General features: G+C 41.4%; 5 protein-coding genes across 6 annotated transcripts; 2 read left to right on the plus strand and 3 right to left on the minus strand.

The window, feature by feature from the left end:
* Positions 1-17,182: 17,182 nt before the first annotated feature.
* On the minus strand, positions 17,183-18,582 carry triap1 (TP53 regulated inhibitor of apoptosis 1). Its single transcript, XM_049575821.1, has one exon. The coding sequence runs from the start codon at positions 17,897-17,899 to the stop codon at positions 17,675-17,677; it is 225 nt and encodes a 74-aa protein (XP_049431778.1). The 5' UTR covers positions 17,900-18,582; the 3' UTR covers positions 17,183-17,674.
* Positions 18,583-19,937: 1,355 nt separating this feature from the next.
* On the plus strand, positions 19,938-61,935 carry supt5h (SPT5 homolog, DSIF elongation factor subunit). The gene is made up of 31 exons (XM_049575822.1): positions 19,938-20,092; positions 20,310-20,415; positions 21,826-21,982; positions 22,115-22,183; positions 26,118-26,123; positions 29,519-29,530; positions 29,627-29,696; positions 30,924-30,992; positions 32,625-32,690; positions 32,786-32,816; positions 32,925-32,993; positions 33,109-33,360; positions 33,945-34,034; positions 34,536-34,606; positions 34,880-34,985; positions 35,079-35,169; positions 37,988-38,124; positions 38,318-38,473; positions 38,592-38,738; positions 38,863-39,009; positions 42,924-43,049; positions 43,386-43,470; positions 45,476-45,586; positions 45,735-45,837; positions 46,093-46,220; positions 48,985-49,090; positions 49,201-49,359; positions 51,868-52,036; positions 54,981-55,178; positions 60,985-61,080; positions 61,388-61,935. Exons 2-31 carry the CDS (start codon positions 20,329-20,331, stop codon positions 61,526-61,528), a joined length of 3,255 nt encoding a protein of 1,084 aa, XP_049431779.1. The 5' UTR covers positions 19,938-20,092; positions 20,310-20,328; the 3' UTR covers positions 61,529-61,935.
* Positions 61,936-62,896: 961 nt separating this feature from the next.
* rnaset2l (ribonuclease T2, like) lies at positions 62,897-83,356 on the minus strand. Of its 2 annotated transcripts, XM_049575810.1 has the most exons (10): positions 83,298-83,356; positions 80,890-81,136; positions 79,546-79,613; positions 78,741-78,798; positions 78,585-78,652; positions 78,249-78,362; positions 78,116-78,164; positions 70,825-70,899; positions 66,398-66,466; positions 62,897-63,289 (listed from the first exon to the last, which is right to left on the minus strand). In XM_049575810.1, exons 1-10 carry the CDS (start codon positions 83,354-83,356, stop codon positions 63,086-63,088), a joined length of 1,011 nt encoding a protein of 336 aa, XP_049431767.1. In that variant the 3' UTR covers positions 62,897-63,085. The 2 variants fall into 2 exon arrangements, with proteins under 2 accessions (XP_049431767.1, XP_049431768.1); XM_049575811.1 differs by lacking the exon at positions 66,398-66,466 and having other exon boundaries at positions 62,898-63,289.
* A 3,661-nt stretch (positions 83,357-87,017) lies between these two features.
* On the plus strand, positions 87,018-99,437 carry LOC125888436 (cytochrome c oxidase subunit 7A2, mitochondrial). The gene is made up of 4 exons (XM_049575819.1): positions 87,018-87,141; positions 95,464-95,550; positions 98,802-98,886; positions 99,120-99,437. Exons 1-4 carry the CDS (start codon positions 87,127-87,129, stop codon positions 99,176-99,178), a joined length of 246 nt encoding a protein of 81 aa, XP_049431776.1. The 5' UTR covers positions 87,018-87,126; the 3' UTR covers positions 99,179-99,437.
* A 4,097-nt stretch (positions 99,438-103,534) lies between these two features.
* On the minus strand, positions 103,535-116,259 carry chp2 (calcineurin-like EF-hand protein 2). The gene is made up of 7 exons (XM_049575812.1): positions 116,106-116,259; positions 111,731-111,803; positions 108,752-108,832; positions 107,560-107,684; positions 107,389-107,450; positions 106,523-106,645; positions 103,535-104,395 (listed from the first exon to the last, which is right to left on the minus strand). The coding sequence occupies exons 1-7, from the start codon at positions 116,170-116,172 to the stop codon at positions 104,342-104,344; spliced, it is 585 nt and encodes a 194-aa protein (XP_049431769.1). The 5' UTR covers positions 116,173-116,259; the 3' UTR covers positions 103,535-104,341.
* Positions 116,260-144,179: the final 27,920 nt, after the last annotated feature.

Consider the following 144,179-nt stretch of genomic DNA (forward strand, 5'->3'; position numbering starts at 1 on the left):
ATAAATCTCCCGATTCCCTTATCTGCAATTCAAACAAGTCAGTCTCTTATGAAAATATTTATCTGTTTTTATTAGAGAACAATAACGTACAAAATACTCAGATAGCAGCGCTTAATTTTCACTTAGAGGATTCTATCAAGATAAATCTATTGGCTGCAGATAATTCATTTCTTGATCTACTTGCCAAATAGCCAAAATGACATTGCCTGCTGTCTGATCCATGTGCTCTCTGCAGGCCAGTGTCTGTATTCAGCTAAAGATCATCAATCAATAATTGCAGCTCTTTAGCTTCATAGTTCCTGGATCAGTATTTGTATCAGTTGCCTGGTGAACAGTCGGACTGGAAGCTCCAACTGCTGTTTCAAAATTTCAGCTACATATTTCATATCCTCTGCAGCTTAACCGAAATTATTTGAGAAGAAATTTGAGATTATTCTGATCTGAGTTGTTTTCGGAAAAGTTGTCAAACCACAACTTAAAACACAAATCACTTCATGAACACAACAAAACAAAATGTACCGAATGTCAGATTTTCTCCATGTTTGGTCTTCAGATCCTGACCCAATGGAGCTCATACTGTGCATCCAATCTCCAGCACATTACAGTTGCACATTTCACACGAATCATTTCACTGTTTCTAAAGTGACGAAGTATATGAGCCGACTTTGTCATCAGGAGGTGGAGGGCGTGTCACCCAGGCGAGACACCTGCCAAGCTGCAGACCACTGTCTTTAGCGCGTCATTGCTGTGTTTCCAGTGGCTTTTTGGGCACCAAACACAGGGGAGGTAGTGCTATGAAAAGCAGTTGTGTTTTACAGAGACATTGCAGAGACGTTGCATTTCATGCCACCAAAACTTTGTTTAAAGCCAACAAATTATGTTTTTCTGACCATAACAAACTGTTTTTTGTGCCTGAACTGTTAACAGTTTGCAGAGATGTACAGTGCTGACATTTTTTCTGGCAACTGGGTTGTGCAGGTTCATCTAATATGTCAGTCTTTTCTAAAAATTCAACCTGGTCCCAAAACAAATTTGTCAAAATCTGGTGCTTGGTCAGTGATTTCCGGTGTCAGACACCAATTAAAAAAGCTGTCCTAGCACATCAACATGATAGCATGGTCAGTCACCAGCTGTGTCAGGGGGAAATGCAGCAGGACAACAATGAAAGTTAAGGCGGCAGAGTCCAAGTAGGGCGAGTGGGAGGGGTGGTGGATGGGTTCAACAACCATCAAACTTAGTCCTAAACCCAACCACGTGCATGTGTCGGCTAAACGTAACCATGTCCATTTGGTTTTGAAGGAAAACACATGTCAGTTCATTGGACCGATGCAGTGCTTTTATTTTGAAAGAGACTGTATGCAGTCTCTTTCAAAGTTTTCCTGTGAAAACAGAAGTGTATTTTGAAAACAGACAATGCATGTAACAGGCTGAAGTTGACACGGCGTCCCAGAACGTCAGCAACCAACACACCCAGGGTACCTTGGACGTCATATGTGGACGTGGAAAGTCCATGACCAAACGTGGACATGTGACGAGGTCACAGTGAGGATGAGTTGAATAATTACACAAAGATGAATATCAGTGGTGACATCTGCTGGAACAGAAGTGACAGAGAATTTCCAGCATAGCTGTAATAAACGGGATATTATTGGGCCTGTTTATATTGAATACAGAAGAGCATCTGCTTTATGTAACTTCATACTTCATCTCTTAGTTAATCAAGTGCAGCTTCAGCACTTTGAACACTGAACTCATAATCCTCCAGCTGCTGGGACTAAACAGCCACATGAGTTGTTTTCATGATAAGAAATAGCATGTTTCCAATTTGTTGCCTGAGTTTATCTTACGTGCATTCTGAAGAAACATAAGAATCAGCTGTCCTTTCTGGTGAGAACTCATCTTCAGCATACATCAGAAACGCTTGTTTAATTCCATGTCTCTGCTGCCCAGTCTCTAAATGATGGTAATGTACGTTTCTGCAAACCATGGATGCATTATATTTGCACGTTTCATACGCATCATATCAACGTTTCTAAAGTGATATAATATATGAGCTGACTTGGTCACAGAGAGGTGGAGGGGATGGTTGATGGTGTGACACCTCGGTGAGACTTCTGCAGACCACCGTTTGAGACCAACAAACAAAACCAGTTGTGATTTAGCGAGGTGTTGCTGTTTTTCCAGACGCTTTTTACCCCCCAACCATTGATGTCATGATCTCATAAACCTGTGGCAATAATAGTTATTATGAAATGATGCAGATCACAAACAAACATTTCTAAATCAGAAACTGATGCAGCTCGTTACCAAGTGCCGATGTTTGTGTGGTTAAGGTCTTTGCCAGTGTAGCTTAATGAGGATGCAGACTGTCAATAACGTCACTTGCATGATTAAGGGATCTTTTATACTCGTCTTGACAGAGCATTTAAAACATTTAACAGCACAAGTGGGAATCCAACCACTGGACGACACATGTTCAAGATCTGCTTCCCTGCAGAGCTGCAAAAAGAAAACATCAACACTTTTACATAACAGAAAGGTTATTTCTAAATGGGAGACAATATGATTTAAAGTTAAACAATGTCTGGTGATAAATCCATAAATCCATATTGTCAACATTCTGACTTCCTGTTTGTGTCTCTCAGCTCTGAGCCTGTTGGACCGTACTGAGGACATAGATCTTCACAATTATATTGTTTAACTTAAAAAAAATAAGGCTCAGTAAATTCCTGGTATGGTGGTTCAGTGGTTAGTACTGTTGCCTCACAGCTAGAGAGTTGCTGTTTCGAAACCCAGGGTGGGGGCTCAAACCCCAAGGTGGTGGAGCCCTTGTGTGTGCATGTTCTCCCCGTGTCAGCGTGGGTTTCCTCCAGGTGCTCTGACATGTTCTCCCCGTGTCAGCGTGGGTTTCCTCCAGGTGCTCTGACATGTTCTCGTGTCAGCGTGGGTTTTCTCCAGGTGCTCTGACATGTTCTCCCCGTGTCAGCGTGAGTTTCCTCCAGGTGCTCTGACATGTTCTCCCCGTGTCAGCGTGGGTTTCCTCCAGGTGCTCCAGCTTCCCCCCACAGTCCAATTAAAACAAAATCTGTGACGAGATGTATCACAGTTTTTGACACGAAATAAGACCCAAATGATAACGTAAAAAAACACTGACATAAAAAGGGGTCTCAATGAAATATGTGCAGTGTCACATGTTTAGTGTAAGCTGTCACATGATCAGAGCTGTTTACTTCCTGGTTGCACCATGAGATGAGGATGGCTGCATCAAAGCTCCAAACAAGAGGTTAGTGAAGTGTGTTAACGTAAAGATAGGACAGCATTTTCTGGTACACTTTATCTTTAAGGTGTCTGGTATTGATATGTGCATTTGAAATTACTCAGCTTTGTTCAGTGTGGTCACAGAAGTCGTGAACATGTTGACAGCGACAATAGTGACCGGTGGGATAACACAGTGTGCACAAACTTATACACACACATAGCTCTTCTTCTACACAACCCTCCACTCTTCTTTTCTTTTTAGATTCACTTTGAGTGAAGTTTTGGATATGTTTGATCGAGGTGACGGCCCAGACGAGACATACATCCTTACACTTGTCCCTCATAATTAAAAAAGATGCTGTCTTCAGTGACTGTGATAGCGATGGGTCAGATATAGACTATGAGGGGGCGACAGGCTGTAAAATACAGATGCTGAACTTATGCAGACAGGACAGGAACAACTTTATCAGTGATTGTGACCTCCCCCTCCAGCCAGTCTCCAGTCCAATACAACCACTTTGTCAATGAAACGCCACCTTTCGCGGCAGTATGATACACAGCCTGGTGATGTCAATATGTAACACAGCCAGATGCAGCCTTTGGCTTTGTCATGATATGCCATGACATGTTGGCCGGACGGCACCTGTTGTGGCGGGATGATACGCTGCTGGATGGTGTCAGGTTGTAACGTTGCAGGTAATGACGTAATATAAGGAGCAGCAAAGTCTGCCGAGGGTGGTAGGAAGGTTGGTGGATGGGTCCAATACACCCTGGACTTTCACCCAGGAGCCTTGTGTTTGGCTCCCAAACACCAAACCAAGATATTTTTTTCTAAAACTAGCCATGTGTATAGCGGTAGAGCCCAAACTGAAAGCCACTGATGGGCTGCAGAGACAGGCTACTTACTAATTGAGTCTTCTTCTTCTTCTTCTTCTTCTTCTTCTTCTTCGATGCATAATTTATTTCTCACAGCTGTAGTCTTCAGTGAAACACCTTCATGATTCTGTGTCCATAAACCGTTCAAAGGTACAAATTTTCACCATAGCACTGAGCAGCGTACACCTGACTTGTCGTGGCCCGGCGTTGTGGTTGGAAAAACTACGTGGGCTCGCCATCTAGCAACACGTGGCCCTCAATGAATGGTTTGAACCTATATTGGCAGACACACATGACAATGCAGTGCCCCCTACAGGACAAATTATTAACCTACAAACATTTTACGCCACGGATGGCTCCTACAATCTGCTTTTGTTGCCTAAACCCAACCATGTGCTATTGTTGGTAGCGCTTCCTGGAACGTCAACAGCTGTTGCATAGGAATGTCTGCACGTCATATGTAAACGTAAAAGGCCACTGACAAAGTGATGGTTTATGCATGTATAACAGTTTGAGATATGTAAAGATGTCACTCTATAATGTGATAGCACATTCAAGTGGAAATGCTGAGGACTACCAGTGACAGAGTTTTAAATGTTTCAATAACTGAGCAGGATATAAAAGAACTTTGAAGACTGCATTATTTTAATTTAGTCACAGCACAGTGGTGCAGTGGTTAGCATTGTCGCCTCACAGCAAGAGGGTTCCTGGTTCGAACCCCAGGGTTGGGGAGCCCGTCTGTGCGATCCCGTGTCAGCGTGGGTTTCCTCCAGGTGCTCCAGCTTCCTCCCACAGTCCAAAGACATGCAGGTTAATTGGTGACTCTAAATTGTCCGTAGCTGTGAATGTGAGTGTGAATGGTTGTCTGTCTCTATGTGTCAGCCCTGTGATAGTCTGGTGACCTGTCCAGGGTGTGACACCACTCGCCCAGCGTCAGCTGGGATAGGCTCCAGTATATTGTTGTTTTCAGATTCAAGGCAGAAAATACAGTTGTGACAGTGACGCTAACATCTAGTCTCAAAGGGGACTCGATGTGTTTGTGTGAGACATAAATGTTCACTGGATCTATGCTTCTGCATCAGGTGTTCTGTTCATGTAGGAAGACACTAATATGTGGTTCATGTAAAGACTGAAGCAATAGTATCACTTAAACCTGTAAATGGATGTGTTGTGTCTTGCATACATACAAAAATGTTTTCCAAAATCAAAAAGGAAGACCTGTTGTAGCAGGTAGCACTGTCTAATTAGCCAGTGTGCCAGGTGCTGAGTCACTGGATTAAAATTTAGTTTTGACAGCTCAGAATCAATCAGAGAGTGTGGAGATAATTTTCTGTGACATTCACAGGAATGTTTCACAAATAAGTGCATGATTCTGTCCTGAGGCGCAGGACTTTTTAGTCTACTCGCAGCTTGTTGTACTCCCTTCCACAAACCCTGACACAGCTGGTTAATGATTTCATCCTGAACTTAAAAAACCCTGAAACCCTTAAGGCCCCTAAAGCCCAGGCCAGGCACACAGTTCCCACACCCCCCGGTAACCTCATAATATGCCGTTATAAATCTAGCTTCACTATGCATCGAGAAACGTTGGGAAACTCCATTTGATTATCAGTTTCTTCTTGTGATTATTGGAAACAGACACACTGGCACCAACATTCATGTACAAACCAGCAGACCTCACTGACAAAACAAGTGAGTCATTCAGGATGACCTCAGGCCTTCATTTTTTCACACTATATCGTCAATGAAAAAAAGGTCATATCTACAATTTTCAGGATCTGATTACTGAAATATTTAATAGTGAAATATTAAAGGGCAAAATCTAAATGCTTTATGACCGATGCTAGTCAGGTGGAACATTTTGCAATCCAATCAAAGTTTCTGTAAACCACAGGTACAAAACATCTGCATGTTGTTATGTAGCGGATACACTGAAACTGTTTCAACAACGCTGTGGTTAACAAACACACTCTCACTGTGACCTTGTCATAGATATCAACGTTTGGTCATGGACTTTCCACGTCCAAATATGACGTCCAAGGTAGCCTGGGTGTGTTGCTTGTTGACGTTCTGGGACACTGTGTCAACTTCAGCCTGTTACATGCATTGTCTGTTTTCAAAATACACTTCTGTTTTCACAGGAAATGTACAGTTTGCATACAGTCTCTTTCAAAATAAATGCACAAGGTCAGTACAACACAGCAAATTGACTTTTTCCCCCTTCAGCAACAAACGTAGATGGTTTAGGAAAAAAAAGACAGGGTTTGGCTCTAGAATCATATGGGAAGTGAACACCAGCCATAGGTACATGAGACCCTAAAAAAGAGGCTGGATCATGGGGAGTACCACCAGTTGGTCCAGGAGCTTCTCCTCCATCATGGACGCTTACAGGCAGATTTTAGAATGACTCAGGGGCAGTTTGACAACCTGCTGTCTATCATCAGGCCGTATAGCTCTGGGTATCCAGCAACCACTACCACCAGTTTCTCCTCCATTGTTCACCAACTGTAAACTTGTTGTCGTGACCACCACAGAAGCCCCGCCTCTCAAATCATCTGATTGGACAATGGGGAAAAAAAGCGTGGGCCACTTTTTTGCTCTGACTTGGACTTTTTTCATCTTGAGGATTTCAGAGTGCTCCAGCAAAAACGCCAGGTGCCTAGAGCGCAGAAACACGATGCGTGTAGCAACGTAAAAACAGCAAAAAGCTTCATTCTCATTAAAACAATTACAAAACGCCGCCTCCAGCTGCTGAAACTCTTTCTGTGTGATCAGGACCTCAGGCTAACATGAAAACATCAGTATGTTTGTATTCACTACGCATACGACATTTGACACATCCATACCACATTAATTAATTTTACACACAATACATATCATTCTCTTCCCCACTCACACACATTATGTTAGTTCTGTGTCCTGCATTTCCCCCCTGATCTCCCCCTTCCCAGTCATGCCATTTTTTTGTAATTTATTTTGTTATCGTTATTTTTTTTATTAGTCTTTTAGGGCCTCATAAATGTCCCTCCACGTCTCACTGAATTACTTTGACTGCATGTTTATGTCGTCCTGAAATGGTCAAATAATATCTCATCGGTTCTTTCCCAATCTGTAAAGTACAGGCCTCCGGTTTTTTTCCAGTGTTTTAAAATGATCTTTTCATAAACAAGGGGAGAAAGCATAATCTAACATCCCGTGGGATAAATTCTTTTTTGGCATTCTGACAAATACACAGCTTAGAGAACTGAATTTGTTTTTTGCAAGTAACAGATATCCATTCTTGGATTTAACTCCGTGCTTTGTTGTCTTTTGTACAAAGCCAGAAAAAATGCAGTCATGGGAGCTGCAGTTCCTACAGCTTTTAGAGGAGACTGGATAAAACTTGTTTGTTTTATTCGCACTCGGTGTGAACTCAGCATAAGAACTCTTTCTGTTCTGGAATTTTGAAGAAGAGTTCTACTCCTCTGATGTGCCTTGCATATACAGCACTTTTCAATCTTCAGCACAAAAGTGCTTTTCAGATTAAAATAAAATAGAATAAAAGAATTATAAAAAGAAATCAGACCTCCATCAGGCTTTGTTGACATTTCTTATATGATAAGTGGCTATCAAGGTTCTTTGTGACAGACTCTCTGAGTCCATACAGCCAGTAAAATTTGCAGTACTGATGAGGAGGACCCCTGTCTTACTCATATTAAGCTATTAAAAATGTTTTAGCCATTAATTCTAGAGAGAATAAAGATCATGAGACAAACCAAGTTAAAAAGGGATATACAGTTGTGTGTCATCAGCATAGCACATGAAGGGATGTTGACAGGGGCCTAATATTACACCACAAGATGTATGTTTCAGATATGAAACTAAGCACTCCAGAGAGGGTAAATTCTCCTGAGCTTTAAGCGAGTTGAACCTGTAGATGGAGAAGAAGTGCTTGTCAGTTTGTCCATCTTTTTTGTTTCGGCTTGTGGCCTTCTTTAGGGATCATCCAGCATCATCGTAACATGGCTGAAAAACTTCTTGTTCTTCTTTTGTTACAATATATTTCAAGTTTTACTGCTCATCTAGAAATTTGATGTAGGCGTGGCTCCACTAAAACTGGGCTAAATTTATGCTCTCATGTCTTTGCTCATCATGCTCTCGTGCTTTTTGTGGTTACTGTTGGATGCCGGTGGCGTGTGGTGGCGGTGGCAACTCACCAGTTTGTAAACGCTCCTCCTGCCGACTTCTGCTAGCTAACAAGGTTGAGGTTTTCAAATGTAATCATTGAGGAAAAGATAAAGGAAGATGGGTTCCAGTTAATCGAGCATCCTGCCAGCCATTGTCGAAGCGTTGGATAATAACTTGCAAGACGTCCGTGGTTGCGTCTCGGTCTTTGTTTCATAAAAACTTGGATAAATCCTGGACCGCGCCATTTCACCAAGTGACTCTCTGACAGAGCGGAGGACTCTGGCAAGAGACAGAGAGAAGGTGTGTGCATTATGGTGAATAAGGACTGGTGTGACAGTGGGAATGTGAGGTGCTGTCCTGTTCCTGCTCTGGATCACTGCTGTTCGCCACTCAGAGGCGACTGTAGAGCGGCGCTGCCCGTGTTTGGAGGAGTGACCATGCAGCCATCTTGTTGAGACAAAGACATGTAAAAGAAAAACTGCGATGCATGCCACAAGTGATGTGAGAGATGGAGCCTATCAGTGTGAAGCATGTTCCAGGACACCGCCGTCTATATCACCAATGACATCGATGAATTCACTGACTCTGTGGTGAATTTGATTTTTAAAACAACAGAAGCAACTGTACCTCAAACTACACTCCAATCATTCCACAACCAGATACCACGGCTTATCAGAACCATCCAAGAAGTCATAAATGATCTCAGTTACACACCTGTGAGGTTTCATGGATGCATCCCACCCATCGTGCTGACAAAAACCTGTCCACAGTCAGACATATAAACACTTGCCAAAGTACTTTAAACGGCCTCTGTGGAAGTTCCAGCTACGGTAGGTGTCAGGAATTCAGTAATGATAGAGACATGTAGAGACAGTGCTGCAAATTATATGGCCAAGCAATCTTGTTGCTGCATAAATCCAGTACGTGCTCTTGCAGTGTTAAACGTTCTCTGTTCAGGGCCTACTGCACTACTGGGTATACTGCACATCTGTGGTGGCGATATAAGAGCAGTAGCATGCGTAAGCTCACTGTGGCCTTCAGTGACGCCATGAGACTTTTACTTGGTGTCCTCAGGTGGCACAGTGCAAGCCAGCTGTTTGTGAACTGTGGTGTTCCTACTCTTGGAGCTCTACTAAGACAACTGATGTATAAATTCATGTCTCGTCTCGACAACTCCAAGAACGCTATCATAGAGGCTACAACTAGTCCTAAGCAAAGCTGCTTTCGATATACATCTGGACTTCGTAAACATTGGCATAACAGCCTCTGTAGGAGCTTTTAAAATTGTTTGATTGTATTATTGGTTTGTGGCTCTATGGACCTGATCTGTGTCTGAAATAAAGTAAATATAATAATAACAATATAATTTTCACAGGGTGCTTTCATGCACTGCTCATACATTTGTGTGAGGACACTTTGAGATCTATCCATCCATTTATCTGAAGCTGGGTCACGGGTACAGCAGGCTGAGAAAAGTACTCCAGACTCCTCGAACCAACAATGCTTTCTAGCTCCTACTGGGGATCCTAAGGTGTTATCAGGCCAGATGAGATATATAATCCCTCCAGCAAACCATGACTTTTGCCCGAAAGAGTGGTGTTTGCGTCCTGCAAGATTCTAAAACCAAACCCTGTTCTTTTGTCCTAAACAAAACCACGTGCTTTTGAAGGGGAAAAAAGTACATTTGTGGCATTGTACCGGCGTAGCGCTTTTATTTTGAAAGAGACTGTATGTAAACGTTAAATTTCCTGTGAAAACAGAAGTGTATTTTGAAAGAAGACAATGCATGTAACAGGCAGAACGTGACACGGCATCTAAAAAACGTCAAGAACCAACACACCCAGGATACCTTACACGTCGTATGTGGACATGGAAACCAAAGGTCAATATGTGACGACATCGGAGTCATGATGTGTTGGTTATACAGGGACCGGATGGCACGTAGAAACAACCATCGTACCCCTTATTCTCACTTTGAGATGTTTTGATGAAATTCATCCAGATGCTCCGTCTCATGCTGTAAATGCTGTTGATACAGATTTTGTGTACAGCTGCTATTCCTGGTTTGACCACCAGAGATCGCACCTTTATTTTGATATTCCATTAGATTTGGTCATTGCCACTTCCTGTCCCACCCTCACTTTCCCATACTGTGGTTTTGTCAGATCAGAAGATGATGGATAGCCGGCATGTTTGTCACGTTATTGTTCGGCAAAAGATAAAGATTTAAGATAAAGACTAAACCCCCTCCCATTTCGGAGCTGCAAGCGGGCAAAGTGGTCAGTACAATTTTATTGTGTAACTTTTATTTCAACTTTTGTGTCATTTCATGGACTGTGTATATCGAGATTCATTGTTATATTTTGTGTCTGTTTGTAGTTCTACGGTGGTGATTGATGGTGCAACGTGAAGCTAGCTAGGCTAGCTATTTGAAGGCATCAATAAAGATAAGCCCATCTGTATAAAGAACCGGAGTCCTCGCATGTTTCAAATGGGAGCATACATGCAAAAACCTATGACTAAGCAAACAAAGAACCACGTAAATTGAAAACAATATTGTCCCTAATACTGAGCCCTGTGGGATACCTGTAGTAATATTTCAAAAACTGGGGTGAACATCACCCTTCTTTACACATTACAATCTATTAGAGAGGTAGTTTAAGGAGTTTAAACCCAAATATGTGGTTAAAATATTATAAATTTAAATGCATATCAACGAGAAAGCTAATGTTAATGCTCACTTTAACTGAAAAATAAGGCATCTTTTTACTTTAAGGATATCCTTCATCTTTTCTGGTCCATTTTAAGGGTTTTTACCATTTTCATAACCCAATTAAAATCTTATTAAAATACCTTAGCTACATCATTTTAATGGATAAATAAAAGGGAATTCAAGGTGCACTTCACATAGCTTATTCACTTAAGATATTATAACATATTAAGGGCTTTTTTAATGAATTATTTCCACAGTTTAAGAGAACAAGTGCCATGCACAGACATTTTTGAGGGCAGGTGTTAAAGAAAAAAAGGGAAACCCTAATTATTAACAAAAATAAGTCACATACAGTCGCACATCTTTTACTCACTTACATATTTATTAATTTATTTTAATACCCATACAGTGATGCAGTGTGTCCTCCAGGACACTTTGAGCCTTGTTACGACTGCTGTCGTAATTTCTTTTTGTTTGGGTTTTGCTGCATGTGTTCTCTGTGCGTATTCTGTTTTCTGTATGCAAATAGGTGTGTGCCATAGCCCAGCGGTGATTGGTGGATTGGATCTGTCCTCGTTTGTGATTGGCTGCAGCTGAGGGCGTTCGGTTTTTAAAGGACCAAGATGGCAGCTGCTTCGAGATAGCAGGCAGACCCCACCTTCCTGCTCTCCCAACCGGCCACAGCAGTTTCTGTAAAATCTTTATTGTGTAACAGATGTAGGGGTGGACCGCCAGTTTTGTTACCCTTTTTTCTCCTGTTTATTTAGTTAGGGAGGTAAGCTTTTTGTCATTTGTTTTTTTTATTTGTTTGGTTAGGTTATTTACTTACTCCCTGGGCAGGATTGTTTTTGTTTGTTATTTTGGCCTTAGTCCACCCTGAAGCTATTATTTCAGTTAATTGTTATTTAAATATTGTAAATAAATTTGTACTATTGATCGTTCCGCACGATTTTTTCATTGTGGCTACTTGGGACTTGGGGAAGATGGGGGCCTTTCATGTCATGTCCCAGACACCCCTAGACTGGGCATAACAGCCTCAACCTGTGACATGCAGCAGGATGATGACACATGACACAACAGACCAATTACATCTTGATACTTTTCATTTCCTGCAGAACTGTGTTATCTCACTTCCTATATGTTTTGTAAGTGTCTTTTGTTCTATGTGTCAGATATTCAGTTTGTCATGCTTGTTAATCTCACTTTAAACGGTTTTGTGGGTTTAGTTAATGCTGCTCTCTTCTGATTTTATTTGCAACAGCCCTTTGAGTCTTTGTGATATTGGGCTTTAATCATCTTTGACTGCACGAGCCTAGACTTGTTACGCTGCTGTTATTATACTATTACACTGAGAGTGCCACTTAAATGTGTGATTACACCACCTGTATGGTGTGAAGACTCCACTGCAGTGATGACCTGCTAATCATCATGTCTGCACAGGGTTTAAACACACAGCTGTCACAGTTTTATAGGAAGTTCAGACTGATTTACAGTATGTGCTACAGTGTATTTGTGATTATAGTAACACTTCACCCAAAAAAGGTTTGTACTTCTCATCATCCAGCAGCTGTGATCAGCTTAGAAATGTCAAAAGCAATACCTGAAAACACTTAATAAAACTTCCCCATTGTCCTGCTTCCCCTTACATCCATTTATTCACCCCTTAAAATAAAATAGGCAGTGTCAATTTCCTGAGAATCTAAGGGGGCATTGATCGACACTTATGGGTAGATATCAAAAACTTATTACAGCAGGGTCACTACAGGTCATAGATTGAGATGTCAAACTATGATACAGAAGGTGCAGCAGGTCATCACTGCAGTGGAGTCTTCACACCATACAGGTGGTGTATTCACACATTTAAGTGGCACTCTCAATGTAATAGTATAATAAAAGACTCAAAGGGCTGTTGCAAATAAAATCAGAAGAGAGCAGCATTAACTAAACCCACAAAACCGTTTAAAGTGAGATTAACAAGCATGACAAACTAAATATCTGACACATAGAACAAAAGACACTTACAAAACATACAGGAAGTGAGATAACACAGTTCTGCAGGAAATGAAAAGTATCAAGATGTAATTGGTCTGTTGTGTCATGTGTAAAACTTCCTCAGCACTGACATCATCCTGCTGTCTGTCACAGGTTGAGGCTCAAAGTGTCCTGGAGGACACACTGCATCACTGTATGGGTATTAAAATAAATTAATGAATATGTAAGTGAGTAAAAGATGTGCGACTGTATGTGACTTATTTTTGTTAATAATTAGGGTTTCCTTTTTTTTTCTTTAACACCTGCCCTCAAAAATGTCTGTGCATGGCACTTGTTCTCTTAAACTGTGGAAATGATTCATTAAAAAAGCCCTTAATATGTTATAATATCTTAAGTGAATAAGCTATGTGAAGTGCACCTTGAATTCCCTTTTATTTATCCATTAAAATGATGTAGCTAAGGTATTTTAATAAGATTTTAATTGGGTTATGAAAATGGTAAAAACCCTTAAAATGGACCAGAAAAGATGAAGGATATCCTTAAAGTAAAAAGATGCCTTATTTTTCAGTTAAAGTGAGCATTAACATTAGCTTTCTCGTTGATATGCATTTAAATTTATAATATTTTAACCACATATTTGGGTTTAAACTCCTTAAACTACCTCTCTAATAGATTGCAATGTGTAAAGAAGGGTGATGTTCACCCCAGTTTTTGAAATATTACTACAGGTATCCCACAGGGCTCAGTATTAGGGCCAATATTGTTTTCAATTTACGTGGTTCTTTGTTTGCTTAGTGATTGTTTTTAATGTCTTTGTTCATGCTTGGCATCATTGAGAGTGAGGGTCTCCCTCGACTGATTTCACAAGTCTTAAATAAAGGTTTGAATGAATGAATGAATGAATGAATCATCACACAGAATCCTTGAAATTCTGTGGTTGTTGTGGTGTAGAAGGAGCAGAGCTGGTAGGTGGAGCTTTGAATTTACTGGTCCATCTATGTCCTAACCCTCACCTTTGGTCATGAGCACTGGGTAGTGACCGAAAGAAGCTCGGAGTAGAGCCGCTGCTTCTTTGTGTCGAAAGGGGTCAGTTGAGGTGGTTCAGGCATCTGATCAGGATCCTCCTGGGCACCTCCTGTTAGAGGTGTTCTGGGCATGTCCCACTGGTAGGAGGCCCCGGGGCAGACCCAGAACACACTGGAAGGATTATATATCTCATCTGGCCTGGGAACACCTCAGGATCCTCCAGGAGGAGCTGGAAAGTGTTGCTGGGGAGAGGGACGTCTGGGGTGCTTTGCTCAGCCTGCTGCCTCCATGACCCGGCCCCAAGTGGATGAAAATGGATGGATGGAATATATTAAACTTTTAATGAATGTAAATGTATGTTTTAAGGTTTTCTCTATCTTAAAAAAAGGCCTGTAATCTATCTTAAACCCATCTTGGCGCCGGATGTGAATGTCCTCATGAACTGGCTGAAATCATGGGCCGCGCCTGTGTGGTGACATCACCAAAAATCAACAATGATCCCAGTCCCCAGTCAACACAGCAGAAACACTCACAACAAAATTATCTATAATCATTATTAGGGCTGCCACTAACAATTATTTTCATTGTCGACTAATCTGTCGATTATTCGTTTGATTAGTCGACTAATCATTTCATCGCAAAATGTGTTAAAATGTTGAAAAATGTCGGTCTGTCTCGCCCCAAACCCCAAAATTACGTCATCTAATGTCTTGTTTCATACTCACGCCAAAGGGTTTTAGTTCAATGTCACGGGAGAGTGTGTAAAGCTGCCAATATCTGAACGTAAGAATTATAGTTCTTACGTATTTTGGGGTGCTTTCATGGTACTTTTCCATGAAAAATGACTCAAACCGATTAGTCGACTACTTAAATAGTCACCGATTATTTTAATAGTCGATTAGTCATCGATTAGTCGACTAATCGTGACAGCCCTAATCATTATCGTTATTTCTTTTATCTTGTCACATCCAAGATAATGAATGTGTGTTCATCTCAGGTGCAGCATGCAGAAAGGATTCAGAGTTACACACAAGAAGAAAACATGACGAGGCGTCAGGAGAAAGGTGATATTTTATAACAGGTATCTATCCTTCCATTTCTGCATCATACAATCATGTCAGCACAGTGCACCCGAAACATCTGGATCAGTGTGTAAAGCAGGAGCAGCGTGAGCTCTGCTTTTATAACAGGTATCTATCCTTCCATTTCTGCATCATACAATCATGTCAGCACAGTGCACCCGAAACATCTGGATCAGTGTGTAAAGCAGGAGCAGCGTGAGCTCTGCACAGAAGCTTTAATAAACAATCCTGCGCTGCACTGATATCAGTGACAGGGACAGTGACAGCTCAGCATGAAAACCTCCTCAGAGGAAACACAGGAAAGTCAAAGGTCGCCGCTCCTCTGGCAACAGCTTACTCGGTCCACAGCTGCGAAACTTGGTAGCTGAGAGGACACACACAGAGATAGCGAGACGCTTCAGAGGAAGCTTGTTTAAAGGTTTTCATGTCATCAGCATAAATAATGATCGTCTGACCAAACAGAGCGAAGAGTCCCCTTCATCATGAGTCCATCTCTTTCTGTCTGTGTGCAGCTGGACGCATGTTTACTGAGCGTGTGTTTATACGTGTGTTTAGGAAAAGGAAAAGTATTTAAAAAGCAGTGAATTCAGTCCCTAGATATTAATTTGTAAATATTAACTGGCTCGATTAATCAAATATATCATCATGGATTATTGGTTCATATACAGTGGAGCAGCAAAACTGACAAACTGTTCATTCTGTGATAAAAGCACCATATTTGGTATTTATGAGCTTATTATATGTACAAACATCTGGTTATCGGGCGTCGCAGTCTTTTTTTTGACCACAAGAAACACACTTATTTTTATGATAGGATGCATCTGGAGACCTTATTTACATATTTTCAAGATGGCAGCCACCTTTAAATAAAATATGCAAATGCAATTACTGATTAATTCAAAAAAGTAATAGGAATAAATAAATAATGAAAAGGGAAAATAAATGGGGGGATCAGAACAAAGGTAAATTCATAAAGAAGCAAATTTAAACAGAAATATTAAGTTATGTCACATTTTAGCGATGAATTAATGCCTATATTTATATATTATTTTTGGTGCATTTGATGGCATATTAAATTATTTCTTGAGTCATATTTTTATTTCTGATTTTGACAGTTTCCGTCCACAGAAGCAAACGCATCTCTAAGAACCTAATGTATTGGATGGATGGATGGATGGATGGATGATTCTTTATTTATGCTCTCCAATTTGCATATCACCATCTTGGCCGACATCCCAAAAGAATTAATTTTCACCCAGACTGACAGTTGTAGGGACGAGCTGTTTCCATGTTGTGATTCAAGGTCCTGAGTGATACTGAGCGTCCACTTTATTCACAGTAAATTCACATGAATCCTGGGTAACTCTCCTCTGATCATGAGCACATGTTCGCTGGATGCTATCTGTAATTCTCAGTGCTGAATTCTCAAAATATTTCGACTTACTTCTCAAAATATTTCGACTTTATTGTCAAAATATTTCGATTTAATTCTCAAAATGTTTCGACTTCATTCTCAAAATATTTCTACTTTATTCTCAAAATATTTCGATTTAATTCTCAAAATATTTCGATTTAATTCTCAAAATGTTTCCACTTCATTATCAAAATATTTCTACTTTATTCTCAAAATATTTCGATTTAATTCTCAAAATATTTCTACTTAATTCTCAAAATATTTCTACTTTATTCTCAAAATATTTCGATTTAATTCTCAAAATATTTCTACTTTATTCTCAAAATATTTCGATTTAATTCTCAAAATATTTCGATTTAATTCTCAAAATGTTTCCACTTCATTCTCAAAATATTTCTACTTTATTCTCAAAATATTTCTACTTTATTCTCAAAATATTTCGATTTAATTCTCAAAATATTTCGACTTAATTCTCAAAATATTTCGATTTAATTCTCAAAATATTGACTTTATTCTCAAAATATTTCGACTTTATTCCTGTAGATTTACAATTTTATTCTCGTAATATTATAACCTCATTCTTGAAATCTATTTTTTTCCTTTAACATGACCCTAATCCTCCTCCTTCGTAAAAACAAACACCAAACACAATCATTTAAAAAAAGTCAAATTTATAGACAAACTGTGTCATGGTTATTATTTCCATTATTGATAAATCCAGTAGTGAATTCTTCCAGTTAATATATTAATCTTCACACCTTCAAACGTCTTGTTTTGTCCAAACCCAGAAACATTCAGTTACAGTGAAACAAAGAGAGAGAAGCATCAGTGCAGCAGCTGCAGCCACTGGCTCAGCTGTGTCTTCAACAATCAATCAATCTATTGGTTACTGATCGATACCTAGTATCAGCTGTGTCCTACAGTCGCTACAGCAGCTCACAGTCATGTTAAACTCCAGAATAAAAGCAGCAGCTTGGAAAGAAAACAGTCTGTGTGTGTGTGAACACACACTCAGTGCCCAGGCTCCGCAACCCGCTGTGTTCTTCCGCAGCAGCAGCACAGCTCCTGCGCATGCTCAGCGGGCCTCGTGGACACAGTCCCCGGTCCATATGGCGTATCGATCTCAGTATTGATGATCGGCAGGGATCAGCTCTCGGGCTTGTCCTTGTTGGGGCCCATGAACTCCACGCCGTCGATCGGGATGTCCTTCTCCTTGATGGCCTTCTGCACGCACCGCTGGTACTGGCGGAAGGTCTCGGTGCACGGGTCGCCGCTCCGGTCCCCCTTCAGGAACTTCTCGGCGAACCAGCGGTTGAAGCACTGGTCGTACTCCCGCTTCAGGTCGGTGCAGGCCTCCCCGACGCTGTTCATCTCCGGCACTCAGAGGACAGACGCACACGGGGACGAAGAAACAGAAAGATGGAGGTTTTATTTCGACGGTTTCAAAACAGCAGTGGCGTCAACACGGAACTCCCCGGGACTCTCCTTGAGCCGCGCGATCTGATTGGCTGGTTTGAGCGCTCCGTCTGACGTGATGGCGTCACGACGTAGCAGAGATATCATGATGAGAGCGAGGAGTCACTCTGAGTCATATCCGAGGAACAAAGACTGTTGGACTTTTTGGTTGATGCTGCAATGAAAAAACCAAACATGATTGTAAACTGTTCGTATTTTACAGAGGCGTATTGCTGCTACGCCTGGATAAACAAACAAACACACAAACAAAACCCCAAAAATCATGATGTAAACATTATTTTATTTTACTGACGTGTATTGCTGCCCCATCTTTAAATGAAGTAAACAAACAAACAAACAAAAAAGAAAAGAAGAAAAAAAAACACTTTATACTTTACAGAAGTGTGTTGCTGCCATGCCTGAAAAAAAAAACAAAACAAAAAAATTAATAAAACATGACTGTAAAATCTGAACGCAAAACATTTACTAGCAGCGTACTTTATTTCTGCACTGCGGAATTACAAGTTACGTGTACATGATGCAAATAATACTTTCAGTATCTTGTGCTATATTTTCTTAAAATCAGGCACAACATTACTTTTCACGATCACTTGTCAATGTCATGCGCAATACTACTTGTTATATCATTTACAATATATAATGTTGATTATTAGGGTTGGGTACCGAAACTTGGTACTTTTTGTACTTGGTACCGATTCACTTAAAATGAATCGGTGCCAAATTTCGGTACCTGAGGTGGAGGCGGAGCGAGAGCGCATGACTCACACCTCAGACTCAGCAACAATGGTGACAAAAAAAATGTGCAGACAAAAGTTAACGTGCAGCACTGTCCCTAAAAGTTCTCAATAAAATGTTGAAACTGAGAAGTTAAAAAGAACCGAAATACGGTACCGTTTGGTACTGGTACCGAATTCCAGATACCGGTACCGGTACCGTATCGGTTCAGTCATGAAGGGTACCCAACCCTACTGATTATCAGACACAATCTGCATTTTCCCTCTATTTTAGTTTATTTTCAGTAACTCTTGTGCTGTTCTTCTGTTGTTACTTTGTTAGACACTGTTTTTTGTTGTTGTTTGTAACTCCTTAAACATTTTATATCTATGATATTTTTCATATTTTGCCAGATATTTAACTGTGTTGTTTTAAAAGCTGGGCCCAGTGAGTGAGCCCACTGGTTGTTACTGGTTTGTGAACATTAGTTGTTGTGACTGTAATCTGAAGCATTCTCTGGCACGGAGATAAATAAAGCTCTGTTGATATGAATTAAATATATATAACACATATACCAGAATACAAATATCTGTGACTCCTCCCCAAATTAAACACAGTCAATTTACTCATAAAACGCAGGAAAGTTTGTGCAGGTCTCAGACATGTTGCTATGGGCTCAAACACACTCACATATTTGGCTCAGTGAACAGGAGACACAGCCAATTTTTTTTCTCTCGTTCACTTCCATGTAAACTGAGAAGAGACATTTCCGACAAACTCACATTTCTCACACCACAAACGTTAAAAACACATCTGCATGTTTGGCAGAATCTCCTCTCTGTGGCCCACACACTGTGTTGGCACTGGACTCACCATGTGGCTTAAAAAAATAAAGGAGTTTGAGAGGTTTAAACTTGATTAAAGGAGCTTTCTGGTCTCAACTGCGCCTCCTCCCTCTGCTCCTCAGGTGCCACCCAGCAGTTACCATAGCAACGACTACTGACACACAAACACACACAGATGAGGAGCAAAAGCTGCTGTCGTCTCAGTTTGTAGTACAGGAAGCTGGTACTACCTGTTGTTAATAGTAATAATAATAATAATAATAATCGATCTGAGTACTTCTTCCACCATTTGTCTATAAACCAGTGAATCTGCAACTGGTCTGTAATTTTCAAACTCAGAGGCAGAGTGAGACCTCTTCCTCCCTTGACACATCCGCCCTCCAAAACCCGCGAGAAACCACGTACGTTTGGAAGTCTCGCGGTTCTCCTCCAGTGAGACGTGAGAGACATCAGAAGAACCGAAATAAACTGATATTTCCTTTCATTGATAAAATATCGACATATAAACCAGAGGCGGGAGTTAAAGTTGGTGAGTACGAGCCGCGGAGCTAACCGGCTAACATCTGATCTCAGCTGCTCCGGAGATATCCGTGTAAACTACATTAGCATGCTTTGCTAGGCCGTCCTGATTGTTGTGGCCGGATGTTCCGGCGCTGCTAGCCACATTAGCCGCTAACTAGCCGCTCCCCCTCTTTTTGATTCAAACTTTTAAGTTGAGAGTTTTGTGTTTATTCACGCTGCCGCAGTTTGCCCCGGTGCTCCAACATGTCTGACAGCGACGACAGCGACTTCTCCGACAACCAGAGTGAGCGCAGCAGCGATGGAGAGGCCGAGGAGGTGGAGGAGAATGAGGTATGCTAACCGCTAAGCTAGCGATGCTAACTGTGGATGCAGGTAAATATTGTGATTGAATGTGGCGGCATAAAGTGGAACAACCTGAGTAAATGTGTCACCGCAGGCAGTTATAAATGCTTTAAACTTATACTAACAGATAAAGGACCTTATGTGACACAGTATTGACTTCATAGTTAGTTTGTAGTGTTTCCAAGTCCACCTGAGAGTTTGCCTCTCATGACACTTTTACTTCTGCTCCATCACATCTCAGAGGGAAACGTTGTGCTTCTCCCTGCTCTATATTTATCTACCGTCCTCAGTTACTCTGCAGATTAAGATGTACAGTATAATAAAGTTTCAGTAAGATGGTGAGTCATTCTATCAGTGAGTTTATAATGATAATGTGAAAGTAGTTTTCCCTGTAAAATCACTTCATGGTTCAAGTCTCAAACTCTTCCTGTGGATGATGTTAATTATTGTAATGTCTCAGCAATAATGTTGAGATTGGGGCTGCTGGCTGGATAAGAGGAGATGATGGGGCTCTAAAATAATATCACCATATTCCAGGGCATCTTTGTGACAACGATATCCTTGACGGTATAACAAATAAGAAAAAAAAATACATATCAGTAATTTCAGAATATAGAATTGCAACAAAATAAGTGACGATGCCTTTAAATATTTAGTAAATCTAAAGAAAAATAATCTCCCATTTCTTTAGTTTGTGAACAACAGTTCTGTTACAGTAGTTCAACTAAATAAAATCTGCCACTAATTACACATTTAAACAGCTCCTAAATACAAAAAATGTCCCCTGGGATCTATATATATAAATCAACAGGTGATTTCCTTCTCTGTTTTTATGCTCTGCCATTTCTCCTCTAACCATCACACTGTAACCTGTGACAGGCTGTTATGATACCACAACTATCACACACTCACATATATGGAGTTATTTGTCGAGCTGCGAGCGTCACGTAGGTTTCCATCACCAAAGGTTTGTGACAGAATCAGAGAGGAGAGAGAGAGACGCTGTGCTGCTGCCAGAGGAGCCGCTGAATGAGTTCCCTCTGAGCGCTAAGAGAAGGAAAACATTCAGGACGCCACAGTTTATTCCACACTACTGAAGCTGCTCCTCTTTGTGGAACCACCAAGGAGTCGCTGATAATTTCACTTTTAGCCATGCTTATTGTTGCCGTGGGTAACAGCATGATGTCAGTATGTCAACAAGTGGAAATATTGCGAGTATCACACTATGGATTTTTCATATTTTTTATTATCTTGAACAAGATGATGTGACACACCCCTTGGTTGGACCAAACAAAGGTGTCACGTTTGGCTCTGGGTCACTGATCACTGTCTTCTCTACTTTAACAAACTGAATCATTTTAACTGATTAATTGAGCAAATAACTCACTGACTCACCAGGAGGAGACGGGCAGCCCTGTGGGCAGCGACAAGGTAGCAGAGGAGGAGGGGGAGGACCTGGAAGATGAGGAGGAGTATGACGAAGAAGAGGAGGAGGACGATGACGACCGTCCCAGGAAGAAGCCGAGACACGGAGGGTTTATCCTGGATGAAGCTGGTACGAGTCAACTTTTTGTGTTTCTGTCAGCGTTCACTTTGAGACATCTGTTGCTTCTCAGGAACAAAAAGGAGCTGTAATGGAGTTTTAATACTTTTCTCTTGTCCCGCTTTTTCTCTCCTCACTGTCTAGATGTGGATGATGAGTATGAGGATGAGGAAGATCAGTGGGAGGAAGGAGCAGAGGATATTCTGGAGAAAGGTACGGAACCCAACACAACCTGCTTTTGTATATTTTAGTTCAGAAGATATTGATCGAATTTTTCCACTTGCTGAGACAAACAGTCGTGTAATGTGGGGTTTGTAGGTTTTTTAATCAACCCAACAGAACACCAAAAAATCACCATATCTATTCAAACTCTCTCTTTTCTTTGAGACAAGATACGTTTGTGGTATGAATACAATTTGATTTTAAAGGTTCTGTATGTATCTTTCACAAGCTCCTTGTTATTAGCGACCACTCTCTCTGAGGTCGTCAAGTGAAGCATCCTGTTGCTCACATTCACACCCCGTAGCCACGAGTGAGCACCTGGCCATCTGTCAAAACTGTCAAACACAAGACTAACCGTGATTGGCCGTCATCGTGTCGATAGAATGCTGGAAAGAAGTTTCGGTTATATCAAGAATAATGTTATGTCTGGTGTCCCCGTATATTTTGGACCATTGGCTCCATTAGCCCTGAAGGACACTGAATTTGATGGATTAACCGTTTGTCAGACAACAAATGAGAGAAGAATTAGCAGTTAGCACAGCTCGCGGTCCCTCTGCCTCACTCCCTGCAGCTAGGACACTACTTCCCCGGGAGGAGAGTGGACGGCAGCAGCGATCTTAGCGGCTGTAGCCACGTGAATTCAGCCCGTGCATTTAACTGGAAAAATCAGCCCAAGACTTCAACTCCGGCTTTGGTCGGCACTGATCAGAGATGCACGATGTTAGATTTTTTTTGCCAATATCCGATATGGGGATATGTAAGAATTCATTCGACCGATCTTGATATATCCACTTTCCCACCTAATTTTAGTGACCATCAAGTCTCTTCTGTAGTGAATTAACATCATATTATACATGCATACTCTTATTGTGACGGCCCACCAGCAGATGGAGACATATAATACAGTACTGTTCAATGTATGTAATATTCATTCATCATTCAAGATGAGAAAAAGCGTGTTGGCCGATTCTGATAGTTCATTTTAAAGCCGATATCAGCCAAGTCAGATGACGTACTGATGTTAGCGTGCATCCCTAGCATTGATGGAAACACAGCACCTGGGTGAACGTGCTATTTTTAGCGCCGCTCCAATGAACGGCGATAAAAGCACAACACTCACTAGCAGCCTCTTCTGTCCGCGTCCGCTGGCCAGTCTGCTCCCACAAATGTGATTTTCAGTCTTTGTTTTGACAGTAAACAGCAGCCCAGCTAAAGAAGCAGCAGTGACTCAGAACTTGAAAAGTTCAGAGACTTCCAACTCGAAGCGGCCGCGTGAAAAAGACAGAGAACTCCTAAAAAAAAAAGAGGCCTGACATGGCGCTTCTTGCTAGGTGGCAACAGACACTCTGTTGTCATTGGGAACAATTGAGAGAAGACGCAGGCTTAGTGGACACAGGTCCTAATTCTGGTTAAAAAGTACATACAGAACCTTTAAAACTGCACAGACCACATGTACAGACCTGTGGCATAGTTAGGAGAAGAGTGTAGCAGTTTAAATATCTGACACGATTTCACTTTGACAGATTGTTACTGTAGTAACAGACCTGAACCAGTGTTAAAATCTGCTTGCAGAAATATGCACATGCTACAGGAAGGAAATCCATCAGATCAGACACGTTGCCAGCTTTTTAATCAGCTGTGTGATGATGAGATAAACTTGAACTGCGATGCAAACATACCGGACATAATGACTGTGATGGATGAAATGCTTCAAGCAGATTTTCCTGTTGCTCCGAAGTGAACTGAAGTTGACTGTAAGTGTAGAAAAACAATTCATGAAACATTCTTTGGCAGTAAAACTAAAGGCGGCTTGATCTGTAGCTAATGAGCTAAAACATGTAAAACACTGGTGCAGCTCTGACGGTTCTGTGTGTGTGTCCAAACACATCTTTTCATTTGATTTCTGCTTATTTATAGTTGCTGTCACACAGTCCTGATGTGAACGGACCGTGTGGGAAAACTCTCAGCGTCTCAGTCACTTAAGTAGGAAAAAAGTCTGAGGCGGTTGTTATCAGATCAGTGTGTGTGTGTGACCCGACGTTCCCACCAAAAGTCTGATTTCACAGCAGATGATTCAACATTTTCTGCTGCATTGTTGAAAGAAATCAATAAAAAATACAAGCACATATTAAATGTTGGGAGCAGCCACAGGTTTAGCATAACATAAATGTTGGCTGCATCCCATTTAGATGTGTCAGTTAGTCGTGACCAGGCCCAAACGCAATCTGCGGACTTTTTCATTGTTTTCAGCAGTGATCCAAAATGAAAATCTGCGAAATATATGTTTGTTTGTTTTTTGCTCGTAATGTGATCGACAATATTTATTTTTTATTAAAGAAATAACCTGACACAGGCTAAAAGAACTATTCAGTAGATTTTAGTAGAAAATTTGAATCAGAAATTTTATTTAAAAATGAATGCCACCTCGCAGCACTTCACGCCACTGTCCTATTTCCAACCTCGCCGCCTCCACAGTTAAATACATTTTTCCCCCCACTCGCTTTCAGCTTGTACACACCAGCTCCTACAGCAGCTCGACTCCTCCACTCACCATGGATACATAAAGAGAGCTCTGTTTCTGTTGCTTTGTCTTGTGGGTGACGAAGAACGGATGAAGAGAGACTCGTTGTTAAGGTTGAGAAAATCCCACAGTCCCAACATTATAAAGACAGTAGGCAAAAATGTACTTCCTGGTGAGTCACAGCTCTGGAGATCGGCTCTTCAGGTGACAAATCAACTTTAATTAGTGGCTGTACTCACGTGATTTTAAGCTAACGCAGAGGTGGCGGAATTGGCGTGGTCATCTGCCAACAAGTGGCAGTGCAGCAAGGGGCGGCACTTGTCGCGTGTCACATGACACGCTGTGCCCGTGCCTGCACCACAGTTTTAATGCTAACTGAATACAACACACGACTGTCACACACATGCAGAAGGAAGTGGAGGACACAGTGACGACATTCTGAGCTTTACTAGCAACATCTATATTCTGCGGGAAGAGATTCCGTATGGGCCTGGTTACGACCGTTAGTCAGCGTTTACGGTACCAACATGGTTCTAAATGTTTTTTAATGTGAAAATCTCTGCTGTGATAAAAGTCTGACTTTATCAGAAACAAAAATAAGCATTCAGTGTGACAGCAGCTGTGTTATCATTATTTCTTTTTTAATTTACAGTCTATAAAAGTCTTAAAATTTGAATTTCAGGGAGGGACTGATTACATTCGGTCTGGTTATCTCTAAATTCTGAGCATTCTTTTGTACATTTATCATCTTCCAGTCTCAGTGGTGGGAATGTACCAGTCCGATATATTGGATTGATACTGACCCCAGTATTGACCTTTATTAGATGGATTAAATCTCTGCCCAACAGATTTGTAGTAAATATGGTTTCTATGTCATGTTGTTATAAAATTCACTGTTTCTGTTTTCATTGTACATGTCAACAGGGTTGTTGTTTTTTTTGTGAGAGGACGTGCCGCCTCCCAGCTTTGAACGCTTGATGGGCATGCCACTAGTCACTCAGTACGTTTACACGCACAGTGAAGTGGAGCTACAGTCACAGCTCGACCAGGCCGTTTAATTGGACTTCTTTTTCCCAGTATACAAGCAGAACAGAGGAGGAGAATCAATTTATTGACTCCATTATGATAGGTGCCGATATGTCGTATGGGACCTTTTTCCGGTTGACCCATTGCGTCACAGACCAAACAATCGACACACAAGTTAGCTTCGGTTAGCAGCTAACTGGTACAAGACTTTACGGCTCTGTACGAGGAGACACAGCATGAACTGTGTCTCTTACGTGCAGTATAATATAAACCCTTACTCAGCAGCAGCTTCAGTTGGAGCTGTTTCTTGAGTGTTGACTGACTGAACTCTCTCTCTGTCTTATTGGTGTTCCTCTCTGTCATGCATGTCCTCTTCAGTTAACGGTAATTCTCCTCCAGTTACTCTCCTGCTCTGATGTTTCCATGTTTATATCCGTCTGAAGCAAATGGAAATATCAGATTCATCCATTTGATAAAAATCCATGTCCCCAGAATGTATTAACCCCACCTCATCTCAGCACAGCTGTTACTTGTGAGCGTGTAATGTAACCAGAGGAAGCACTGAGGGCAAATCCATTATTGGCTCCTTGAACAGCAACAAGTTACCACACACACACTCACTGTTCATTACATGTAGTCGGCTAAAACATCAGTTCTACTGTTTTAACACTTTTTAAGAATCGTTTCATTGTTTGATAAAAACCAGACATGAACAGGTCATAACCTTAAAAAACACTCCCATCTGTTTTCCTGCATCCAGAGGTTTGGCGTAAAGCAGAAGAGTTGCACAGAATGTTTCAGACATGTTGTAAAGTAACTCCATCTTCAGAGAACCAACTGTGATCATTTGCCTGACCCTGCTACCTGATAGAAGGCTGCAATGTTTTTTAGTTTCTTTAAAACTAACAGATGTGGTTGAAGCTTGTAATGTAGCACATGGTAATGCTCAGTATCACTAAAGGCCGAAGGACAGTAGAAACAAAATCCAAACTGCTGCGTGTGACAGCAGCAAAATGTCCAAATGTTCGCGATGGAAATGTCTCGATCGCTGTGGCGTGTGAAGGCACCGAACCTGTTTACGGCGTTCAGATAGGTCTGGTGTTACATAGGGCTGTACCCCACTCAGAATTATGTCGGTTGAATCAGATTTGTCCATTCAGTATAAATATCTGACTTTTTCTTTGTCCATTTAAAGTTCCAAAGTTTGAACAAGGCGTGATGGCAGCATTCACTTAATATAGTAAACAAGCCAACGGTGCTAACGACAAATTGGAAATGTGCGACAATATTTTGTGCCGACACTAGATATCATACAAAAGCCAGAGACCGTGTTATAATAAGTATCTATGAGCTGTAACTGAAGCATTTCCAAGCAGAAGAGAAGGATAATGTTATCTCAGAGCCTTAAGCCCAGTTCAGACCAAAGATTCACAATGAGACGAGTTGAAACAGGAAGCTACTTGCAACATGCCGTTCTGCAACATTCTAAAAACCTGCAGGTTCACACCAAGTCAACAAGATGAGACGGCGTATCATCTCTAGTCAACGACTCTGTGCTTCTGATCTGTAACGTTGACAGGAAGTGACCACCATGAGACGGCGTATCATCTCTAGTCAACGACTCTCTGTGCTTCTGATCTGTAATGTTGACAGGAAGTGACCACCATGAGACGGCGTATCATCTCTAGTCAACAACTCTCTGTGTCTGATATAGCATAGTGACCGCCATAGTGAGATCATCTCTAGTCAACAACTCTCTGTGCTTGATCTGTAAGTGATGAAGTGACCACCATGAGTTGACAGGTGACACCATCAGCCGATTTGAATCAAGCTCAGACCGGCCAGTTCACACTGCTGTAACCTTTCTCTGCAACGTTCTAACACGGTTTCATCTCGTCGTGAATCTTTGGTCTGAACTGGGCTCTCTGGTGGAAAGTCTCTCCTCTGTGCCGCTGCAGTCGTGTCTGCTGCCTCAGTTGACTGCTCAACTTGAAGCGATCTCAGTCGTTTCCAACTGACGATTCGAGTTTCAGACTTTCAGGGGGCAGCCCTACTGTTGCCTTCAACGACTGCTGTTTCCCCAGTTGGAGAAATAAGTGAACAATGCGACCATTGGAAATTAGCACCCCGATTTCTCCCATCAACATCGTTTTCTGTCTTCTCTTCATACTAAATTCTCTAGAGGATTTTATGCCTTTCTTAAAGGGCAACTTCAGTATTTTCCAACCAGGACCCTATTTTTTACATGTTTTTGAAATTGGTCCAGAATAGATTGAGTGAAACAGGGTGCAGTGTAACCTCTTGGGAAATGTTCACACCATCATTTATTGTCCACTAAAAGTTCTTATTTTTTGTCACTGACAGGCTCAGATTACATTTCTGACAACATTATGTTAAGGATCCCTCCAGAGATAGACCGTCTTTTAAAGACTAAGATCCTTTTAGTTTATTCAGAAACAGCCCCAAAATCGCCACTGTAAAACCCACCAGACTCCATTTGTGAATTAGGAGTTCCTTTCAACTAAACCACAGTTGCTGATTGTTGGAAAGGTGGAAAGAGGAAACAAAACGGCTTTTGTAAGTTTTATTTTGTTTCTGTTTACTTTTAATGAAGTGTGTTTTACAATAATGGAATTACTGTTTATTTAAAAGGAATCTGATGGGTTTGATGATGGCGATTTTGGGGCTGTTTCTAGTTAAACAAAAACTTTCTCTCAAGGGCTCCTTTCCATAATGATGTCAGACACGTAAGATAATAATCTGAGCCTGTCAGTGGCCAATCCAAACATTTACTGGATTTACACTGACGGGGCGAACATGCAGCCTGTTTTCTTCCCACCAGCTGCAGCCGTCTCGATCAGCACTGGACTGATTTCAAAAACCGTAGTTCCCATTTGTCACTTAGACACAAAATTATGTAAAAATAAAGTCCAAGTTAAAAAAAAATCCCTCTAGGGAATGCACAAAGTGTTTGAGAATTGATGGGACAGACGTGGAGTTCACTGGAGGTTAGTTTGAACAACATAGTTCTCCCTTCCAAACAGTTAAGATAACAACAACATAATTATTCCAACAGCGGACACTCCTTTCGTACGCGCGCAGTCACGAGGTGAAGCTGAACTGAAAACTCAGTTGCAGTCATTTAAAGTTACCTAATCTGTACTCAGTGGGATAAAAACATTTCTAGATGTGGAGTCTGGCTCAGCGTGTCGGTGTCGAGTTGTTTCTACTGACCTTTGACCTTTTGAAACCTTCACTGGCCTCATGCTTCTCTGTGCCGTACAGTCACCGTTAATCTGTTTGTTTTCCTGTTGTTGTTTTTTTTCTCCCATCATGCTTTGTGTTGCTGCTGCCTGACTCTGCCCCTGTGTGCTCTGCCCTGATCAACAATGTCTTTTGGCTTCTGTCTCCACCTCCTCATCCTCCTCTTGGCTTCTGCTGCTGTTGTGCCTTAATCCTATTTTTTCATTCCTCTCCTGCCGCCTCTTTCCTTTTCATCTTCTTCTTCTTCTTCCTCTTCTACCACCGTCTTTTTCCCCCCCTGCTCTTCGTCACCTTCTCCTCTGTATCCCTTGCATTGCCTCTCTTACTTCGCATTCCTCTTCTTGTGCTCCTCCACTTCGTCTCCCTCTCTCTTTGCTTTCTTTCTCTTCTGCTCTTTTCCCTCCTTCCTCCTTTTTCCTTGATCTTATATTTCCCTCCTGTCTCTTCTCTCCTGCTCTTCTTCTTTTGTTCTCCTCTTCGTCCCCTTTTCTCTTTCACCGGTTGGTCCTGAGCAGAGGAGGCTGAAGGTGAGTCTGTTCTTAACTTGTTTATTATTTCATCTAATTTTCTTTATAATAGACTATTAAATTCTAATCATCTTCCCTTCTTTCCCCGCCTCTCAGTTTCTAACATCGACCATGTGGTTCTGGATGAGGACCACTCTGGATCCAGGAGGCTGCAGAACCTCTGGAGGTAACAGATTCCTCAGCAGCACACGAACAGTCCTCGAGGAGTAAAAGTCAGACAGATGTTGCCGTGTTAACAATGCAGGAATGTCTCCAGGAACATTTTCCAGAAAGTTTAAGGAACTTGAAACACATTTCAGCTGCAGGGAACAAGGTCTAAATTTAGTTCATGTCCCCTGAAAAGTTGCTGTGTCAGGGATATGACTAATGCAGTATTCCAACTCAAAGTTATTTTATTGCACATCACAGTAAAAGTACATATTGTCCGATCCCTACCTGCATCACAGGTGCCTGCTTAATCTCTACAGTCACTATAAATGGCCGTTACATATTTAACTGTAGAATAAACATCAGTAACATTTTATAGAAATTCCCATCTCAGATCTTAATATTCAACAGAACAGTGTTTTGTTGCAGAGTAAATAAACATAGTCGAGGTCTGGAAGCTTGTTTTGAACCAGTTAACATTCATTGTTGTAGCCATGCGTCCTTTTGATGACATCATCTCTTCTTCTTCAGTGGTTCCCAACCGTTTCCTTGAGGGACCCCTTTTTCTATAGTTGAGTTATCTGACAACTTCTGACAAAGTGACATGTTTTAAAGGGCTCACACAGTCATGGGAAATCTGGGAAAGAAGAAAAAATTTCAGTCATGTTTTCCAGGCCTGGAAAAGTCACAGAATCAATAAAAATTCATACGCTAATTATGATGTTTGTGAAGCATCCATGTTTTCACAGACGTGGATGTAAACCATAAGAGAAACTTGACTGGTACACGGAGGCGTACAACTGCAGGGCGGTTCATTTCTTGCGTAATAATCTAAACTTTAAACAATTTCATGAATTTTTTTGTACACACAATAATGAATCAAGTGTTGAGATATAGACCTACTGCATATTTTAAAAAAGGTTTCCTTGCGTCTCCTTAAAATCAAGAAGGCCTCACAATCCCCTGTGAAGCTTTGGCGGCTCCTTTAGGTGTCAGGACCCCCAGGTTGGGAACCAGTGCTGTAATGGTACTGACTGGGAAAACTGGCAGTAATTCACACTTAACTTTGCTGATTTTATGCAAATTCAGGTAAAATTTGACCTGAATTTGGTGAAGAATGTGAGAAGTGATGTTAAAGTTCTGCAGACAGTCCCTGTGATGCAGCAAAGTCCCACTAGTAACCACTCTGAATTTGTGTTTCGTGTGTATCGTTGGCCAACTGTGTGTGCGTTCTTGTGTGTTGCAGGGACTCCAGAGAGGAGGCGTTGGGTGAATACTACATGAGGAAGTATGCCAAGTCATCAGGAGGGGAGCAGTGAGTATCTTTTGTAGCTGTGCCTTGTGAAAACATTTCTGTGCAAACAGATCTTTATTTGAAATGAAACAGACTTTAAAGGCTCGGGCAGTTCCTCTGTGAACTCTAATAAAAGCTGTAACAGCACACATCAGTGTTGGAGGGGTCCGAACAGAGAGCCGCCAACTCAGTTATTTCTCAGAGTAAATGGATCACTGTTGTTTTTTTCATTCGAAAAAGACGCCTCCTGCTGTGATTCCAGAAGTTTGTGCTGCCAATAAATAAAGATACCATAAATCTCCAAACTATAAATGTAAATTCTCTTTTTTCAATTCAACGGCAGGAAGAACCAGGCCTTTGTTCGTTCACAGTAGAGGCCAGCTTTCATTTCTGATTTCATTTCCTCCTGTTTTCATTTCAGGTCATATTTTAGTTTTCTAATGCAACACTTCCTCCATTGAACATGTTGTCTTGATAAATGTAGTGTAATGTGCATTTATTCCATTAGTACAACAGAGTTACATCCCGCTCATCATTCTACTAAAAGATCCTCAAACAAAGTTACTAGAGACGCACCAATCGCAAATTTCTTGGCGGATTACCAACTTTTTAAAAGTCTGACATGCTGATTCCAAATTTCTTCCTTTGTCTTTAGGAACACAAACATTTTAACTTTTCTTTAATGGGAAATGTGTTTGTCTAATAAAACACTGACTATTAAATAATTGACTTTTTCTTCCAAACTGCAGATTACTACATGATTGTTTCAGGTTACAGGACAGAGCTTTAGACAATAGACAATTTCAAACACAAGTACACAAATCAGCTTCACTATAACTCGCAGCATTCACAGACAAACACTTGTCTTTATCTGGACACATTGTCCCCACAAATACAACATGCTAACGTCATTAGCACAAGCCTATGGCATTTTACATTATATAAATTAGCCTAGCGACTAGCTGACTTTTCCTCTTCTCATATGAAGCCAGGGACAACAGCAGCATTTAACAAAGGTAACGTTAAAAAATTCAGCTCCATTACAACTCACAAGGTTCACTGACAAAACAACTGTCTTATACTAAACATGTTTTCCAAACAAATGCAACATGCTAACGTTATTAGCACAAGCCTATGACATTTTACATTGTATAAATTAGCTTAGCAGCTAGCAGAGATTTCCTCTGCTTATATGAAGCCAGGATAAATCACACACAGGACTTAAAATGCTATTTTAGTGGAGGCTTTATTGTCTTCACAATTTATTGTTTCTTATCTGTGAAATTAAAGTAAATCAAAGCTTTGTTTCCACTGAGGGAAATGGTTTCTGTTCACCAGGCAATTGATCGGTGCATCTCAAATAGTTATGCTTTTTATTTACGACTTTGATTTCAGTGGCTTCTGCTTTTTGTTGTTTTCACTACTAAGTTACCCCTCATGAAACTCAAAATTTCCTGCCAATGTTTCACAATAAAAACCTTCCCACAGCTCCAAGTGCACAATCCTTGCTCTTCCTGGTGGGCTTTTATTGTGAAAAATGTGACTTGAAAAGACAAGTGAGCGAAACAATGGTTCTGCATGTGATCATGAAGTCTGTTCTTCTTCTTCTTCTTCTTCTTCTTCTTCTTCTTCTTCTTCTTCTGTGGTGTGCAGTTACTCCGGAGGGTCTGAGGAGCTCTCTGATGACATCACCCAGCAGCAGCTACTTCCTGGGGTCAAGTATGTGAACACTCGTCCACCAATCAGCATCAAGACAGCTACACTTGTAGATCATGAGGTTGTGTTAATGTTAAAAATGTCTTTGTCGTCATCAGGGATCCCAATTTGTGGACGGTCAAGTGCAAGGTGTGTGTTCAGCTTAAATACACACACACACACACACACCACCACAAATACATGTACACACACACACACACACACACACACATTTCCTCAACATATCCTGTCTTGTAGATTGGAGAGGAGAGGGCGACTGCCATCGCACTGATGAGGAAGTTCATCGCCTACCAGTTCACCGACACAGTAAGAAACGATACTTTATTTTTCATGTTACTGCAAAGCAACAAAACGACACAGTCTGCAGTATGACAAGTGCATGAGGGCCAAAAAGAATCGCTATCTTACCCCCACCCCACAGCCTCTGCAGATCAAATCTGTGGTCGCCCCAGACCACGTCAAAGGTTACATCTACGTGGAGTCGTACAAGCAAACGCACGTCAAGGCGGCCATCGAAGGCATCGGCAACCTGAGGATGGGTCTGTGGAACCAGCAGATGGTTCCCATCAAAGAGATGACAGACGTCCTCAAGGTCGTCAAAGAGGTCACCAACCTGAAGCCCAAGTCCTGGGTCCGACTAAAGAGAGGCCTGTACAAGGACGACATTGCTCAGGTACCAACTCAAACTACGTCAGCAGTCCTAAAACATTCATACATGAGGTTAATGCTCTGCTGCAAAACAAATAAGATTATTTCCTTTTTTTAAAAAAAACAAGAAATTGAGGAAACCAGAGCGTTTCTAATCTGAGTTTAAATATTTCCTGGTGTTTCTTGTTGGAGTGTTTGATTCATGAAATACATAAGTTTAAAATATTATGACAAATATAGCTAACATTTTAAACAACATGGTTTAAAGCAGTTAATTGATTAGAAATTCATATGTATCTTTAAGTAAATAACATTCTCAGGTTCCAGCTTCTGAAATGTGAGAATTTGCTACCTTTCTTTTGCTTTATATCACCGTGACCATATTTGAGTTTTGGACTGTTGACGTCAAACACAATGAAACATTTGAAGATATCAGCTCGGGCTCAAGGAGCACGAGAGACTTAATGTGTAATCAGATAATTATAAGATTTGACTAGATAGTCTGAGCTAAACTTATTGAGTCTCATTCATCAATATCTGCCTGACTTTTTTTCTTAAATTGAAATATAAAAAAGAGCTCTGTTTTTCATTGTCTACTTCTCTCTCCAGGTGGACTACGTGGAGCCGAGTCAGAACACCATCTCCCTTAAGATGATCCCTCGAATCGATCTGGACCGCATCAAGGCCAAGATGAGCCTGGTAGGACAAACACACATGACAGGGTTTCTGCAAATGCCTTAAAGTCTAAAATTATAAAAAATGTAAAATATAATTGAATTTAGACAGTTCTTGAAATTTGATTTGATTTTGAAGTTAATTTTACTCTTAAAAGAGTGGTTGCTTTAACATGAGTTCTAAATGCGTTCTGGGATAATTTTGTATTGATCACTCTGTACCAACACTACAAAACCAAACCATCAGGCTTCTTCTAATACGGTCAAATTGTTTCTGTTAAAGGATAACTTCGGTATTTTTCAACCTGGGCCCTATTTCCCCATGTGTATGTGTGCGTATGGTTCATAGGTAAATAGTGGGAGCATCACCAAACCTTGGCTTCAGTGTGACTTCGACAATTTAACTTTTAAAGCTACAGAAACCTGCACTAACACACCTTTTTCTCCTCTTATGTGCTGTATTGATAGTTTGACTTACACTTTGTGTGTGTGTGTGTGTGTGTGTGTGTGTGTGTGTGTCCTGCAGAAAGACTGGTTCGCTAAGAGGAAGAAGTTTAAGAGACCTGCTCAGAGGCTGTTTGATGCTGAAAAGATCAGGTACACACTCTGGATCCTGCTGCTGTTTGATGTATGTCTGATAAGGGTTGGGTTAAAATATTTTGGATAAGACAACATGATGATAAGGTCACAAACACGAATAAAACGAGTCCCACCCACTCTCTACAAGCTAGCGTCTGGTGTGTATTATATTTTAGAATTTGTCCTTTTAAAAGCTGAAAGTTTGGAAGAAGTTCAGGATTTCAAAGTCTAAATTTTGCAGTAAATAATTTGACTGTGTGCGTGACTGACAGGTGATGATTTGATTGACAGGTCCCTCGGAGGGGAGGTCAGCCATGATGGAGACTTCATGATCTTTGAGGGGAACCGTTACAGCCGCAAAGGATTCCTGTTTAAGAGCTTCGCCATGTCTGCTGTGGTGAGGAGCACATTTTTCTTTAATGTGAACACTCATCACTCTGAAGACTACACAGGCTGTTAAACATCTGTTTGCTTTGTTTCTCTCTGGCAGATCACAGACGGAGTGAAACCCACTCTGTCAGAACTTGAGAAGTTTGAGGACCAGCCTGAAGGAATCGACCTGGAGGTGGTCACAGAGTCAGGTACTGTGTGTGTGTGTGTGTGTGTGTGTGTGTGTGTGTGTGTCTGTTTGAGGGTCAGCTAAAGGCTCATTTTGAGGCTGGAGACGATGAGGTCAAGGTGACGCTTTAGTGAGTTCATTGCTTGCAGAGAAAAATGGGATGCACAGGTCAAAGTGAAGTGCATTTTTAAATTTTGGTTTTAGTTCTAAATCCTGAAAATATTTTAATGTATAAATTTATTTCTATCTGTTGACATAATTGTCTGATATAATGCTGATGTGGTCCAATATTTAAATGGCTTTTAAACAGACAGAGAAGATGATGTGGAATGTTTACAAGTTTAATCTTTTTCAGCCTACCTTTCTTTTAATTGTTTATCTTATAGTTGAGTAGTATGGAGGACGGGAGCTGCCAAAATGAAAGGAAAAAGATCCAGTAAATAAATTAAAATGCCATTAAATGTTACAAAAATATTTAAAATAAATGAAGCCATGCTTTATTTGATAAAATGTGACATAAATTGATATTTGTTTTGAGGTTTTTTTTAAATTATTTTTTATTTACCTTACATACAGTGGTGGAAAAAAGTTTTCAGACACCCCATGCATTTGTGAAATATTGCATTAAGAATCACTCTTAGGTCTTCAAGTGCAATTTCTTTTAGTACAGTCACAGCCAAAATACTAAATAAATCCTAAAAAAGCCATTAAAAACTTAAAATTGATTGGTTCCATAAAAATACATAAGGAATTTTGAGTATAGAGTCATTTTGGTACCAGTGATGAAGGTCGTTCTTTTTATTAAAAGACACAATTTTTGTTGCCAAGCTTCGTGTCTACATAAAGCCAGCACATTTGAAAGTTCTTCAGACACAAAAATGGCTAAAACAAGGAACCTAACGCAGGAAACACGCCTGAAGATAAAGATTCTCAGCCAGGAAGGGTACAGCTGCCGCCAGATAGCCAGGAAGTGCAGATGCAGTCCTTCAGCAGTTGGATACACTCTGCAGAAATACAGGCGAACCAACAGCTTGGAAGACAAACCAAGATCTGGGCGTCAAGGGTTTCTTCAGCAAGAAATGACCGCATCCTGATCCGCGTGCAGGCAAAACCGCCAAATGACATCACAGGAGCTTCAGCAGCAGTGGTCAAACCAAACTGGTGTCCAGTGTTCCACCCGCACTGTCGTGGCCGACTTTTAGATCATGGCTTAAGGTCCTACAAGGCTATCAAGAAGCCCCTGATCAATGAGAGACAGAGGTTAGCCCGGCGTCGTTGGGCCCAGGCACACAAGAACTGGACAGCCAGGAACTGGAAGAAGATTTTGTGGTCAGATGAGTCCAGTTTCCAGCTTTATCTTCCTCCTACTAATGTGAGTGCATGAAGGCCAGGCGAAGCATTATCTCCAGCATGTACAGTACCTACTGTCAAGCATGGTGGAGGCAGTATCATGGTTTGGGGATGCATGAGTGCTGCTGGTGTTGGTCATCTCACTGTCTGTGATGGCACATTGAACTCTACCAAGTATTGTACCATTCTCCAAACCCACATGCTCCCTTCTGCGCGTGCACTGTTCCGTCGAGGTAAAAACTGGATGTTTCAACAAGATAATGCCCCTTGCCACACATCCAAGGCCAGTAGAACTTGGCTGCAGGAGCACAGTATCCAGGTCTTAGAGTGGCCAGCTCAATCCCCGGACATGAGCCCCATTGAAAATCTGTGGTGGATTATCAAAAGGTCTGTTTCAAAGCATAAACCAAAGAATTTAGAAGAATTAAAAGCAGTAATTCAAGAAGAATGGGACAAGATTACCCCTCAACAGTGTGAAAGGCTCATGGGGAACATGCCAGCCAGGATTAGAGCTCTACTACGTGCCAATGGCAGGACTACTAAATATTAATTTGATGATGTGATGGTTTATTTATTTTTTGTTCAGTTTTGAACACATTCTCTGTTATTTGTTGACTTTGATACCGACAATGTTGAGAACTGACATATTGAAACTGTCAAGAATTTAGTTTTGTTAGTTTTTCTTGTAAACAATAAACAGAACAATATAATTTGTATTTGTTTGTATCTGTCTAATGCAGCCACACCTTTTGAAGCACAAAAAAGATTTTTCCACAAATATTTCATGATAATATTTGAGATTGTGTAAAATTTTAAGGGTGTCCGAAAACTTTTTTCCACCACTGTACTTAATTGTCCTGTTTATTTATTTTTTTTGTTTTTTTATTCTTTTATTTTTTATTATTATTATTTAGATTTATTTTTTGAATATTTTGTTTTAATTTATTTATTTTAAAAATACAGAATCAATAGGGGGAAGATACAAAGGAAATACTAAACAGAAATCAATACATAAATCAATGAAGAAGTAAGAAGTATTTTTAGATAAATAAATAACGCAAAATAAATACAATTTTAGAATTAATAATATAAATAAATAAAAGGGAAAATTAACTATGAAAGAAGATACATGGGAATAATTAGATAAAGACACAAGTTAAAAGAGAAATGTCAATGTCACATTTTATCGCTGCAGTAAATGGGATATTAATAAGTCTTTTATTTAATTGCTTTTGATTTTGGCAGCTTTTTCCATATAGCAGCTCTTGTTTAAAGACTTTAATTTGAACGCACACTAAATCTTTTTTTCGTCTTTAATTTTTTTTATTCAAATTTTAATGTCTGTGTTTGAATTATGATATCTTCTGGTCCTTATTTGCTTTCACAATTGTAAAAGGTTAGAGGTCAAAGTTATAATTTTGGTGAAGTGTTTGCTGGCTGAAACATTATTATGTTTGTGTTTGCGCGTGTGTGTGTGTGTGTGTGCGCAGGTAAGGAGCGTGAACACAACCTGCAGGCTGGCGACAACGTAGAAGTTTGTGAGGGTGAGTTGATCAACCTGCAGGGAAAAATCCTCAGTGTGGACGGCAACAAGATCACCATCATGCCCAAGCACGAAGACCTGAAGGTACACACACACACACACACACACACACATGCAGGGATTTGTCTTTCTGTACAAGTGAGAACCTTTATTATTGACATAATACCATCTGTTGCTCCTGACCCGTGAGGACTGGCTGAAATGTCCTCACAGTGCAGAGGAGTCCTCCCTGTGATGGTTTAAAACTGGAATTATGTGTGTGCGTGTCTTCTCCCAGGACCCCCTAGAGTTCCCGGCTCACGAGTTGAGAAAATATTTCCGGATGGGCGACCACGTGAAGGTGATCGCGGGGCGATATGAGGGCGACACAGGCCTCATTGTCAGAGTGGAAGAGAACTTTGTCATCCTCTTCTCTGACCTCACCATGCACGAGGTACCTGCTCTGCTCTGTTCATGTAATGAAACTGAGGTTAAAGGTCATTCTGTGTACATGTTCTCACCCTGTGTGTGTGTGTGTGTGTGTGTGTGTATGTGTATGTGTGTGTGTGCAGTTGAAAGTGTTGCCCAGAGACCTTCAGCTCTGCTCGGAGACGGCGTCCGGTGTGGATGCAGGAGGGCAGCACGAGTGGGGAGAGCTAGTCCAGCTGGACCCTCAGACCGTTGGAGTCATCGTCCGGCTGGAGAGAGAGACATTCCAGGTAATAGTCAGCCCCGTGACAGACACTACAGCGTGTCTGCAACATTAAGTTCAGAGCTCAGCATATGTAAATGTGCACAAACAATAAAGCAAAGTTTAGTGAATGACTCCTGTGTGTCTCTCAGGTGTTGAACATGCACGGGAAGGTCATGACGGTGCGGCACCAGGCTGTGAACCGCAGGAAGGATAACCGCTTTGCTGTGGCTCTGGACTCCGAGCAGAACAACATCCATGTAAAGGACATCGTTAAGGTCATCGACGGGCCGCACTCTGTAAGGGCCAGAGAGTTCATATGTGTAATGATACAGCTGCAGCTAAATATTTATGTCAACCTCACGTACTTCTTGCTGAGTGAGAGCCTGCAGCCTGTAAAATATTCACTCTGTTCTCGAGTGTCTCGGTGGTTTACTTTGAAAGTTGAGAGTCATTCCTTTTTTAGACCTTTGTTTAAACAGAGGAGCATTTTTGAGGATTGAGGATTGTATCAGTCACTTTGCAAAGTTTATCACCAGTGATTCGTGGCTGTTGGAATGTAGGCTTCACTTCAGAGATGGACAAACAGGGACATGAGTTTGAACTCACGGGTGGTGCCGACAGAAACCAAAAGATCGGGGCCAAGTGATTCCTGACTGACTGCGTCTCCATGCACACTAATATTCACTGTTATTCAGATGGGACATTAGTCTGAATTAGGGATGTCAATTTTGGTTCATTTTGCCTTTGATAGCCTGACATACATTAACTAGTAACTACCTGGCTAATTAGTAAGAATGAAATGCCACATGATGTGACATACGAGAGGCCCTTATTGCCTCATTGAGCCTTAGCGTCACATTGCTAAGCGCTGTCCATTTAGAGTTGGTTCAGTTTTTATGTTTTGTGATGTAAATGTTTTGCCTTTTATTTTCTTTTGATTTTGCAGACAGACAGGCAGCTAGCTGTGGTAACATGCAGAAACATAGTGCCCACTGCCCAACCTCTGGTCTCCACTGGTTAGCCAGCCGTAGCTGCCCCGCTCTGCACGCCACCAGGGTCAGGTGGAAGCAAGCTAGTGTGGTGGCTCTCATTCGGCACTTACTGCTGGTTGTCACAAAAGGAGCAGAACTAGAACCGACTAGTGACGAAAAATAATAGTTAGCATGTTAGCGTACATACAGCCAGGGCACATTAGTAAATGGACCTGCATTTGTATAGCGCCTTTCTAGTCATCTAGTGACCACTCAAAGCGCTTTTTACACTACGAGTCACATTCACCCATTCACACACACATTCATACACTGGAGGCCTAGGCTACCATACAAGGTGCCACCTGCTACTCAGTTTTAACACACTCACACACCGATGGAACAGCCATGGGGAGCAATTTGGGGTTCAGTATTTTGCTCAAGGATAGTTCGACATGCAGCCTGGAGGAGCCCGGGATCGAACCGCTGATCTTTCGATTGGTGGACGACCCACTCTACCTCTGAGCCACAGCTGCCTGTAGCGTCAGACCTGTTAAAACGTAAGTGAACGGGCAACCTTCAAGTGCAAAGTTAGTCCACTAAACAAGCTTTTTCTCCACAAAGACCGCCTCATATCGTTAGGATAAATGTCAGAGAACATATAGAAAACGACATGTAAACGTGTTGTCTTACCTTACCGGTGTGCTGCCATGTTTGTTTACCATTTAGCTCTGCTTTCCAAAGCGTGGCCGAAATATCGCGAGAACAAGCAGCAACAGCTGGAACGATACACTGACGAAGAGCTTCGTGAAATTGAAGAACGGAGGAGGAGAGAGAGAGAGAGAGGCGCAACAGGTAGAGGACGAGAGAGGAGGAATGGCTGCTGCAAGGCTGCGTAGCTCTGGAGATTGGTGGTGTACCTGTGAATGCTGTGCCCCAGTGCCCACAGAAGAGGAATGCCTCTGTTGCAAGGAATGGGACCGGTTGCAGCCTTATTTTCAAGGTCTGGATGTGACCGAGGACGAGACACCTCCACCTGGAGTAGTATCCAGCTGGGCTTTATCTAGAGCTGGCGAGATATATTTCAGGCCGCGCTTTGGAAAGCAGAGCTAGATGGTAAACAAACATGGCAGCACACCGGTAAGGTAAGACAACACGTTTACATGTCGTTTTCTATATGTTCTCTGACATTTATCCTAACGATATGAGGCGGTCTTTGTGGAAAAAAAGCTTGTTTAGTGGACTAACTTTGCACTTGAAGGTTGCCCGTTCACTTACGTTTTAACAGGTCTGACGCTACGGCTGTATCTAGGCTAACGGCTAACATGCTAACTATTATTTTTCGTCACTAGTCACTTGAAACAAATTTAGGACGATAGGAGACAGGTTGAAATAAACTGAAATTTCCCTTTTAAGGTAACCCCAGCGAGTATGCGGCTTCATTTTGAGCCGCAGAATCCCCTTAGCTCTGTTAACTGTGTTAGCACCACAGAGCTAGCAGTAGTTAACAGCGCTAAAGGAGGTTTTGCAGCTCAAAGTTGAGCCACTTACTCACTGGGATGTCTCTCGGGGGAGACCAGAGGGTGGGCACAGTGTTTCCACAGCAACGCTGCTGGGTCAGAATGGTGTTACTAGTGCTAATCGCCAAAACGAGAAGGCCTGACCTGTCCTCCTCTGCCTCTGAATGGCTTACCCTCACATTCTTAGCCTCACCCAGGGGTAGGCAACCTGTGACTCCAGAGCCATACTCTTTCAAAGTAAAGGTAAGGTTGCTGACGCCTGCCCCAACCAATCCCACTCCTCTTGCCTAAATTTCATCAATCCAACCAACAAAGGCAATGATTGAGTAGCCAGTGAGAGGGAGAGTAGGGCAGCTGATGACTTTGCAACCTGGTTTGTGCCACAGTGCAGTAAACTCAAGATCAGTAAAATGAACCTGTAGAGCGACACGTGTAAGTGATCCGAAATATTCTGGGCAGTTAACTGATGAGTGGTTAACAACGGACTTTTATGCGGGATATGGAAACAGCACTGGATATTCCAAATTATTCTGAATGTAGTATTTTCTGATTAAGATGTGTGGCATATGTGTATATTTTCCAGGGTTTAATACCGTTGTTTGGACATGTACACAACATATTCAGAATATACATCTCAGCCAGGGTTTCTACTGCAGTTTGCCGCACTCTGACTCTTGTCTGTTTACAGTCAACTCTGTGCGTTGTCATGGATACAATGTACACAAACCAACCTGCCAACAGTTTGAAGGTGGGAGTAGAGATGCATGCCCAAAAGAATAGCCCATATTTGTTTGCAGAAGGAGAAACACTCTTACTTTTAAACATTATTAAAGACTTGGATATCAACAGGTTTTTGGATATGCACAAATATTTTCAAGGAGGTAGTTGGAGATATGAAAGAGGGAGGCTGTGTTCACACGGTCCAACAAGTCCAACTCTGATGGAAAACCTCAAAGCAAAATGATACAAGTGGCTCCAACTGTTCCTTAAATCATATTTCGATGTGCTGAATGACATGTTGGGGCACGTTAATCGGTGTATTCACAGCTGCATGTGAGGAATCAGTATCAGGAATGTTAGTGGAAGATTCAGCTTCATCAGCCGCAGCTTGGTAAGATTTTTGTCTTTTTCGGAATAGGGACAAAAATGGGAATATTTTGTGCTGATTTTACACACACCTTTAGATGCAACCTAGACGCATCATCAATGAAGTAACCTGGGGTCATCGGGTGTTGATCAGACCTCGGCCTGTGTCTAGGTAGCTAGTGTGGTCCACAGATCAGCCCTTCTGATCCATAGCCATCTTGATTATCTCTCAGCAGCATCAGTGATGTTCCTGATGGCTCTCTTTCTCTGCAGTCCTCTGATCCCCAGCAACTTGAGGGCGCTGTAGAGCGACTGGCCGGCAAATCCTCAGCAGCCAACCTCAGTGGGGTAGCATTGGGTTATTGAATCATTATTGTTCATCCAGCAGTGCAATCGACTCTGTTCAAAAAAATTCAGCAGTGTTGCTGTGATTGGTTCAGACGTTACTGCTGATAATCTGCCTCTGTATTTCATGATGCTTGTTTGCACCTTGTGGACACAGTGTTGAGGAACCTGCAGAATAAGCAGGGTGGCCATCGTGTTTGCAGCAACTTGTATTTAAAAGCAAGTGTATCCGTGTGCTCAAGTATTTTACCTGCATTGTGTGTGTGTGTGTGTGTGTGTGTTTCTCCACAGGGTCGTGAAGGGGAGATTCGCCACCTCTTTCGAGGCTTCGCCTTCCTGCACTGTAAGAAGTTGGTGGAGAACGGAGGCATGTTCGTCTGTAAGACTAGACACCTGGTGTTGGCTGGTGGATCCAAGGTCTGTGTGTGTTCCCGTGTGTTCCTATTGGCTGCCAGGTTTCCCTTCACATGGATTCATGATGCTGATGATTGCTGTTTTTAGTGTCTTTGGCAGCAGTCACATGACGATTAAATCGTTTTAAGATGTGTTTGAATATAAAAGAAATAATCATGAAGCCGTTAAGTTGTAAGTGCTCCATACACTGACTGTGGATTTTTATCACTTAAACTCTTAATGTTTTTGTGCCCACAGTCAGTGTAGACTGAACCGTCTATGTTGTGTTTCACTTTATATTTTGAAAACTTAATGAAGCGTGTCAAACCTTCTTTCTGTTAATCTGTTTGCCTCTCACAGCCTAGAGACGTAACAAACTTCACTGTGGGAGGATTCGCTCCAATGAGCCCTCGCATCAGCAGTCCCATGCACCACGGAGGAGGAAGTGAGTAACAAACACTCCCTCGTGCTGATGTGTATTTTGACAAAAGGGTCATTTGTTCTGCTGCTGTGTCCAACATCCAAAACACTCTGCGAGCTCCTGGTTGATGGAGGCAATGTGACAAAAGAGGTTTGGTAGAAACCTTTCCTGGCATTGTACGGAGCAGTGATGCATCGGTTAAGAATATCTATGAGTGTAATGAGCAGATAAAACTCTAGTTAAAGTTATAGTAACCGAAATGTTAGTTGTGGCCCTATTGTGGCCCGCTGCCTCCCGCTGAATGTTCTTTCCACACATAGCAGCTCAGAGTAGGTGTTTCTGCGATGATCTGGAAAGTTCAAGGATGAGGTCGATCATGGAGTTCTTTCGTAATGCACGTTTATTACGAGCTCGGATCAACAATGGCTACATGCAGAAGCTATGTGGTGATGTGAACAGAGAGAGACGCAGCTTATATACTAGGATGGTAGCATGTGTGCTGTTACCTAAGTGGTGCTTTGCCAAATTTAACTTGGCTTTGGGCCAACTAAAATTAGTCTACCTCATCCATCTAGTACTTCTGATGCCATGACAGCTGTCCTGGCAGAACATGATCCTCAGAGGGTCTTGACCAAGTATCTACTGGTCAGTGAAGATTTAAAAATACATTCTAACACCAGCGGTTCCTGGACATGTTGACTTGTCCATTAAGCATGCTTTTGTTAAATGATTCTCCAGCAGATCAATACCGACTCAGCCAAACCTCCCTTGGTAAATCAGGAGAGAGGACGTCGCCAGGTATCCCTTTGGAGTTTCCATTTTGCCAGATGGCAGACAGATATTTTGGAGTGTTTTAGAGACAAGAAACACTCCATAGAAAACAAAGGAAATGGGAACGGACTTCTTTGGAAAGATTCTTTTCTTCCCCCCAAATTACTGTGAATCTGTGATGTTAGATAGATCAACAAACAAAAATGACTATCAATATTATTATTTTTATTAATGCATGTTTAATGACTGCACCTCAAAGTTTTATTTTGTTATTTAGTTTGACCAACAGCCAGATATTAAAGTTTTCATTTCATGTTTACGTCCAATACGAAAGCAAATTATTGAAAAAGAAAATGTGTCTGCCAGATAGTCTGCAAATCAACTCATCAGTTACATTTAATGTCTCTGTGAAGAAGATATAACGGGTGCTACCGTCTTTGCCACAGTCAGCTATTGCAATAAAGGCAAATATTATATATCAGCTGAATGTGCTGAAACAATGTCTGACATTTTATGACAGTTTGGGGGATTTTTAGGCCTCAGCACCGACAATACCGTAGCCACAGGCATCATGTTTTCAGGTTGTCCTTCGCATTCTCAGGAGCATGGTACCTCCCAAACGCCTTCTTCACATCTGGTACAAACATCCACTTGGACTCAGCAATTAACTTATTGAAGGTCAAAGGTCAAGGTAACTGTGACCTCACCAATTATGTTTTTGGCCATAAAGCCAAATGTGTTTCTGTGTGGCCCTAGCACGCACTGGACACGTCACGCTGCAGCTCGTCAACAGACAACCATGCAGTGTTATTACTGCTTTCACTGAAAGACCTGTACTTCCTCCACCTCAGCATTAGCTCAAAATCATGTGTCGGCAGCTTCTCATTAAATTTCATTTCTCACCTGAAGAGCCAATCTCCAGAGCTGTGACTCACCACGAAATATGTTGCTACATGACTGTTGTGCAGAGACGTTCAACCGGAGGGCAGTAATTCTGGTTCACTTTGCCATTGTTCTGCCCTCTGTGTTCTTGTCACAAAGGCAACATTTATATTTTGCCACAAGTATGATAGCAATCAGACACAAGAAGGGCAAATTGCCCTCAGTTGCACAACTGAGAATTTAGAACAATCTCCTGTGACCTGGATTCTCCGACGGGGCAGATGGTGCACGATTCATGATGCCGTCAGCGGACACAACCCATTCTTTGTGAATTTGCGATTGTCTTGGTGTAAACAGTGTTTCTATCCTCCTGCAGGTTCTCCACAGAGAGGAGGAGGAGGTGGAGGAGGAATGGGGCGGGGCAGAGGACGAAGAGACAACGAGCTGATTGGTCAGACAGTTCGCATCTCCCAGGGTCCTTACAAAGGTGAGACTGTGACTGTCGGTGTCACGCAGGTTAATGAATGTGACAGTAACTACATGTGAGTGTGACAATGTTCTGTCTTGTCCGTGGACTCTTTGTCTCCTTGTGTCTTAAAAATGACGATGCTGATGAGTTTGCCTTCATTTCCCAGGTTACATTGGTATGGTGAAGGACGCCACAGAGTCTACAGCCAGAGTCGAGCTGCACTCCACATGCCAGACCATCTCTGTAGACAGACAGCGATTAACTCCCATGTATGTACTCTAAATCAATTTCACTCTTATCATCTTTTTTATTGTTGTAAAGATGCTCTTGTCGGTGTCAGAAAGACCAAACGTCAGAACACTCAAACTGAGGAGCAGTACTTCTTATATTTGTATCTCTTTAATAGCTAAGCAGTGATTTATTAAGACTGCGTATCTACTTTCGTTGGAATCGTTTTGTAATGATATTATCAGCTCTACATGATCCAGAGTTTCTGACCTGACGTTTATCCTTTGTCCCTCCAGGGGAGCAAAGAGACCCAGTGGAATGACCTCCACCCACGGACGTACTCCCATGTACGGCTCCCAAACTCCCATGTATGGCACCGGCTCAAGAACGCCGATGTACGGCTCTCAGACACCGATACACGAGGGTAAGACTCTGTCAGTGTTCGCTGACTGCTTTTTGTCATATTCTGGCGATCTCATGCAATGTTTTGTTTTTTCTTAAATCCATCAATCAAACTTTATTCATTTGGCGACTCCGGCCCGTCAGTAAGTTCTGCCACAAATTAATAAATTTAAACCTGGAGAAGGAAAAAAATCATTGTTATCTTCATTTTACCCCAATAAAACCTTCAAATCAGCAGAATGCACTTGTGCACTTGGCCAGATTGCCTCTGATAGACACAATGTCTTTAAAAAAAAAAAATGTTAATTGCAATGAAGTGAACAAACAGTTGGTGTAACAGCTAAAGGAAATGTCGGGCCCCGGGCCCTTAGCTCTGTGAAAATGTGGCCCCCTGAACAGAATAGTTGAAAAGCCCTGCTGTCGACCATGACAATAACTAAAGCCCCGTTTCAGTCCAGTCCCTTTGGAACCAGCAGTAAGCCTTCAGACGTGGTACCTAGACCCTCGGTCTGTTCAGACAGTCCTCTTAAATGTGGGCGGGGTTGCTGTCACTCACTGCTCCGTCCAGCACTCGCTGTATTTCCTCATCAGCGGTGACACAGATGGAAGTCTGCACCTGGTTTATCGTCCACAGAACGAGGCTGCACGCCCACATTTTCACAACAAAATAGAACAGGCTGCAGTGAGAGTCTCTCTCCATGGGATATTTCAAAATAGCAGCTTTGTGCATTTAGTCCTTCTCAGGCAAGCTCAGGGGTTTCGTGTTGCTGTAGCCCACAGGAAGTGAGGATTAGAATATATGACCTTCACATAATCCGCTCCAAATGAATCTATATTTTTAAAGTCATTACTAAAAGTGTGTGTCATATAAAAACTAAAGTGATGGTCAAAGTTGTCACAGTGAAATTTAAGGTGTGCTGATGGATTCATCAACTCATGCATTGAGTAACATTACAAGTTAACGTTCCACCTTAAAAGTTGCCGGCAGTCGGCCCAGTGAATGAAGTTATTTTTTTCTCTTTCATTTTATAGTTGTAGTTTACTGATGTATGAACAGAGGTTACATAAAACCAGAGTGAGCGTCCTCTACTGACCAATCAGACTGCAGGGTTTCTAGCTCCACCTTTTAGGACCAGATCTGTGTGCTAGGTACCCCAACAGAGGGGGGACCAAACATGGGGACGCTAAGGAACGCTTCTGTTGGGACCATCCACAACTTTTACTGTGGAAACTGAAAAAATGCGAACTGAACTGAACTAAACCAAAATGAAGCAGACTGCACGGTGGAAACGAGGCTGTAAAGGACAGATACAGTTTAGCAATTTGAAACCGATGCATGCTAGACAATAAAAATGATGAATATGTAATAAAATAGATTTAAAAGCTTTAATAACAGCAAAACAGAGTGAAGTAAAAACTAGATCACAGAAGTAGACATCATTGATTAAAAAGACAAAAAGACTTTTCTGGGTTTGATTAGGGAAGAACTTCAAACATCGTGTGAGTCAGACGGAGAAAGAAATTAATTTGAAAACTCTGACTCACTGTGTGTGTGTGTGTGTTTGTAAGTATATTTAATTCAGAAGATGCAGCTTTAATGAAAAAGTGGAAAACAAACGATTTAAAATACAATCAAACAGAAGATAATCAATCTTCACAAGGCAAGCGAAACCTGTTCATGTCTTTGTCTTTAACTGCTGGTACATGTGATCCTGCAGCGTGCTGAGGGAGCAACAGTTGGCTCCGTGTCACATATTCAGAGCCTTGTAAACTGGGGGCGAGTCGCACTTTAAGACTGCAGCAGCAGCATTTTTTAGTGAAAGTGTGACATCTGTTTACTGATTTCTGTGGAAGTGCAGTTAAAAGAATCTCTCTGGTCATGATGATGGATCAGCAAAGCATCTATCAGCTTATTTTCCTGAGAAAAGTGCAAAACATCTGAATTCTGTTTTATTTGAAAGATGTGGTTTTATTGCAGCTTTTGTTTTTCAAGAGTTTGAAGGTCTGCGATTCATCACCAGAAACTATGACTTCGGTTTTGTTCGCATCATTTATTTTTAAATAGTCATCTGGCAACAAGTCGTTAAACAATGGAATACAAATAGAATAGAAAGCCTGGATTGCCCTTTGCAGCAGAATACAACAAAATTACAAGCATTACTCCTGATCAGTGCAATAAAAAGACACAGGACTGCAGAACTTGCACTACAATAAATGTAATAAATGCAATAGAATAAATGCATATATTGCCCTGTAATGAATGAATAAATTAATAAATATAAATATTGCACAAAAATAAATGTCATTTTTGCAGTTGTATAGTGTAATTGTTGCATCGGAATAAATGTAATTATTGTACTTGAATAGATTGATTTATTGCACAAGAGTAAATGTAAATATTGCACAAAAATTAATGTAAATATTTTACAGAAACAAATGTAATAATTATGCTAAAATAAATATAATTGCTGCATTAGAATAAATGTAATTGTTGGATACAATAATTTTGGACAGTAATTTTAGTGGAACAACAACATTTATTTCAGTGCACTAAAATTAATTTAATTATTGTTCTTGAATAATTAAATTAATTTTAGTGCACTGAAATAAATGTTGTTGTTCCACTAAAATTATTGTAGTTATTGCACAAGAATAAATGTAAATATTTCACTAAAATAAATGTAATTATTTCTTTAAGTAAATTGGAATAAAGGTAATCATTGCACTGGTATAAAAGAAGCGACTGTTTCTCATGTCTCATCAGTTGATCTTTTGACCTCTAACAGGAAGTCGTACACCTCACTACGGCTCTCAGACCCCACTGCATGATGGGAGCAGGACGCCCGGTCAGAGCGGAGCCTGGGACCCCAGCAACCCCAACACACCTTCCAGGTAACACACACATGCACACAGAGTTGTGTGTGTTTCTGTGTGTTACTTTAAAGTGTTACCTCTGTTGTTTTTTTGCTCATATTTTTTTAAATGTTGTGACATCCCTCCAGAAATGAAGAAGAGTACGACTTTGGCTACGACGACGAGCCGTCCCCGTCCCCTCAGGGTTACGGGGGAACCCCCAATCCCCAGACCCCGGGTTACCCAGAAGTCCCCTCTCCACAGGTCAACCCTCAGTACAACCCTCAAACACCTGGCACGCCTGCTATGTGAGTATCAACACACACATATGAAAACATGATAGAACCACAGTCACAGAGAAATTATTGTTTTGAAAGTTTTATTGGGCCACAGACTGAACGCTCTGGTCTCACTGGAGTTCATTTATGTCTTTTGGGTTGTTTTTGGAATGAAATGAAAAGATTTCAACAGTCTAAGAATACATCAGCTTCTCATGAAAGTCTGTTTAGTCTATTTGATGGAAAAAAACAGCTAAGAAGGAGTATCAAAAAAATAAGCTAGTATTCATAATGACCAAATATTGCAAAATAATTAGTAAGAATCACAAAATAGTTACTTAGTATGGTGAAATCTGTTAGTCTTGCAAAACAATGACCTAGTATCACAAGTAAATGAGTTAGTTTTACAACATAATGACCTGGTATAGTACAGTAATGACTTAGTATCTCAAAATAACGAGTTAGGGCTTGTCCCAATACCACCCCCCCTTAGCCTTACTCCTCAGCCCTACCCCTAGATTTGCGCGTTCCCGTGAGGGGTAGTGGTGTCCCAATTCCTTACTGCGTGTAGGGGACATAATGAGGAGTAGTGGATATGAAACTAGCCCTTTGCAGCGAGAGATTTCAGATGCTGACTTGCCAGTGAGGGGTAGACGTCACCATGGCTACCACCGAGCAAGAGACAGGGAAAAAAGTTCACACATAGCTAACGTTACCGTCGTCAGGTTGCTTGTTAGCTAGCTAGCTCACACTATCTGGCGTCTGTCCTGTTCTGCAAAATTGACCTATGGCTAAGCCACGCCCCCTCCACTCACTCGGACAAACTATCAACATTCAGTGGCCAGCACTATGGTAGGTGTCACAGTACGCGGCATTTCACAGGAGGCAATTGATGATTTTTGGAGACATAACGATCAGATGTCATTGAGAAGTAACCAAAAGGGCCTAAACTACGCATTGGAGGGATATATTCATCATTTTATTGTTGAGAAGGTCGATGAAAAGCTTAAATTACAAGCCAAAATTTACAGGTCACAGTGTACGCTTGTGAACCGCATCTGGTTGCCGTCACCATCAAAGACAACAAGTTAAAGTGCCACTGAAGTTAAGGTTTTTGGCTCAGAATATGAGAAAAGGATAACGGCCTTTTTACCATCTTTACCAAGAGTGTCTCTCCGTTAGTTTGGTGCTACAGTATTTACACTGAATCATTCAGCATAACGTTTGCCAACCTTTGTTATCTCTGCCATTACAGATAAGTTAATGAAGCTAAGCTGCAGAAGTTAACGTTAGCTTAACTAGAGCCCTTTGGACAACAGCTAACAATGATGTACCATCACCAAAGTACAAAACTAGAACAAAATAGGCTAATGAACTCCCAGCAAACAAGGTGACATGATGAACAACGCAGCTAGGAGCTAACGTTAGGCTAACTTTAGCTAACGTTAGCTAGAGATGTTAAAGATAACTTTATATTTCTTTCCAGCAAAGTGACAATATGTTGCCTCAAACACGATGTTGACTTACCTTAGAACATATGTAGACATCATTGTTAATCTTATTCACGTTGAGTTGATGGTCTAACGTTACCACACAACTTTATCCAAAGGAGACACTTTTCTCGGTTGAGATGTGGTTTAAAGTGTAAAAAGTACACCTGGTCGCCCAGCCTCTCAGGATACCTTGTGTCAGAGTTGCATGTACCCCATGCACACCGTTTGACCATTTTTAAACTTCAAATCTCAGAAAAAGCTCATAAAACCGAACAAACTGACTTTCTGTAATGCATTTCAATGGACGTCCAGGCAGAGAATGTCCCAGTGTATGGGGATGGCTATACGCACTGTGATTGGCTCATTGCGTTTGAGGGCTGGACTTAGCCATAGGTCAGTTGTCGGATTTTTCACATTACAATAACACGCCAGCTAGTATAACTACGCTGCCTCGTAATGTTAGCTAGCTAGCAGAAGTCCCCTGTCGTCTGTCGTTCATCAAATGAAGCATGATGAATGCAGCAAACGCGATCGGTAGGATGAACTCAACTGGAGACTCCATTGTAGATGCCGGTTGGAAATGTAGATGGCTCGCAGCTTCCTGTTTAAAATAGTTACATATGCGTGAACGTAACCGACACTTATTATCTCACAACAGACATAAGTCAAAATAATTACAAAGTTTCTTATTATTTTTAGAACGTTTCTCATTTTAGTGATTTATAGGATCTTTTTTTTATCACACTGATGGAAATGGGTTTTCATAGATTCTGGCACATTAAATGCCTAAATTCTTGCCTCTGTTTTAGTTGTTACAAATATTTATCTTTCAGACTGTGGTTAGAAATATGTTGATAGATATTTGGAGCAACCTTAAGTCTGCAGTCCACATTGTGCAGGACATGTTTTTGTTTTTTCACGGAAAATATTCAGAGGCTCATTTCATCACAGGAAGAAAGAAGCTGAGAAAATATGAAATAAATAAATGTGTGTGACTGATCTCATATGTGTGTGTGTGTGTGTGTGTGTGTGTGTGTGTGTGTAGGTATAACACAGAGCAGTACTCTCCCTATGCGGCCCCGTCCCCTCAGGGCTCCTACCAGCCCAGTCCCAGTCCTCAGAGCTACCACCAGGTGGCGCCCTCACCGGTTGGCTACCAGAACACTCACTCTCCAGCCAGCTACCATCCGACACCTTCGCCCATGGCTTATCAGGTAGATGTGTGTCGTGTGTGTGTTATTTAATCAGAATGATGTTAAAGCAAACAGCTGTATAAACGTTCTTAACAATGAGACCGTGTAGATTTATTCCATCCATCCATTTATCCATCCGTTTGTCCATCCCATTTTTGTGAACACAATATTTCAAAGACCCCTTTAAGGATTTTTTTGGCACATTTGGCACAAACAAATTTAGTTTACTTGGATTCAACAATGAACTGATTAGATTTTGGTGGTCAGAGGTCAAAATCAGTGTGACCTTCTCTCGCTCATTCTTGTGAACACAGCATCTTAAGAACACCGTCATGGAGTTTTTCCAGATGTGGCACAAACGTCAACTTGGACTCCATAATGAACTGATTAGATTTTAGTGGTCAGAGGTCAAGATCAGTGTGACCTTCTCTCGCTCATTCTTGTGAACGCAGCATCTTAAGAACACCTTCATGGAGTTTTTCCAGATGTGGCACAAACGTCCACTTGGACTTGACGATGAACTGATTAGATTTTAGTGGTCAAAGGTGACTGTGAAATGCATTTGTCTCATCCTTGTGAACGCGATATATCATGAACACCTTGAGAGAATTTCCTCATATTTGTCACTAACGTCCACTTGTACTCAACAATGATCTGATTAGAATTTGGTGGTCAAAGGTCAAGGTCACTGTGACCTCACAAAACATGTTTTTGGCTGTAACTCAAAAATTCATGTGCTCATGACTACAAATTTTTACACAAACATTCAACAGGATATAAAAAATGAAGGGAAGTAGTTTGTCTTGTTACTAATCTGGCCCCAGGTTTTAGTAGTGTTAACAGTTTGGTGACCAGTGTAGTGTCCCCTAGTTGTCATGTCAGAAAAGACACCGAGGCAGACAGCAGTGCACGCCACCAGAAACACCACAAGATTTGTTGACTTCTGTATTCTTTGATATTTTATGTTAAACTTGGCGTGGTAGGAAGGACATCATGAATAAATCTTAACTCACAGTGTCTGCAGCAGAGACATGCACAGTGCCATCTCCTCCAACACTGAGGAATGCTTAACAAAATATCAAATATCTTTGGAACAGTTTATGACAGAGACGAGCGTATTGTGTGTCGGAGGCAGTTTAAATGGTGCCGTACAACAATAAAAGCTAATGTGCCATGTGCCATCACATAATGTGGAACAGAAGCCTGCTGGCTCACTCAAGTGGAAACTGAGTCACTACTGCACACAAGAAAAAAAAACATAGCCTAAAAGAATAAACAGCAGTGCAACAGATTGATACTGATATTTATTGTCAAAATATAAAGACAGTACTGTAACTTTCTTTGTTTTGTCTACTGAAAAGGCCCAGGGGCCTATTTTATGAAACTCTGCAGAGAATCAGCACTAAGTGTTAGGTTACATACGTTAAAACTGTGCATACGCCTGCCAGTGAGCAGTTTCCTTTTATAAATCCAACATCAACTTGGAATTATTCGCACGTGGACCAGCCTCATATCTCGCCTTCTACACACCCACCTTCAACCCTAAATGGTCGATGCAAAGCACCTCATTAATGCTGAGCAGCGGTTCTTCACGGTGAATCACAGCAACGGTTGAAAGGAAGAAAATGAATATTCCTGACACAGAAATCGGGCTTGTGGGTGAGCTGGAGGTTAGAAAGCACAGAGCCTGTTGTTAGGAGGGCGGTGAGGTCACTAACTAAAGAAAAGGCAACAAGTTGGAACATGCAGTCAGATCAGCAAACTTTTAAAAGAAAAAGGTCAGATCTGAAGGTTGATGCCAAAAAAAAAAAAAAGGATAGCACCCTGATGTCTGTGCTAATTTACACAATCCATATGTGCAGGTGAGGAGCAGAGCACCAAAGTGTCTCCAGTGCGCTCTGTGCACCTAACAGCACAGCACAGCAACATGTGTTCCCTGCAGCCATTTTACACTCAGAAACGATCGGAAAACTAGGGCTGTCAAAATAATGCATTAATTTGGAGTAATTAATCGCAGAAAAAATAACTTGCGTACCATCAGAGAACTTCTGAAATACCACCTCAACACAACGACTTTAGCAGCGAACCCAGAGATCTGAGCTAGCGCAGCCTCTGATGCTAACGCTAACAGCCAGCTTCGTCACGCCACACTCAACCAGACGTTCAAACTGAGTCAGTCTACCTGTGACGTCTCACTAACTCCCTGACAGAATGGACTGCAGACCAGTTTGGGTGGTCGAGGACAGGGAGACAGCTGTGTCCAAAATCTACGACACACCCAACAAGATTCATCTGAACTCCAAATTTCACAGCAAAAGTTGATGTATGTGATTAATTTAGATTCATTAATCAAAGAGTGTGTAATTTTTTTAATCGCTTGACAGCCCTCCTGAAAACTAAAACGGTAGTTGGTGATATCTGCACAGTATTAGGAGAGATTACTGAAAACTGTTGACGCAGTGTGCTGCAGTTATTAAATGCTGTTTAATGTTATCCTGGATTTCTACATCCCACGTCTTTAATTCCATCAGTTAGCCTGGTTATCGTGGTCAAGGTTAAATGACTCCGTATATTCACGCTTATTTTCGAGTAAAGGAAAGTCAAACTTTCCTGAATCCTCACCTGCCACAGCCCGACGTCATGACGTTATTCAGCTGCACGCGGCACGCTCCACTTTTTACCACAAGTGTCAGCAGCATGCAGTGACCTGACCCTCTCCTCTGTAGTGTGATGGTGAAACCACGCTAATGAAATATTGGAGTGGGATTTGATTTGAGACGTATCTTTTACAATCAAAAAGTGCCTATAGAAAAGTTCCAGTGAATTTAATTTCTCTGACAAATCCCTTATCTCAAGGATCTAAGAGTCTTCCTCAGAATTCATGTTTGGCCAGGAAGCAGACGCTCAGCCAGAGATCTTAAAAGGAGAAATGTCTCTGTAACACTGTCTCTTGTTGCGTCCTCAGGCCAGCCCGAGTCCCAGTCCTGTGGGCTACAGTCCCATGACGCCCGGAGCGCCCTCCCCTGGTGGTTACAACCCTCACACCCCGGGCTCCAACATCGAGCAGGGCAGCAGCGACTGGGTGACCACCGACATCCTGGTCCGGGTCAAGGACTCCTTCATGGACCTGATGGGGCAGACCGGGGTCATCAGGAGCGTCACGGTAACAGACAGTCCCACTACATCATCACATATGTGCTGAGACAGGGCCAAGTTCGTTTGCTCAACTGAACTGACACATGTTAATCCTCCTGAGCTTCTACAGTAGAGTCCAAACGATTCATTGATCAACTACTGTGATAATCGACTAAACGTCTCTGTCGGGGACCAAAATTAACACCTGCCAAGCGACAGATGTGGGTAGATTTGGCGAGTAAATATTGGAAGGCTGTACGCCACACTGGCCAGTGAATGTTTGTATCAAAAACTACGCTGAGAGTCTCTACAATGTGTTTGGGTCCTTTATGGGCTCTCTACTCTGCTGCTCCGGTGCTGTCTGTGTCAGGCACACACACAAGGTCTGAACGATGCACAAAATCGACAGTCTTGAGCTCTACTTGTCAACATGCAGCTTTGTTCATCATACGGGACATCAGCTGATCTCTGGACACATAAGTGATTTGTTTTTAAGGTAAGGTACAAGGCCCCTTAAATGTTTGTAGAATCAGCTCTGAGCAGCTTCTGTTTGCAACAAACCCAATGACGTACAGACAGCTGACACTGGATCACTGTGACACTGAAGAACACTGCGAAACATGAGGATTGTCAGGCAGGTTCTGCTGCATGTTTTTATCATGTTTAAGGTTTATTTGTAATAAACATCAGGGGCCGGTTGCACAAAGCACCTTAAGTTTGCTCCTTAAGTATGACACTGTTAGTTTGTTTCCTTCAGGGTGTTGCTCAGAATCTCTAAAAGGTTTCCTTAGCCAGGGAAATATGTCAAAGACTGAACTGCACCGAAAGAGATTTTACAGCAGTAAATTACACTGTTTCTATGGGGACCATTTGTTTGCTTCAGTGTTTGCTTGTAAAAGCTACTTGTTGCATCGAAGCATCCTCGCACAAAGTTTGCCAGATAGTAAAAAAATGGCCGAAGATTCGAGGACATGAAAAAGAAAAAGTATTGATCTGAAAATAACGGCAAACATGAAGCAACTAGGGATGCAACAGTCCTCGGTAAAACCGTTCAGTCCGCCCTGCACGGATCAATACGCCCTTATGGACTGCGGGTTTTTGGTTGTACAACTACTTTTGCATTGATGCTTTACAGGCCACTGTGTGTGTGTGTGTGTGTGTGTGTGTGTGTGTGTGTGTGTGTGTGTGCCTGTCCACAGGCTGAGGCCATGGATGTGTAAAGAGAACGGCCGAGTCAGCCTGCTGCACAAAAGCCCTCCCCGCAAGTTAATGTCCAATCACTGTTGTTGCTCCGCCCACTCACACCCTCACAGCCGGGGAAAGTGACGCTCGCCTCACGGCAGGGCCACACCGGACGCGGAAGCGCTGCGAATAGCCTCGAAGATTGTGTCATCCACACCGGCCGCGCCGCACAGCTCCGTGGTCGACCCTGCAGCAATCGTTTCAGCATCTGGTCTATTTTCTGCGCGAGCCGCAAGCGAATGTGTCAAGCGGGGCAGGAAGTCAAACAAAGGAACAACAACAGCATCCGGTCAATTTTCAGAATAATACAAATTTCAAAATAAAACACCCCGTTTGACAAATGCGATGTATATATGTGTGTTTGTTTATATACCACCTATATACGCACCTTGTTCTTTTTGTTAAACAAACTAAATAGCCGTATGTTATTTTCTTATTTACACAACGGCATGTCATTTCTGTCTCTCGCACGTTTACAGTTCTCCTCTGCTCTCTGTGTTGCGTACAGCGGAGTTCGGCCCCGATGTGCGCGCACACACACACACACACACACACACACACACACACAGGTGAGCACACAAGAGCGCAGCTCAGGCCACATTTTCCTGACCAACAATTAAAAGTCCATGGAGTGGAGCCTGTGTTGCGTTCAGGCGTTATCACATAAATAACAAATTCCAGCACTTGAATAGGCTGTAGCACAACACAGCAGCATGTCAAGTACAAAGTCAAGCAAAATAAAGAGATCATTTTTTGGGGGAAAAATTGTTTACTCACAAAACACATACCGAAATCGAACAGAAACCATGGCCCAAAAACCGAGGTATGGACCGTGCTGTGGGCTGCCTGTACCGTTGCACCCCTAGAAGCAACAAACGAGAGGAAACTGTGACGTTAAGACGAGAACTTCACCACAGTGTTCAGCAGACAGGTGAGGGTGTTTGAAAGCCAGTGAATGATGCGGCACACCATTGACTGTGTGCATGAAATACCTCGCCAGTAACTGATTGGGAAGATCCCGTTACAGCCTCGAAAAGTTGAGGACTGATTAAAGTATTCATTAAGTATAAGACCAAGATAAGGAGAAAAACTTTAGGAAATCTTAATGAGAGGACTTGTGGATGTTTTGTGTGAGTGATTTCATTTAAAGGAAACTTTAACTCAGATCTAAAGGAAAAGATGCTTTGTGCAACCGACCCCTGTCGTCGGGAAGTGTACATCACACTGAATCTAAAAACTTGTATCGTGTGTGTCTTCAGGTTTCAACAGAGCTGTGAAGATAATTATTGATGCTAATTGTAATCGCTAAGTGTTTTAAAGCACCTCAGCAGCCTCCATGACCTGTTTGGGTCCCTTTCACCTCACACTGCATGTTGTGTGAATCCTTCGCCCTCCATACAGTCTGAAGACCTCGACCCCAGAGGGAAGTGAGACGAGAGGGTGAAAAATATTCGGGTGAACAATATTCGGGTGAACTAACCCTTTAACAGTTGCAGGCAGTGCTTTTTTGTAAACGTGGCTCCTTGTGTCACTGAAAGGTTTTGTCAGCTGGGTTTTGGAGGCAGCAGGACTGAAATGATTTTTTTTTTTGGGAGGCTCATAAGAAGCCTGATAAGCGTTTAAGTAATATGTTGATTTTAAGATTAAATGTGTCGGCCTAAATATTCTGCACTCGCCAAGAGCTGTCGCATTTTAGTTGATCTGAGACTCAGGGAGCAAAAGATCAGATTAAGTTCATATCCTGGAAGGCTTTTGAGTCTCAGACTGGTTTTTGAGTTTGAGCTGTAATGAAGCGTCAGAAGATGAAAGCAGCTGCAGCGAGGTGATGATTGGAAACATGAACATGTTTGTGGGTTTGGCTCCGAGCGTTCGGTCTTGTGACAGCCTCAGATCTCAGTTATGAAAAGTCTCTCACAAAGTGTTCATCTGGTTCTGCTTCACTTTTTCTGACTTTAAAATGAACACAGTTATTGTGTTTGATAAAACTGCTCCAATATTATCAGTTGAGTTTATGCCACATGTCTCTCCAGCGTTTATTGTATTGGCCTTGAATAGAAGACATTTTTCCAGGATCAGATTTCTCTGAGAACAGAGTCCTCATCCATGAAGATTTTATGCCTCTGCGTCAGCAACAGTACGGCTGCAGGCATTACGTGTTCAGGTTGTCCGCCAGTCCCATCCTTGTGAACACGACATCTTAAGGTGCTGACACACCAAACCGACATCAAAGAAGTAGCGGCGACGAAAGCCAACTGTTGCGTCGTCCACGTCGCCTCACGTCGCCTCACGTCGCCCTGTGTCAGTTGCATTTGAACACACTACACGGACTACATCCGACGGCCAAGTAGCACGTACGTTCTGCGCCTGCGTGAGAGAGAGCGGAGTGAGAGAGTGGTACATCCTGTTAGCCGAGGGGTTTCCTATCTGTGCAGCCGAGCACCGCAGCACGGTCCCGGTGTTTCCTCCGCAGGCTCCACTTCACTCAGCTGCCCGATAAACCCACTGCTTCTTCCCACTTTAACCTGAATAACAAACCAGGGCTCGGTGCTCCGGTTGGATCCAAACGGAGAGCCGGGGCTAGCTCAGAGACTAGCGGAGGCTAACTGGCTGTGCTTCCCTCCGGTCATGCTGCGGCTAACGCTCCGCTAGCCGCTCCCAGCTAGCTCCGGTTTGTTATTCAGGTTAAAGTGTGAAGAAGCAGCGGGTCTGTGGGGCAGCTGAGTGAAGTGGAGCCTGAGGAGGAAGCACCGGTTAGCCCCGGTTTCACACAGGCAGATTCACTCGCTGCTAGGGTTGGGAATCTCTCTGTGATAGACGATTTGATACGTATCTAGATAAACGGGTTACGATATGATTCAAAAACGATATATTTTTAATACAGAACGATTCGATACGATTCTATGGTTAACATTTGTTGATGTAGACATTAATCCTACATTATAAAATAAAGAAGCCAATTCTATAAAAGTGACATTCTTACAGTATTTTCAAATTTGTAAAGGATCACATCCCCAAGCACTGTTGCTGTATGGCACTGGCAAAAATAAAATAAAAATATAAAATAATAAAATAAAAAGACAAATAACAGCAAAATGTCAAATGTATTTATTTTTAGACATGGAACAAAAAAGTCTTGCTGAATGAACATCATTTTGTTGGATGGGATCAATATAAACATGAGAAGAAGTTTTAAACTTTAAGTGAAGTTAACTTTAAGTAAAATTTAAGTGTTTTAAACCTACAGTACTTGTTCAGTCTGTGTTTTTGTATGTATCTTATATGGACTTGAGTCTGGAATAAAGCTTCTCATAACACTGTACAATATAAACATAAAGCAGAATAAAATAATAACATGCAATGTAGGGGCAGAATCTGACGTCTCCTGTTATTAGTTGATATCATGGACTGTGATGACTAGCAGCTTATCACTCACAGCATGTCAGACTATTTCTCTGTGTTTGCTACACTCTGTGTTTGTCATTTATGAAAAGATAAATCACTTTTCTATAATACATCAATGATATTTCAGTGGAATAAATTACTTATTGACTTATTCATACTTCAAAAACAGCATGAATAAGTGATTAACATAGGGGGGATCAAAATAAAATAAATAAATAAAATCAAAATCAACCAGCCACCCTCCTCCCCTGACAAGTAAAGAACAGTCCCTGAAGTGCGCTGAGGTTTGTGGAAATGTGAACGGCTCATTTCTCCTCTGACACGTCACATACCTGAGTGCTGCCAGGCCTCGGCTGGTATTTCTCGGCAGTCATGACACCGACAAAGACTTCTTGGACCTGGAGTCGGGCTTGTCGGTCGCCGCCCGGGAGGCCATTGTCATGCGCCGCCGTATTTGACAGGAATATGTATTTCTGTCTGTGTCTGTGACCCCGCATTCAACCCACAACTGGCAGGATTCGCCTTTAGTTTCTGCTGCGGCTTGGCTGCTCCCTGGTTTATCCAACCAGCATTAGCTTCTGTTCCTCAGCTCCACCGGTCAAGCTGGCGCTGATGTTTACATCCATTATCGTTGTCAGTAATGCCTGCTACGGAGCATGCCGTTGGCTCTCATGTTGTTTTCGAGATGCAAACTGTTAAAGCCAGTCAACCGAATCCATGACTCTACAATCGATTCATCTAAGGATTCATGGCTGATTCGTATTGATTGAGGAGGCTGCCGTACATCTTGTTTGTCAAACCGGATATCCGGTCGTATTGGTTAATCATTCCCAACCGTACTCACTACAGGGGCGAGAAAATAAAACCTCAACAGCCAATCAGAGTGATCTCTCTCACCGACAAGCTCCGCCGCTGATTGAACATGCTCAAACGGCCGAAAAGCCGATGTGCGGGACACACCTCAAAAACTAGGACGACAGACGCTCACCGACGGCCCAACTTTGGTCGATGGCCGACCATCGGCTTGGTGTGTCAGGGCCTTTAGGAACGCCACACAGGAATTTCCTCAAATTTGGCACAAATGTCCCCTGGGACTCAACAATGAACTGATTAGATTTGGTCAAAGGTCACTGTGATCGTCTGTGTGTTCAGGTTTCATGTTAAAGAGTTTGTCCTCTGTGTGTCTGCAGGGAGGGATGTGTTCAGTGTTCATGCAGGAGTCGGAGAAGGTGGTCAGTATCAGCAGCGACCACCTGGAGCCCGTCACTCCCACCAAGAACAACAAGGTAACTGTGACAGTCACTGCCATCGTCACCACGTCGCCCTGCATTAGCACAGCTCATGAACACGTGTGTCTCACATCTTTATTATTATTAGTAGTAGTATTAGTATTAGGCAGGGCGTCCACGTACTTCTGGTCAGCTGATGGAAGCTAAAACACATTTTTAAAATGTAACTTGTCGTCTTTTAGGAGTAATTATGTTTCTAAAACCACAATTTAAATGTAGATGTCGAACTGTGCAGCTGATGTTAACTGTAATCATGGAATATCAACTGTCTCCACAAAGCTGTTAACGTTTATTTTTCCCACAGGTGAAGGTGATCCTGGGAGAGGACCGCGAGGCGACGGGGATCCTGCTGAGCATCGACGGAGATGACGGCATCGTCCGCATGGAGCTGGACGACCAGCTGAAGATCCTCAACCTGAGGTTCCTGGGACGCCTGGAGCACTGAGAGAGGGAGGGAGAGACACACGAACACAACACACACACTGTCATGAGGATACTGTTGGCTGTACTGTCACACACACAGACGAAGGCGGACGAATTGGACTCTCTCTCAAACACACACACACACACACACACACACATTCAGGAGGAGTTCTGACATTAAACCAGTCTGACCAACACGTTTCTCTCCCTCTGTGAATCTGACTTTTTTCCAACACCATCATTAGCAGCCTCTCTTCTCTCTCCGTCTCTCCTGTGGTGGTTTTGTTTTTTAATGATCTGTTAGTTATTCTTATTAGTGGTCTCAATCCATTTTTAGTGTTTTCTCAATGTTTTGTCAGTAATTTTTGTTTTTTTCTTGGTGGATGAGGGTAAAAAATGTAACATGTCAATAAACTGTGAATCAGTTGATCTGTTTGTCTCCACGTGTGTTTTTGCAGCATGTCGACTGGTGACGAGTGTTAACAGTTCTTTATGGAGGACAGACACTGCCACAATGAATACATGAATAAATGACTTGATAAATTAACAGGCCAATATGTGTTGCCATTAATTAACTGATACATGCGACTTAAATTGATATATTTTTATTAACCTTTGTATTAATGAATTAATTTACTTTGCTATTTAATTTTTACTTTTTTTAATTTATTTTTCATAAAGCTTTTTTAAATTATCATTTTTTTTTATTTTGTAATAATTTTTTATTATTTTCAAATGCTTTATTTTTAAATTAATTTATTAAAAAATGATAGAGAAACAAAAAATATGTGGGGCAGTGAATAGGGAGAAAACTGCGAAGAAATAAAATAATGCAGAAATAATTACATTGTAAAAGATGAATAATTAAAAATAAAAAAATAAACATTTTTTAAAAAAATAAAATTTGAAATATGCGATAGATAAATATTAAATATTCAAAAATATTAGAAATAAATACTTGCATTACTTGGTTGATAAATTGTGACAGATTGGTATTTCTACACATTAGTTGCTACGTTTGGGGAAGTGAATTGGGGGAAATGAAAAGGAAATAAATACGTAAATTAATACAAAAAAAATTATTTTGTTTACAGGAAGGGAAATTATATTGGAAAGTAAATAAATAGAGGTAATAAATATAAAGTGTTAAGAAATATTGGCTTTATATTTCTAGAGTTAAAAATCTTTGGATCTTTTTATCTTTTGTTTTATTTTGTAAAAATCTGATGAAAAACATGCCCAGTTTTTAAATGACTTAATTTAAATACTTCTATCAGTTATCACGGTTTAGAGACGCACATAACCGTTCAACTTAGGTTGTGCAGATTTTAGGGATATGAAGCATTTGAAGCACAGAGTGTAAAATGTGTTTCATGACTCGGAGGTAAAGAAAAAGATTCTGAAATATTGTTCACATGTTAATTCTTTATTTGTTGATCTGTTCAGTTACACGTTTGATTCCTCAGAGGTGTCAGATACAAACTCTAAAGTCTGACATTCTGTATTCACATCTGTTATTAACTGCTATTAATCCCACACACAATCATTGAAGAGGATAAACAGTGAGCTGCTGTGGCTGTTAGCCGCAGGGCCGCTGCGGCTGCTGGTGGTCGATGGGGAAGTAGTAGAAAGGGACCCGAGAAGGGCAGGGGTGGCCGTGGGAGCGGTTCCGTCCTGAGCCAGACCCCAACGCTGGGTCCCTTTCAGCGTCGCCTTGGTGATCACAGCCAACGGTCAGGTTGCGAGACAGAGGGATCTTCACCTGAAACCACACCTCGCGGTCCTGAGGGAGGAGGAGGAGAGGGGAGAGTGAAAAGACGTCCAGCTGAAGGAGCAGATACGAAACACAGCAGGTAGGAAAGATCCCACGTGTTTAATATTACTGCTTGTGTAACTGCTGCTGGTGCTGCACGGGTCACTTACTGCAGCTCAGTGTGATTTTCATGTCTGGTTGAGTCCATTCTAAAATCTGTAACTCTGCTTTTCACTCAGGTGAACTTTTGTACCGCTACCAGAAGTGTCCACACAGTGTCTGTCCACCTGTCCAACACTTTGGTCCAGAGTGAGACATCTTTACTCACCAGCGATCTGTGAGTTCATATCTGAACTGTGGTCATGGTACAAATATATTTAAACTAGGAGCACATGGTCAGAGGCTGCGACACTTTACTTACATCAAGTTATAAATGAGATAAAATGATTTTATTTGTGTAGTTGTTTTTATGCAAGGAGTATGAAGTGTTTTCCAGTGCACAGAGACAGGAATAAGCAACAACCACAGAATTAAAGAGTTACTTCTAAAAGCCTTCCTCAGGTAAAGTGATCTGGCTGTAACTCAAGTTCAGTTAACTCAAACTGTGTTTCATGACAGGATGACAGATATGAAAATAAAAAACACCAGAGTGATACAGAACCACCAGAAAGAAACACAAAACAGTGACAACAAGAGATTCACAACAACACACAAAGATAACCACAAAGAGACAAGAAACAGCCTCAGAGACACAAAACAGCTGTATAAAAACATGTAAAACAACCACACAGTGACGCAAAAAGATCAGACACCACAAATCACTCAGAACGACCACAAAGGGATTCAAAACAACTACAAAGAAATGATTAACACCTACACAGAAACCCAACACAACACACAACAACAACCACAAAGAGACTCAAAACAACCTCAGAGACACAAAACAACCAAAAGAGACAATCAATGCCTGCAAATAAACCCAAAACAACCACAAAGAGACTGACTACAAAGAGACGCAAAACAACCACAAAGAGAGACCGATTACAAAGAGACACAAAATGACCACAAAGAGATGCAAACAACAAAAAGATTCAAAATAACCACAGAGACCGACTACAAAGAGATGCAAAAAAACCAAAAACAAACTCAGATGCAAAATGTCCACAAAGACACAAACCAACAAAGAAACACAACAACAACAAAGAGAGACCGACTACAAAGAGATGCAAACAACAACAAAGAGAGACCGACGACAAAGAGACGTAAAACAACCAAAAACATGCACAGGACGACCACAAAGAGAGACCGACTACAAAGAGACGCAAAATGACCACAAAGAGAGACCGACTACAAAGACACACAATCGACCACAAAAAGAGTATCTGGCTCCAAACTGTGAATGAGTATAAGCTGAAGGAACATGGAACAGGAATAAATATCAAACGCCAGCTTCACTCTGGGAATCACTGAGGTCAGATTGAGACAGTGGTGGGACAAGGACATGACAGCTGGACACACACTGACTCAGGGGATGAATTCAGAGCGTTTGGAGACGAACAGAAGGAATCTGCAGATCTGTGCAGATATTTAAGAGATTAAACAGAGAGATTACTATGAGAGGACGACTACAGTCAGTGTACGCAGAAATATTCTGACTGAAGCTCATAAACGGGGCAGTGAATGAATCATGTTCAGATGATAGGAGGGCCTGCAGAGGGAGAGAGGGAAAACTACTGAATATATTAAAGTTAAATTGGCTTTCAACTTGGAAAACACAGCACTCATGTACAAGCTCCAAGAGATGGAGAGAATTTCACTGGAAAAACTTGATGTGCGTCTTTGTCACACTCCACATGAAGAGCAAACACAACAGCAGCGCTGCAGACAGTACGGACACAGGGATGACAATCACTCCCAATCACTTTTTTGGACATGTCAAAAAAAATCTAATATTTTGGAGAAAAACATATCTGAGCCTGCAAGCCTCAAACAGTGGGTGGACACAGTCACAGAGATCTTTGTAATGGAAAACATGACTTCTTCTCTGAGGAGCAGTATTCCTCAGAAAATGGGAGAAATGGACCGTCTTCAGATTCACTGAGAATATCTGAGGACAATAAAAAGACATTTAACGCATGGACTCATGAATACTCAACTGGTGTGCCTCCACACAGTGTTCTCTGTGGGCTTTAGGTTTTGTCTACACATCTAAAATGATCTGAAATAATAAAGAGGCGCAAAACAACTGCAACTCTCCAAGATCCACTCATTATTAAAAGTCTGTGTCATCCAAGAGACACAATAAAAACTGAAGTGATGGTCAAAGTTGTCACAGTGAAACTTAAGGTGCGCTGATGGATTCACGTCATCAACTCATGCACTGAGTAACATTACAAGTTAACGTTCCACCTTAAAGCCTCAGTGTGTAAAAATGGTGAGTAACAGTGACATCAGCGGTCAAATTCTAGATTGCAGCGCTCACTCGCTCACCCCTCCCGTTGGGTAAGTGACGGTGGCCTCGTAGGACAAAAAGCCTTGCGCAGACAGCAGAGTTTTTCAAGTTTTTCAGGAGTATCTAGCAACGAGGTGAATATTTATTTAGGAATCTAAACCATGTTACGATATGTTATAGCTTACCAATGAGATACAGGTTATCTGTGAGATATATGTTAGGAGTGTTTTATTTCTAACTGTTTTGGTAACACGAGCAAACATTAGCACAGTAATGCTAAAATAACACATTTTATGTGATAGTCACGGCACAGTGTGGCAAATACAGGTTGGTACGATTATAATATATGCGTCTCCAGAGTGTTCTTCCACAGGACACAGGGAGATGATGAAGAGGGAGAGGAAGGGTGAGGGGGTAGAGGCGGTGCAGGAACGGCCAGGCAAAGAGGTGTGTCTCGGCTACCCAGAGGGAAGAGGAGGAGGAGAGGGCGGCAGCCTTCGCAGCAGTGTGAGAGGAATCAACAGATTAGGCTGTAGGCTAGGCTAACCATTTAGCTGTAGCTATGGATAACGTTAGCCAAGGCTAGGATAGCGTTAGCACGTAAACGTAGCCGTCACTTGAACTTAGACGAGAGGGGAAAGTAGTTGCAAACATGAAAATGATTTTAAAATATCAGATTGAATTACCTGTCTAGCAGAAAGCAGGCGACCTCCGCATCCCTTGTGAAACCCTTCTCCTTCACGACTTCTTTCCACCTGGAATAAGCGACACCGATATTCACTCACGTTTTGTCCCGTCCTTGCTTATTTGATCTTTTTCTTTTATTTGGTGGCGTGGTTTCCCTCTTACGGGGCAAAACGTGTGTGTGCTCCTCCATTTAAAGTGCGATAGAATCATAAAAGTACAAAGGAGGTTCACACAGAAGCGCCCCAGATTGATCTTCACCTTCTCTGTCTCCAGTGACGGAAAGTCCTAGGTAAACGTGAAAGGCGAAGCACGTATATCCCTTTCAGCCACTGTATTCAAATATGGCGATGCAAGAGGGCAGCCTCCAGCAGACTGTGTATGCCTGCTTGTGTATATATAGAGAAATCATTCTAAGCCTATGAGAAAGCTTCCATTTGTGTGTGAATTACCCCAACCTGAGGGGGGACCAAACATGGGGACGCTAAGGAACGCTTCTGTTGGGACCATCCACAACTTTTACTGTGGACAGAGAAAATATGAACTGAACTGAACTGCTTGGTGGAAACAGGGCTTGAGAAGCAAAATGTCCACAAAGACACACAAAACAACAAACCGATGCAAAACGACCATTTGAAATAACGACAAAACAATGACATGATTCAAATAAAACTGGAATAAAACAAAGGTTTCTTCCTCACGAGCAGAAACTTTGGCCTGGCGGTGATTTAAGAGGAAAGCTCACAGAGTCATATCACACATATGGATTCAGTTTCTGGAGAATATGAGGAGGGTGAGTTCCTGGACTCTGGTTTTGGCGGTTTCAGCCAGAACACAAATAGTTCACTGGAAGATACCACTGAGGGTTTTAGTGTGTGTGCCATGACAAACTTAAGAGAGCCTTGGACGAACTTAAAGAGGCAACAGATAGGATTAGTTTTTTTTTTTTAGCTTGGCGCCACCTAGCGTCAGTGGTCATGGGGATCAGAGATAATGAATAAAATGTAGGCTGTAAAGCCACCAGTATACCTCTATGTATATGTAGAATGAGAAGGTGTGTGGACACTCTACTAAATAAATGAGTAAAGAGACCGAGCAACAATTATCAGATTTATCTGAAGAAAAAACAAATAGTAATGCAAATAATTATAGCAGAATGCACAGTACCAGTAAATGATACCAATATGTACAGTACCAGTACAAACAGCTCACAGTAAATGATACCAATATGTACAGTACCAGTACAAACAGCTCACAGTAAATGATACCAATATGTACAGTACCAGTACAAACAACAGTAGACACAGTGGAATTATACCAATATGCACATGTAAACAGTCCCCATTCTAGAATAAACGCTACCGTATGGAAACCATGCGGCCGGTTGGAGCTCAAATTGAATGGGAAACAAAGTCCAGTGTTCACTTAGCTGGGCGTAACTTAGCTGGGCGATGTCCGTGGATAGCTGCCTCCGTGAGAAGAGAACAGAAGGAAGGGAGGGGGGTATCACTGTCCGAGGGCTGCCGTAGAATGGCAACCAGGATGTCAGCCGACCAACACTCGCTACCCGCTCCCTGGTTGCGGCGATTTGCGATGCTGGCCAGCTAGGAATGAACTAGCAGCCAGTACAGTCCAGTCCTCGCTGGTCTAGCTAACATTTAGCCGTGTTACTTACTGATCCATTAGAAAGAAAGCTAGCTGGACATGGGTTTTGAAGCCTCTTTGGTCACGGAGCTCCCTCCATCTCTTGAACGCCTGACTGAGGTTTACTCTTGTTTTTCCTCTTCTTTTATCACTCTCCTTTTTGCTCTTCTTTGCCTCCTCACACAGAGGAGCTCCTTTTCTTTTGCTAGGCCGTTTTTCACTTGTCTTCAAACTTTGTCCGTCTGCCATTGTGCTCGTGACTCAACTATCTCATGCCCAACTCCTCATAAGGACCAGCTCCAGTCCCTGATTGGCTGACCAACCAGTTTCGCTATACACGACGCGTTTCCTGCTGTAAAGCAGATTTTTTCCTCGAAATTTCGCCCCCGGTGGCTGAAGCTTATTGCAAAGATTGCAAAGCCACTAAGTAACCTATGTAAACACTGATAGTCTGATTTTACTGTGGCCACTACCCTGTGCAACCCACATTATTTTCATCATGATATATTTAGGAAAACATGCTATCTGTTGCCTCTTTAACAACCAACATGGACATCATCATCATGTCTGGATGTGCTTTTATTTGCCATAATAACATTTGTTACTGAAGGCAGACTCAGGGCTGTTCGGTGGAGTCCCAACAGATGAATGGAGGCGTTATCAGTTGGATCAGTGTTAAGCAACAAGATTTATGATCTGTAGTGGTTTGGTAAAGTTTCAACTTGTCAGATCCTGTTAGGCTGATAAAGACATAGTTTTAGTGAAACCCCTGGAGAGGAGAGTGTGTGGGATAAAGAGCTTTTTTCTGGAGATGTTGCATGCTTACATCTGCTCCTAAAGCTCACAGGCTCTTTGCTCTGTCTCATGTGTCGTTTGTATGTCAGCATGTGATCAGACAGGAAAGCAGCTCCACATTTAAGGTTAAATTAGGCTGATCAGTAAATTTAAAGTCTTAATGTGTAAATCTAAAGATACACTGAGCAGCTTCAGGAAACGTGTCCTGTCACCATTCACTGACTGCGTCCATGACTGGAAGTATCCAGTTAACTGTTTTTATTAGCTGCGCTAACTACTATTGGATGGATTGTGATACATTCATTGCCCCCTTTTCAAATAGCAGTATCAGGTCAACATTTTAATGTGTCCAGTACTTTGGTTTATGACGAAATACCTGCAGAACTAATGACATTCCCATCAGCCTCATCTGGACTCTGTATTACTGCTGATTAGCTTATTAAGTTTGCACCAAAAAACCTAAGAACAGCATCAATCTGGCTGCTCTGCTCCTGGCTTGAATGTCAAATTGTTTCAGAGGGAGCAACCACTAATACACAAGCGTTAATCCATCATACATGACGGGGATAACATTTTAATGTTTGCACTGATTGTTCTGCTGTTTTCATTCACAGCAGACTCGTGGCCTCTGAAGTCGTTTCAAACGCCAACGCTTCTGGCTGCTCTGCTCGTTCACTGTGCTTCAGTTATTTATGATTCTCCAACCTTAAGTCTTAAATGCAACCATCTGATGGTCAGAGTGTGGTGTTCAGTGACCACAAACAGATGCAAAACGACCACAGAGACACAGACAGACCACACATAAATCAAAACATCTATAAAAAGGTGCACCATGACCACAGAGATATACAGTATATATTGACCATGGAGAGAAACAAAATGACTACAGAGACACACAAAACAACCACAGAGATGCAAAAACAACCAGAAAGAGACACAAAACAACAACAAGGAATGCAAAACAAACAACACAGACTCTTAAAACAACCACAGAGATGCAAAGCCATTGGCTGCAGTCTTTGCAGCTGACCATCAGCCTTGATGCGTCTCAGCATTTAGAGAGCTCATGGTACTCTGTTATCCCACCAGAACACTGTACCTTGAAAATGCATGGTGACTTGTTTTTCCAAGATTTCCAAAAGTAGAGCAGGAGCCAGAGCCTTCAGCTTTCAAGCTCCTCTTCTATGGAACCATCTTTTTGTTTCAGTCCAGGAGGCAAACACTGTCTCTCCACATTTTGATAAAGCTTATAGTCAGGGCTGGCTCAGGCTTGTCTTGGACCAGCCCCTAGTTAGGCCGATACAGGCCTCATGTGCGGGGGGACTTCTTGTCAAACACTGAGCTCCTTCTCTCTCTATTTGCACACATTCACATCTCATTATTGTATGTTTCTAACGTGGCTTCTTCCCTGGAGCTTTTTTGCTTTCTGGCCTTGCAGGTTCCTGTGGATCATGGTGGCACCTGCTACTGAGGTCCTACTGGATGCCCACTGCTATTGTTGTTATTAGTCATACTTCCATTATTATTACTGCTGTTATTATGGATACTATGAAGAGTATTTTGTTATATTCACTGCTATAACTATTATGAGTCATATCTCTATTATTATTACAGTTGTTAAAGTTAATATTGTTGTTGCTGTGCATGTATGTCACTCCCTCTGTCTCAACCTGGCCTGGCAGACGTCCGCCCACTATAGAGTTGTGTTTCTGCTCCAGGTGTCTGCCTGTCAACACAGTGGAGTGCTCTCTCTTGGTGTGAATCAGTTTGAATTGTTGTCTCTATTAATTAATACGTGAGTATGGTCTGGACCTGCTCTACATGAAAAATGTCCTAAGATAACTTTTGTTATGACTTGCTGTTTTGTTAATAAAAACTAACTTGACAATAAATATTTAATATCATGAAAATTACAGTCGATTATTTTTCTATCAATGATTTGATTATAGCTGCTGTAAAACTAAAAATCCGGCGGACTGGAAGATCTGACCTGGTCATCTGTAACACACTGGATCTCGTGTTTGTCTCCCAGATGAGGAGCCAGGACCTGATGAACCTCTGCAACCTACACAAACACAGGAAGTACATTTTCATGGAATGAAACATCAAACCGAAACATTGTGTAACATAAATATGTAATAAAGTTAGATTATGCTACATACAGATTTTTTTCCTTTTTATAAAATACTCTATGACTTTTTTTTCGCATTCTGTACTTTGCTATTTTCACTTTTTTCAAAATACTATACTATGACTTTTTTTTTCATTTTTTTCGACATGCTATACTATGACTTTTTTCAATTTTATCGACATACTATGACTTTGACTTTTTTTTCCACATTTTTCAACATGCTATACTGACTTTTTTTTCTTTTTTTTCGACATACTATGCTATGACTCTTTTTCACTTTTTTCGACATGCTATACTATGACTTTTTTTCACTTTTATCGATATACTATACTATGACTTTTTTCATTTTTTTCGACATGCTATGCCATGACTTTTTTTCACTTTTATCGACATACTATACTATGACTTTTTTTTCATTTTTTTCGACATGCTATACTATGACTTTTTTCAATTTTATCGACATACTATACTATGACTTTTTTTCACATTTTTCAACATGCTATACTGACTTTTTTTTCATTTTTTTTCGACATACTATGCTATGACTTTTTTTCACTTTTTTCGACATGCTATACTGTGACTTTTTTCACTTTTATCGACATACTATACTATGACTTTTTTCACTTTTTTCGACATGCTATACTATGACTTTTTTTCGCTTTTTTTGACATTATACTATGACTTTTTTTCACTTTTTTCGACATATTATACTATGACTTTTTTCACTTTTTTCGACATGCTATACTATGACTTTTTTCATTTTTTTCGACATGCTATACTATGACTTTTTTTCACTTTTATCGACATACTATACTATGACTTTTCATTTTTTTCGACATGCTATGCTATGACTTTTTTTCACTTTTATCGACATACTATACTATGACTTTTTTTCACTTTTTTCGACATGCTATACTGTGACTTTTCTTTCACTTTTTTCGACATGCTATACTATGACTTTTTTTCACTTTTTTCGACATGCTATGCTATGACTTTTTTGCTTTTTTTGACATGTTATACTATGACTTTTTTTCGACATATTATACTATGACTTTTTTTTTTCACTTTTTTCGACATGCTATACTGTGACTTTTTTTCTCTTTTTTCGACATATTATACTATGACTTTTTTCACTTTGTTCGACATGCTATACTATGACTTTTTTTCTCTTTTTTCGACATATTATACTATGACTTTTTTCACTTTGTTCGACATGCTATACTATGACTTTTTTTCACTTTTATCGACATGCTATACCATGACTTTTTTCGCTTTTTTTTGACATATTATACTATGACTTTTTTTCACTTTTTTCGACATGCTATACTATGACTTTTTTTCGCTTTTTTTTGGACATATTATACTATGACTTTTTTTCACTTTTTTCGACATGCTATACTATGACTTTTTTCACTTTTTTCGACATGCTATACTATGACTTTTTTTCACTTTTTTCGACATGCTATACTATGACTTTTTTTCACTTTTTTCGACATATTATACTATGACTTTTTTTTCACTTTTTTCGACATGCTATACTGTGACTTTTTTCACTTTTTTCGACATGCTGTACTATGACTTTTTTCGACATACTATACTATGACTTTTTTCACTTTTTTCGACATGCTATACTATGACTTTTTTTCACTTTTATCGACATGCTATACTATGACTTTCTTTCACTTTTTTCAACATGCTATACTATGACTTTTTTTCACTTTTTTCGACATGCTATACTATGACTTTTTTCAATTTTATCGACATACTATACTATGACTTTTTTTCACATTTTTCAACATGCTATACTGACTTTTTTTTCATTTTTTTTCGACATACTATGCTATGACTTTTTTTCACTTTTTTCGACATATTATACTATGACTTTTTTTCACTTTTTTCGACATGCTGTACTATGACTTTTTTCGACATACTATACTATGACTTTTTTTTCACTTTTTTCGACATATTATACTATGACTTTTCTTTCACTTTTTTCGACATGCTATACTATGACTTTTTTTTCACTTTTTTCGACATGCTATACTATGACTTTTCTTTCACTTTTTTCAACATGCTATACTATGACTTTTTTTTCACTTTTTTCGACATGCTATACTATGACTTTTTTTGCTTTTTTTGACATATTATACTATGACTTTTTTCACTTTTTTCGACATGCTATACTATGACTTTTTTTGCTTTTTTTGACATATTATACTATGACTTTTTTTTGCTTTTTTCGACATGCTATACTACGACTTTTTTTCGACATATTATACTATGACTTTTTTCACTTTTTTCGACATAGTATGACTTTTTTTCACTTTTTTCGACATGCTATACTATGACTTTTTTTTCACTTTTTTCGACATATTATACTATGACTTTTTTTTCACTTTTTTCGACATGCTATACTGTGACTTTTTTTCACTTTTTTCGACATGCTGTACTATGACTTTTTTCAACATACTATGACTTTTTTTCACTTTTTTCGACATATTATACTATGACTTTTTTCACTTTTTTCGACATGCTATACTATGACTTTTTTTCACTTTTATCGACATGCTATACTATGACTTTCTTTCACTTTTTTCGACATGCTATACTGTGACTTTTTTCACTTTTATCGACATACTATACTATGACTTTTTTTCACTTTTTTCGACATGCTATACTATGACTTTTTTTTTCACTTTTTTCAACATACTGTACTATGACTTTTTTCACTTTTTTCGACATACTATACTATGAGTGTGCCATAGTATATAGTATAGTATTATGTGGCATGTTGTCCAAAATCATGAGAAAACGTCATAGTATAGTATGTCGTCCAAAATCATGAAAGAAAGTCATAGTATAGCATGTCGTCCAAATTTACGAAAAAAAAGTTATAGTATGGCATGTTGTCCAAAATCACGAAAAAAAGTTATAGTATAGCATGTCGTCCAAAATCACGAAAAAAAGTTACAGTATAGCATGTCGTCCAAAATCATGAAAGAAAGTCATAGTATAGCATTTGGTCCAAAATCACGAAAAAAAGTTATAGTATAGCATGTGGTCCAAAATCATGAAATGAAGTCATAGTATAGCACGTCGTCCAAAATCACGAAAAAAAAGTTATAGTATAGCATGTAGTCCAAAATCACGAAAAAAAATTATAGTATAGCATGTCGTCCAAATCATGAAAAAAAGTCATAGTATAGCATGTCGTCCAAAATCATGAAAAAAAAGTCATAGTATAGCATGTCGTCCAAAATCATGAAAAAAAAAGTCATAGTATAGCATGTCGTCCAAAATCATGAAAAAAAAAGTCATAGTATAGCATGTCGTCCAAATCATGAAAAAAAGTCATAGTATAGCATGTCGTCCAAAATCATGAAAAAAAAGTCATAGTATAGCATGTCGTCCAAATCATGAAAAAAAAAAGTCATAGTATAGCATGTCGTCCAAAATCATGAAAGAAAGTCATAGTATAGCATGTCGTCCAAAATCACGAAAAAAAGTTATAGTATAGCATGTCATCCAAAATCACGAAAGAAAGTTATAGTATAGTATGTCATCCAAAATCACGAAAAAAAAGTTATTTTATGGCATGTCGTCCAAAATCACAAATAAAAGTTATAGTATAGCATGTCGTCCAAAATCACGAAAAAAAAGTCATAGTATAACATGTCGTCCAAATCACGAAAAAAAGTTATAGTATAGCGTGTCATCCAAAATCACGAAAGAAAGTCATAGTATAGCGTGTCGTCCAAAATCACGAAAGAAAGTCATAGTATAGCGTGTCGTCCAAAATCACGAAAAAAAGTTATAGTATAGCATGTCGTCCAAATCACGAAAAAAAGTTATAGTATAGCATGCCATCCAAAATCACGAAAAAAAGTCATAGTATAGCATGTCGTCCAAATCACGAAAAAAAGTTATAGTATAGCATGCCATCCAAAATCACGAAAAAAAGTTATAGTATAGCATGTCGTCCAAATCACGAAAAAAAGTCATAGTATGGCATGTCGTCCAAATCACGAAAAAAAGTCATAGTATAGCATGTCGTCCAAATCACGAAAAAAGTTATAGTATAGCATGCCATCCAAAATCACGAAAAAAAGTTATAGTATAGCATGTCGTCCAAATCACGAAAAAAAGTTATAGTATAGCATGCCATCCAAAATCACGAAAAAAAGTCATAGTATAGCATGTCGTCCAAATCACGAAAAAAAGTCATAGTATAGTATGTCGTCCAAAATCATGAATGAAAGTCATAATAAAGTATGTTGAAAAAAGTCATAGTATAACATGTTGAAAAAAGTGGGAAAAAAAGTCATAGTATGGCATGTCGTCCAAAATCACGAAAGAAAGTTATAGTATAGCATGTCGTCCAAAATCATGAAAAAAAAGTCATAGTATAGCATGTCGTCCAAATCATGAAAAAAAAAGTCATAGTATAGCATGTCGTCCAAAATCACGAAAAAAAGTCATAGTATAACATGTCGTCCAAATCACGAAAAAAAGTTATAGTATAGCGTGTCATCCAAAATCACGAAAGAAAGTCATAGTATAGTGTGTCGTCCAAAATCACGAAAAAAAGTTATAGTATAGCATGTCGTCCAAATCACGAAAAAAAGTTATAGTATAGCATGCCCTCCAAAATCACGAAAAAAAGTCATAGTATAGCATGTCGTCCAAATCACGAAAAAAAGTTATAGTATAGCATGCCATCCAAAATCACGAAAAAAAGTTATAGTATAGCATGTCGTCCAAATCACGAAAAAAGTTATAGTATAGCATGTCGTCCAAATCACGAAAAAAAAGTCATAGTATAGCATGTCGCCCAAATCCATAAAAAAGTCATAGTATAGCATGTCGTCCAAATCACGAAAAAAAGTTATAGTATAGCATGCCATCCAAAATCACGAAAAAAAGTCATAGTATAGCATGTCGTCCAAATCACGAAAAAAAGTTATAGTATAGCATGTCGTCCAAATCACGAAAAAAAGTCATAGTATAGCATGTCGTCCAAATCACGAAAAAAAGTTATAGTATAGCATGTCGTCCAAATCACGAAAAAAAGTCATAGTATAGCATGTCGTCCAAATCACGAAAAAAGTTATAGTATAGCATGTCGTCCAAATCACGAAAAAAAGTCATAGTATAGCATGTCGTCCAAATCACGAAAAAAAGTCATAGTATAGCATGTCGTCCAAATCACGAAAAAAAGTCATAGTATAGTATGTCGTCCAAATCACGAAAAAAAGTCATAGTATAGCATGTCGTCCAAATCACGAAAAAAAGTTATAGTATAGCATGCCATCCAAAATCACGAAAAAAAGTTATAGTATAGCATGTCGTCCAAATCACGAAAAAAAGTTATAGTATAGCATGCCATCCAAAATTACGAAAAAAAGTCATAGTATAGCATGTCGTCCAAATCACGAAAAAAAGTCATAGTATAGTATGTCATCCAAAATCATGAATGAAAGTCATAATAAAGTATGTTGAAAAAAGTCATAGTATAACATGTTGAAAAAAGTGGGAAAAAAAGTCATAGTATGGCATGTCGTCCAAAATCACGAAAGAAAGTTATAGTATAGCATCTTGTCCAACATCACGAAAAAAAGTCATAGTATAGCGTGTCTAAACAAAATGAAAGAAAGTCATAGTATAGCATGTCATCCAAAATCACGAAAGAAAGTTATAGTATAGCATGTCGTCCAAAATCACGAAAGAAAGTTATAGTATAGTATGTCATCCAAAATCACGAAAAAAAAGTTATTTTATGGCATGTCGTCCAAAATCACGAATAAAAGTCATAGTATAGCATGTCGTCCAAATCACGAAAAAAAGTCATAGTATAGTATGTCGTCCAAAATCATGAATGAAAGTCATAATAAAGTATGTTGAAAAAAGTCATAGTATAACATGTTGAAAAAAGTGGGAAAAAAAGTCATAGTATGGCATGTCGTCCAAAATCATGAATGAAAGTCATAATAAAGTATGTTGAAAAAAGTCATAGTATAACATGTTGAAAAAAGTGGGAAAAAAAGTCATAGTATGGCATGTCGTCCAAAATCACGAAAGAAAGTTATAGTATAGCATCTTGTCCAACATCACGAAAAAAAGTCATAGTATAGCGTGTCTAAACAAAATGAAAGAAAGTCATAGTATAGCATCTCGTCCAAAATCATGAAAAAAAGTTATAGTATAGCATGTCGTCCAAAATCACGAAAGAAAGTTATAGTATAGTATGTCATCCAAAATCACGAAAAAAAAGTTATTTTATGGCATGTCGTCCAAAATCACGAATAAAAGTCATAGTATAGCATGTCATCCAAATCACGAAAAAAAGTTATAGTATAGCATGTCGTCCAAAATCACGAAAAAAAGTCATAGTATAGCGTGTCGTCCAAAATCACGAAAGAAAGTCATAGTATAGCGTGTTGTCCAAAATCACGAAAAAAAGTCATAGTATAACATGTCGTCCAAATCACGAAAAAAAGTCATAGTATAGCATGTCGTCCAAATCACGAAAAAAAGTCATAGTATAGCATGTCGTCCAAAATCACGAAAGAAAGTTATAGTATAGTATGTCTAAACAAAATGAAAAAAGTCATAGTACAATGTGTCGTAAAAAGTGAAAAAAGTCATGGTATAGCATGACTATACCATGACTTTTTTCACTCTTTTTTTGACATACTATACTATGATGTTTTTTAATGATTTTGGACAGCATGCTATACCATGACTTTTTTCACTCTTTTTTTGACATACTATACTATGATGTTTTTTAATGATTTTGGACAGCATGCTATACCATGACTTTTTTCGACATACTGTACTATATTTTTTTTCTACATGGAATTCTACAACTTTTTTTCAACATGCTATACTATGGCTTTGTCATCAAGTTTTTTCAACATATTATACTATGACGTTTTTTCATGATTTTGGACGACATGCTATACCATGACTTTTTTCAACATATTACACGATGACTTTTTTTCGACATGCTATACTACTTGACTTCTTTTTCACTGTTTTGACGTCATAGTCGACTTTTTTTTCCACTTTTTTCGGTGTGCTATCTATGTTTAAACCTGTATTAACAAAGTCACATCATACAGATTTGAACTGTGAAAGTGTGTGCTGTCACCTTGTAGGGTCGTTCACAGGATGGAGTGATACCAGCGTCCTCCAGCATCCTGCAGGGAGGACACCAAAAACTTTACTGTCACAGTCACCATCTTTCTGCATGAATCGTGGATTGTTTTTGTGTGTCAACTAACTTGTGGATATCAAACTGTTGTCGTAGTTTGAGGCAGATTTGGAAGTATCTCATGGGAGAGTTCATTCCTTCAACACATGCTGCACACACACCATGTTTCTCCCACTCCTCTCTCCTGTTACACAAACACACTGACAGATCAATGCTGGTATAACTGTTTGACATACAAAGTTTGTTATCACAGAAGAAAATATCACACTGAAAAAGAAAACCAGTGAACAAACAGGAGGACACAGTGCATTTGCTGGGGACTGTTTTTGGCTGCGTATCAATCCACATTTGCTGCTGTGGTGAATATTTTTGGCAGGAGGATGTGCATTTTGGTGATGTGCGGTACCAGAAGTGGAAGCTGGGTTTAGTTTTCAGTAAGGACGGCCAGTGTTCAGTCAGCTCCGCCTCCAGCTCCTGGAAGACAGGGACCATCACCAAGTCAGAACCAATTCTCTGACGTTGGTCTCACGTAACCAGGTGAGTTGATCTGACTGGGACTCACCTGGACGTCAGACTGGAACATCGGCCAGCAGTTGCAGCAATGAAACACCTTAAAAGGCCTGCAGACACAAACACAGGAGGACATTATGAAACCATAACAACAACACAAAACTTTAAGGGAGTTTCCTGTCATGAGCAGGGAGGTCAGAGGTCAGCTGCTGCAGGAACAAACTGTTTGATTTGAAAGGCTCACAACACTTAAGTCAGGATTTCACAGGAAAACAGCTAATAGAGGAAAAAATGCCTGAGAGACTTGTGTTGAGTTCATCTCATTCATCAGTACTGCTTCAGGCCAACTTCAGTTCCCAGTGTGTTCGCTCCTGCAGATGAGGAGCGAGTCAGTGTAATAAAGCTGTCAGTTTCTCTGTAACTTTGAGACTCTAAATTCTTATCCTCAGTCATGTTTTAAAACAGCTGAACAGGCTGATGGCCAGATAGAAATGACAAGTGAGGCAGTCATGACGTGTTTAGGGCATGTCTTCTACATGAACTTACAGTGTCATAACTGAGCGGTGACCTACGGGATGAAAAATGAAGCCAAAGCTAAAGTGAAAAAATTTGCAGTTCCTCTAACGTCCACTTGAGGCTGGCTCCAAGAACGAGTCAGTCCTCATAAACTGTAACAAAAATGGATGTAGCTACCGTGTTGTCACCCACTGGTTCGTGGACTCCTGTTTTGAATCCTCCAGTTTGGCATTTTGTTGGCTGCCATCTTGGTTTTTTGGAGCCAGAAGTGACCATATTTGGGCGAGAGGTTGAAGGGAGGAGCAAACTAAATAGCTGATGGATGTGTGGGACATATTTACCACAGACCGTGGATTGTCCAGTTGTTTACACTCGGAGGAATCATGCACAGAGTCTCCTGGTCCAAAGACTGTAGGGGAACAGACAGACAGACAGACAGAGGGACAGACAGACAGCATGTTAACAGACCTGTATGTGCGACACTATCTGCCCCCCGGCAGCCATGTTGGACATCCTCTGCAGTTACGAGACATGTTAACAGAATTTAAAGGACCACATTTCAGCATCTTCTCTTCCATTCCCTACTTCCTTCACTTCATCCTCATTTCCTTCTCTTCCTTTCCTTCCTTATTGTCTTCTTTCCTTTCACAACCTTCCCTTTTGTCCTTCTGTACTTCCTCTTTTTCTTCCCCACCTCATCATTTCCCTCCTTACCCTCATCTTTCCTTCACTATCTCCTCATTTCCTTGCTTACCAACACATTTCCTCTGATAATTCCTCATTTCCTTCTCACTTCCTTCACTCTCCTATTTTCCTTTCCTTCTTTCCTTTATTATTTACTCATTTCCTCCTCTACCTCCTTCTTTTTTTCATAATCATCTTTTCTTTCTTAGCTCCTCCTTTTCTTTACTACCTCTTCATTTCCTTACCTACCTCCTAATTTCCTGCTCACTCCCTTCACTATTTCCTCATTTCCTTCTCTACAACATCATTCCTTTACAGCCTCTCACTTGTACTTCTATACCTTCTCTCTTCCTTCCTTACCACCTTACTTCTTCCGTTAATCTCCTCCCTTCCTTCCCTACCTCCTCATTCCTTTCACTTTCTCCTGTTTTCTTTTTTGCGTCCTTCCTTCCTTCCTTCCTTCCCTTTAACTACCTAATCTTTTCTTTTGTATCATCTTCTGTCCTTTAATACAACCTTCTCACCTGCTCTACCCCGTAACTCCCTTCCTTACCTCCCCCACTCCTTCTCTACATCCTAACTTCCATCGCTGCCCTCTCATTTCTTTTGTGCTTCCTCCTTTCCTTCCTTACCATCTCATTTCCTCCATTACTTCCTCCCTTCCTTCCCTATCTCCTCATTTCCTCCTCATTGCCTTCACTATCACCTGTTTTTTTCCCTGCCTCCTCATAACTCACTTCCTTACCCCCCTTTCCCTACAACCTCACTTCCTTCATTACATCCTATTCTCCATCGCTACCTTCTCATTTCTTTCCTGCTTTCTCCTTTCCTTCCCTACCATCTCATTTCCTTTTTTCATTCCTGCATCCTTTTCTTTCCTACCTCCCCTTTCTTGCCTCTGAAAAACTAATTAGGATGCCTCCGCTGTTTAACAGCAGCTTCGGCACATTGTATGAAACTGTTTTGATGATGATGATGATGATGATGGTGATGATGCTCACCTGACAGAACGCTCCGGGCCACTGCAGGGTGAACAGGACACATTTCCAGGTGCAGAAACGTTTGCTGTTGTGCAGCTCTGAGCCATGGTGGCCATATTTGTAGTCCTGCCAGTGTCCTTCCTGTGTGGCAGTGTAGTCAGGAAGCTGCAGCAGGAACAGAACTGCAGGACTCAGACTGACCAGCAGGGGCAGCGCCGAGCTCCACACACAGCTCCACATCTTGTCCGTATCGACGACCTGAAGTGCACTGATCAAACACCAGAGATCAATTTATCAATAAATAATCAACCAGAGAACAGGAAGGACAAATAACAACATCAGCCCTGCAAGCCCAGCGAGCAATTGCTGCTTTTCCAGCAACGTTTTAGGCACCTGTGGGTGTTTTTTAGTGGCCCTTCAGTCTTTTTGCAGCAGGGATAGTTCTAGAAAAAGAGGCTGGTTTTTTTTTTTGCCTTTGCCTAATCATAACCGAGTGGTTTTTGTGCCTAAACCTAACTGCATATTAACCACAGCACTGCTGAAAGTTTCAACATATTCACTACATAATAATGTACAAATATAACATATCTGTGGTTTGCAGAAATGGACAATTCCAATATTTTTTTTTACTAGCGATTGGGAAAATGTGACATTTTCATTTAATACTTGACATATTACCAGTAAACTAAAATGTGCTTATACTTATTATACTTACTACTTACTTACTAAAAGTTAGACAAAGAGACTATGAAAAGTATTTTCCGGTGGTATTTATTTAAGAAGTATGTCGAGCAGTTTTTTATACTGTATGCAGATTAAAAGTTAACTTTGGTGTTTTCCAGCCTGGACACCTTTTCACATGTTTTTGTGTCTAAGGGTGTTTTCACACTTGGTCCTTTTCAGCGCAGACTGAAACAGACTCAGAGTGGTGACTCAGCATTTTTTGCACTTAAGTGAACACCCCGAGAGAACTCAGAAAGAAACACAAAGCACTCCAGGTTCACTTTGCTCTTTGCCGTTGTATTCAGCCCTCTAGATCACACACTGTTGACCTGGGACGCTTGAAAAAACGGACGAAACCACGTCAGCCTGTAACGCTTGCAAGGACGCAGGACGAGGAGCAGTTTGGTCCACAGAAGATTCTGCACGTCTCCAGATGTGGACTGTAGAACACATCAAACAGGTTTCCACCAGTTTTAAGTTCATCTGAGAGTGAGCGGCTTCATAACCATACTGCAGCACCACGTCAGAGTAAAAACAAAACTATGTCAGTACATATATATATATATATGTAGTGTGAACAGGAAGAGGACTGAGGTCCCATCAGAGCTGAAGTTGACCAGAGCAAGAACTGAGTCCTCTTTTCAATGAACTGACAATGTGAACACAAAAAGAACTGAGTCCCTTTCTGTTGGTCCACTTTTTGGTGCACTTTAGGAGGACTGAGTTCGGTTTGTTTAAAAAAGACTATATGTGAAAACACCCTTGAAGTGACTGATGGGAACAACAACAATTTTTGAAACAGGTCCAGAGAAAGAGCGCTGCAGCCGGCAGAGGCACAACTGGCTGCATTGTAACCACTTGGGACATGTTCACACTGTCACTGTACGTCCACTAACAGTATATGTTTTTGTCACTGACAAGCTCAGAGTGTTAATCTAAGTGTCTGAAAGGATCCCTACAGAGATAGACCTTTTTGTTAAAGGGTGAGATCCTTTTTGTGTAATCAGAAACAGCCCAGGAATCACCCACCAGACTCCATTTAAATAAACAGTAATTTTAGTGTGTATAGAGGCAGCATGTTGTCACATCTAACTGGGTGGATTAAAAGTTCATTTCAACCAAACCAGAGCTGGTGATTGTTGAAACAGTGGAAACACAAAGCAAGACAGCTTTGTTGGTTTTATTTTGTTTCTGCTGACTTTGAATAAAGTGTGTTTTATGATTACAAAATTACTGTTTATTTAAATGGAGTCTGGTGGGTTTGGTGATGGGCATTTTGGGATTGTTTCTGCTTAAACAAAAAGCTCTATCTCTGTAGGGATCATTTCCATAATGTTCTCAGATACTTGGAATAACAATATGAGCCTGTCAGTGGCAAAAACAAACACCTTTAGTGGACATACAAAAAATGTTCTTGCAATGAGTCACTTAGGCACAAAAAACCCTGTTGTAAGGGTGGAAACCCTGTAATAAGATATTATAAACAATTTAAAAAGTCATCTGTGCACAAAAGGTAAACTAGGCAACACATGAATATTATTTCTCATGGGGAATTAAACACAGTCACTATTTCTCCTAGTCTAGTAAATTCTTTTCCCTTCCTGACAGCAGTTTATTAAAAACTGATTAACTGGTCTAAATTCGTCTTGTCTTGATTTACTGTGTGACTTTCAGTCAGAGTTGGATTAAAGATGAGAGAAACTTACCAGAGAGCTGCTGCTGCTGCACTGAGCTGCTGTGAATGCTTCACTCTGCTGCCAATCATGAAAACAGGAAGTGGAAGTGAGACAGTGAGATTCGGTGGTTTGTACAGAATAAATTTGTGTTCACGCATTTATAATTAGAGGAAGTACAGTGTTCTCTCTCTGACACACCTGACAGGTGTCGGAGGAACATGTCTGACAGAGTGAACTTGAAAACAACAAATCTGTAAAACCAAGGACGAGACAGAAAGAGACAGAGCTGAGATGAACATCAGAGTTTCTAAGTATACTAATGGACTTTCACTTTACTTTAGACTTCTACTCCTCGACATGTCAGAGGCAAATATTGTCCTGTTTACTCCACTACAGTAATCTGACGGCCTGAGTGGCGTTTCCTCCAGGTGCTCCGACATGTTCTCCCTGTGTCAGCGTGGGTTTCCTCCAGGTGCTCCAGCTTCCTCCCACAGTCCAAAGACATGCAGGTTAATTGGTGACTCTAATTTGTCTGTAGGTGTGAATGTGAGTGTGAATGGTTGTCTGTCTCTATGTGTCAGCCCTGTGATAGTCTGGTGACCTGTCCAGGGTGAACCCTGCCTCTCACCCAGTGTCAGCTGGGATAGGCTCCAGCCCCCCGCGACCCTCAAGAGGATAAGCAGTTTGTAGTCATTTTGTGTCTCTTTGTAGTTGCTTTGTGTCTCTTTGTAGTTGCTTTGTGTCTCTTTGTAGTCATTTTGTATCTATTTGTAGTTGCTTTGTGTCTCTTTGTAGTCATATGTTGTCTATTTGTAGTTGCTTTGTGTCTCTTTGTAGTTGCTTTGTGTCTCTCTGTAGTCATTTTGTATCTATTTGTAGTTGCTTTGTGTCTCTTTGTAGTCATATGTTGTCTATTTGTAGTTGCTTTGTGTCTCTTTGTAGTTGCTTTGTGTCTCTTTGTAGTCATTTTGTGTCTGTTTGTAGTCCTTATGCATCTCTTGTGTCTCTCTGTAGTCGTTTTGTGTCTCTTTGTAGTCATTTTGCATCTCTTTGTAGTTGCTTTGTGTCTCTTTGTAGTCATTTTGTGTCTCTTTGTAGTCATTTTGTGTCTCTTTGTGGTCATTTTGTGTCTATTTGTAGTCATTTTGTGTCTCTTTGTGGTCATTTTGTGTCTATTTGTAGTTGCTTTGTGTCTCTTTGTAGTCATTTTGCATCTCTTTGTAGTTGCTTTGTGTCTCTCTGTAGTCGTTTTGTGTCTCTTTGTAGTCATTTTGCATCTATTTGTAGTCATTTTGTGTCTCTCTGTAGTCATTTTGTGTCTCTTTGTAGTCACTTTGTGTCTCTTTGTAGTCCTTATGCATCTCTTGTGTCTATTTGTAGTCATTTTGTGTCTCTTTGTAGTTGCCTTGTGTCTCTTTGTAGTCATTTTGTGTCTATTTGTAGTTGTTTTGTGTCTCTTTGTAGTCATTTTGTGTCTGTTTGTAGTCCTTATGCATCTCTTGTGTCTCTCTGTAGTTGTTTTGTGTCTCTCTGTAGTCATTTTGCATCTCTTTGTAGTTGCTTTGTGTCTCTCTGTAGTCATTTTGTGTCTATTTGTAGTTGTTTTGTGTCTCTCTGTAGTCATTTTGCATCTCTTTGTAGTTGCTTTGTGTCTCTCTGCAGTCATTTTTTTCTCTTTGTAGTCGTTTTGCATCTCTTTGTAGTTGCTTTTTGTCTCTTTGTAGTCATTTTGTGTGTGTTTGTAGTCGTTATGCGTCTTTTATGTCTCTTTGTAGTCCTTTTGCATCTCTTTGTAGTTGCTTTGTGTCTCTTTGTAGTCATTTTGTGTCTCTTTGTAGTTGCCTTGTGTCTCTTTGTAGTCATTTTGTGTCTATTTGTAGTTGCTTTGTGTCTCTTTGTAGTCATTTTGCATCTCTTTGTAGTTGCTTTGTGTCTCTCTGTAGTCGTTTTGTGTCTCGTTGTAGTCATTTTGCATCTATTTGTAGTCATTTTGTGTCTCTCTGTAGTCATTTTGTGTCTCTTTGTGGTCATTTTGTGTCTATTTGTAGTTGCTTTGTGTCTCTTTGTAATTGCTTTGTGTGTCTCTGTAGTCATTTTGTATCTATTTGTAGTTGCTTTGTGTCTCTTTGTAGTTGCTTTGTGTCTCTTTGTAGTCATATGTTGTCTATTTGTAGTTGCTTTGTGTCTCTTTGTAGTCATTTTGTGTCTGTTTGTAGTCCTTATGCATCTCTTGTGTCTCTCTGTAGTCGTTTTGTGTCTCTTTGTAGTCATTTTGCATCTCTTTGTAGTTGCTTTGTGTCTCTTTGTAGTCATTTTGTGTCTATTTGTAGTTGCTTTGTGTCTCTTTGTAGTCATTTTGTGTCTGTTTGTAGTCCTTATGCATCTCTTGTGTCTATTTGTAGTCATTTTGCATCTCTTTGTAGTTGCTTTGTGTCTCTTTGTAGTCATATATTGTCTATTTGTAGTTGCTTTGTGTCTCTTTGTAGTCATTTTGTGTCTGTTTGTAGTCCTTATGCATCTCTTGTGTCTCTCTGTAGTCGTTTTGTGTCTCTTTGTAGTCATTTTGCATCTCTTTGTAGTTGCTTTGTGTCTCTTTGTAGTCATTTTGTGTCTATTTGTAGTTGCTTTGTGTCTCTTTGTAGTCATTTTGTGTCTGTTTGTAGTCCTTATGCATCTCTTGTGTCTATTTGTAGTCATTTTGCATCTCTTTGTAGTTGCTTTGTGTCTCTTTGTAGTCATATATTGTCTATTTGTAGTTGCTTTGTGTCTCTTTGTAGTTGCTTTGTGTCTCTTTGTAGTCATTTTGTGTCTGTTTGTAGTCTTTATGCATCTCTTGTGTCTATTTGTAGTCATTTTGCATCTCTTTGTAGTTGCTTTGTGTCTCTTTGTAGTTGCTTTGCATCTGTTTGTAGTCATGATGTGTCTCTTGTGTCTCTTTGTAGTCATTTTGTGTCTGTTTGTAGTCATGATGCGTCTCTTGTGTCTCTTTGTAGTCATTTTGTCTGCTTGTTTATCTGTTAGGATCCCCATTAGCTGGGGGCCACATTTAGGGGCATTGGTGGCTTAGTGGTAGAGCAGGCGCCCCATGTACAAGGCTGTTGCCGCAGTGGCCCAGGTTTGACTTGGGCTGTGGCCCCTTGCTGCATGTCTCTCTCTCTCTCTCTCTCTCTCTCTCTCTCTCTCTCTCACTCTCTCTCCCCGTCACACTTCACTATCCTATCAATTAAAGGCAAAAAATGCCCTAAAAACATACATTAAACCTTACAGAGCCTGAACATGCTTTAAACATTAGACGTAAGAGAATAAATTATGAGTCTCTATAATACATGCTGTGGGCCTTTGCAGCTGTTTGGCATTTGTGTATCTCTGTTTGTGTATTTTTGAAACTCTCTTTCCACTTTGAGCCCCAAAGACCTGTCCCTTCCATGGAAGTTTTACTGCAGGAAAGGATTTAAATTCTTCTTCTGTCTCTGCTGCCCAGGGACTGCAGATGGTTTAATACAGCTCTCCTACAACAAACTCATTTTCAAAATAACCTGTAAAACTGCTCTGAAACTCTGCCTGCACCTTTCTGTCCTCACACAACCTGTAGCTTTGGATCTCTGCATAAAAAATAAAATGTGCATGAAATGAAATGTACAAAAAGCTGCTTTCATATTAACTGTGTTTGTTTCCTGTGTGTTGCCGAGCGCACACAGTTTGGCCTCTACAGCAGATCGTAGTTTGGCAGAGATTCATAAAACACTGATACTGTACGTGTGTGTGTGTGTGTGTGTGTGTGTGTGTGTGAGTGTGTGCGCATGTCCTTGTCAGGGTGAAGCGAGGCAGCGCAGCTTGACACACACACACGGCCACAGACATGAATCACCTCCTGGTAACTATTATTTTTCTTCAAACTTTCGTCTGTCTTCTGTCTCTGCCTGTCTCTGCTTGTGTGTCTGCAGCTTCTGGACTCGTGTCAGCTGATAAGAGATGAGATCAGGAGGAGAGAGGATAGAATAAACTGTGTGTTTGTGCAGGAGGAATGTGGGTTCAGGCCTGACCTTTGTACTGTGGAGGACAGAAGTGTAAAACGTTCTCTGTGTCTGGCTCTAAGGAGCTGTATTTTATTCAGGTGTCTGCTGGTGTCATACGAGGTGAACACATGATCTATATATAAACATATATTCATACAGACGGCAGGATCACCTCACGTGACCTGCTGCAGCGTCTGACTGTTCTCCAGTTATGCCAGTATCCTGGTGCTAATGGGACGATGCGGCTCTGCACGTACACACGCAGAAACTTGTTGAACCTGCAGCACACACACACACACACACACACACACACACACACACACACACACACACACACACACACACACACAGCTGACATGTTTACATTCTCAGCTGATTCTGTCTGTTCATCATCAGCAAAACTTAAATACCGTTTTAAAATACAAGTTTAAGGCACTAATACTCAGAGGTGGAATGGAACTAGGTATATTTACTCGAGTACACATTTGAGGGACTTTTGCTTTACTTAAGTATTTTAGTCTCATGCTACTTTCTACTTAAAAAGGAATATTGTACATTTTGCAACACTACTATTATTTGGATATTTAAGTTACTTTACAAATTAATATTTTTGCACACAGCTGCAGTTGAAATGATTAGTTCATTGATTGGAAAATTAATTGGAAACTATTCTGATAATCTTTTAGGTCATTTTTTAGGCAAATGCAAAAAAATATTTCAGCTTCTCAAATATCAGGATTTTTTATTTTATTACACTAATTTACTTATTTAATGTTTTAATCAGAGTACTTTTACTTTTAATACATCCTCCTGTTTGTACTTACATACTTCTACTTATGTCACATTTTCAATGCAGGACTTTTACCAGTAACAGAGTATTTTTACAGTGTGGTATTATTACTTTATTTTCAGTAGAGGTTCTTAATACTTCCTCCACCACTGCTTACACCTCAGAATAATGTCTTACATCCAAACCTCATTATTATATTAGAAATGTTGCATTTGTTGATTGACATTTGATTCAGTTAGTAGAAGTGCAGAACTGCCAGGCCAGAAGCAAACAAACAACAACAAAAAGAATATTAAAATAAATAAAGTAATGATAATAATGGTAATAATAATAAAGATCAGTATCAGGTAATGACATGGAAAGTTGTTGTTTTTTTTTTTTTTTTTAAAAAAGATATTTTCATGCCATATTAAGAAACTTTTCTTAGAGAATAAAAAAAACTTTTCACATTATAAGAAGATAAATAATTATATAGTTTTAAATAATATTTATTTAATTAATTTAAATAATCTATATTTATTATAAAGTTTGTTTTGTTTGTTTTTCCTGGCGTGGCAGCTGCCGTATTATTTACCGTATTATCAGTAACATTTTAATACTGCTTACATGGTTTATTCTTTACCAACAGCAGTCTTGTAATATATTTAATTACATGTCAGTCTTGTGCCGACTGAGTACTTTAACTTTGGATACTTTAAGTACATTTAGCTCAAAATACTTCCTTACCATTACTTGAGTTGCGGCAGCAGGACTTTTACTTGTAATTAATTATTTTTACATTTTCGTAGTAATTTTTCCAAAACAACTTAATGGTCAGAAAACAATGTTAGTACTGGTGTACGTTTGTGCAAACCACAGATACATTGATTGTTGTAGATTAATATGCAGCAAGTGTACCGAAACTTTGTTTGTTTATGTTTCAACGAGTCTGTGGTTCATGTGTGGTCATGTTTAGGCACAAACACCATCTAGTTATGGCTAATAAGAGATCAGGTTTGGCTTTGGGGGAATAGACACTGCTGGAAATGCAGCAATCAAGTGTATTGATCTGCATGTTTGACAGCCTCACAATGAAAGACAGAAACAGTCTAAATATATAACAATCTGCTCTAAGATCACAGACAGGAAGTGACCGTTTTTTGCAGTCAACAATGATAATAATTCTTTTTATTTATAGGTGCCTTTCAAGACACTCAAGGTCACCTTACAGGCAAAGACAGACAACATAACAGATTGGAAAAGTCAATGAGATAAAGTCACATAAATAATAATTAATCAGCAAAACAAGTTTACAGATCAACAGGTCCTCCAGAGAGCACATACTGTATATAATGTTTTTTAGTTTCCTGGCTGCCGTCAAGACACTGTTACGTTTTACCTGCTTGTAAAATTAACCGGTGTCAAAATCTTTAATTCCCTCTGCTTAATTTTATCTACTGTTTATTTCTATTTTTTAGTATTTATTATTATTATATTATTGATTATACGTCTATTAACTTTTTAAAAAATATCAATAGATTCTTCTAATCGAGTGGACTCCTTTTTTTTAATCTTTGATTTCTATTTATTCCTCATCTATTAATGTGTCTACATGTTACTGTGTGTTACAGTGTGTGTGCAAGGTGAGCTAATTGTCCCTGCTGGGATTAATGCAGTTGTTTGAATATGATTCTGAACACTAAAAACTTTGATTCCTCTGCCGTGCTGTATTAATGATCTACATGTGATGAGCACCATGTTCAAGCTGCTGTTTATCTTCGGCCTCAGTTATTTACATTAAGGAAACGAGCTCTCACTGGTCAAGCAAACACCACCTGACTGCAAACACAGAGAACACCAGTGTGGAAATCACAGCCCAGAGTTGGCACAGTTTACCCTCTTAACACTGGCATACACACACCTCCCCTCCCCTGCCTCCTGATTGGTTGAAGTGTCAGGTTCAGAGGCTGTGATTGGCTGTCAGGAGTGTCAGTCCTGCCCGCAGAAATCCGATGTGACCTTGGCAGACGGTTAAAAAGTCATGAAGCTTTCTTAAAGAGACAGCAAAGTGACTCTTGTATAGACTGTGAGGTGAAAAGCAACGAAACACAAAGTATCTTTAAACAAGGCAGAGAGTGTGTTTGTGTGTGCAGCTGCGTCTGAAACTCAGAGCACCATCACAGAACGTTATCATGATTAAAGTTGAAATTATCTTTAGTTGAAGCATGTAGGAGCTCCAGATTGGGTCAGTCCACACATTTCCAATGATATATTATATCGGAGCTGCTTGAGCTCAGAGTGACCTCTAAAATAATCTTGTCTGTTGAAAACTCCTATGGAGACAGATTTTTCCTCATTAACATTTGTATGAACAGATCAACAATCTGCATGTTAATAGGCTAAAATTTTTTGGTGTTTATTAATCAGCAGTTGTGGCTTTTTTTAATCAGCTGTTATTAACTGCTGTAAAAAAAAAAGGTGAATTACACTGTAGTCACTTGTAACACTTGTGGTCAGTGGACCTACACGTCAAAATGTGACACACTAGGTACCCTCCTGCATCACTTTTGGCAACCCATCCTCACTGTGACCTCGTCACATGTCCACGTTTGGTCATGGACTTTCCACGTCCACATATGACGTCCAAGGTACCCTGGGTGTGTTGGTTGTTGACGTTCTGGGACGCCGTGTCAACTTCAGCCTGTTACATGCATTGTCTGTTTTCAAAATACACTTCTGTTTTCACAGGAAATGTACAGTTTGCATACAGTCTCTTTCAAAATAAAAGAACTACATCGGTACAACACAACAAATTGACGTGGTTGGGTTTTGGAAAAAAAGAGCAGGATTTGGCTTCATAATCTTACAAGAAGCAAATGTCAGCCTTCTCAGTGAAAGTTGGGTTGTTGGACCCATCCACCACCCCGCCTGCCTGCCCTATTCCCCGCCTCAACTTTCGTTGTTGTCCCACGGAGTTATTTCCCCCTGACGCTGCTGGGCACCATGGAACAATAACAGCGACTGGCTGCATATCATGCCGACGTTAAAGGACGACTTTTTTCGGCGATGTCTGACACTGTTCGATGGAGCTAGGAGGACCACGTCATCCGCAAAAAGCAGGGACGAGATCCTCCCATCACCGAACCCGACACCCTCCACCACTCAGCTGGGCCTAGAAATTCTGTCCATAAAAGTTATGAACAGAACTGGTGACAAAGGGCAGCCCTGGCGGAGTCCAACCCTCACCGGGAACATGTCCGACTTACTGCCAGCCACGCGAACCAGACTCATGCTCCAGGGACTGGATGGCCCTTAACAAGGGGCCACCAACCCCATATTCCTGGAGCACCCCCTACAGGATGCCCCTGGGGACACGGTCGTAAGCCTTCTCCAAATCCACAAAACACATGTAGACTGGTTGGGCGAACTCCCATGCCCCCTCCAGCACCCTGGTGAGGGTAAAGAGCTGGTCCACGGTTCCATGTCCGGGACGAAAACCACATTGCTCCTCCTCAGTCTGAGGTTCAACTATCGACCGGACCCTCTTCTCCAGCACCCTGGCGTAGACCTTACCAGGTAGGCTGAGGAGTGTGATCCCCCTGTAGTTGGAACACACCCTCTGGTCCCCTTTCTTGAAGATAGGGACCACCACCCTGGTCTGCCACTCCAGAGGCACTGCCCCCGATGTCCACGCAATGCTGCAGAGGCGTGTCAGCCAGGACAGCCCTACAACATCCAGAGCCTTGAGATATCCACGACGAATCTCATCCACCCCCGGGGCTCCGCCGCCTCGGAGTTGTTTCACCACCTCGGCGACTTCTGCCCCAGAAATTGGACGACCCGCCCCTGAGACCCCCGTCTCTGTTTCCTCACTGGAATACGTGTTGGTGGGATTGAGGAGCTCCTCAAAGTATTCCTTCCACCGCCCGACAATGTCCCCAATTGACGTCAGCAGCTCCCCGTCCCCACTGTAAACAGTGTGAGCAAGTTGCCGCCTTCCCTCCCTGAGGCGCCGGACGGTTTGCCAGAACCTCTCTGGAGCCGATCGATAGTCTTCCTCCATGGCCTCACCGAACTCCTCCCACGCCCGAGTTTTTGCCTCCACGATTGCCACCACTGTGCTCTGCTTGGCCCGCCGGTACCCATCAGCTGCTTCCGGAGACCCACAGACCAACCATGCCCTGTAGGCCTCCTTCTTCAGCCTGACGCTGCGACTGGCCCCAGCGGCCTTGCGGCCACAGCTCGCAACAGCCGCCTCGACAATGGCAGAGCGGAACAAAGCCCATTCGGACTCAATGTCCCTCTCTGCCCTCGGGACGTGGTCGAAGCTCTCCCGGAGGTGGGAGTTGAAGATCATCTGGACAGGTTCTTCCACCAGGCGTTCCCAGCAGACCCTCACTGTTCGTTTGGGCCTGCCAGGTCTGCGTGGCATCTTCCCCCACCATCTGATCCAACTCACCACCAGGTGGTGATCAGTTGACAGCTCTGCTCCTCTCTTCACCCGAGTGTCCAGAACATATGGCCGCAGGTCAAATGATACGACTACAAAGTCGATCATTGACCTGCGACCTAGGCTGTCCTGGTGCCACGTGCACCGATGGACATCCTTATGTTTGAACATGGTGTTAGTTATGGCCAAACTGCGACCCGCACAGAAGTCCAATAACTGAACACCACTCGAGTTCAGATCGGGCAGGCCGTTCCTCTCAGTCACGCCCCTCCAGGTCCCGCTGTCATTGCCCACGTGAGCGTTGAAGTCCCCCAGCAGAACAATGGAGTCCCCGGTCGGGGCACTGTCCAGCACCCATCCCAGGGACTCCAAAAAGGGCGGGTACTCTGAACTGTTGTTCGGCGCATAAGCACAGACAGTCAGGACCCGTTCCCCGACCCGAAGGCGCAGTGAAGCAACCCTTTCGTCTACCGGGGGAAACCCCAACGTACAGGCAGAGAGTCTGGGGGCTATCAGAAAGCCCACCCTGGCCCTCCACCTCTCACCCGGAGCAACTCCAGCGAAGGAGAGAGTCCAACCCCTCTCAAGGACTAGGGTTCCAGAGCCGGAACTATGTGTCGAGGTGAGGCCAACTATATCTAGCCGGTAGTGCTCAACCTCTTCCACAAGCTCCGGCTCCTTCCCCGCCAGAGAGGTGACATTCCATGTCCCAAGAGCCAACTTCTGTAACCGAGGATCAGACCGCCAAGGCCCCTGCCTTGGTCTGCTGCCCAATCCACATTGCACCGAACCCTTCTGGATCCCTCTGCAGGTGGTGGGCCTGCAGGGGGACGAGCCCATGTAGCCGGTTCGAGCTGGGCCCGGCCAGACCCCATGGGCGAAGGCCCGACCACCAGGCACTCACCCACGGGCCCCAACCCCAGGCCTGGCTCCAGGGCGGGGCCCCGGTACCCCTCTGGGCCGGGTACACGTGTCCTTGTTTGTATCCATCATGAAGGGTCTTTTGAACCGTTCTTCGTCTGACCCTTTGCCCAGAACCAATCTGCCATGGGAAACCCTACCAGGGGCAAAATGCCCCCGACAGCATAGCTCCTAGGGTCATTAGGGCACTCAAACTCCTCCACCACGATAAGGTGACGGTTCTTGGAGGAGAGACGGTTCTCGGAGGAGACATTTAACGAGCAGAAAGTGTACATTTCCTGTGTAAATGGAGACGCTGTCCATGATCATCCTTAACCAACACAGAAGGCCACCTGGTGGGTCATATTTTGACCTTTAAGTCAGTGGACTTAGTTCAACACGTTCTCCTCCGAACTCATCAGATCCCGCTGCTTTGTCAGCGGGATCTGATGAGTTCAGAGGAGAACGTGTTGAACTATCAAATAGATTGTTATCTATCTAAAGACGTTTTAACAATGCAACTTATTATTGTCAAGTGGAAATAAAGTTCCCACAAAACTGTGCAGAAAAGACATGTTGGTCTGTTCTAATGAAGCACAGTTGGTTCACAGCGTGTCGGGTGTCAGACTGACCTCAGTTTGGCTCCTGATGATGACGTCCTGTGCGATGGCACAAAAAAAAGGAACAAAGCGAGAATCACTTTCACACCAGAGCATCAAAAAGGCAAAAAACAAAACAAACGTGCAGTGAAGCTTTCAGTCATATAAAACCACAGTAACCAGTGAAACCACACCTGGAACCAGTGTGTCATCTGTCAGCTCCCAGCGGCCTCCTCTGCTCTGGAAAACAGAAATGATACAAGTCCCAGCGCTGCTCTCCCTTCCTCTTTCACCTGTGTCACTGTCATGTCACAGAGTCACAACAGTTTGGTTAAACTATCATCACAGATTCAAAGATTTAGTGACTTTTGAAAAAGAAAAAAACTCTGTTATAAGTTAACGTCCTGCATACAGAAGCCTGGCTGAGAAAATACGCACTGATTTAAGATCCAAATGTTTTATTTGTCTCATACGCTAATAATATGTGTAGAGCAATGCAGGAGTGTCATGTGTGTGAAAAGGCACCTGTGCAATAAATAATCAGAATAATATTAAAAGTGTGAATTAGAAAGAAGAAATAGAAAGGATAAAAAATATCTGTAATTAAATAAACTGTTTCAGTGAGTAAGGCTAAGGCCGGTGTTCACTTCCCGTAAGATTGTAAAGCCAAACTATGTTCTTTTTTCCTAAACCCAACCGTGTGTGTGTTGTTGAGAGGAAAAATGTCAATTTGTTGTGTTGCACCGACGTGGTGCTTCTATTTTGAAAGAGACTGCATACAAACTGTACATTTCCTGTGAAAACAGAAGTGTATTTTGAAAACAGACAATGCATGTAACAGGCTGAAGTTGACACGGCGTCCCAGAACATCAACAACCAACACACCCAGGGTACCTTGGACGTCATGTGGACGTGGAAAGTCCATGAGCAAACGTGGACATGTGACGAGGTCACAGTGAGGATGGATCAGGTAATCATAAGAGAAGTTTAAGCAGAAATTATGATAAACATCCTGATTTTAATATGAGACTGCTACCTGCCTGGGTCTCTCTGGGACTAAATGAAATAAAGTCACAGCCAAATGTATGAAAAAATATCTCCTTGACTTTGTTAGTAAAACCTACAGACATCATTTCTGAGCCACAACAATCTGGTCTTCCCTGGAAAAAAAGCAAAATGAGATGGTTACTGCTCAATTCCTGTGTAACTACAGCAGAACTTTCCAAGTGGGTTGCCAGGAAAACAGTCGGAGTTCCTGCTGACAGGAGTCAGACATGTGTGATGGACATGGAACATGCTGGAGCATCAACGAGCAGAGATGCAGAATACAAAGTGCTTTTAAACACATTCAAATCTCCACTGCATGAGCCTCGGGGTATTTAAACTGCTGTTGTGTCCTGTTTATCTGTGCTTTATCCTCACAATCATCCAAACTAAATTTCCCACGTGTTTGTGTTTCCAGAAAGTTCCAGTTCTGGCCAGCCGTGCCTTCAGCAGCTCCGCCAGACAGCTGAGGAACAGAGTACCCGAGGCTCAGAAACTCTTCCAGGTAACGTTAACTGTAGAGAAGAGATGAGGGAGGACAGTTGGTAAAAGTCATCAGCAAAGCAGTTTTTATTAATGTTTCTGAATCTCATACCCAAGGCTGGGTGAGGGGGACAGTGAGGCCTCAGACTCAAGGTCAAACCTTTGGTAATCTGACTGATCACAAACTTGTTGTAGAATTCAATCAATTGATTTTATTTTTAAAGCCCAATATCACAAATCACAATTTGCCTCAGAGGGCTTTACAGCATATGACATCCCTCTGTTCTTTGGACCCTCACAGCGGATAAGGAGAAACTCCCCATGTCAGAAGGGGAGTTTTTCTTAAGGTGTTTTGTGCAACTGGTTTTATTTTTTAAAACCAAAAAAGAACAAAGTCTATGACACACAGGCTCATGTTAACATCAAGTCCAAGACCTTTACTGTTGCGACCAGAAAAACAGCAACGACTTGTTAAAACAACCGTCACAGCCAACTGTCTCGTCCAGGTGTCACACCACCTGCCATCCCCTCCACCTCCAGAAAGCGGGTTATGTGAAAACTCAGAGTAAGTTAACCCTGAAATGAGGGAAACTCTGAGTTATCCGTTCCAGACAGAGAGGTAACTGAAACTCTGAGTCAGTCACCATGGTAACATACTCTGTGAACATAACCTGCTCGCTGGCAGGTTTCCTTCAATAAACCCTGAGTTTCTCTCTGTCTCCTCCCTCTTACACGCTGTTTCATTTCCTCATTCATTCAGTCCGTGTCAAAGCTTGTATCGAAGCGCATTCATTAGCGGAGATTTACCGTCTGTCACAGTCTAAATCCTGCTGGATATTAGTTTGTTACTCAGGACTGTCTTAAGTTACTGAATTTATGCACATCAGTCATTTCTTTGGACATCAGCTTTTGTCTTAACATTCAAATATTACACAGCGAGAATTCACCCTCAGCTCAGAATCAAACCTCTGTCCTTTTTATATTTATTATTTTTATAACACTGTGCACAAGGATCAGACTGTCAGTCTGTCAGAGCAGCTCCCACATGTTTATTGCACATAATGTGTAGGTCTAATTATTTAAATGTTAAAATGGGTATGAAGCTTTAGACACGTAGTATCAATGACTAATGATCTCTATCAGTGATGTCACTGGTCACTGATGGAACATAACTCCTATAGCCTAATATTGGGGATTATATGTTCATATTTCTGAGTGAGCAATGGTGCAGCATTTCACTGTCTTTACATTTACTACATTTGTAGCTGAAATAAAGTCACTGAATGCTGTTGAGTCAAGATACAAATAGATGTGCAACATTTTCAAATCTACTGTATTTTAACCTCAACGTCTTTTCAGGTGCAAATCACCAAACATATTATTACTGGGTCAGACTGTGAGTTTACAGTCATGTCTTTATGTCTTTGATCTATAGCCTAGCCTATATGTTTGAAATCTTCTGCCTCCTGTGTTTTTCCCCATCAGATTAAACCTGAACAAATATATTATGATATATTATTAATATAATGTAATGTATCTACAGCCTGATACACAGCCACTTTATCTTCATTAAGGAAATGTAAGTCTGATAAATGATGAATAAATGGACAACACTGAATAAAACTTTTTTATTAACTTAATGGTTAACTTATTGACTCTTCTTTTAAAGATAAACGTGCACCGTCTGCTACACATGCATTAATATCTCTACATCCACTGGATTAAAATGGAGGCGCTGTCTTTTATTTACCTGTTGCCATGGTGAATCGTGGAGTCGGAGCTCCATTGATGATGGCTTTTTATTGTCAGTTTAACTCAGAGTGAACATACTCAGAGTTGACTGAGCTGAGCTGAGCAGCTGTTCTGGAACCGGATTCTCTGAGTTTCCCATCTCAGAGTAAGTCAACTCAGAGTTCAGGGTTAGACTCAGAGTTTGTTGAACCTCCTACCTGGAATACCCCTCAGATGACGAAGTCAGCACATACATTACGTCACTTTACAAATGTTGATTTGATCCATAAACGCATGATGCCAGCGTTTTCTCCTGGCGACGGAGCTGCTTCAGAACAGGAGTCCATAAACTTTGGCTCCAAATTTTTATTACTTTTTTTTTCTCTGGGGCTGATTGCACAAAACACCCTTGAGTCCTAGTTAAGGTTTCCTTAAAATAAAATTGCTTGCACAGAACACCCTTAAGTCTTCTCCTTGAGGTTTCCATGGTTTTCTCCTTGTCTTGGTCTTATACTTAAGGAGTCCCTAGACCGTTGCACAAAAGACCTTAGCAACCAAAGCAAGGTAGATAAAAAAAACAAAACTTAAGGTACCTTTGACTCTGTCTTCACTGCAGTGTGATCACGTTTATGGTGATAAATGAAAAGAACTAACACATCCCGAGCAGAGTGTTCTGCGACCAGGAGAACCCGACAGATATGCTTTTGATTATACACTTTAGATTTGACTGACTGACTCCTCTAGAAGTTTAATCTTTCCCTCCTCTGACCAGTATGGTTTTCTTCTCTTCTTTTCTTCTGACATTTTGTCAGTAACTATAAGCCACCTTAAAGAGTGGGATGACAACAGGTGTTACAAGAGTCCAAGCAAACAAACAATCTGCATGGGAACTGTTTTGTGCAACTGGTCCCTGCTCTTTATAACTACATCACCCAACTCCTTTGCTGCCGTCATAATTATTATGGCTGTTAGTGATTGCCATCTAACAATAAATGTAAAAAGCTGCTTGTAGAGAACAACCATCTGCATTTATCACCTAGTCATTAAGGAAGTTTGAGTTTGGCTACGTCCATTATTTTCATAAAGTCTAGAGTAACACCTAGATCTTTGCCATATGGGCTGGTCAGTTGGAATAAAACAAGTTAATTCTTTAATTACCATCAAAATATCCAAAACATCTCGTCCCACACAGCTCTCAGACCTCAAAGCCTTTTGTGGCATTTGGCAGCGATTATTCCACAAAATAGGAACCATGTCCAGAAACAGCTGGAGGTCAGAACACAACAACATGACCGGACTTGAGGAGAAGTTTTTATTTGCAACCGCTTGGCCAAATTCTACTGAAAACACATGTGAAAGCCTCCTGACACACGCAGCCAAGGGGATAACTGAGAACATTATTATCGTTAATGTTCAGTTTGTTTCATCAGCTCCTGCTGGAGGTCCAGCTCCCTCCAGCTCATTACTGTGCTGAGTAATATCAGGCTTCATGCTAACACATTCGCACACACTGTTCTCACCATGTGGTTTCCACGGTTACAGGAGGACAACGGGTTGCCAGTCCACATCAAGGGGGGAACCTTTGATGTTGTGCTCTACCGGGCGACCATGACGCTAACTCTTGGAGGTAACGTGTGCAGACAGTTTGGTTCAGAGGCTTAACGGACTGAAACAGCTTCATCTGTGAATTACATCTAGCTTTAACCAGACAGCTCCAACAAATATTCGTAGAGCAGAAGTATAAAGTCACCATACCTGAAAATCTACCAGGACTTCATTAATATTTAAAGTAAATAAATAACCACTGATAACCTTAAAGTGAGAGTCCTCAGTGTCTTGATGTGTTTGTCTTCTCTGCAGGAACCTGCTACTCTCTGTACTGGCTGCTCATGGCCTGCTTGCCTCAGAAGAAAGCATAGAGAAGAAACCAGCCCCGGGCTCAGTCTAACGCATGGAGAACGACGCCTGGCTTCGTCTAACACTAATGTTTGTTGTGTACAATTCTATTTGATTTTATGACAAGTCGTCGTATTTTGATCATGGCAAAGATGAATATGTAAAAAGTGTAAAAAGATTTAATCTCAGTGCCTCCAGAGTTTCATTTGTGTCTCTTTGGGTTCTGGCTGACGTCAATCTGGAAATCCATCGCTAAAAAAAAATAAAAAATTTTTTGCAGAATCTGTCTTGAGAGATTAGACTGATGACTGACCGAAGCAGCTGCTTATATGGCTTAACGGTCCAGGCCGGCTCTGCCTGTGTGAAAGTAAAAGTCAATGAGTTGAGTTATTTTGACAATAAAACATATATACATATATCATATGAGTGATTTCACGTGACATGTGTCATATACACTTACTGGACACTTTATTAGGTACACCTTGCTCGTACCAGGTTGGAACCCCTTTTGCCTTCAGAGCTGCCTTAATTTTTCATGCTTTCATGTCGCTTACGCCAAATTCTGACCCTACCATCTGAATGTTGCTGCAGAAATCCGGACTCATCAGACCAAGTAATGTTTTTCCAATCTTCTATTGTCCAGTTTTGGTGAGAAAACCCGTGTGAATTGTAGCCTCAGTTTCCTGTTGTTAGCTGACAGGAGTGGCACCTGGTGTGGTCTTCTGCTGCTGTAGCCCATCTGCTTCAAGGTTGGACAAGGTGTTGTTGCTTCAGAGATGCTCTTCTGCACACCTTGGTTGGAACCAGTGCTTATTTGACTTCCTGTTGCCTTTCTATCATCTTGAACCAGTCTGGCCATTCTCCTCTGACCTCTGGCATCAACAAGGCATTTTGGCTCACTGGATATTTTCTCTTTTTGGGACCATCCTCTGTAAACCCTAGAGATGGTTGTGCTGAAAATCCCAGTAAATACTCAGACCAGCCCGTCTGGCACCAACAACCATGCCACGTTCAAAGTCACTTCAATCACCTTTCTTCATCATTCTGATGCTCCGTTTGAACTTCAGCAGCTCGTCTTCACCATGTCTACATGACTAAATACATTTAGATGCTGCCATGTGATTGGCTGATTAACTATTTGTGTTAATGAGCGGATGAACAGCTGTACCTTTTAAAAGGCTGGTGTGTGTATATTTGAAGCCAAACCTTGATGATTTTTGTGAATCTAACTGAGGAGTTTTGTTGCCTATACGTTTTTGGTGTAAATGCAACTGTTCCATAAAGTTCTCCACATCCTAAAAAAAGAACATGGCATGAGTGTTGATGTTTTTTTCCACATTGCACAAAGGGGTTTTGAGATTTAAAAATCAAATGTGGGCTCTTGAACTAATCTGTATCAGTGTTCTCCTCCATCATCACTCAAGAGCCAAATGTCTGCAGACTTCCTTTCAGATAATTTATTTTCATCCAGAGATGAAGAGAGGGAGGATGTGGTGTGAAGTAAGGAGCTCCAAAGTTTTGGTCCTCAGGGCTCCGGCTCCACAAGTCCCTCAGCCTACAAACAGCAGGATTGAAGTCAAACACAGATGAAGACAAAGTGCAGGAACCCCACCATGACGGCATCCGACAGATGTGACTCCAAGAGCAAAGTAAAACAGGCAAAAGTAAATTGGAATAAAAGTCTGGAATGTCAGCTGCGTGCTTGTGATCCTCTCCAGCTGTTACACAACACCGGCTGCTGGAGGAAGTGAATACGTAGCAATGTCCCCACCTGGTGGTGTTAAACAGGAGCTACATCATGACGCCACTAATTCTGTTGTAATGATTTCTCAGGCTAAAATAAAAATTAACTCTACATTCAACTTTTTGTACAGAAAGCACAAACGTTACATGGCCAAAAGTATGTGGACACAACTTCCAGCATACTTAAATGTACTTTATTAGAATCTTAATGTTTGAGTGTGCTACTTTTTAGACAGTAGTGTTCTTCCAACTTTGAATCATCAGTTTGTTTGTTGTCAATATGACAATACTCTCCTGTGTGCAAAGCCATCTGTTTTGATTTTCTCTGCGAAGTTTGGAGGTATTTTATGGGCTGTTTGCAGTATTTTTGAGAGGCTGGCAGTGTTAAGAAGGCAGCATGTAGACCTGACATGCAGCCCAGCCGGCAGAAGAAAATGATGGGATTGTCTCTGCAAATTACAAATACGCTACATTTGCACATTTTACACGTATCACATGAGCGTTCCTAAACTGACGTCATATAGTGCTATCAAGGGTGTCAAGGGTGCGTAAAGTGAAACATGGCTGGGGGGGCTATGTCAGACAACTTTTGTAACTTTCTAAAACTGCCAAGACAGAACACAAACACCCATTTTACATTACGAACGCCTCAAAAATAAACAGACAATAAAATAAATTGGTACATCACAATGCAAATAAAAATGTAACCAATAAAATTAGGTAGTACAATACAAAGAAAGCAGGTGAGAGATCGAATAAAGAGAGAATAAAGAGAACATGCAGACAGTTAATCAATCACATGAGATGGGGGATTCTCCATGTAGTTAATAAAAGGTTGCCATACTTCATAGAAAGACTTTATCTTACCTTTAGTGAGTAAGTTATTTCCTCCAGAGCTACGCAGCTGTTCACTCTGGAGAGCCACAATCCAGCAGGTAATGGGAGATCTGACTTTCATCTCATCGCAATATATTCTTTTGTCAACATCCAACAAGATTTCTGCGAGCTTGATTGAATATCTAAGTCCATCCATTTTCATCCGCTTATCCGGGGCCGGGTCGTAGGGGCAGCAGGCTGAGCAAAGCACCCCAGACATCCCTCTCCTTAGCAACACTTTCCAGCTCCTCCTGGAGGACCCCAAGGTGTTCCCAGGCCAGACGAGATATATAATCCCTCCAGTGTGTTCTGGGTCTGCCCCGGGGCCTCCTACCAGAGGGACGTGCCCAGAACACCTCCAGCGAGAGGCGCCCAGGAGGATCCTGATCAGATGCCTGAACCACCTCAACTGACCCCTTTCAACACGAAGGAGCAGCGGCTCTACTCCGAGCTCCCTAAAGATGTCCGAGCTCCTTCCCCTATCTCTAAGGCTGAGCCCAGACACCCCGCGGAGGAAACTCATTTCCTAGCTAAGTCTAATATAAGAATTTAAGAGGCTGCCCAGAAGGCATACCTCGCGACCCATTAGGAAAGTGACTCCATGGATTGTGGATGAAGCATCACAGATCCCCTGCCAGAAGCCTTGTGGTTTACTACACTGCTGGTTGCACTGAAGGACAGTGCCCCAAACTAGACCACATCTGAAGCTAAGGGGTGAGAAATTGGGTTTAAATCCATGAGGCTTGGAAGGGGTGAGATAACCATGAACACCTTTAAGGAAATGCACCATTATCCCCATCTGAACCCTTCTTGCTTTCTTCCCTTCTCTAAGAGGACAGCTGAAATTAGTTTCCATTTATAATACGATGACACAGACTCTACTGTGGAATTTCTCCATTTCTTCGTTGATTCGCAGTAAAAAGGCGAGACCCAACAGATCTGATCAACACTCAGATGACTGGAGAGTGATAATCAGGCGGCACCTGTACATCTTTCAACATCCTGATTTCTGTGTTAGAAATAAAGAACAAGGAAAATGTTTACATGGCTGGACTCAACTTCTTCATTTCGTAATCACCAGGGGAGACTGATACTCATGAAACAAAATCTGCATTGGCAGAAGACAAATGAGTAATGTGGAGTAACTGGATTCTGACATTATAGATTAAAAAAGTCATTCATCAGCCCAGTTGAAGAGAAGAGAATGCTGGCTTTGTACATTTCTGCAAACCACAAATACATTATATGTGAATGTTTCATATGTATCATATCAATGTTTCTAAATTGATCCAGTAAATGAGCGGACGTTGTCACCAAGAGGTGTCGAGGATGATGAATGGTGAAACACTTGGTGAAACCAATGCCAAGCTTCGGACCACTGCATTCAAAACCAACAAAAAACATCTCTTGTATTTTAGGGCAGCTTTTGAGGCTCCAGCTGTGGGTGTTTTTAGCGACCCTTCACTGTTTTTCCAGCAGGGATTATGCCCCCCAAATTGGGTATTTGAAGCCAAAACATGATCATTTCCTAACCATAACCAAGTGGTTTTCGTAACCAAACCTACCCACATGTTGAGTTGTTAAAAGATTCAACATATCTGCTCCATAATGATGTATAAATATATGTATCTATGGTTTGCAGTAATGTACAACATTAATTATGGTGATTGGGTTGCCTTCATTACAGATCGTGATGCCAGTTTCTAAATTTAAAGATTTATAAAAGAAAACTGCTGATAGACTCACACTGACACATAATATGATTTTAAAGTGATTTATTGAAGAGTAAATGGTACTAAAACCAAAAACATACCCTTTCGCAGGTGGACGGTTCCAACTTTTACAGTCATTCCAACATTTAATAACAAGTAGGTCTAACAAAAAAGTCTCCATTTCCACAGTTCTCTATTGTCCCACTCTTTGTCTCAGTAAGCATTCCTGCTGTCCCGTGGAGGCTGAAGACAGACATGTTCTTCATCTGAAGCCAGCCACAGTGCAAACATGTTCATGATGAATTTTCGTCAAGCAGTAGGTGGTCGATTTTTTGAAACTTTTGTTGGCTCAGACAACTTACTGTATAATCCCCAACACAAGGACGCTTTCATGGCTTTAGTTAGCAGCTGAATACACACAAACTGAAATATCTCAGCCACTACTGGATGGGTTTTTTATTAAATGTACAGACATTCATGAAACCTACTGACTTTGATGGTCTCTTTTCTTCTTCTGTTGTAGCACCATCAGCTGAAAATGTCCATTTTTTCTGTAGTTTACTTAGTTTATGTAAAATAGATAGATAAACCAACGGTAAGATGCGTAGAGTGTCTGCGTCCACGTGGTCATACATTTGGGTTACATGTGGACGGTCCATGCAAACTCTGATCTCTTCCATCCTTCTTGTTTCTCTTCAAATCTTAAAATGAATCTATCAGACAAATAACATTTCACACTTGGTTTTGTCTCCAATTTCATCTCTTCTAGCAGGTTTCAGGAAGACAACAAGTGTCCGATTGTCTTTTTTTTTTTATGTAAACAGGAAAATCCCAAACTCATAGCAAGCCATGTCTTTATCTCAGGAAGCGAATACTCATCTTGTGATCGATGTTCACTTTCTCCAGTGACTGAAAACAAAATGAAAATAATCATTTTATTGTTAAAAGCTATGTTACACACTTTTCCTATTGTACATGTAGACATTTGGTCACCTCCTTAAAAGTGCTAATTTCTTCTGTTAAATGAGAACATTTGATGATATTTAGGACTTCACTATTAGCTGTTTGCGTCGATGTTCGTTGATGTTCCTCAATCTCATATTGACATGCAAAAGAATGCTTGTCCTAATAATTATGAGCAAATTATTTCATAAAACTTCTTGTTTAGCTGAATCAATTTTATTCTTGTTTTATTACAGCAAAATGGTTTATTTCATTGTTCAAAGACTTAACAAATCACTTCAGCAAACACATTTTCTTTGAGTTTTCATCCTCGCAAAACAACTGTTACTTCTTTAATATTTAAAGAAATCAAGCAGAAAAAAAACATATATGTGCCTCTGTTATCAGGAACGTAGCCTAAACGTCACATACTAATCACACACATAACCCACTCTTCCCTCACCACTGGTATTGTCCCCTCACCCCTTAAAACAGCTGCTGTCACTCCCACACTCAAAAAACCTGGTGCCGACCCCAACAACCTCAATAACCTCCGTCCTATCTCTAATCTTCCTTTTCTTTCCAAAATCCTTGAAAAAACTGTTGCCAATCAACTTCACTCTCATCTGCTCCACAACGAACTATACGAACAATTTCAATCTGGTTTCCATCCCCTTCACTCCACTGAAACAGCCCTCCTAAAAATAACCAATGATCTCCTCCTTGCTGCTGATTCTGGTCTTTTATCCATACTCATCCTGCTTGATCTGAGTGCGGCCTTTGACACCATCTCCCACACCATCCTCCTGGACAGACTTTGCACTATTAGTATCACGCACACCCCCCTCACCTGGTTTAAATCATACCTCTCTGGCCGCACTCAGTTCATTCAGCTCAAATCATTCACTTCCCACCCCCTCCCAGTCACCACAGGTGTGCCCCAGGGCTCAGTCCTGGGGCCCCTGCTCTTCATCATTTACATCCTCCCACTTGGTCACATCCTCCGTAAGCACAATATACAGTTCCACTGCTACGCGGATGACACCCAGCTCTACATCTCCTCCAAACCAGACTCCATCCTCCCACCTTCCTCCCTCACCAACTGTCTCTTTGAAATAAAGTCCTGGTTCACATTCAATTTCCTCAAATTAAACAGTGATAAAACAGAAATGTTAATAATTGGCTCTAAATCCACTCTCAACAAATCCAATAACTTCACCATTCCATTTGACCACTCCTCCATCTCCCCTTCCCCTCAGGTAAAGAGTCTGGGTGTCATCCTCGACAGCACACTCTCCTTCACAGCACACATTAACAACATAACCCGGTCTGCCTACTTCCACCTCCGAAACATCAACTGCCTCCGCCCCTCTCTCACCCCTTCTGGTTCACAGTTTAGTCACCTCCAGACTTGACTATTGTAATTCCCTTCTGTTTGGCCTCCCCCAGAAAACCCTCCATAAACTTCAGCTGGTACAGAATTCAGCAGCTCGCATCATTTCAAGAACACCATCCACTCACCACATCACACCCATCCTGCAGCAGCTCCACTGGCTCCACATCACATACCGCATTCAATACAAAATCCTACTCCATACATACAGAGCCATCCACAGTCTTGCCCCTCCATACCTCTCTGACCACATTAATATCTCTGTACCTACCCGTACCCTCCGATCCTCTTCCTCCATCCATCTCTCTGTCCCCTCTGCTCGCCTTGTCACCATGGGGGGCCGAGCATTCAGCCGCTCGGCTCCCCAGTTTTGGAACTCCCTCCCCCCTGATCTCCGCAACACGGACTCCTTACCCCTCTTTAAAACCAGACTGAAAACCCATCTGTTCAAACTCTCATACTCCGTCTGATCTTTGCACTGTCCATTGTATTTTATTGTTTGTTTTTATCCCTGTTTTTATGCACTTCTGTACTTTTGTAAGGTGACCTTGAGTGCCATGAAAGGCGCCCTTAAATAAAATGTATTATTATTATTATTATTAAACTGAAACCAAATTACTTAAAATGATTGTGCTGTTTTGGTTCATATTATTATCCCCAATTGTCTATGTGGTCACTACTTTAGTTTGCCTCCCTCTCACCTTCCTGAACTCGTCGAAGGAGATGGCGTCGTCTTGGTCCAGGTCAGCCTCCTGGATGGCTCGCTCAGCGATGCTCTGCAACTGCTCCTCTGTCACCTGCATCCCCAGCATCGACCGCAGCACCTGTCGTTCACGGTTAGTGATCAATCAGTAATCACATCCAGAAATGACTGGACTCTTACCTAGATTCAACTCCTCTTGGCGCTAATGTGGAAGCTTCATTTCCTTGTGGTGTGCCTCAAGGGTCGATTCTGGGCCCTATTCCATTCTCTGTATGCATAATATATGGTTAGATTTCTATGCAGATGATACACTATTATATCCTCCTGTCATTCCTATTGAAACACGTCGTTTGGTTGGCCTAAAGGATGTTTTTAAAGGATATTAAGTGTTGGATGTATTTTTTCATACTTCATCTTAAGCTGTATTGATTTCCTTCCAGAAGACTCTCCAAAAGTGTGCACTATTAAACACATTGGTATGATTTATCACAGCATATGTAACCATTTTAAGGGGCCTCTTTTGAGATGCTGATTATATGTATGGGCAGTAGAGAAGTCCATTATGCTGCAGGAGTCATTGTAGATGTTTCTGTGTTCATTCATTTTTATATTTAAGCCACAACTCTGGTCAATTGTAATCCATTGTGATTTTCTGCATCCAAACTGCCCTTGTAAGTGAACTGGCAAGATGCAAACATTTCATTAAAGTTGCACCTTTTTTGTATTGCAGGGACTCTGGGTAATGCAGTGAAGTAGTCATAACTTTCATCACATAAATCTACCTGAAAGCACTCAGTCTGAGTACAAGCAGTACCATTTATAGAGTTTTAGGGAGACAAAGTGATGAGTTTAACAGTTACAGACCTGAAGAAGCTCGGCTCTGGAAATTTTTCCATCTCTGTCCTGATCGTACAACTGGAAAGCAACTGCACACAAACAGACAAAATCATTTTCTTAGAGGAAAAATCACCAGTGGATCTCAGGTCATCGACTACAAATGAAAAGCTTGAGCAGAACAAACCAAAGCCGACTGACATTTGAGTTTCCTGGTCCTGCTGTTGGCCGGCTCCGGCTGTGCTCCATCTCTGGTACGGTTTGATTCTGTGGGACGGAAATGAGCCAGAACCCGCACAAAGGTGGGAAAGTCCACCGTCTCCTGTCTGGAGAGAGTGAGAGGAAAAGGAAATGTTTCCTGTTTCCCATTCAAGGTGCCTAACAAACACAGGATGGACCATAAACTACTCTGAAAGATGGCTGCTGTCAAGTCCAAACCCTTGTAACTCAAGCTCCGTTCCAGTTTGTCAGATGAGATATTTAATGCTTCTCTGTGGTTGAATAAGTACTGACGGACTCCATCTTCTGCTCTCAGATTTTTTTTTTGGATTCTTAACCATTTGTCTCAAGTTCAGAGCTTTGTGATTCGAAAACAACAAATGCAAAATGTAATAATTTCTCTGTGATAATTTATATAACTGATACCACAAGACAGCAGAAAATGTTCAATTATCAGAAATACTGTTGGCCCTGTTTAAACAATCTATAGCCCATGGTCTTAAGTGCATTAAGGGCGTGTCTAACTAATTTTTTGCTAGTTAAACAAGGCATAATCTGGGCCCAGAGAAGTGTAGGGGGAATGGCAGCACGTTCTCCGATCTCGTCAGATATCAACATTTGGTCATGGACGTTCAACGTTAAGATATGATGTGCAAGGTACCCTGGGTGTGTCAACAACAAACACATGTGGTCACGTTTAGCCAAAACATGCACATGGTCGGGTTTAGGGAAAAAAAAACTGGGTTTGGCTTTACAATCACATGGGAAGCAAACACTAGCCTCCAAAGTGAACGTCAGGAAACTCTGGCGGGGAAAGTGTTAAATAGGCTGTATTGCAGCCACTATAAGGTACAATTATGTATTGCAGTTTTTGCCCAAAAATGGCTCTTTTGATAGTAAAGGCTGCCGACCACTGGTCTAACCACACCTCATTTTAAGACCTACCATGACGGTCTGATGCTGGCAATGACAGTCAGGCTGTGCTGTGTGCCGGTTTGTGCAGGGTGAAATATCAGGCCCTATACTGCACTTTGCAACTTAGTCAGTGTTTATGGAAAGTAGCTGTAAGCGAGATGTCCTTAATGGTCTAAAACCTGAATGAGAAACAGCATTACAGTCAATAACAATCTGATCTCATCCACTCTAAAAAGGAAACATTAGCAGGCTGCTGCACCCTGGAGAGAAGAAGGCACTTATGATTCTGTCTCCGATGGGATTCAAGGCCAACTCCCGAACTGCTCCGAAATCCTCAGGCCTGAGACACACAGAGAGAATATATCACACAGCCACCACAGAATTAAGCATTACTGATATAACTTCAGATCACTTCAGTGGAATATTAATTGATTATTAGAAACAGATTTCAGTGGAGAAGTTAAAGTTCAACAAGTTTCTAACAAAAACTGAAGATTCATGAAGGTAAGGATTTATTGCAGGAGTTTGAAGGGAGTGAGCCCTTTATAACTGCTAGCATGCAGTAATACAATGCTATCTGTGAATTAGTTAATGAAACAAGCTGTTAGCCTTGATGCACAAATACATTTTCACCTTTTAAAAAAGCAGAACGCAGATGGAGAAAAAGTAAGCTGACTGTTCATTATCAGATATATCACAAACAACTCATAACTTACAACAAGGCAATTAAACGCATCAGCTAAGCACATTTCTCCAAACTTATACAAGATAATCACAATAGCCCCAAATTCCCTTTTACAACCACTGACCTTTTAATTAACCCAGTTTTTAGTAAGTCAGACAGTTTGCCCTCTAACTCTACATGTGAGGAGTTTGCAGTCCACTTCAGAGACAAGATAGACACTATTAGAGCAAATTTACAGCAACCTAAGAGTTTTAGTATGGAAGAACCTCTGTGTGAGGAAACACTGGAGAAGTTTGGAGAAGATGGCGAGCTCTCTAAAGCAAGGCCCTTGCTATATATATATATATATATAAGGCTACGAAAACCAAACAAATTTTATTTTATAGCGATTATACACTTATATAAACATATTAATGGGAAGAATATTCAGATTCAGATTCAGATTTGACAATAAACCATGCCAAATATTACACACTGGCCCTTTAAAGAAGTTTATAGCTGTTTGGATGAGCATGTTCTTCATATAGTAAACTGTTCTCTTCAGACAGGGCACTTAAAACTGCTGTGGTGAAGCCCCTTCTGAAGAGAAGCAATCTAGACCCATCAATTGTTAATAACTTCAGACCTGTGTCAAATCTTCCCTTTTTCAGCAAAATTTTAGAGAAACTAGTTTTTAATCAGTTAAACGAGTTTTTAGATTCAAACAAAGTTCTTGAACAGTACCAATCTGATTTTCGGGCCAATCATAGCACTGAAACGGAACTAATCAAGGTTGTAAACGAGATTAGGTCAAATATGGAAACTAAAAAGGTCACAGTACTTGTCCTACTTGACTTAACTGCAGCCTTTGACACAGTAGACCACTCAGTTCTTTTAAATAGACTTCACACTATGATTGGACTATCTGGCACTGTTCTTAACTGGTTTGAATCATATCTTTTAAACAGGGAATTTTCTGTTGGCATTGATGACTGCTCCTCCAAACGCTATAAAATGGACTGTGGAGTCCCCCAAGGTTCGATTTTAGGTCCAGTACTTTTTAATCTTTACATGCTGCTACTTGGAGGGGTCGTCAGGAGGCACGGCATACAATTCCATAGTTATGCTGATGATACACAGCTATATATTGCCCATGTCTCATGATGACCCAAAGCCACTTGATGCACTTTTTAGCTGTATTTTAGATAAGTGCATAAGTGCTGGATGGCAGAGAACTTTCTACAGCTCAACCAGTACAAAACAGAATTTTTAGTTATTGGGTCTGAAGCACAGAGAGAGAAACTGCATACAAAACTACAAACACTGGCTCTGGAACCATGTCAAAAAGTAAAAAATCTTGGGGTAATAATTGATGCTGACTTCAGTTTTGAGCCCCACATTAAGAGTATAACAAAAACAGCATTTTATCATTTGAAAACATTTCCAGAGTCAGGCCGTTTCTCTCTAATGCCAATGCAGAGACTCTAGTGCATGCTTTTATCACCTGCAGAATTGATTATTGTAATGCTCTTCTTTCTGGTCTTCCTAAGAAGACCATTAAACCATTACAACAAGTTCAAAATGCAGCCGCTCGAGTTCTGATGAGGACCAGAAAGAGAGCACACATTACTCCCATCCTGGAGTCTCTGCATTGGCTTCCTGTTAGCTTCAGAATTGATTTTAAGATTTTTTATTAGTTTTTAAAGTTCTTAATGGTCTTGGTCCTTCTTATTTATCAGATTTGCTTTTAACCTATCAGCACTCTAGGACCCTCAGGTCCTCTGGTAGTAGACTGTGAATTATTCCAGAAGTTAGAACTTAAACCCACGATGAGGCGTCCTTTTCTTACTACGGCCCACGTCCGTGGAACAGCCTGCCAGAGGATCTGAGGGCAGCAGAGAGTGTGGATATTTTCAAAGGCAAACCCAAGACCTGCCTTTTTAGTTTGGCTTTTAGTTGATTTTTACTGATCTATTTATTCTTATTTATTTACTTATTTCTCATCTATTTATTGAACTTTTTTAGACATTTTATCATTGTTATATATTTTAAATCCTTTATTTATTTCTTATTAATAACTTTTTGTCATGTATCTAATATGCTTTTAAAGTTATCTATTTAGCAATTTATTTCTATTTATCTATATACTTTCATTTATGTAGATTGTTCTGGGGCATTTGTCTTTTTATTCTGTGAAGCACTTTTGTTACAATTTATTGTATGAAAATGTGCCATATAAATGAAGCTTGATTGATTGATTGACTTAATTAATGGACACCACTTTACTGGAGAGTTTGATCATGTTCAAAATGCAGGGACCTCGAAAGGAACTCCAGATTTTCCTCATTTTGATTTTGTGGTTAAAAACCATAATGAATAAATCGGAGAAAAATTCCATAAACTCTGGCTGCTCTCACTCTCTCTATTACAAACACATGTGTGTTCAGGATCAAAAATCCCGATCTGGCTCCTTCACACAGAATTCGTCCACATGAACATCTCAATGTGATAATTATGACAGCCTGTTGTTTACATGAAGCATTTTTCTGCACAATGGTGTGTGGGCGCACCGACCTGAGCTCTCCTCTCTGGTCGCTATCCAGAAACTCAAACCTCTCGTACAGACGAAGGATGTGAGCAGCAGAGACTGAAACACAAAGAAGGTTTGATTACACACAGGCTGATTGATGGAAACCATAACACTGAACATGTTTCACAACCAGCAGCTTGGATATATCAGTGGTTCATTCTGCAGCAGGTCACATTTCACACCGCAGCTGCTGTGTTGACTTTTCCTTATTGTTTAAACTGAAACACACAGCAGAGAACAGAGGACAGGTCTCTACCTTATACTGTTACCTTTCACTTTAGACCACAGGAGAGGTGGTCTCTGAGTCTGTTATTCAGACGATCCAGCTTTAAGTTATCACTGTGTTTTATCTGAGTGCCTTTATCATGAGCAGGGGCCATTTTGAAAGTAATTCTTTGTGGTGTGTCAGAAAAGAAAATCGTGTGAGTTAGGTTGTTTCTTGCATTAAAACTACGGAACGCAGAGGGGCTCTAAACATGTTATACCAACATACCAATCCCTTTTTGACGTAGCGACAATGTTGACCAATGTGGGCACTTGTTAGTCGACAGATTTGGCAACCTACCTATCAGCTGTCTTCTGCACAACTTCAATTAAATATTTGGACTATCAAAAATACTACACTGAAGTTTGTGAAAGACAGGTGAGACATGTAGCCAACACTACTCACGAACAGGAGCCCTGTCAGAAAAGGGTTGGTATGTTGATGCCAACCAATGCCATGGAAAATTTAATGTTCTAAACGTGTTACGACAGCAGACATGCTCTTGTTAACAGGGTATTTTCTGTCATCTTGATGCACATTTGACGTGTTACGATGTTATATGTGTTGTCTGTTAAGACAAACAAATTTGACTTATTAAAGCCCCTACAAGGAACTTTCATTTTCAGTTGCTTTTGGCGACCCTGTGGACAAAAGCAGTAGTGTTTTGCCGGAATGAAGCCTACATTTCCCATGAGCTCTAGTGCGTATTGTCGTAAAGACGCTTACCTGGCTCATGCATGTGTTTGTTTTGGGGATGAATGAAACAACAAGACGGGAAAACTTTGCCCCCGCTCCTATCGGGGATCCCAGCTCACCTCTGCCGCACCCCAGCTCCACCTCTCTGGCGTAAGCGCCACCGCCGCCGGGGTAAACGCAGCGGTTGGCTGGTAAGGCTGAAGGCCTTTTTGGCGAGCACTTCCACAGCTTCTTGGACTGAGTATGGAGCAGTGCCTCGCCTCTTTATTTCTCGGCACTCGTTGGACCCTGTCGACGCCTGGCTGGTACCTGTCGTCGGCCCGGATGAGGTGTTCCAGCCCCGTGGCCCCTGCTCTCCTCGTCCCCGCTGGCGTGGGGTGAATCTGCGCAACCTGCGGCCTCTGTGTGTGGCTCCCCGGACAGCTAACGCCGTGGACCCGCCGGCTCCTGCCAGGATTGGGCTGGTAAATGCTAGATCGCTAGTGAACAAAACGTTTATCCTGAAGGATTTCCTGACTTCCCGAGGATTGGATTTTCTCTGTGTGACTGAGACGTGGCTGACTGTTGGTGAGTCCAGTGCTTTCACAGAACTTTTACCCGATGATTGCTGCTATTTTAACGACTATTTATAAGAGTCACTATAAATGTAAGCAGCTAGGTAAGATGACGTGTGCCGTGTGAGTGCCGTAAATCGTTTCGTCCTGGAAGCGACCTGGGCAGACCCGGAGACAGTTTCCTAAAGGTATGGATATACACTATATAGAAATAGCTTATCTTCACACCGATGGTCTCATTTGCTGTTGTAGGTCACGCACAGACATCAGCAGAAACCACAGACTTTTGCATATCCAGTTAAAAGTTCCTTGGAGTGGCTTTAATACGAAGGTCAAAATAAATGTTTTAGAGCCCCTACGCGAGCTGAATCTCAGATCTTGGATGCTGCATTACAACAACAGTAACTGAGCTCTTAGGAATAAAGATGACACAATGATTGTGAGAATAAGATCACCACAGGATACTGATTATTAATCTAGAAATGAAGGCTTGGAAAAGGATGAGTGGGAATGAGAACATGTGCTGTCACATCATGATCACATGATCTGATCCAGGAACTACATACAGAAAAGTAAAGATCATTATGCTTTCGTATGACATTAAACCCATCAGATGGTTCACTGTACAACAACCCAGACGCTGTCGGATAATATTGGCACTGTACGTTTCTGCAAACAAAATTACACTTGTAAGATTCAGGTTTCTTAAGTGACGTAGTATATGAGCTGATTTGGTCATTCAGAGGTGGGGGTGGACGGTGGACAGTGGGTTACCTAGGCAACATGCCTGCCAAGTCTCAGACTGTTTAAGACCAACAAACAACAAAACAGGTCATAGAGAGTCATTGCTGTGTTTGATTGTGCCACAAAACTGGGATCTTTCTAATTATTACCAACTTGTTTTCGTGCCTTAACCTAACCACATGTCCCCCTCATTTCCATGGACAAAATCTCAAACCTTTTCCATGACCTTTTCAAGGACCTTTAATGAAATTTTCATTTTGGAAAAGCACAGACATCACTGTGTCTGCTGCACCTGCTGGCCTGGTTACGGTACTTTTCTAGACACACACGCAGGAGAGTTCCATAACAAACGGCGCCACACTACATCACACACACACATAACTAATCTAAAAGCAGACTAATCTAAACTAATCTAAAAGCAGAAGACTTGGCCGGTATAAGTCCTGGAAAATGAGAACTGTGCAAGTTTTCCGTTTGTATCAAGCATCAAACAAGTTGTTTAAGTTCATTTGTCTTACTTGACATTGCACGTCCTTCAATGGCGACTACTGAGCATCGCAGTGTTGATGCTGAAACGATATATCGTGCAGCCCTACGTTAACGCTTAGTAGAGCTACGTTACATCAGCGGTTAACTTACAGTAAATACATTTGCCGTTATGTCACATTACATGGAGGGTTATCCCCTGAAGATTACTGTAACAATTAATTTCATTACAAGCAATAATAGTCCATGACTTTTCCAAGCCTGGAAGATGAGACTGTGAAATTCCATGACTTTTCCAGGTTTTCCATGACCGTGAGAACCCTGTATATAATAGAGTTCATAGCCTTCCTTTTGTCACAATCTGAGCGAGCTGCACATTTATTGATGGTGATAGAACATGGAAATTACCATAAAACATCGTTCTTGACACCAACACTGACATTTAATGTTTTATTTGTTAACTGAGCTAAACATGAACAAATATTCTGATTGTTTGTCATTCAAAGACCAAGAAATGCTCAGTATCCTACATACTAGTGATGTTACTGACGCTCGGGGTCAGCCCAGTCGCCAGGAGAAAATGTTGGCATTGCACATTTCAACCACGGATACATCTGTACGTTTCATACTGATCATATCAACGTCTCAAAAGTGTCATAGTGTATGAGCTGACTGGATGACACACAGACCACTGTTCAAGATCAACAGACGACAAAACAGAGCTACGTTATGTCAATGGCTAAAAAATAAATTCACAGTCATTTCCACAGACTTATCCAGGTTTTCCATGACCCTCTGAACCCTGCACATAACAACAAATGTAACGTAAACGTGGTCTGCAGAAATGTACGATGCCAACATGTTGTTCTGGCTCTTGGGTTGTGTACAGAGCAGCACAGCGAGCAGTTATCTGTTCAGTTTGTGGTAGACAATCTCCACAGTGTCTGTATCAGTGCGGACAGTTCAGGGTGTTCACACACAAACTGAGATAAACAGCAGGTGAAACAACACTGATGAGTTTAACAGCGTTCACTGTGCTGCTATCAGAGAGCTCACACTGAGGCCGTAGCACAACCCAACTCACACTATTTCAAATTCAGACACAGTTTTGATGTAAATGAATTTTCCAGGGGGTGTTTTTGTCCCTTAAATCACAACTAAAGTCTTTAATATCTGTGGAAAGTGTTTCCAAACTCAGGAGGGTACGTTTCCGGTCTATTTGTATTATTGATGGATCAATTCCAGCAGGAAACCTCCTCTCTGTCAGCTGTGGCTTCATGTTTCACAGCTGCCTCCGTCCTTCAGAGTCAGAATTCATGACTGTTTATCTGTGATGGCTCATCAGAGAGCAGAGACCATTTGTGTCAGGAATTTAAACTCCTCAAACTTCAGTTATGTATTCAGATGAAGGTAAAATATGACTGGAGTCCAGAACAATCATCCAACAGACTCGTGACTCGCGACTGACTGAACTCAAGAGACTCAAATCATTGCTGCCATTTTTTCTTTAGTCTGCAGAACTCGACTGTTGAGGCTGCTCTCTGCTCCTAGTTTCCCACAACCTGCTCTTTGTCTCAGATTTTGCACAAAAACAAGCAACAGATGTGAACTCACAGCCAGTTTCCTGCATGAGCTGCTGGGCATTGGGGATGTTGTTCATGCTGGAGCTGTTGGAGCCCATCCTGCTGCTACAACACAAACCTGACTTGTGATTTTAGTTTCCTGGAGGCGTCTGGCTGCAGTTTGAGCAGGCTGACTGTATCTCTCTGTCTGCACCCTGCGGCCACGCCACAGATATGACGGACGGGTTGCTCAGCCAATCACTACTCACCTAACAGGCACTCACTGACCAATGAGCATCCTAGATCCCACATTCACTGTAACAATGATGTTTGGAGAGCAGATAAACTAGACATGCAAAGAATTTCTCTGCAATTAATAATTGACTCATTCAAGTTGTTTCCATGAGCCAATCACCAGAATGATGGCATGTGTGCAAACCACGTCACATTTGTCGACAAAGTGGACACATTCAAACTTAACTTTTCTTCATGATTCAACAAAGCTGTGGTAAACATGTGCTTCAAGAAAAAGAAAACTCTCGGTTATGGTTGTGAAGAGTTGGCTCCAGATACCCACTTTTAGGGTCACAATGACAGCAGAAAATGCACCAATGTCTCAGTGAGAAATATCCATATATTCATTATGCCCACTAGCTCACCTGGCAGAGTGGGCGCCCCACGTACCAAGGCTGTGTCCTTGCTGCAGCAGCTGTGGGTTCAAATCCAACCTGCAGCCCTTTGCTTCATGTCATCCCCCCTCTCATTCTCTTTCATGCTACAGCTTTCAAATGAAGGCAAAAAAACCCAAATGTCTTTAAAACAAATTGCTTTTTGTGGCACACTTTGACAGCACAAAATGAGGACATGTTGGTTAGTTTTATGTTGAGAACACACACACACACACACACACACACGAGTAGGGTGTTTTTAACATCTGCGGTGACACATATTAACTGCTTTTCGCAGCACCATCTTGACAGGAAACACAGTGAAGTCTCCGTAAAAAACAACTGTTTTTTGGATCACTGTCCAGGCGGGAAACGCAGCGATATCTCACGGAAAAACAACCACATTTCACAGAGATGTTGATATGATACATGTGAAACGTACAAATGTAATGTATTCTGTGTTTCCGGCTGGTTTTAATGATGCACATCTACAACACAGCTTGTTCCTCAGTGTGTTGACTAAATGGAGCTGATATTGTTCAATAAGGACAAGTAATAGAGGGAATCGCCTTGCTGTTTACAAATACTTCCGGGTAGAAAACGGGAACTGCCCATTGGTTCGACATCCCATTGTTCCGACCATATTAAACCCATTGTTCCGAAGTCCCGTTGTTCTGAAATCATCATGATGCCCTGTGGTTAAGGTCTGGTCAGGTTTAGGCACAAAAACCACTTGGTTAGGGTCAGGAAAAGATCATGGTGTGGGTTAAAATGAAAAAGAAAGTGACAAACACATAAGCTGTGAGCCTGCTTCGCCTCAAGCCTTTCCCAGCTGACCCAGAGCCGGTTGCGGCGCACCATCAAGGTAGAAATACGCCTGCCGGGAGCCGTTCAGCACAGCGGAGAGCTCCCCACACAACCCCGACCCCAGAGTTAATAACAGGAGGTTATGGTGTTTCACTCTCTCCTCTCTATGACACTTGTATCTCGACCAGTAGCCTACTTTTGTTGCGTTTGCTGATCCTCTATGGTACACAAATACAGTAATAATCACATATCGGAACAACGGGACGTCGGCCTAACGAGAGGTCGGACCAATGACATGGACCCGTCTGTAATAACTCAGTGACTCAATAAATGGTCTGTGAAAAAAATATTTTTTCCAGCAGATGTCTTAGTTACAACATGATTGAGCTAACTGGAGTAGTTTCATGTTGTAACTGACAACGGGAGGCTTTTAACAGATGACGTCCTGATGTTAGCGTTGCTGCTGGTGTTAGCTGTCCCTGTCAGCTGCAGCCACTGATGCTTTCTAGACATTTGTGATTCCCCATAACTGAATAAATACCACACATAGCAACACAAAACTGCTTTGCTAGCTCAATCATGCTGTAACTAAGACATCCGCTGGAAAATATATTTTTTTCACGGACTGTTTATTGAGTTACTGAGGTATTACAGACACTGCTAACGGCTAACAGCTAACAGCTAACAGATCAGCTAATCTACGATAACCATGTTATTAATTACAAAACGTGCACACAGAAATAGTAATGTTTGTTCAATCATTGTGTTTATAGACTTTACAAACATCAGATTAGTCTAAACGGTGATACAGTGATGTGAAAAATGTGAGATATATATACATATATATATATATATATATATACATATATATATACATATGTATATATATATATATATATATATATATATATATATATATATATATAGCTAAACTCTGCTGGTTTTCTATCCGGAAGTATTTGTAAACAACAAGGCGATTCCCTCTATAGCTCCTGGAGTTTGAGCTCACACTGTCATTCTGTTAATGGACACTAGATGGAGCCATATCCAAATAAATGCATGCTCTCCAATGTCCTCAGAAGAACTGCAAAATCCCCAGGAATGGGTCCTTGGACTTGTATCTTTGACAGCACAAAGGGAGGACATGTTGGTTAGTTTTATGTTGAGTCAATGAAGAAAGACAACACGCACTCTCAAAAAAGAAGAAAAAAGTCTGGAGGTGCTCGGCAACAGAACAACAGTATAAAGAAGAAAAAGCCAGCAACACTCGGTGTCCTTCGTAGGCAACTTTTAATACCTCGCTGGTACAGATGGTTAAACACACAGACCGGTTTCGACAAGTGTCTTCCTCAGTGTGTGAAAAAAAAAAAAAAGGACATTGTCAATGTCATTTTTTTTTTTTTTTTTCACACTGAGGAAGACACTTGTCGAAACCGAGAGTAGGGTGTTTTCAACATTTGCGGAGACACATATTATCTGCTTTTCATGGCACTATCCTGACAGGGAACACAGCGATGTCTCGGTAAAAACAGCTGCTTTTCGTAACACTATCCTGGCAGGAAATGCAGCCAAATAACCACTTTCATCTCACTATGCAGGCAGGAAATGTGGCGATGTCTCTGTTAACACCCCTCCCTGAAAACCAGTCGCCAATTTTGTTGTTCATTGGTGTTGAACAGTGGTCTGCAGCTCAGCAGCCATCTTGCCCTCGGTGACATGCCATCCACCATCCCCTCCACCTCCTGTGACAAAGTCAGCTCATATACTACATCACTTTAGAAATGTTGATACAATACATACGAAACAAACAAATGTATAATATTGTGTGTTTCCAGCTGGTTGTAATGATGCACATCATAAACACACAGTTTGTTCCTCAGTGTGGAGCTGATAGTGTTCACTAGGGAGCAGTAACAGCTGCTGTGAGGAGACCTCACACTGTCATTCTGCTCATGGACACTAGATAGAGACATATCCACATAAATGTCTTCAGAAGTGCTGCAGAACCTCCAGGTGGGAATACTTGGACTTGAATCTTTGACAGCACACAGGGACGACATGTTGGTAGTTTTAGGTTAAGAACACACATGGGAGTGGGGTGTTTGTATCATCTGCAGGGACACATATTAGCAGGGAGGTCCTAAGAAATACTGAATGTCAAATACTTCCTACATTCTGGTGAATCTTTAAGCACCAGTTTGCCCCCTTCCTGTATCAGTTTATGGCTGAAACGTGATGTTTCCTGCTTCAACTGCTGCTTCTCCTTTACGTTTTATGGCAGACAGCAACCGTTGCTTTGCCCCCACCTACTTCACTGGAGGCATTGCTGCATCTGTGTGTCATGTTCTAGCAGTCCATCAAAATAAAAGTCCTCCGCTACTCTCATGTTTTTATTGCAAGAGAAACAAATGCACATGTTCTAAATCTTGCCTTTGGAGGCGTGTAGTTACTGTTGATGGTCTGTAAACGTATTACATCAGTGGAGGCCCTCACACGGGCCTGGGTTATTGCAGAGAATAAAGTGTGGCAAACAAATGTTTATGATGAAGATAAAAAGGCAGCAGGAGCACGACTGGTGTCTCTTAAGCCAACGGTGCTGACAGGAGGGAATGTTTGAAAAAAGGAAAGGAAAACTTGCTGTCAAAAAAAAGGGATAAATAATCCAGGTCCAGGAGCTCGAGGTGGTTTGAAAAATATAAAAGGCTAGAGACATTAGAATACACCAACGGCTTGTGCCACATCCTGAGGACAACCGGTCTCACTCTGAAGTTGTGAAAAACTGTCACTTGATCAGTGACCTCCAGTGTCAGACACCAATAAGAAAAGTCAGCATGATATGTAGCTGGTCGCCATTGTTGTTGAACAGCGTAAGTGTTTGGAGGTGTTTGGTTTGTCCGTTAGTGATGGGCGGTCCAATTCTTTGCACAGTTCCAACCCAGCCTCACTCTGAAGTCGTCAAAAACTGGTGCTTAGTCAGTGATTTCTGGTGTCAGACACCAACGAAAAAGCGGTCCTTTGTTGTTGGTATGATTCGCAGGCGGTCAACGTTATTCTGTAACGGCACCCGGCAGCACTGGGGGAAAACGCGGTCGGGCAACAATCTAAGTTAAAGGAGGGAAAGTCCGAGTAGGGTGGACAAGAAGGGTGGTGGATGAATCCAACAACCACCGGCTTTCAACCGGGGGACCGGTGTTCTGTAAGACTGTAAAGCCAAACCCTGTTCTTTTTTCCTGAACCCAACTACGTACGTGTGTTCAATGTCAATTCGACGTGGAAAGTCTACGACCAAACATCAATATGTGACAAGGTTGCAGTGAGAGTGTGTTGGTAAAACTGACGCAGGAAGGTACTTAGCACGCCACATTTTGACATGTATCTCCACTGACACAATGGCAGTATTTGACGAGTTGGGATCACAGCTACAGTGTGATTCGCTAACTGTTAATACATCAGGTAAGAATGCTTAACGAAATAAGCCACAACTGCCAATTAATAAACACTGAAAATATTAGCTTTCTCTCAACATATAGTGCTACACACATTAAACACAGCATATAAACATACAATAGTATTAAATGTTTGAACATTAACATTAATTTAGGTGTTTAAAGGCCCTGACACACCAAGCCGACGGTCGGCATCTGCACTTCGGCGTCGGTGTCGGCGTCGGCATCGGCAGCTTTCCAGCCGATTGAGCATGTTTGGTGCTCCGTTTGGATCCAACCGGAGCACCGAGCCCTGGTTTGTTATTCAGGTTAAAGTGGGAAGAAGCAGCGGGTTTATCGGGCAGCTGAGTGAAGTGGAGCCTGCGGAGGAAACACCGGGACCGTCTGGATGTAATAGTCCGTGGAGGTGCTGCGGTGCTCGGCTGCACAGATAGGAAACCCCTCGGCTGACAGGATGTACCACTCTCTCACTCCGCTCTCTCTCACGCAGGCGCAGAACGTACGTGCTACTTAGTTGTCGGATGTAGTCCGTGTAGTGTGTTCAAATGCAACTGACACAGGGCGACGTGAGGCGATGTGAGGCGACGTAGACGACACAACAGTTGGCTTTCGTCGCCGCTACTTCTTTGATGTTGGTTTGGTGTGTCCACACCTTTAAGCTGCATCAATCAATATATTTATGTCAATACTGGATTTCCACATTGTCAGCAGCAGAGTTGCTGCTATTATCAGCAGTGATATAGCTGGATATTAATAGTATTATCAGCTGTGGTTTTGGTTTGTTTTACCATTACCACTTCAGCCTCTGCGTCTGGACTTTGACTGTGACCCAGTTTTATTTTTGTCCAAACAGTGAAGAGTGTGTGCACACAGCTGGCAGGCTGTCAGAGAGTTTGCATTCCTCTCTGACTCATTATCAGCTCTGTTTATCTAAAAATTAAAAAAAAAAAGGTGCTGCAGAAAAATTTACCATCTGCTGGTTTTCTCCCCGTCAGGCCGTCTGTACAACACATGAGGTCAAACATACAGTAGTGTTCTGCTGTCACTCCTCATGTCTTTAGTTTGGTTCATTTTGTCTGGATCGAGAAAATAAAATAAAGCTTTCTAGCTCTGGTTTGATTCATGTTCACACTGACCCTCAACAAACAAACCAAGAGACGGAAACATTCAGGCGACTGACAGCAGGTCAGTCTGAACGTTACTGAACCTGATGTGTTTATTTAGAAAAGACGATTCTCAGCTTTATGAGCCCGACTGAATCTGGAGTCCATGTGTCAGAAATCATGACGGGTAGCAGAATAAAGAACAGGCATCCTGCCCCGTAATAACATGTCAATAGTTACAACATTTCACAACCTTTTTCAAGAAAGGAAATGAAATAAACGGAGGAGGACACAAACTGAACACACGTCTGTTTCATCTCATCAGAGAGACTCTCTGCACAATCAACAGTTGGACTGAATATCAATATCCATATCTATTATCAGCAGCCCATGTTGGCCCTGTACGTGTCTGCAAACCATGAATGTATTACATTTTCATCTTTCATACGAATCATATTAATGTTTCAAGACCAACAGACAACAAAACCAGTTATTTTTTAGCGAGACATCACTGTGTCTCCTGCCAGGGTCGTGACACAAGAAGCAGTTGTTTTTTACTGACACATTTCTGGGTTTACTGCCAGGACAGTGCGACAAATAGAGTTTGATTTTTAACGAGACATCGCTGCGTTTACCACCAGAATAGTACGACACCAGGATAGTACGACACCAGAATAGTACGACACCAGGATAGTGTGACAAATAGAGTTTGATTTTTAACGAGACATTGCTGCGTTTCCTGCAGGGATCGTGCCACAAGAAGCAGTTGTTTTTTACCGACACATTTCTGTGTTTACTGCCGGGATAGCGCGTCAAATAGTGTTTGATTTTTAACAAGACATCGCCGTGTTTCCTGTAGGGATAGTGCCACGAAAAGTAGTTGATTTTCAGAGAGATGTCACTGCATCTTTTTGCCAGGATAGATCCACAAAAAGCTTTTTGTGTGTTTTTTTGTCTTGTTTTTCAGCAGGGATGGTGCCTCCCAAAACAGGGTATTTCAATACCTTGGTGAGATGCCTGCCAAGCTGCAGACCACTGTTCAAGACCAACAGACGACCAGAAAAGCGGTTGTTTTTAAGTGAGTCTTTGCTGTGTTTCCTGCCGGGATACAGCCAATGAAAAGCGGCTGTTCTTTTCTAAGACACTGCTGTGTATCCAGCTGAAACTGTTCCCCAAAACTGTATTTTAAGCCAAAACATGATCTTATTGAAACCATAACCAAGTGTTTTTTGTGCCTAAACCTTACCTTCCACCTATCTGCTTCATAATAATGTACAAATGTGTCTATAGTTTGCATAAAAGGTACAAAGCTGACATTTATTCTGGGGATTGTGTTGTTATTAAACAGTGCTGTAGCCACAAACAAACTGCATTAGATCAAACTTCTTAAATCCTACAGTTGATTTGATCTGGTTCGAATCAGTGGGCAGTGTGGTTACTTTCACATACAACATAATCACAGTTTTGATGGGTCAGATGTGCCTGAGGCAGGAGTCTGATTCAGCTGTTGTAAACTTCACAGGTCTGAAAACACTCTCAGCTCAAACTTGATTATTTGGTGTGGACTCAACAATCCGACTAAGACCCTCGTTCTTTTTCCTGGTTTCAGCCTGGCTTTCACGGCAAACTGAATGAACTAAACTCACTGTTCAAACACACCAGAATTTGTTTTAACCAAATCAAACCTGAACCAGGAACTGAACCTCACCTCTCACCTGCACCTGAAACACCAAAGTAGGACAGTTCTGCTGTTTGTGGCCCTAAACCCCTCATTAGTCATAAAAAACGACTGAGCCTTGGCTTCCGGCGCCCTCTGCTGGTCTACGTCTCTGGGGCTCAACGTTCATCCAACAAGTGAAACTGCAGAGAAACACTTTCTGAATGTTTGTATTTTCACAAAACAACATGTTTACATGAAGTGCGTGTCATCTGTATTTCTGTCGGCCGTCACGACATCTGGTTGTCCTGCTTTCCATCTCTGTTTCCTAGAATCCACACCCCTTCTGATTCTCCCTCGCAGTCTACCTGCTGTGGTTTCTGGAGGCGTGGAAGTGAAAGTGCAGGCATGTTCGGTATGTGGTGGCAGGTGACAAGTGACAAACAGTGAGCCACGTGACACAGTCGTCACACTCCGGCCCACATAGTTAGACTTACACTTTAATATATTGACGACCGCTCTGATTGGGCCTCAGATGTCATATACATCAACACAGATATAAGCAGCGACTCAGAGGTGTTGAGTCAGGCTAAAACTCGAGCTGCAGTACCAGTAAAACCACAGAAGAAGAGAAAGTCACTCAGCTCCTTCTTCTCTGGTTGATTGATAGATAGATTTATTGACTGACAGAAGATCAGTGTAGACAGATTCATGAATCACAGGCTGATACAGACACAACTCTGCTCTGGTCTTCAGCCTGGCTGGGCTTTTGTCCCAACTGTCACAACCAATGAAACCAAGAGCATGTCAGAGCATGTGTGTGTGTGTGTGTGTGTGTGTGTGTGTGTGTGTGTGTGTGTGTGTGTGTGTGTGTGTGTGTGTGTGTTGGCTGAGAGCCAATAGGAAATGAATGAAGTTTTCCTGGCTGAGTGAACTTTGACCCCCTCCCAACTCCCCTGACTGGCTCCTGGCTCTGATATAATACAACATGAGACACGCTGTAAGAGCTCAGAGGATACTTCAGACGGTGCAATAAAAACTATTTTAAATGCATCCTGACAGCAACGATCTCTGACGTTTCAAGAAGACGTTTTTAGTGAACGGTAAACGAAACCACTCGCAGCTAAAGAATGTGTATGTGAGCGGCGTTCACTCTGACAGCAGTTAACAATGCTTATGCAATTTTTTTTTTACGGCACCCATGAATACCAGTGTTGTGTTGAAGAATATTCCCCCGTCAGTATGCGTTTCCCCATACCCAAATCTGAAGCAAACCCTTTCCTTGTGTCCCTCCTTTTACAGGAGGGAAACACTATTGGATACACCTGTAAGCACCTGTATGGCAGGTGCAACTGGCAATTGACCTATGGCTAAGTCCCGCCCTCAAACGCCATGAGCCAATCACAGTGCGTATAGCCACTCACATACACTGGGACATTCTCTGCCTGGACGTCCATTGAAATGCATTACAGAAAGTCAGTTTGTTGGGTTTTATGAGCTTTTTCAGAGATTTGAAGTTTGAAAATGGTCAAATGGTGTGCATGGGGTACATGCAACTCTGACACAAGGTATCCTGAGAGGCTGGGCGACCAGGTGTATTTTTTACCCTTTAAACCACATCTCAACCGAGAAATATAAAGTTATCTTTAACATCTCTAGCTAACGTTAGCTAAAGTTAGCCTAACGTTAGCTCCTAGCTGCGTTGTTCATCATGTCACCTTGTTTGCTGGGAGTTCATTAGCCTATTTTGTTCTAGTTTTGTACTTTGGTGATGGTACATCATTGTTAGCTGTTGTCCAAAGGGCTCTAGTTAAGCTAACGTTAACTTCTGGAGCTTAGCTTCATTAACTTATCTGTAATGGCAGAGATAACAAAGGTTGGCAAACGTTATGCTGAATGATTCAGTGTAAATACTGTAGCACCAAACTAACGGAGAGACACTCTTGGTAAAGATGGTAAAAAGGCCGTTATCCTTTTCTCATATTCTGAGCCAAAAACCTTAACTTCAGTGGCACTTTAACTTGTTGTCTTTGATGGTGACGGCAACCAGATGCGGTTCACAAGCGTACACTGTGACCTGTAAATTTTGGCTTGTAATTTAAGCTTTTCATCGAGCTTCTCAACAATAAAATGATGAATATATCCCTCCAATGCGTAGTTTAGGCCCTTTTGGTTACTTCTCAATGACATCTGATCGTTATGTCCCCAAAAATCATCAGTTGCCTCCTGTGAAATGCCGTGTACTGTGACACCTGCCATAGCGCCGGGCACTGAATGTTGATAGTTTGTCCGAGTGAGTGGAGGGGGCGGGGCTTAGCCATAGGTCAATTCAGATAAAGCAGCTACGGGTGAACTGAAGCAAGTTTATATGAATACTTTAAGAAGTTTTATGAACAAATTAGTGGAGACACCAACGGAAAACATCTCACATATTCATGCAAATTGTGCCCACTTTGTAGTGACTCACTGCTGTGCCTCCAGCAGCTCTTCAGGCACCAAATGTTGGTGTTTCGTAGGAACTCATCACTGTGTTTCTATTGGCTTTTTAGCTACCGCACATGGGTGCTTTGTGGTGGCTCGTCGCTTTTTTCCAGCAGCTTTTTAGCTACCAAACGTGGGTGGGTGGGTATTAACTATGAGCAAGAACTACTTAATCTTAATTTTAAACTATACTGAACTGAACTGAACTTTGACCAAGCTCTGGATGTTTCAGTATGAAACAGTTCAAAAGATTTGTTGATACAGAGACCAGAAATATACATTCTGTAGAATGTGACAGATCTAAACTTGGATGACTGGATGATCTCTGATAAGTTGTATTGGTATATCAATTCAACTTATCAAAGAAACAACTGGATGAACTTATCAAAGATCATCCAGTCCAACATCAGAGGTTCATGAAGACAGACTGATGCCATTTTATTTACTGTTTTATTTACTGTCAGTCCAACAAAGGAAAAGTAGTTAAAAGTCTGATTAGCTCGGAGAGAGAGAGAGAGAGAGATGGATGGATGAGCTGTGAACATACTCTTTTTGAGAATACAAAATTTGTTGATTTATTTTTTTAAAAATGGTGAGGCAAGGAGCTTTTTGAGGATGAAATGCAGGATAAGTCTGGTAATCTGTGTGTAAGGAAACCTGAAACAACCTCAGACCCTAATGAAGGCAGGATACTGCAGCTTTAGGTGAATGAAGCATGATGTTCCGGAGAGGAGTTGTGCAATGTGTTTACAATTTCATGACTTGAATGTACATTCATGTTGAAGGTTTGTTTTTTGCTTCCTTTTTTTTCCTAGTTTGGAATTCTCATTATCTCATCAAGTCTCATTATTATCAGTTTCACTTGTCATTATAAAAATGACCTGACATTATCAATAGCTTAAAAACAACTTGAGATCTCATGAGTCAGCTGCTGGCAGCGCTCACATCCTTTAATAAAATCCTTTAAATCTTTTGTTTGCTTTGTCTTGAAGTGTTTTGTTTGGTAATCCTCTGCTTTATGGTACATAAATACTATATCTGGAACCTGTTCACTCACAAACAAGCATGCTAAGTGGGTAATAAAAGTTTAGTCTTTGGTTGGAGCCCTTTGCAGCCCTTGATGAACCCAAAGATGTCTTTGTGAACTGTGGCTCACACATGGCACAGATTCATACATTCTGGGTGCACCACAGTCTTTTGTCCTGAAATGTGATCATCCACATGTTTAGGTTGTTCTGGTGTCTCCAGTGCATTTTCAACATAAATCTTAGAGGATAAATTTCGGTCTAAAGGCCTTTACACATCAGGGACGTTTTTCTTTCTGCAATTAATTTGCAAAATGTGTCTCGTTAAAACCTTTTTTTTTTTGAAAGTATGTGGAGAATGTGGTTATATAACTGTGCCATTGTTTCCAGAGACAAATGAGAGGTGTCGTTCTGCAGTTGGGCTTCTAACAGGAGAGAGACGGAGAGGAGGAGGAACATCCCACTGAGTCCAGCCAGGCTGGTAATGAGAGGGAAAATTCCTGCTCAACACAGGAGAGAAAGAAACATGAGAAACTACTGCATGAATGGCATGTTACTGATTCATCCGCCATGGACTTATTAACCTCATATCTGAGGTCACAACTCACCAAAGTCCTGACAAGTTTTCCCTCTCAAAATATCTCGACATCAACTGGCTGGAGTGTGAGGTGAGTTTGATAAATATCAACAGTCTCTGGATGATAAATCCAGATGACCTCTCATCTGGCGCCACCATCAGGCCAAAATTTTCACTTGAACTCAAGAAATCTCAGAATCTGGAAACATCTGGAAATTGCATTATTACACTTGAGAGAATGAACCCATCAGATATTAATGAGTGAGCCTTTACTGTGTCTCTAATGGGTGTTTAGCTACCAAATGTTGGTGATTTGTAGGAACTCATGGCTGTGTTTCCTGCAGCATTTTAGCTACCTACATGGGTACTGTTAGTGTTTCATCGCTGTGTTTCCAGGAGCTTTTGAACCACCAATATTGGTGTTCTGTAGCAAGTCATCACTAGGTTTCCATTGGCTTTTTAGCTACCAAATGTGGGTGCTTTGTTGTGACTCATCGCTGTGTTTCCAGCAGCTTTTTAGGCACCAAATATTGGTGTTCTGTAGGAAGTCATCACTGTGTTTCCAGCAGCTTTTTAGGCACCATATGTTGGTGTTAAGTAGGAAGTCATCACTGTGTTTCCAGCAGCTTTTTAGGCACCATATGTTGGTGTTAAGTAGGAAGTCATTGCTGTGTTTCCAGCGGATTTTTAGCTACCAAACATGGGTGCTTTGTATTGACTCATCGCTGTATTTCCAGCAGCTTTTTAACCACCAATATTGGTGTTCTGTAGCAGGTCATCACTATGTTTCCATTGGCTTTTTAGCTACCAAATGTTGGTGTTTTGTAGGAACTTGTTGCTGTGTTTCAAGCAGCTTTTTAGGCACCAAATGTGGGTGCTTTGTTGTGACTCATTGCTGTGTTTCCAGCAGCTTTTTAGGCACCAAATGTTGGTGTTTTGTAGGAACTTGTTGCTGTGTTTCAAGCAGCTTTTTAGGCACCAAATATTTCCAGCAGCTTTTTCGCTGCCTAACGTGGGTGCTGTGTCTCAAATGTCTTTCTAGCCACTAAACTGGGTATTTTTTTAGCAACCTGTGACTGTTTTTTTTAGCACTGATAGTGCCATGAAAGTGGTTGTTTTTGACAGAGACATTGTTGCTTTTCTAACAGGGATTGTGCCCCCACAATTTGGTATTTTAAGCCAAACCGTGATTTTTTTTCTCACCATAACCAGGTAGTTTTTGTGCCTATAAGTAACCACATGTTAACCACAGCATTGTTAATGTTAAGTTTCAGCATATCCGCTACAAAATAGTGCGCAAATGAAACTGTGGTTTGCAGAAATGTACAATGCCCACATTTTTTCAGATGATTTAGATGTAACTCAGCTCTGACTGCAGTGTGATGAATATCAGCAGAATGATGCTGAACAGCTGAGGGACGTCATGTGTCTGAGAAAAGCAGTAAAGTGATCTGACCTAAGCTGACCCAGGCTGGACTGAACCAAGTCGGAGGGATTTCCACAGCGCCTGAGATCACTGACTGTTTGTTTCTGAACTTCCAGCTGCACAGGAAACATTTGCATTGACTGATTTGTGTTTGATGCCGAGTGACAACAATGAAGTTTGTGACTCATAATCTGCCCCGTTCACTTTCACTATTGCTAAATTGACAGGTATTCCCTACGTCACCTGTACGCCCACAAACAAACAAACACACACACCTGTTGATTACGCAACAGTGTTTCTTGTAAAAACCAGTTATGGTGTTTCACTGCAAAAGCAACAGACATCTAACATGAATTTACAAAGTTTAGTTTCACAATTACAAATGTGGTCTGAATTTAAACCACTGCCAAAGAAAGTAATGCATTCCCGCACATTGTTACACTCTGAGTTTATTGGTCACTGACCTTTATGAAAAAATCAAGCTCACAATGTGAAACACCATCGTTATCACAGAGACAGGCTGAACAGGGGACTGTTTTTGTCCAGTGTTCCTGATGTTAAAAGTTTATTGTCATCTGAGTGCCAAGATGATGTCCATCTGTCTGTCAGTCCAGTCCAGTTTGGTCCAAGCTGAAGCATCTCAACAAGTGCTGGATGGATTGTGATGAACTGTGGTTCAGATATTCGTGTTCCCCTTATGATGAATTGTAAAAACATTACTGAAGACGTGCAAACCACAGACAAGTTACATTTGTACATAATAATGTAGTGCTTTGGTTCATGTGTGCTCATGTTTAGGCACAAAAACCACTTGGTTATGGTGAGGATAAAATCATGTTTAAGCAAAACGCGTGGCAAACACACAGCTGGAGACATGGCCATTGGTCACTGAAAAATCCTCATGTTTGGTGGCACAAACATTGCTGGAAAAGGTGGCTATTGGTTGCTAAAACACCCACATTCAGTGGCACAAACACTGCCAGAAAAATGGCCACCAGTTGCTCATGTGCGATGGAACAAATGCTGTTGGAAATGTAGCCATTGGTCACTAAAAACACACACATTCAGCGACACAAATGCTGCTGCAAAAGTGGCCACCAGTCACTAAAAAACACTCATGTTTGGTAGCAGAAACGCCACTGACAGTGCAGCGATGGGTCACTAAAAACACCCAACTTCAGAGGCACAACTGCTGCTGGAAACATGGTGGCAGGTTGCAAAAGACACCTACGTTCAGTGACACAAACTCCGCTGGAAACACGGCCATCATTCACTAAAAACAACCACTTTTGTCGTTTGTTGGTTTTGAACATTGGTCTGTAAAGGTTTCCAGCTTGGCAGGCTTCTCACCAAGGTGTCTGTCTTTGAAACAGACCTATGGGGGGAAATTCATGACTTTATTTTGCACCTGGAAGAGACACCTGTAGCCCATACCAGGTGCAATCCAGGGAAGTTTTTTTGTCCTCCCATTACAGAACAGGAGACTACTGCTGTACATTAATGTGATGTGTCAGCTGGCTCAAAGCTGCAAGGGTCAGGAAATACGTAGAGGAAAGTGATATTTCCGTGACAACATTGACAGTGGTATTGCCTTGCTTGAAATGTACTTCCACCTCCACTAAACAGCTTCAATACCAACTTCCTGCTTCTAGTCGAGCCTCCTCAACAAAATCCTTTCCTGTTGGATACGCACAGTGCCTTGGCTGCATTTTAGAACATTGTTCTCCACAGTCATTGTGCTCAGATATTGTGAAACAAAAGCAGATAATCATCTCATCTCTTTAAAAGTATCTTATTTCTGATCTGGCTTTACTTTCCTGGCTGAAATCCCCGAGGCCTCCGCCGTCACCTCTTCCTGTTCCTCCTGCTTAGTCTTGGGAGTTTCCAGTTACACTGATCTCTAAGCAGGTTTGTGATTGTCTTTTCTCAGTTTGAACCTGAAGCATCTGATTTACTGTAAATAACTACAACGTTAAGTGCTTGGTAGCCTAAAGATGGCTCGCCACTGACTCATCGTCTTCTGAGACCAGTCTGATTTCAGCTGTTATCAGGTCCAGTAAGTTGATGAGGGGGCGCAGACCAAAAATACAATGGAATCTGCAGTTGTATTTCTGTTTCGTTTGGGCCTGGTCTGCCCATACATGGTGTTTTTGGAATAGTGAAAAAAGTGTCGTCAAGAGCATGCCTAACCAACAGGTGGCGATATAACCCTAAAGCCACACAAAGAAAATGATGTGGGCCATCAGAAGCCTGAAAAAAGCCAATACTGGAAGGTTACCTGGTTACCTTTTTATAATCATAACCAGGTGGCTTTGTGTCTAAACCAAACACAACAAATTAACAATAAATCAAATTTCTCAAATGTTAAATCTTTACAAGATTTTGGTCTAAATAAAAACAAACATAGATTTTAATCAGGGACTATCTGGTCAAAGTTTGAGGGAAACAAAACCAGCATATTTGTCACTGAAACTAGAATTGCTTTAACATGGTTGTATGCCTCCATGCACCTGTCAAGTTGCAGCTAATATCCATATCCGTGAAAACACACACACACCCCACACAGTTTCAAGATTAGTGTCACCAATTCAAATGTCTCCCCTTCTGTTGCTGCAATATGATGTTAAGTAATGACTAGAAAAGCATTTCGTGCAGAACAATATGATGTCACACTGAGATTGACCTTTGAACTTTTTCATATGAAATGTCATTACTTCATCATTTTAGACATTTGGTAAATGGACCTAGTGAATTTCTAGTCTTCCAACCACTCAAAGCGCTTTTTACACTATGAGTCACATTCATCCATTCACACATACATTCACCCACTGGTGGCCGAGGCTACTGTACAAGGTGCTACACAGCTTTAACTCACTCACACACTGATGGAACAGCCATTGGGAGCAATATGGGTTTGAGTATCTTGCTCAAGGATACTTTGACATGCAGACTAGAGGAGCCAGGGATTGAACCACTGGTCTTCCGGTTAGTGGACGACCTGCTCTACCTCTGAGCCACAGCCAATAATTACAGATTTTTACACAAACGGAGCGTTTGTGTAAAAATCTGTAATTATTGGCACACTAAGTCTTGAGTTATGGCCAAAAAACATGCTCTGTGAGGTAACATGTTCTTGATCTTTGACCTTCGACCACCAAATTCTAATCAGTTCATTTTTGACTCAAAGTGGACGTTTGTGACGAATTGCAGGAAATTCCCTTAAGGTGTTCTTAAAGTTTCGCATTTAAATGGGTGAGACCAATGAGGTCACAGTGACCTTTGTCCTTTGATATTTCAAGGCAATTGACTCGAACGCAACTGGACTTAGTTTTGTTTTAGAAGACGTTTCACCTCTTACCCAAGAGGCTTCATCAGTTCATGCTTGTCTGACTAGGCTGGAACTAGTCTGACAAACTGGTGTGGAAAAACCCAGGTATTTAACCTCTGGGGAGGTCTTCACAAGGCCAATGATGTCATTGGTTTGTCAGTGCTCCAATAGTGTGTCAACGAAGATCATTGAAACTCCTGCTGCAACGTTGGTCGTTGGAGTCGTTAGAGTCACATGAGGCCATTTGTGAACGACCATTGTTTTTAGAGGTTAAGCTGTTAAATCTCCTGGGCAAGGATGAAAGGACAGCATTATAGGTGGGGGATAGGTGGTGTCGCAGACCTCCTCCTCTATGAGAGATGGCTTTTCCAATTTCACATAGATGGCTTCTTTTACACCTCTTTCAAACCATCGGTCTTCCCTGTCCAAAATGTGCACATTGCTGTCTTCAAAGGAGTGTGCTTTCTCCTTGAGGTGTAAATTGACAGCTGAGTCTTGCCCTGACGAGTTAGCCCGTCTGTGTTGGGCCGTGCGTTTGTTAAGTGGTTGTTTTGTTTCACCAATGTACAAGTCTGGGCAATCCTTGCTGCATTGGACAGCGTACACCAGGTTGGTCTTCTGGGTGTATGGTGTACGGTCTTTTGGATGTACCAGTCTTTGTCTGAGTGTGTTACTGGGTTTGAAATACACAGGGATGTGGTGTTTGCTGAAGATCCTCCTGAGTTTTTCAGATACCCCAGACACATAGGGGATGACAATGTTTTTGCACTTGCTCTTTTCTTCCTCACCCACCTTGTTCTTTCTAGAACGGGCTGCTGTTTTCACAAAGGTTCAACTGGGATAAACACAAGTTTTTAGAGCCTCCCTCAGATGTTCATGTTCTTTCCCTTGGGCCTGAGTACTGGTAGGTACGTTATCAGCTCTGTGTTGTAGGGTCCTGATAACATCTAGCGTGTGCTCCAGTGGGTGGTGAGTACCAGTACTAAAATAGAATGAGTTCATCAGTGAGTCCCAGTGGACATTTGAGCAAAATTTGAAGAAATTCCCTCGAGGTGTTCTTGAGATATCGTGTCCACAAGAATGAGATGCACAACCTGAAAACATAATGTCTCCAGCCATCGCCGGCACAGAGGAATATAAATGACAAAACTTCTCTTCCATCAGTGCAGCTGGATCAGACCTTTGTCTAAATCAAATACATAAACACTGATATATGGCTGTTTAATACTTAACATCACAGACACATTTCAGTCAATACAAAATGTTCTAAGGTTTGATCATGCGTTGAGCTGCCCGTGTTATCAAATCAATTGAAAAGTAAAAGCTGGGATCTTCCGTGTTTCTTTTCCATTGTAATACAAAGGGAACTTAAAGGAAGTAAATGTTGTTGCTTTTACGTCATGTTATTCTTTCACAATGAACACGGATACTTCGTTTAATGTCCAAATAAAAATAGAAGCTCAGGGTCAAAGTCTGTTATGTTTTATTGTTCCCCAGTTTGGTATTATGTAGTAATGAAAGTGAGAGAATATGATTCACTGTGGAGGCTGAATCATTATGTATTATGATTTAATCGGCCAGCAGGAATTGTACTTTGATTTGTACTTTGAACCTGCTGCCCTCAGAGACACAATCTGATTCATGCTGTCAACTAAACTGGGATGTCACATTTACAACAGATTAAATCTAGGCGTCATTCCCAAACTCTGAAGTAAAACTGGAATTAAAGAAAACTTCAAAATTCCACTGACACTTGTAACGGCATGACTAATAATTTAAAATAATCTTTAGATAGGGATTTAAAGACAGCTCACTATTTTTCTTGTTCAATATTTCTGGTTTAGTTTTTGCTTTTAAAGAAACAGTCTTAATGACTGACCAACCTGTTGTCATTCCCAGGTCGTCAAATACAGTCACTTACAGTGTGTGCAAAATTGTCGCACATCTAAAAATAAACCTCACATTGTGCCAATCATGTTTGCACAGTGAGTCTGAAACTTTTGTCCGTCATTATAGTTTTCCAAACAGGTCTGATTTTCTGTGTTTTTCACATTCGTCAAAAGCCTGTAGAGAGTTGAAGAAAGAACAGGGAGTGCTGCACTGGGTCGAGGCACTGTGTAGTTCACCGTACAAAATTCTGGCGCTCTTCAATGACGGGACAAATAGTCACATAAAAAAGTCCATGGCACCGGCGAGAAGTCCAAAACTGCATCCAAGGCCCTTCTGACTGTGGTTAAAAATCCTTTATTGATTCATGGATAAACCAACATGTTTATACGTCTTCATCAGGGTATACCCTTTAAAAATATCATGTTTTGGTATAAAATATCTATATTTGTTACGGGTTCAGGGTTGGATGTAATGTTATGTGACGTAAATACATCACATGTTGTGATGTATGTATGTAATTTACATTACGTTACCAGTGTTGAAGGTCTTGAGACCAGTCTTCAGACCACCTTTTAAAGGTCTCGACCTCGTCTTGGACTGCATTTTGACTCGGTCTTGTCTCGATACACTGGTCTTGCTCATGACTTGGTCTCAAAACATTCTGGTCTTGGTTGTGACATGGTCTTGATACATTGCAGTCCTGGTCATGACTTGGTCTTGGTACACTCCAGTCTTAGTCATGACTTGGTCAAGTCCTGGTCAAGACAGCAGCACAATCAAGTTAATGCCCAGTGTGTCTCATACAGACCCCCCCATTGGTCCGACATCCCATTGTTCTGACCATATTAAACCCATTGTTCCGAAGTCCGGTTGTTCCGAAATCATCATGATGCCCTGTGGTTAAGGTCTGGTTAGGTTTAGGCACAAAAACCACTTGGTTAGGGTCAGGAAAAGATCATGGTGTGGGTTAAAATGAACAACAGACGACAGGGGACTTCAGCTCGCTAGCTAACCAGCTAACATTACGAGGCAGCATAGTTATACTAGCTGGCGTGTTATCGTAATGTGAAATGTCCGACAATTTTGCAGAACAGGACAGATGACAGACGCCAGATAGTGCAACCTAGCTAGCTAGCTAACAAGCAACCTAATGACAGTAACGCTATGTATGAACTGTTTCCTACGGCTATTGCTTGGTGGTAGCCATGGCGATGTCTACCCCTCACTGGCAAGTCAGCATCTGAAATCCCTCGCTCTGAAGGGCTAGTTTCATACCCACTACCCCTCGTTATCCCCTACCCCTACACACAAAAAGGAACTGGGACACCACTACCCCTCGCGGGAACGTGCAAATGTAGGGGTAGGACCGCTAAGGGGGGGTATTGGGACGGCCCTTAGTATCAGCAGCTAAAGCGGCATGACAAAGTGTCACCATTTTGACAACCTGGGGACAAACCCACGCTGGACTGTTGGAGGAGGGGAGCGCTTGGTTTTCATTACAGCTCACTATTTTCTCACAACAGTGTGACTGAAAAAAAAGAAGTGGAATGCATCTTTGCTTTACAAACATTATTAATAAATCAAAACACTGCATTTTATAAGGAACGATGCTCTGTGGAGTTGTGAGAACAAGAATAGAAAACTCAGGGTCACTCAGAGACCTAAGCGTAAGGAGGGACTCCTCTGAGGTCGATGGTGATGCTTCACTGTCTGCTGAGATCAGCCTGTCATAAGACTTGTATTCTCACTTTGTGCATCTTTGTAGTCAGAAAATGAAATCTAGAGATCAGAGGTGGCCTGGACATTCGTTTCTCATTCAGCCGATATGACTGCATGCATAGATCGAACCATTATGAGAGAGTTGAAACAATGGGAAAACTCCAACTCCCGGTCTGTCTCTGCTTTTAATTTTCAGTTTCCTTCTCAGGTTTCCCTCGAGGAAGAAATCCCTGATTGTGCTACAACTGATCTGGTTTAAATAAAGATTAAAAGAGAGAAACCAGACCAGAGTCCTTCCTCTGTAAAGGAAAATAAGAAGAGCCCAAACAGCAGCGATGCTTCAGGAGACTCGATAAAGCAGCCCAGTCACCAAGGAAAAATGTTGGCATTGTATGAGTCTGCCTGGAAACATAACATTATATATACATATCACATCAACGCAGTGACCTAGTATGAGCATTTTGAGAAGAACAAACGACGTAGTGACCCATCACTGTTTTTCCACCAGGAACTGTGCCACAAAAAGTAACCGCTTTTTACGAACACATCCATGCATTTCCAGCGGGAACTGACCCTTCACTAAGTCCCGCCCACAGACACAGACTGCCCAATCATAACGTAGCATCGGGCCGGCTCAGACCATCACCAGCTAAATGTTGTGTCTGGGGCAAGTTGTGTATTAATGATACTCGTTACCTGGAGAGGTCATGTATTAATGAGCTGTGTGTCATCGCATTGTGCACAGATGACCATTGTTTGACTTCCCCTGGAGATCCCTGCTGTCCGAAGGCAGAGGTCCAGGTGCTGACAGCAGCATGGGGTTGAAGCTAAACATCGTTCATCTGCACACACTGTGATGCCACACAGCTGGTTCAATATGCTCTAAGTTTCCCTTAGTATTCATTGTCTTGTGTGGCGATCAGCAGTGATGTGGTGGTTCACTTTTACACTGTGATCCGTAGCCTATAGTTCGGCTTTAGCTTCTAACTATCTTTGTCTTTTTTAAATTAAATGTTTACATACAGTCTCTTTCAAAATAAAAGCACTACATCGGTACAACACCGCGAATTGTCTTTTTTTCCTTCAACAACAAACACACGTTGTCGGTTAGATTTTGGCAACAAATACACATGGGGTTAGGCACCAAAGACACATGGTTAGATTTAGGCAACAAACATACATGTTTGGGTTTAGGCGTTGAAAACACGTGGTTAGATTATGTTACAAACACATATGGTTGGGTTTAGGCATCAAAAACACTTGTTTAGATTTAGGCAACAAACACACGTTTGGGTTTAGGTGTAAAATATACGCGGGTAGATTCAGGCAACAAACACACATGGTTGGGGTAAGGCGTTGAAAACACGTGGTTAGATTATGTTACAAACACATATGTTTGGGTTTAGGCATAAAATATACTTGGTTTGTTTTAGCCAACAAAAACACTTGGTTAGATTTAGGCAACATCATCAGAAGTCCACTGTCCTCTGTTGGATCATGGGGGTCCGGTCAGAAGAACAGAAATAGCTTAAGGAGTGAAAAAGATATAGTTTGTCTAATGGAATACTAGAAGAGGCAAACACAGAAAAAATAATGTGAAAAATGGTTATTTCAATACAGCATATGGGAAGTGTTTAATAACTGGCGTTCTGCAAATTCTCCAACCACTCTACTGTCACCCAGTTTATTAAAACTCATCACCCACTCTATCAGTATTGGCCAAAAATGACCCAGTGTACAGATTAAGCTATTTTATCTTATTTTTTCTGAGCCTGCGTGAACAAATTCAGTCATCATTATAAATTAGCCCTGTGCACAGTTGAGTCATTTGTCTTAATAACACCATTTGATTTCAGGAATGATTTTTGCTATCTTAATTTATGCAAACATCTCGGGTGAAAGTCGATGTATGTTGGACCCATCCATGACCCCATCCGCCTGCCCCACTCGGACTTTTGCCACCTAACTTTCGTCCTTGTCCCCATGTTTCCCCTTGATGCCGCCGGGCGCCGTTAAACCATAATGTCACCCAGCCACAAATCATGCTGACATTAAAGGGTGCCTTTTTTGTTGGTTTCTAATGCCATCGGTCACTGCCCACGTGCCGGATTTCAGCGACTTAGGAGTGAGACTGTGCTCATTCGGGTCAGCAGTAGACCAGCAGCTCCTGCATTCAGTGATGTTAAAATACTGTTTTCCTCAGTGGAGTCTGGCTTTGAAGAGAACAATGTAACAGCTTCATTTACGGCTTCAGTACGTTGCTTAGCTTTCAAGTCAGACTTCTGCCTGCTTCTCCAAACTGGAGGTGTGCTGACTGACATCTACTGTAGGTAAAACACTCCATTCAAACATTCAGAGCGCTCCTGGCCTAGCCTAATAGGTTTTAGTAGAATTTTAGAATTTCAGTTTACGGAGTCTGAATATTAGGAGTGATTTAGGACAGAAACTTTTATCTTAGTGAGGAGGAGGGATGCATCCTTTTAACAGATGTGACTGGTTGTTGGTTTACAGATGTGAAGTTTTGATATTGTTAGTGCCGATGGAAGGTTGAGGCAGCACCAATGCATTTTTCCAGTTTTCCAAAAATTGCATAACCTCTTGAAGGCTGAGATGCTCATTGAATAACTATCTTCACCAAGACCTGGTCTTAACTTTAAGGGGAAATTCTTAGAAAGCTTCATAATTCTAAGATTTTTCTTATAATGTTGTCACTAGGAGCAACTCTTTGTACGAGGAAGCTTTGTGAATACGGCCCCTGAAGTATCCCTTTAAGATCAGGAAAATGTCACGGTTACAGTTAAAAGAAACCAGTGTAGACCGAAACAGGAAGTGAATAGTGGTCTCCTGCATCAAACGTTCTCCCTGTGCCAGTCTATCTGCGGTCAGAGCCAACAACAACATGACGACAGCTTGGGAATCATCTGATTTTCTTAGAATTGGCTGAAAAAAAAACGAAAACTGCAGCGTTAAAGGGAATCTACAAGCGTCCGGCCTGTTATCATGAAACTTCCTGGTCATTTCCTGTTTTTGTTTTCACCCAGTGTCTGTTTGATGGAGCCCAGCTGATAAACTGGGTGCTGTGGGGACATGCCGGTGAAGCTGAGGCAGTGACACCCTTGAAAATAATTGATATACTGAAGGAAACTCCGCTCAGTCTGCTGTGACAGAAACGTGGAAGAGTTTCATTCCTGAGTGACACCTCTGCCGCCTGATCGCTGAAGTATTTACGAGAAGCCAGAATATGTGAAGAATGATTCATCTGGTGTTTTCAGTCGATGTCCATTTAGATAAAAGAGCACAGATTTGTTTCATCTGAAGTGAAACAAAAATAATTTTTTAATTACACACCTTTTTATGGACGAGTGGAAACCCAAATATTTTAAAGATAAATGTGCAGTTCAGTCTTTGAAGAAGTGAATCAGATGTGCTCAGCAGTTTTTTTGGGTGTCTACAGAGAATTGGTCAATATCCAGGATTGCGTTTCATTTTGATTTCCAATATCAGCAGTATCATTCGTTTACTGTTCATCACTGTATTTAAATTTAATACATGTACAAGACTTCTAGAAAAAAATTAAATGGATATATTAATCGCAACAAATATACAGTGAAATGAAAATTTGTGATCAGAAAAGTCTGTTAAAATGTTTGCAGCTCCACTTTTACCTTTACATTTAGGGGTAATTATGTCATGCCCTCCAGTAAACACTCTGAAACTACACTTCACCAAAAAAAAAGGCAGAAAGGCGTCAGTGGGGCCCCTGGAGATGGTACGAAAGGCCCCTCAATCAAACAGGTTGAGACGATGGCCAGTATGTTTCTGTTGCTCTGCAACACTGACATTCATGTGTGTCTTGCATCTTGCAAGTGTTAATTTGTGAGGATGTACACAACCAATTCTCCAAATGTACGCAGATCAGATGGCAGCAGCTCATTTAGTCATGTAGACGTGGTGAAGACGAGCTGCTGAAGTTCAAACGGAGCATCAGAATGATGAAGAAAGGCGATTGAAGTGACTTTGAACGTGGCATGGTTGTTGGTGCCAGACGGGCTGCTCTGAGTATTTACTGGGATTTTCAGCACAACCATCTCTAGGGTTTACAGAGGATGGTCCCAAAAAGAGAAAATATCCAGTGAGCCAAAATGCCTTGTTGATGCCAGAGGTCAGAGGAGAATGGCCAGACTGGTTCAAGATGATAGAAAGGCAACAGGAAGTCAAATAAAAATAACTGTTTCATGGTTAACGTCTGGTTAGGTTTAGGCACAAGAACTACTTCGTTAAGGCTAGGAAAAGATCATGATTTGGGTTAAAATTGTAACTTTCAACATCGTTTCTACTTCCTCAAAACAGGGTGACCGTTGTTGTCATGGCAACAGTAAACAACACGACAACACGGTCTCTTGCTGCTTTCCCTTGCTGCTTGCTTTGTCAACTTTCTGCATTGCAACATTGAGATTTCGGAACAACAGGACTTCGGAACAATGGGTTTAATATGGTCTGACCAATGGGATGTCGAAACATTGAGATTTCGGAACAGTGGGTAATTTTCGGAATAATGGGATGTCGAAATAATGGGATGTCGGAATCATGACTGCTGGTGGTGTAATGGTGTGGGGGAGATTTTCTTAGTACCAACTGAGCATGGTTTAAACACCACAGCCTACCTGAGTATTGTTGCTGAGCGTGTCCATCCCTTTATGACCACAGTGTACCCATCTTCTGATGGCTACTTCCAGCAGGATAACGCACCATGTCACAAAGCTCACATCATCTCAAACATGACAATGAGTTCACTGTACTCCAATGGCCTCCACAGTCACCAGATCTCAGTCCAGTAGAGCACCTTTGGGATGTGCTGGAACGGGAGATTCTCATCATGGATCAACTGTGTGATGTCATCATGTCAATATGGACCAACATCTCTGAGGAATGTTTCCAGCACCTTGTTGAATCTGTGACACCAAGAATTAAGGCAGCTCTAAAAGCAAGAGGGGGTCCAACCCAAGCCAAGTGTCAGGAGAAGAAAATACTGAATTTAAAAAAAGACATCTTTTATGTGTGTATGATTGTTGAAATTTAAAAAAAATTAAAAAAAATACAGAAATAATTATTAATAAAATAAATATTACAAAAACTCATTAATCTTCTAAAATTCATCTAAATCACTTGTTTTCCACAAACTTCCTGCAGTTACTGTGTTCATTATTTGTTCAGTTTATCAGTTGTTCTATAGTGTTTTGTTATGTATCGAATATAATATGAAATATCCACAGAATATGTCACTCAGTCAGTGAAAGGAAAGGGAACTTCTTCTCACTCTCAACGAAGGCGGACGCTTTTTCTCTCGCTCCCTCGCTGCCCCTATCTGCCCTGCTTGCTGCTCTTTGTCTGTGCTGTCTCTGTCTGATCTATCGGAGCCTCTCTCTGCATTTCTATCCGAAAACTAATACCATGATTAGCTGGTCTCTCAACGTCTCTCGACAAGGAGGCTGGGCAAAGGAGAGCCCACCTGCCCTGATGGAACATTTGCAGCCGGATACACGATGGACTCCTGGGAGAAGTGGAGCATCGTGTGCCTGTCAATCCTTTCCGTTGAGGATGTTGAAGACGTCTACATAACTGGAATTATGATAACAGGCATTCTGCTGTTTGGAGTTAGCAGCTTCCTGATCTATCGCAAAGTTCAGAAGACGTTGGCAGCACTTTTGGCAATCGAGAAGCTGCCCGTCATGACTGAGGGAATGTGCAGGGCTGTCAACACTCAGACTCAAGTGATATGTGAGTTCAATCGCAAGCTGGATGCGATTCCTGAACTCCTTCGCAAGATGGATGCCAACTTGGAGAAGTTGTCAGCCCGGCTCGGCTGAAACTGGCCACCAATTCGGACATATTGGAAGCAAGCCACCGGAAGACTCAGAGAGACTCACAGGCAGACGAAAAAATTGCAGTGTCGGCCTGACCCAAAACAACTCTTATCTTCATTGGCTCCCCGAGATAACCAACTCTCCCAAGGCCGTTTACCTCTCCACTCTCCTGGATGTTTTGCAGACAAGATGCTCCGGCCCCATCTCCCCTCACCACCACCCCCTCCTGTGAACTTTGTTTCTGGATCAGAACTCTCCGAGGTCGTCTCCACGGCAACGGCCGTGTCTTCATCATCAGTTATCAGATGGCAGAGACAATGGGTTGGGACTGAGTGGAGATGAAGTGCATGGACTTACACATACACACATGAAGACACATATAACATGCACACCCCCTCCAACTCAACGCCTTTTTAGCTCTCCCCTTGGGGGACGGGATGTAACTGAAACTGAAAGGCAAACATTTTGTGTTGTGCAGATACTGTAAAATGTTTCCTCATCATATAAAAAACAGAATCTGGACGATATTAAGTTTCACCTAGAACATATCTGCTGTTATAACTTGCGGTAATTCCTGAAAGACAGGCTATGAATTGATTACATGCATCAACACGCGATGATCAAGATGCTGGCAGCTGTGTGTTTTTCTGTATTTCCACTCTTCAGCAAATCCTAATTTACCCAGAATAAATTGAGAACATTTCATGACACATTCAAGATATAAGCCTGGCTAACACAAGAAGAAGAGTTGACTCAAAAATCAGAGGAGGAGATCCTGAGGAAACACTTGATGATAAGTACTTCCTGTTTGTTTCCTGTGACCACAGGATGTTTATCCCAATGCAGATAGTTTTATAGTTTTATTTTCACGCCACTTTCGTAATAGTGTGTAATAGTATGAGGGGGTGAGCTGTTTAGATCTGACTGTTCAGTCTGTATCAGTCACTTCCTGAATTTCTGTCACTCGTTGGGAAAATCCATCTCGTCAGCGAGAAGACTCAGCAGTCAGAGACAAACACTCACACAGAATGACGCCCACACATTCCTTGATGCCAGCTCAACACCTGCATTCACAAACATGTAGCATGTTTAAAAAGCCCCCATCGGATGGTCGGGTGGACACGTGTCTGAGTTTGGTAAACTCCCAAGTACTTCTGTGATGTTATCTGGGCGCCAAGGTAACCACTCATCAAAAAGACCACGTTTCTAATGAAGCACGAACAAAGTCAAGAATTCACTACAGAGAGAAATCGTCTCAGCAAACAAATAGTTAGAGCCAATGAATCTCTGTGCAGCTGTAACATATAGAAATATATCAAACATCCTCTCAGGTTTGTGGTTGTATCTGAGAAAAGTGTTTTTGTGGCGAGCATCTGCACTCTGGAGTGAAATACAAAAAGAGAACAAGAAACATGTGTAACCATGAACTCATTTAAATACGTTCAAGTCGTACAAGAGCGCCGAGACACTATTTGTTGGCAGTGCAGCTGAAGGTGCATTTCACCGTTTGTGGGTACTTTGAAAGTCACACGGTTTCTTTCGTCCTATTTGTGCAGGTTTAGCGGACACAAAAGCTGCACAAATAGGACACAGGAAAAGACAAAGAAAGAGGAGACAAAGACGACTAAGATGAGGAAGAACAATACCAAAAACTAGACAAAGAATACTAAGAAGAAAACGAAGACAACACAGAAGGGGAAGAGGAAGATAATGAAAATGAACTATAGAAATACGATGACAAAGAATATGAAAAAGATGATGAAGAAGAGATAACTAAGAATATGAAGATGATAAAGTAGAAGAAGAAGACAGACATGATAAAGAATACAAAGAAGACGAAGAAGAATAAAGCCTCTACAGACTGTGAGATTTTAGCAATCTTACAAGTTTGATGCAGCTAAACTGTGCGACATGGATCTAATAAACATGGGTGCGACATCACAGCCAGGTCTCACTCCGAAGTCACTGAAATCTGGCTCTTGGTCAGTGATTTCCAGTGTCAGAAATCGACGGAATAGGCCATCATCTCACGTCACCATGATACACAACCGGTCACTGTTAGTGTTTACCGGAGCACATATATCACATATCAATGTTTGGTCATGGACTTTCCACATCCACATATGACGTCCAAG

Source organism: Epinephelus fuscoguttatus, linkage group LG5, assembly GCF_011397635.1.
Source record: "Epinephelus fuscoguttatus linkage group LG5, E.fuscoguttatus.final_Chr_v1".
Classification (NCBI taxonomy): domain Eukaryota; kingdom Metazoa; phylum Chordata; class Actinopteri; order Perciformes; family Serranidae; genus Epinephelus; species Epinephelus fuscoguttatus.

What these genes read in the sequence shown, in the direction of transcription:
- LOC125888436 (XM_049575819.1), top strand. An exon ending in AGGCTCAGAAACTCTTCCAG is followed by an intron (nt 95,551 to 98,801) that starts GTAACGTTAACT and finishes CCACGGTTACAG; the next exon opens with GAGGACAACGGGTTGCCAGT. An exon ending in CATGACGCTAACTCTTGGAG is followed by an intron (nt 98,887 to 99,119) that starts GTAACGTGTGCA and finishes TCTTCTCTGCAG; the next exon opens with GAACCTGCTACTCTCTGTAC.
- supt5h (XM_049575822.1), top strand. Translation starts at nt 20,329, where the DNA reads ATGTCTGACAGCGACGACAGCGACTTCTCCGACAACCAGAGTGAGCGC. An exon ending in CAGCTACTTCCTGGGGTCAA is followed by an intron (nt 32,691 to 32,785) that starts GTATGTGAACAC and finishes TGTCGTCATCAG; the next exon opens with GGATCCCAATTTGTGGACGG. An exon ending in CCAAGCACGAAGACCTGAAG is followed by an intron (nt 38,125 to 38,317) that starts GTACACACACAC and finishes GTCTTCTCCCAG; the next exon opens with GACCCCCTAGAGTTCCCGGC.
- rnaset2l (XM_049575810.1), bottom strand. Translation starts at nt 83,356, where the DNA reads ATGATTGGCAGCAGAGTGAAGCATTCACAGCAGCTCAGTGCAGCAGCA. An exon ending in TGGACAATCCACGGTCTGTG is followed by an intron (nt 78,799 to 79,545) that starts GTAAATATGTCC and finishes TTGTGTCTGCAG; the next exon opens with GCCTTTTAAGGTGTTTCATT. An exon ending in CCTGTGAACGACCCTACAAG is followed by an intron (nt 70,900 to 78,115) that starts GTGACAGCACAC and finishes GTGTTTGTGTAG; the next exon opens with GTTGCAGAGGTTCATCAGGT.
- triap1 (XM_049575821.1), bottom strand. Translation starts at nt 17,899, where the DNA reads ATGAACAGCGTCGGGGAGGCCTGCACCGACCTGAAGCGGGAGTACGAC.
- chp2 (XM_049575812.1), bottom strand. Translation starts at nt 116,172, where the DNA reads ATGGGCTCCAACAGCTCCAGCATGAACAACATCCCCAATGCCCAGCAG. An exon ending in GACCAGAGAGGAGAGCTCAG is followed by an intron (nt 108,833 to 111,730) that starts GTCGGTGCGCCC and finishes TGTGTGTCTCAG; the next exon opens with GCCTGAGGATTTCGGAGCAG. An exon ending in CCAGAGCCGAGCTTCTTCAG is followed by an intron (nt 106,646 to 107,388) that starts GTCTGTAACTGT and finishes CGTGAACGACAG; the next exon opens with GTGCTGCGGTCGATGCTGGG.